The following is a 144,179-nucleotide window of genomic DNA, read 5'->3' on the forward strand; positions in this document are numbered from 1 at the left end:
TGAAGTTTGACTGTGGCCAATTAGAAATATCTGATTCCATCAAGACAGATGTTACTGGGCTCAATATGGACGTAATAAACAAGTTAGACTCCCTTTTATCATGTGAATGTTTTTTGTGTGGGCATTTTGAGATGTCAGGGGTAATATGCTGTACATTTCTGGGTATACACTAAGGACAATATTCAAAATAATAAGCTGTGACACCTGTTTAGGTCTGCTGCAGAGTAATGAAACAGGTGATCCCTATTTTGAAGAACTTCATATGTGGGTTAGTGGTGCCATCACATTGTGTTGTGTGTGTCTGCAGAACAGTGGTATACGAAGACTACCTGTATTGTGAAAATTATAAAGAATTTCTGTTCTCTATTCTGGGCTGCTTTAGGAAGAGATGAGAATCAACAGTTCTGGTTTGAACGCCGTCATTGTGGGCGTGACAATAATGGTGCGATCTACATTTTCCAATGTCGTGTTAAATAAGTGCTGAAAGCAGATGAAGAACACGAGTTATTTCAGCAGTGAGGATAAAAACACTAAGCGGAGGAAGCTGTCATCGCTCCACAATAATTGAGCTTGTGAGTACTGTTCTTAAAGTGTTTTATTTTTATTCATGTAAAATGTGTCTTTCTAACTTCAGCGAATGAATTTACTGATGTGTATTATGTTTTTTCGTACCATTTTACGAAGAGTGTGCAATTATCATAATCATCGTGTTGGTCTAAATGTAGTGAATATGGGTGAAGTCATTCAAAATCGGACACTCCCCTTTTTTCTCTCGGCCTCCGCTTGACAGATAGGTACAGCGTTGCCAAGCGTACCTTCCGGCTTTAACTGTAGATGGCTCTGCACAGAAATCATTCTCAGACCAGCCGACGGTCATTTTCGAGCCCACTCTTATCACGAATACTGAGCTTGACTCCCAAACTGTGGCGCGGTAATACACACGACCATTTCACTCGATGAAAAATGAAACTCCACAGCCTGCTTCCAGTCATTCGACCAGGTCAGGAATGGAATGAATGAACACCCTATCTAACGGCGAGGATAGGAATTGTGCCGGCTGCCGAAGCCCGTCACACTCCTCTGGGGCAATGATCAATGAATGACAGACGAAATGAAATGATACTGGAGAGTGTTTCTGGAATGAAAGATGATAGGCAAAACTAGAGTACCCGGAGAAAAATCTGTCCCGCTTCCCCTTTGTCCAACACAAACCTCGCATAGACTGACCGCTATTTGAACCACGGAATCCAGCAGTGAGAGGCCGGCACGCTGCCTGCTGGGCCACAGAGGCTCACAATTCCATTCCACTCGATATTTTGAAAAAATATTATAATTATAATTAATTAATTGAAAAATAAAATATTGTTTTGAAGTGATACACTAGTCCGACTCATTGGCTGAATGGTCAACGTTGAGGCCTTCGGCTCAGAGGGTCCCCGGTTCGATTCCCGGCCGAGTTGGGGATTTTAATCGCCTCTGACTAATGCTTCTGGCCTGGAGACTGGGTGTTTGTCCCAACACTTTCCTCTTCATATGTAGATAACACACTACACTACCAACCACCACACAAACACGCAATAGTGATTACATCCCTCCGTATAGGGTTGGAGTCAGGAAGAGCATCCGGCCGTAAAACACAGCCAAACACACATGTGCGTCACAGTTCGCACACGAGACCCCATAGATGCGGGAAAAGCGGCAGGAAAAGAAGAAGGGTTTTGAAGTGATGCACTGATACAGCATATGTAAGAGTTTCTCTACTCCACACTTATTACTTTGATACTCGTTCTCAGAATCGTCATACTTCCAATTTTGCCTTAATATAGTGGATTTTTCCGAGTTTTCTCTAGATAATACTTCGATACTAAAGTTTAGACACGACAAATTAAAGGGAAAAATTAGGAACAGTACCAGTACTGAAAAATTAGGAACAGTACCAGTACTTTTCATCTAGGGAGCACGGTTGGAATAGAATAATGGCGTTTTAAATCCATGTCACTTTCACTCGAGGTTTGCATGTGTTGCAGTTTGTTCCCTGCTGTGTCTATCCTGATGCTAAACCTGCTACTAGTCCTCCACGTGCCTTCGCATGGTGGTTAGCGCTATGTGGGTTAGTGGGCTCACACCTGCCTGCAGCACTGACCGCCTTGGTAAATGAAATCCAATTGAGTTGTCACTCGTCTGACTCTGCAGAAGAGACACAGCGCGTACTGTTCAAACGAGCTTCGACTGATTTAGTGCAGAAACTCTTATAGTGACTGGGCACAGTCAAGCTCGACGTTTTGGGGAGAGGATTCTTATCCTGGGGTCAACGGGTCCCCTTGGTAGGTGCTTCAGTGGGTTGTTGGATCAAATAAGAATTTGCGTACGTATGAGATTTTTATTTTTGTTTCTGTCAAGACAAGACGACGAAATCTATTGGATGCGAAAATGGCACGCGTGTTGCCTTTATTCTATAGATTCATCCCGTTCTTTTGAAAAAAACAGAAATTGTCACAGTGAAGTTAACTTGACCGGGCGAGTTGGCCGTGCAATTAGCAGCGCGCTGCTCTGAGCTCGCATCAGGGAGACAATAGGTTCGAACCTCACTGTCAGCAGGCCTGAAGATGTTTTCTCGTGATTTGCCACCTTCACACCAAGCGAATGCTGGGGAAGTACCTTAAATAACGCCACAGCCGTTTCCTTCCCACTCCCAGGTCTTTCCTCTCCCATCGTCGCCGAAGGACGGTGTGTCGGTGCGACGTAAAGCAAATTGAAAGAAAAGTTCATTTGAATGCTAAACGAAACATTTATTTTGATTTACGTTGCTCAATTTGAACTTGAAGATTGTCTTTAATGTTTGCATGGAGTGGGTATTAATATTCAAATAACAAAGACTGTAAAAATATATTTTTTGATCTAGTCGGTCCACGAGCAAGACTTGAAGGTTTGAATTTACGAGTAAGAATGCTTTACTGTTGGTCTACAGTAAGCGGTACTCTCGTTCGGTCGCTAGCTGGCTCATTATGCACTAGCCTTCCGAGTGGGAGGTGGCGACACCATCCGAACTCTAGATTAAAATATGTTTCTAGATCCATCGCATGTGCGTACGAAGTAAACAGCAAGGTCATCGGATGAAACACGAATGACTGTGGTAGAAGAAATGAATAAAAAATATGTGCGACGAATGACTGACAGGATAGAATATAGTTCAATAAGGAAAGAAAATTGTGTAGCAGAAAGACGAGGTAAATGGCTGTTAGTCAGGGGTATGGGGGGAAGGGCGGAAAGAAGGACGTACCGGTACTATGATGGGCATGGTTACTTTCATCACACTGTGTGTGTGCATCATACAAAACATTTCAATAAAATGAGGTGTATTTATATATTGTAAATAAAGTTCTAGGGATTTCCTGTATGTAACGTCATTTATTTCGCCAAATTTTAAAATATTTATCCATTTCAGGTCAATTCAAGGTCTTATCAGTAGTTCTTAACTTTCGTGCCTTTTAGTATTTTTGTTCCAACATCACGGGTAAACGGTTGAATAGATCTCGACCAAATTTCATATTAAGAGTTATCTCAACCAGAAACAGGTTTCGATGCAAATCATTTAAAATCCACTGAATGAACTGGTCTTTTAGGAAAAACAGAAGATATTTTTCAATAATATTTGACACTAGTGATTAGGCCTATATCTCCAACAAACTTGATATTTAGAGTCTACTCAATTACGAGCAGGTTTGATATGCCTATCATTTTAAAATCGTTGAATAGACTGGGTGTTTATAAGAAGACCAGAATATACTTTTTCAGTTTCCTCTTAATCTATTGTTTATATCTCGACCAAATATCCAGGATCAGATTCTAATATGCAGATTGAACCCATCTTGGTCGTTATGCCTCCTCTCTTTCTTCCGTTTAAGTGCCATGTTTCATAATAATATTATAATCTATGATAATAATAATGGATTAAAATATGACTAACTATAATTTAGTCAAGTAGTAAAGAATATTATGGTTATTTACAATAACATTTCTTTGTCAGTCTCGGTTTGAATTCATTCTTTCGCTTTTGCTCACTTTATTCCTTCAATATAAATGAAATGTACCATCATCTCTTCCAAGGTCTTGATTTTTAAACAAAACTTAATCCGTCTCCAATCAGTTTATATGGATTTGAATTAGATAATGAAGATTATCTTGACCTAACTTCAAATACTTCTCATATGTCCTAGTTTTCTTATTAATTCATAAAAGAAATCAAGAATTCATAACGTTGAGAAAAATAAATATCTCGATTAACATGGTTTGAATGTTTTGAAATCTCACATGTGCCCTACAGGACCCTATGGTTCCGGCCAGGCGAATGCCGGTCTCGAACCCAGAGTACAGTAGTGAAAGAACTCCCACAAACGTGAGCTGGTGCACATAGTCTTACCTGAACACATATCCACGCTCGGCCGCACAGTCGCGCATATCTCAGGGATAACAAGGGTGAACAAAGGGCAAAATTAAGATAAAACAATAGGATATGTGACTAATCAGGTGAGAATCAGCTAAAATAAAATGAAAAAAATATCTAACAGAAAACATCGCTGCATTCAAAGTTTTACAATCAGGGATTTATTACATAAAAATATACTATTTACAAATATAAGAGCTTTCAAATGTGATTGGGGTAGAGATAATGTTGAGCCGATGACAACCAGTTCACTGCCTTCACGAAACAGCTCTGCTGTAACAAGCATGTTACAATTGTGTAAGTAATGAAATCTAGAAAAAATGGATATCTGCTGAAATACACATCTAACGGTAATTTCCATAAATTTTACTATGCCTCGTACCATCGAACCCCGGTGCAAACAAATATAAACACATAATGTACAGTGCCCTGACCCGGTCTCAAACCCTGGTCCCATGAAGAGCAAGGCGTTGAATATTCATATACAAACAATATAAAAAGGAACACAACCAACTTGTCCAAGTGGTCAATGTCAAACGGGCCAGTGTTAAAATAAAGCAGAACAAACAGAACTAAAATCTCTCCCTGCGTTCAAAACATCAAGGTCGTCGTCTCCCCCTTACACACTCGACAAGCTGCAGACAGCAATATAACCGAGTTCCAAGACTGTGACGTCAGGCACAATAACCCTCACCAGCATAGCACTAGGCAGGCTGCAGTCCACACAATTTATGAGCCCAGCTGACTGACTAGTAGTTGAGTTCTACGAAACTTCGCCTTTCAAAACACCTCACATAATCTGGCTGATAAACGCGCTCTTTTAAATACACACGGGCTACACGCCCTCATCTCAATATCACCAGCAATACAACAAATCTTATTTCCGCCTCCCATGGGCTCAACCTTGGTAATACAAAGGCACAATTCAGTAAGCTATAGTCACATGGCCATAATAAGGCATCTCAAATGCATCCAATACACTCAAACTGTGCTGGGCTCACTCATATCAATTCATACAGTCAGCTACATGCATAATGCCCACATCTCAAACATACGGACTCGCTCGCCCTGTCAGTAAAGCTAGGTGAGTTACGGGGTAAATCCTGATCTCAAATATACAACCTACGTCTGCAGAGACAAATGCCTAAACGCTACACAAGAAACAGTGCCTGCCTGTCAGACTTACCTAACATGACCAAGGGAGTTCGACCTGACCCATGAAGATTACACGTACACTAATCTAATACTATCGAAATGAAATACAATCACACCAACAAGGAATATACAAACTATCATCTACCCTTACGTACGGGGTTCGAGCTTGAGACCTAGCCCTTATTACCAAGAATTTTCCTACCATAAACTAACCTGTTGACTGACGGCCCCCCTGTTCCTATCTAAATTTAAATGACATGCTTGAAACAGAATTGGAAAGCTCTGACCTTATATGATTGATGACATGACGGAGCGGCCCTTCCTGTGGACCACTGAATTTACCACATCATGACAAACTGCGACGCTTGCAGCAGATACTGGTGAACAATTGGAGACATTCTATCTTGCGTGAATCCTTCGTACAGCTCCTTAGATGGTTGGAAGATGTCCCCTTCGACGTCGCGCTGATCAGGTACGCCCCACGTTCCTGGATCGATTCCCGATGTCTTGCCGGCTTCAGCTCCCGTTGTGGCTTCCTCGCAATGATGATGTAGAAGCTCGTTCTGGCTTGATGCAGGGGTAACTGAAAACAAATTTACTTATTACCGACTGTCCAGAATCGATGCCTGTTTCCATCAATATCGTGCCTCACACGTTACATTGACCAAGTCTTGTTCTGAATTTAAAACTTGGTACACTATAGTTTCTTCACCACTCTTAGTAACATTGTTATTTTATTCTTTCACTCGGACAACATGTGGTATCAGAACTACCCTGAGCCTGCATTTATTCTAGCATTACGTCAGTTACAACTTGACCTTACAGAAATATGAAGCTACTAGTTCATCAGTCTATTATAGGCAAGTACCTCATCTCACCATAGCATATCAACACAGGTAATATCAAGAATTTAGCTGAATATGCAAGTTAATTACTTACTTCCACGCCGATTCAGTAGTGCTAGTTGTATGTGCAGCTCGAAGATAAAACGTTGTTCGCAGTGCCGACTCGCAGCATGACGACTTCGTTCAAGCAGGCTTACGGTCAAAGAATGAGGCTGATGTGCCAGGCGGCCTTACATTTATAATCAGGTTGGCGTAGTCACGCCGCTTGATCGCGTGCAGGATACGCGCGTCCGCGACTCGAAGTTTTCCCGCACAAAGCACGTCAAGTACCCTACTTAACGAATGCATTTATGATTATAGCCATATCACATATCAAAATTAAGCATAAATTATGCAGGTTGCAATTCTTGTATCAGATCCAATGCATCTCTTTCGTAACCAAAGATATTAATTTAATTCTTTCTTCCCTCCGAAGGTTAGTTTTGCCGGGATCCGGGGAGCGTCCCCAATCTTCATTGAGAGGCTTGGCTTGGGACATAACTCCCTTTAATGAGGTTCTGGAGATTTTCATAATGACGCTCTAGCTCTCTTCCCACGAGAACGCTTCTTCTGGAATCTTTTATGAAATGAACTATAAGACCACGACTTCATGGGTGGTCTCAGGTATCCCAATATCTAATACTAGAATCTATACTATTGGTCCATGAACAGAATGGTTCACACAATAATATGAAAATAAAGTTTTCAGGTCAACTAAGAATGATTCGTGGAAATTTTCATTCAACATTCCGATGTTCACGATTATTTACTTGTTTCAACATATGCAGAATAAGACTATTGCTTCTCCTTTGTAGCTTCCACTGGCTACCTGTCAAGACAAAAAAATACCAGGTGGCTCACGGACGCCGTACTTTCTACTTATAAATGTCCCGCATGCATAAGTGATGTGTGGGGTGTCTACCAACTTTTAACAGGGGAACTACTGCCAGCGGGCAGGTTACGTTAGAATATGAAGAGATAAGAAATAGAGTCACACTCGCAGCATGTTACTCAGCGCTGGCGGTCGAATGCACCCCTTGCATTAGTAAACATCGTTTTCCTTCCAACTTCTAGGCCTTTCCTCTCCCATCGTCGCCATAAGGCCTATCTGTGTCGGTGCGACGTAAAGCAATTAGCAAAACAAATAATAATAATTCCTAGTTCCAGGTGGCTAAAGTGAATATGTAATGTTTACTCCACAAAGTGGCGAGGGGCGGGGGCGACTTTCCTTTCACGTCCCACCCCCTAATCGCCACTACTGTTTGTTAACACGCCAAAGATGCAGTAAAGGAAATTTAATCACTTGTTAATTTATACATGTGCAGACATTCCATTCGATGAAAGAGTTGCTTGTATGAAACAGAAACGATACTGTTCGGTGAAATACTTGTGTAGAAGACATACGTCTGTTTGGAGCTTCGGTTGCATTCCGACCTGGTTGTCCAGATTAAAATAATGTCTATGTATTCGTCGCTGCTGAACACACTAGCCATTGGCGATAAGCAGACAGTAAAAATAGTGCGGCTGTACAATACACCAGCCTAGAATTATGCGGTCGAAAACGATGTTTACTAATGCAAGGGGTGCATTCGACCGCCAGCGCTGAGTAACATGCTGCGAGTGTGACTTGTTTCTTATCTCTTCATATTCTGACGTAACCTGCCCGCTGGCAGTAGTTCCCCTGGTAAAATCAGTTGGTAGACACCCCACACATCACTTATGCATGCGGGACATTTATAAGTAGAAAGTACGGCGTCTGTGAGCCACCTGGTATATATATCATGAAGAATCATATTCAACATACTTTCTCCAGAAATAGGTAGGATTGTCCTAAATAGTTTCAATAACATTGTTCACAGGTTGCATTAATGTCATATCACTTCATAAGAGTCCGGTTCCATGGCTAAATTGTTAGTTTGCTGGCCTTTGGTCAGAGGGGGTCCCGGGTTCGATTCCCGGCAGTGTCGGGAATTTTAACCGTCATTGGTTAATTTGGCTTGCATTGGGGCTGGGTGTATGTGTTAACCTCATCATCATTTCATCCTCATCACGACGCGCAGGTCGCCTACGGAGGTCAAATCAAAAGACCTGCACCTGGCGAGCCAAACATGTCTTCGGACACTCCTGGCATTAAAAGCCATACGCCATTTCATTTTACTTCATAAGAACCAATCATATGTTTGCAACTTGAGAAGGAATGCCATGGATAAACTTCCTAACTCTTTAGCAGTGACAGGCTAACATAATGATGACTCTAAGGTCGTATTTCCTACCAATGAATTGATATTTCGGTTCAAATTAGCTCAAAACCTTAAAAATCATGTGATATTATCTTTGAAGATTCCATGTAAGTTAATTATATGTTACTTGAGATTATTTTTGATGACCATAATCTACTATTAACACATAAGTTCAATATCGAATTGCCATTAACTCATATTATCGTTTATTCCATATTTCAGGCCATTACTAGTATCTATTATAACCTCGATCCATATTTACGTCACTTGATCTCTCATAAATTAACATTACATAAAAATATTTTCGTATACCTCTTCATATTTATCACAATTCATCAACTACATCATTCAAGACAACATTATTTCTTAATCACACTTCCCTTTCCTCATATCTCTCCATATATTTATATCGCCGAATATGCAAATATTATTTATTCAATTCATTGTAACACATAACTCTTAACTTCTCAACTCTTTAAAATTGATATTTCATGGATCAACAACTAACATATTCCTAGTAATATGCACTTCACTTACCAAAACATTACCATATTTAACCTACATTGATTTAAAAATTGCGATAACTTGTCGATATTTATGACCTCGGTAACCTAAGATTTGTTATAACACATATCACATATCATATTCATTAAAATTCCCTATCTTTGGATTTGCTTCTTGAGAATAAATTGAAATATTACTAACATAACACTTCATTAACATACGCACCTTCACCTACATACTAACTCATGATTATATATTTTTCGGAAGACTACCTATAACCTTCCTTAATGCGACATTATTAACTCACTCGCGTTGATACTACGTATTTTGGCACTTCACGAAGATATATCGACATATTCCTTACAAACAATATCAACCAACAACTTACTACAAGTTAGCAAAACTTAAATGAATTTAAAATGAATAGTGAAACTTATCTTATTCTGCGTGTGCTTGTAGCCGGGACCGTTGTTCTTCTACATCACTCCATGGGTACGCCTTTCTCTGGACCTCAGTTCCATCACCTACGTGACTCGGCAGTCGAGCTCGTATTCACAGGCAGAATCGGTTGAAGACCGCCAGTCGCCAATCCCATCTTAGATTTAGCAAGCCATCATGTCGACTTCAAGAACATGCATGAAAGACATATCCAAAGACAATGTTAATATCACCTTCTTGGTTACAAAGCCTTCTTGTACTATTTCTACGTTTTTGTATGCTTGAATATGACGTCAGTTAAACCGCTACAGAGGTTTCTGTGATATAATGGTAACTTAAGAAGGTCTAATTTCTTGGTAGTTCACTTTAAATATTATCGTTTCCTTAAGATGCGTTTCCTAAGAAACTCTCGCTTTTCTTGAGTAGAACTTCAGTATTAATTCAACTGTACTTTATCTCCTCCTATTTATCTCGCTTTCAGTTTCGAATATTTGAAATATACGGCAATCAGATTCCGTATTACTTTCAGTTTAGCAATTAAATACGGATATTCTTATTTCAAATACGATGATTTCCTTCACAAAACTATTCACTTGATCTTCACCATAGCTTACTCTTTTCAGCATTCGTGTGTTCACTCTGTTGATTCTTTAATAATTTGAAAATAGTACATTTATTTCGGTCACGGCCTCTTTGATTCCACTTGCTGGTACCATTTAACTTGTATTTTCTGCCGTTCGATCTACGAGAATTTTAGCGTTATTCACGGCAAATGACGACTTCAAAACTTCCATATTCAGTATTCAGGGCAATGAAATGGTACAACATATAAAAATCGCTGAATAGACTGGGGGTATTCAAGAAGACCACAATAGTCCTTTTCAATTTTCTCTTACACTATTGATTATATCTCGGTCAAATTTCATATTTATAGTCTGCTCATCCCGGAGCAGGTTTCTATATGCATCTCATCTAAAAATCACCAAAAAGACTGGCAGTTTATAGAAAGACCAGAAGAGATTATTTTTCAATTTTCTGTTACACTATTGATTATATGTAAAATATGTAGGCTACATGGGAAACACCCTTTCATTTTGAATAATTTTTGTTGTGTACATAATTTCGCTTACTCTTCAAATGATGGAGAAAAGTACTATTTTATATGGACTTCATGCTCAGCGGTGAGTGACGGACACCCGGCCGACCTACAGTTATGTGAAGGATGCATAACAGGAGAAAATCAGAGGATGCATAACATTTCTTATTTTTCTGCTAGTTGCTTTACGTCGCATCGACACAGTTAGTTCTTATGGCGACGATGGGACAGGAAAGGGCTAGGAGTGGGAAGGAAGCGGCCGTGGCCTTAATTAAGGTACAGCCGCAGCATTTGCCTGGTGTGAAAATGGAAAAAAACGGAAAACCATCTTCAGGGCTGCCGACAGTGGGGTTCGAACCCACTATCTCCCGAATACTGCATACTGGCCGCACTTAAGCGACTGCAGCTATCGATCTCGGTGTAGGACATTTCGAGCGGCTTGAAAATTAACCCCATTTAATGTAACTGAACACCGGTGTCTGTATATCTCTCTGTCTGTCCGTATATTACTTAAAGTGGAAAACTGTTGGACTTAAACCAAACTATGCATTTTGAACATACTAACTCAAGATTGTGTTATCAGGTGCATATGATGTCATAGAATCATATGGAGTTGATATTTGTAGGGGAATAATTATGAAATATTTTCGTTAACATTAGGTCCATCAAAAGACTGTATATAACAAATCAATCAATCAATCAATCAATCAATCAATCAATCAATCAATCAATCAATCAATCAATCAATCAATCAATCAATCAATCAGTCAATCAATCAATCAATCAATCAATCAATCAATCAATCAATCAATCAATCAATCAATCAATCAATCAATCAATCAATCAATCAATCAATCAATCAGTCAATCAATCAATCAATCAATCAATCAATCAATCAATCAATCAATCAATCAATCAATCAATCAATCAATCAATCAATCAATCAATCAATCAATCAATCAAACAATCAATCAATCAATCAATCAATCAATCAATCAATCAATCAATCAACCAATCAATCAATCAATCTATCAATCAATCAATCAATCTATCAATTCTTTATGCCGTATACGTATTAATCTTTCGACGGATAATAACGCACATGATTACGAAAAGTTGGATTTTTAGTCCAAGTCCCGTGAGACATGTCGTGCATGTCACATCAAGGTGGGGAACGAGAAGAACTAAAGAGCCATTTTACTCTTTTTGATAGGTCAGATATTAAGGGATATATCATAAACTCAGATCTCCACGTCAGTGGTCAGAGATACAACATGCAACCTGAGTACTGAACCGTATCAAGTAATGGTTCATTTATTTGGAATATTAACGCGAAGCATGTGTTGGTACGTAACGACAGGGAAGCAAATAGAGGTACGCCGGGATGGCGTGGTAGCGGATGAGTCTACCTTGAAAGAGCGGAAACGTGAGTTGCATAATTTCAGATACGGGGAAGCCACGTGTAAAAATAAATTGAACTAGAGTGAGTTACTTGTAGTTCAGAGAGAGAAAGTGATCGATGCAAACATTTGCAACAGGAAAAATTATCGCCACCAAATAAACCAGTCTAAATTCACGAATTCCAGGACCTATACCATCTGAGAATAAGAAGGTATTTACGCCCGAAATAAATTCTGCGTTTTCGTACGAAAATGTAATATAATAATAATAATAATAATAATAATAATAATAATAATAATAATAATAATAATAATAATAATAATAATAATAATAATAATAATAATAATAATAATAATAATAATAACAGTAATAGTGCGAAGTGGACAACTGGTGCAAAGTGATCGAATGAACGTCATGTTCGACACAGCGAGCTCATGGAGACCTGTTGGATCAATTGAAAACTGAGTCGGCCGAAACGCCAGAATGTGCAATGAAACGTATTGTGGCCCCTAGTTAGCCAATTAGCGAATAATAAATAAATAATAATAATGTTATTTGCTTTACGTCCCTCTAACTACTTAAAACGGTCTCCGAAGACTCCGAGGTGCCGGAATTTATTCCCTCAAGATTTCTTTTACATGCCAGTAAATCTACCGATACGAGGGTGGTGTATTTGACCACGTTCAAATACCACCGGACTGAGCCATGTTCGAACCTGCCAAGTTGGGATCAGAAGGCCAGCGCCTTAACCGTCTGAGCGACTCATCCCAGCATGAAAATATAATTTTAACATATCGCATAAAATGTGTGAATAGAGCTATGTTACTTCACATAAATTTCTGAAGAAAACATGTAACCCATAGCCCATTCCCGCGCGAGGTACGGGTACAAATGCTGGTACTTCATACATTTATATATTTATTTAACAGTAGAATTGTGTTTATGTTGTTATGTTCATTTTCGTAGGGAGAGTGTTCATAGGTTTTATCAGAATTTTGGAGAGCTCCATGACGCAAAACATTGTTAAGATCTCCTGCTCTAGGTGATGTGCGTGCCAGGCTTTATTCATTTAACATTCCTGTTTGAGCTTCCCTGGCTCACTATCATTGTTTCCAATCCCATTATTATTAAGTGAAATGGCCTTTATATTTTCTTAAGACATGTTTTGATAAAACTCTTAGTTAAACATTGTTAGCTTCGACTAATACAATTTCTTGTACACAGTGCTATTCTAGGTATTCCCAAGGCCTATCTCACACGTGAAGTATAGGCTACGGAAGCTTTGTGGCACAGGTAGAAGCATGTAATATTTAACACGCGTAATTTGGTGAATACAGAACATTATTTAAAGTAAAATGTGATTACATTTCAACAATCCCAAAAGGAAAGGAGTTTTTTTCAATTTGTTTTACGTGGCACCCTTACAGATAAGTCTTACGGCGACGATGGGGGAGTGAAGGGCTCGGAGTTGGAAGGAAACGGCCGTGGCTTTAATGAAGGTACAGTCCCAGAATTTGCCTGATATGTAAATTGGGAAACCACTGGAAACCATCTTCAGGACTGCCGACATTGGGGTTCGAACACACTATTTCCCGATTGCAAGCTCACAGCCACTTGCTCGTTAAGGCAACTGTTATGACAAATGGTTTCTTAACACCAAGACGGATCTGTAAGAAATGAGTATCAAGTATCAAGACATCCACAACAGAACCACTTTCAGATACAAGATACACACATTTGATGGGTTCCTAGAGCCAGAAACAGCGACCAAGAAGAAACCACATTGGACGGCTGAAAAGAAAGAAGCTGTAAGCAAGCGAATGAAGGACAACTGGCGCCAAAGAAAACAAAAATCAAGAAATCAATCGATTATGAATGAAAATGTGATTACATTTTAAGATGGAAGATTTTTGATGGGTTGAAGATTTTGAGTTTGCTTTATTTTTTAAATATGATTTACATAGCACAGACACTCAAGTTTTATGACGACGATAAGGTAGGAAACGACTAGAATTGGAAAGGAAGCGACCATGACATTAATTAAGGCGAAAATGGGAAACCACAGAAAGCCGTCTTCAAGGTGGTTATGTGCGTAGATCTTCAGTAGGTCCTATTCTTTGCCGCACTGAAACTTTCTGACATATATATTGTTATCGGAGATGGTTAGCCAATTACCAATTTTCCATTAATTCATCAGTGGATGATATGACGACAGTAAATATTTTGTGCAATGAGCATCACCTGAAATAACAGCTTGTTTACTGCATTTTATTGTAAATATGTCCAACAGTAATATCTGGGAGCGTGAGGAATCGTATCATATGATCTGTCATATCGACGGTCCCAAGTAGTAATATTGTATCTCAAAACTCAACTTTTAATGTTTGCCCATTCTTCACAAATCAGGGAAACTGCTTAGTGTTGTTTTTACAATTTAGTATTGATATTGAACAGGAAGAGAACAATATACATACACATTATTTATTTTAAGTATTGATTACAGAATTACATAGGATACAATAATCAGATTCTAAATACAGGTTTTTTTTTTTTTGGCCTGCTCCGTGTGTCAGGGGAACATGCACGGAATGCGATAGCGCGGCCGGGTGTCTCATTTGCCGTGTGATATATTGCTTCAAGGCTGGCTAAGATGATCGAATGCACTACAGTAGCGATAACCATTGCTTCGCAGCAATAGTTCAACATCTGCGGTAATGGTAGCGTGTTCAATGTGTTCGCTTTAAAATAGCGTAGTTTCTGTAGGCATGCTAATCGCGTGTTTAACGAGTGATGTATACAGTAGAACAGCGTTGTGCTGTGCGAAGCATTCTTCTTATACAGAATGCCGCTTTCGATTCATTCGCAAAATTTCCTGGCATCCGTCCTCCCCATAGGAGTACGGTACGTAAATCAGTAAAGAAGTTCCGCACCACCAGGTTCATTCTTATCACGAAAGAGACAAATCGTTTTAACAGAGGAAAATCTTGACGAAATAGGAGCTCTCTTGGAAAGAACTCCAACAAAATCCCTGTCGCGTCTCGTTCCATTGTCTTCTGCCTATAAAGCAACAAAACTGTTAAAAGCAAAACCGTACAAACCCACCCTTGTCCAATATTTAAGAGGACCTGACAGTTTTGCTAAGGTCCGGTATTGTAACTGGTTGCTTCAGTCAGTTCACGATGGGATGTTGACCCAGAACTTTTACTTTATAGTGATAAAGCATAGCTACACTTAAGTGGCTATGTAAATAGTCAAAACAATCGCTACTGGTGTGCAGAAAATCCCCACCAGCTGCAAGTCCGTCCACTTCATGATGTAAAGATAGGAGTTTGGTGCGCAATAAGCGCTCGCAGAATTATAGGGCCTATATTTTTCCGTGAAACAATAAATGCTCATTCTCAGACTATTCTTTCAAGAGCTGACGGAAGAAGAAAGGAGTAATGTTTATGTCATGCAAGATAATGCGACGGAACACACTGATAATCGGTCTATGGAGGTAATACGGAAAGTTTTCGAAGATTATACGGTTAATTATCCCCCTATATCTCCTGATTTAAATCCCTGTGATTATTACCTGTGGGGGATGCTGAAGGCAAAAGTGAATGTAAACAACCCTCACACAAGAGAAGAACTACAAGAGAACATTACACATGTTATTTCGAACATCACACGGGCTGAGATTCGCCGAGTGTCTCCAAACGTATTTACGAGGTGTCAGGCGTGTTTGACAGCTCAGGGCCAACATTTTGAAAAACAAATATACTGTCAGGTAGGTTATAGACTAAAGTGTGAATTGCTGTGAGTAGTGAGGAGGAAAAGCGCGCATTATACCGGGTGGCAACGGAGTGTCATTGCGCCAGCCGTGCCGTGCTCTGAACGTTGCTGCGGAGCGAGCCAAAAAAGACCCTGTACTTTACAATATGAACATTATATGTTGAGTTACTGTGGTAATACTTGTAAAGTGTACAAGAATTTGACACTGCCCTTGAGGTGGTAGAGGCGGGATCACTCACAAAGTCAGAGGGAAAAGCCAACCCTGGAGGATAAACGGATAAAGAAGAAAAAAAGAAAGAATGAATGATAATTACAACTGGATACATATATATCAAGATAATATACAAATAATATGCCGTGGATATTTAGGTTGGGTCACGATCACTTCAAACAGTCAACGCGAGTCAAGCGGTTCGCGACGTATAGTGTATGTTAGTGGCGCGGAAATTACGACGTATTTTGGTAAAGATACATTAGACAATGACAATAATATCGATTTCAGCTTTAGTGATAGGCTAAAAGGGGATACATTTCATCTCCATTATTCAATCCACAGACAAGAAAATAAAATATGCTAGCCGGCGATTTGTTTTGTGTCACAAAATAGATGTTATGAAAAATGTAAGAACAATGTGTGCTGCCTGCGAAAATGTGCCCTTGTGCTTCTGCTCTTGATTCGAGGCATCGAATACCAGTCGTTTCCGATTATCTGTACATTTTCCCCCGACAGATTTTTTTTCCCAGATAATAAGGTACCTAGAGCCTCTGTGGCTCAGATGGCAGCGCGTCGGCCTCTCCCCGCTGGATACCGTGGTTCAATTCCCGGTCACTCCAAGTGAGATTTGTGCTGGACAAAGCGGAAGCGGGACAGGTTTTTCTCCGGGTACTCCGGTTTTCCCTGTCATCTTTCATTCCAGCAACACTCTCCATTCTCATTTCATAGCATTTATCACTCATTAATAAATCACTTTGGGAGTGGCGACCCCATTGTAATAACAGCCTATATATGCTTCATTCATTACATCCCTGACCGGGTCAATGACTGGAAAACAGGTTGTAGGTTTGTCATTTCAATAAGGTACCTACTTGAGCTGTTTTGGAACATACACATATACTTCCATTATCTCTATCATTTTGGACATTTTCTTTTTCAGCCTTTCTCACCCCTATGCAGTGAAGGCTGTACTTGGATATGAAAAATCTGGAGTGTCACTATTCATCTCAGCGACCCTTAAAATTATGGATTGGACACAACTTTCCATTTTTTATATCTCACCACTTCCCACGTGCCAACAGCCGTAGCCGTGTTGAAACACCGGATCCCGTGAGATCTCAGAAGTAGAGCAACGTTGGGCGTGGTCAAGATTTGGATGGGTTGCCACGCGCTGTTGGTGGGTGTAAGGGAATGGAGGAGCGGAAAGTAACTGGTCACCCTACCGCACGTAAACTCCGGCTCAGGCACACCTCTGCGGAGGTTCGGACCTGCCTTCGGGTAGAGTACACCCTTACATTACCTTAATTCCCACCTCCACACCTAGGGTTGCTAGGTTTGTCGTACCTTCACGCAGTTTGCCTCCCGATAGTAAGTCATAACCGTACCAAGTTTGGTTGATTCACTTCTGTAGTGATGAAATCAACGCTAACATCGCTCGTTTTTAGTTATAATTACATTTCCTCCTTCGCTAGGGGTGGTAGGTTTGTCTTGCTCCCACAGTAGTTCTTCCAGTTAACAGATAATATTTGTACCAAGTATAGTTGACAGCTATTCTGAAACATACACCCAAACTTCCATAATGTCAGTAATTTTGGACATTTTCTTTCTTCACCCCCTGAAGATTGTGGTTCTGCTTGGATTTCAGTGAAATCCGGAGTGTCATTATTCATTTCAGTGACCCCGAAAACTACGGATTCAACACTATTTTCGACTATGTTTACATCTTACCCCTCCAAAACCTACTCATAAGAGTGTTAATGTTGTCATAGCCCCACGCTGACAGTGAGTCATAAGTGTGCCAAGTTTGGTTGGAATCGCACCACTAATCCTGAAAACTATTGATTCGATACTATTATGGGTCGTTTTCAGTTATATTTATATTTCATTCCCTCCCGTAAGTGTTCTAGGGGTGTCTTACCCCCACATTATTTATTCCGCATTGTAAGCCATACTTGTATGAATTTCGGTATATAGGCTAGCTACGCTACGTACATTATCTCGGTCGTTTTGGACATTTTCTTCTTTACACTTTATCAACCCCTAGGCCAAAGGGGGCTGAACTTGGACTTGAAAAATCCGGAGTTTCACTATTCTCAGCGACACAGAAAACTACGGATTGGACAATATTTCGATTATTTTAACATCTCATCCCCTCACCTATACCCTTAATGATGCTGGGGTGTCTTACCCCCACGCGGACAGTCACCTCATAGTAAGTCATAAGTATACAAAGTTTGGCTCAAATCGCTGCAGTAGAGCTGAAAACTACAGTATAGCCCAGATCCGACGCTATTATAGGCCGTTTTTAGTTTAATTTGTATTTCAAACACTCCCGTAGGAATGCTAGGGGTGTCTGGCTCCCACAGCATTTTTCACAGATAGTAAATGATATTTGTTGACAGTATGCTAGAAAATACACACATACATCCATAAACTGGTCATTCTTGTAATTTTATTTTTTCACCGTTTCTCACCCGATATGCTAAAGGGAGATGATCTTGGACTTAAAACATCCGGAGTCTCAATATTCATCTGAGTGACCTCGAAAACGATGGATTCGAAACTATTTTCTCATCTCACTACCGTCGCCCTCCCCCACAAAGGGGCTGAACTTGAAAGTAAAGATTTGATGTGTCACTATTCATCTCAGCGACCCCGAAAAGTATGGATTCGACACTATTTTCGATTAATTTTTATATCTCACTCCCCCTCATCCCCCACCACAAAGGGGGTTTATCCGGAGTGTTACTATTCGTTTCAGCGTCCCCGAAAACTATGTATTCGGCACTATTTTCGGTTTAATTTTATATTTCAGTCGCCCCTAACACACCACCATAAAGGGGGATGAACTTGGAATTATGAAAAATCCTGAGTGTCACTATTCTCCGCAGCGATCTCGAAAAGTATGGATAGACATTATTTTCGATTAATTTTTATATCTCATATCCCCTCAGCCCCACCACAAAGGGGGCTGAACTTTAAAAAATCCTGATTGTCAATATTCATCTCAGCGAACACGAACACTGTGGATTCGACAGTAATTTCCATTATGTTTATATTTCACTCCCCGTCGTCCCTACTACCTGTCGCTTCCTACACATCCTCGCCCCCCACCTCAAAGGGGGCTTAACTTGGTATTTAAAAATCCAGATTGTCACTATTCACCTCAGCGATCCCAAAAACTGTGGATTCAAAACTATTTTCGATTATTTTTATATCTCACTCCATCGTCACGCTACACCTCCCTCCCCCCCCCCCCGCAAAGGATACTGAAATTGGAATTTAAAAACATTCGGATTGTCACTATTCATCTCAGCGACCCCGAGGAGTATGGATTCGACACTCTTTTCTGTTATTTTTATATCTCATGCTCCCCTTGCCCCCATCGCAAATGGGGCTGAACGTGAACTTAAAAATTCCGAATGTCGCTACTCATCTCAGCCACCCCAAAAAGTATGGATTCAACACCATTTTCGATTGTTCTTAAATCTCACCCCCATCGCCCCCACCCCTAAGAATGACTAGGATGTCTTACCCCCACGTGTTTTTTCTCCTGATACTAAAACATAAATGTACCAAATTTTGTTGAAATCGCTCCAGTGGTTTAGGAGGAGATGTGGTACAATCCCAAATACCCATATACATACATACATACAATGACTAGCAGTTACCCGCGGCTTTACTCGCGAAGATTTCGTAATTTAATAAAAGTAATCGCTCCTCGGTACTGTCCTAAGGGATTATCTGAAAATCCCTAAAGTACAAAAACCACCGAAAAATTCAGTTTGATATTTCCCAGAAACTCTTTGCAATACACGTAGTGTTATTTGCTTTAGGGGCTAAGGTGACCATGCGACATAGAACTGAAAATGTGAGAAACAGTCTTTTCTCAAGTCGAAACCAAACAAGAATACATGTTTGTTTTATTTAAAGGAGATTCCAAATATCTATATCCAAGTCTGTAATATCTTCAGTTTTTGAATTATAGGTACCTCCATCAAAATAATTCAACCTCTTTATCAATCATTACACCATGCCTACCCCCACCCCCACCTAAGTGGATTTTCCGAAAAAATCATGCCTCTTTACATTTAAAGGAAATTCCAAATACCAATTTCCACGTCTGTAACAACTTCAGTTTTTCAGATAATATCCTCGTCAAGAAATAATTCAACTCCTTTTCACTTCTTTTCACTCCCGTTAAGAGCCTTTTCTAAAAACAAACCAAAAAAATACATGTTCCTGTTTTAAAAGGACTTTCCAAAAGCCAAGTTTCTGGTCTGTAACATATTAAAGTTTTGACATATACTGTAGATATACCGGTATTCATTTTAAAAATTCGGCCGCTTTTTCAATTCTTTTCAGCCCCTTAAGTGGATTTTCTGCAAACAAAAAGTACGTGTTTCTTTATTTTTAAAGGAGATTCAAAACACCAACTTTCACGTATGTAACATCTTCAGTGTCTGAGGCATATGTATCCCAGTAAACAGAATTCAACTCTCGCTTTATTTATTCGCCCCCCCCCCCCCCACCATCCATTAAGTCGATTTTCCGAATACAAAATAATATTTGTTTCTTTACGTTTAATGGAGATTCCAAATACCAATATTTCACGTCTGTAGTGTGCCATTTCGCTGTCATAAGATTATAATTTAGTGGAGTTAAGATTGTCGCAATTGCCGATATCAAATTTAAACCTAACGCCTGAACCCAATGATTCACATAAAGGAGATATATAGGGCGAGATCGGAATAGTAAAGACAAAACAACACTCAGAATTTATTGTTAAACACTGCACTGTTGCAAAATTATAAATGAAGAGGCTAGAAACGCACATATAAATTCAAGATTTTGAAGGAAATCAGTAGAAGAATAAAGATTAGCAACGTCAGAAATAGGTGTGTTCAGTCCTCAGCCTTAAAGCTGGTTGGATCCTCAACAGCTCTGCCATCAGCTGTCGTAGATGGCCTAGGCATCACTGAAGAGGTGTACTAGGGAAATGAAGAGTGAGGTAGTTTCCCGTTGCTTTCCTCAAGAAATAGGTATAGAACATATAATTACAATATCAGCAATTGAATCTACAAAATAAGAAGAAAATCATAAAGGAAATTCATATACTTAAGTTTCATCGCGGCGAAGACTAGGCCTTGACTTAATTAGAAAGAATGGAATTCACTATAATGAGGCAATAGCTAACTGAACTTCTAAAACAGTAATTATGATATATAAAGGTGAAATAAGGGTAGACATATTGGTGATCTGCAAATGTCATCACGATTAAATTCGAGATAAAAGAGTTATCAATGAAACTGTAATGTTAGAAGGCTTTGAATTCAACGTAATGTCACATCTAACTTCATATGTGTATCTTTGTATCCCAATTGCGAAAGATATAGCTGCCATGCAATTCTAAGAAGACTAGAGTGAGATTATCCGGTGGAGGCTAAGCTGAGATGACGGCAACCAAGGACCATATATCCCAGAGCATCCCGATTACCAGCGGCAGAATGTGAACGCCAAACCCGAACAGGATGTCGAGGCTGACATAATCCAATCCCGGAACAGAAGGAAAAATATAAATTTTTCATTCAGGTAAGATAAGTAAGTGTTATAAATTCCAATGTATCATTTTAATTGCTTGTGAATAGATGTTAGACCTTTATTATCTTCGAGATGATTCAATTATGTTAGATTAGTGCGAAATAATGTTATATTTTGTGTTAAAATACATGTATATAAGTAGTCATGTTAAGGATATAACCAATCCTAGTTTGTGACTGTGAAGTGAATTGTTCATTAATGCCACTGTTATGAAATAAAAGAATATTGGAAGCTTATACTATGTGAATTGTGAAGTGTATATTGGTAGAATATTCAAGGTTATATGTGAAGTGATGATTGATGTTTTGGAATATGAAGGTTAGATAGTGTCATAGGAAGTCAGAGTAGGATAATATATGGATATAAGAATAATTCGAAGTCATGATGAGAATAGATATGAAGAGATTTAATCAATGAAGTTCAATAATTGGGAATGAAATGATTTTAATCGTCAAGATGAGATACATATGAGAATTATTGGTAAGAAATGGAAGAGATAGATGAGAAGAAGGTGATATTTTAAGGTTATATGAGTATAATGAATTGAAAGATGGAGTATATGTTGCTACGTTGATAAAGAAGAAAATGAGTGATTCTGAAGAGCAAGATGATATATGACGCAATCCAGGATCATTTATGTTCGTGATACCATGATGATATTTAATTGACAAGAAATCCATATCCTACGATAGTGACAACATGTTGAGGTAGTTATAATGAGTTATGACGTAAGTAGATCATCACAATGAATCTTTCTAGGAACTGTTGAGTAGTAATTTGATGAATTTTAAGCTAGTATCTCTACCATAAATTTATATTTTCCTTAAATGAGCATGGCATTCATCGAGTCATATGCATAAGCATTATTATTTCTTTATAAATAATTCCAGGAGGTTAGATAATTTCTAGAATATTCATGAAAGATATTCCTTACATATTTTAATAAATAACAGAATAGAATTCAGACACTCGTGTGAGAACATGTTTCATTAGTTATACTTTATGGGCAAATTGAATCGAAAATTAATGCGATGATAATATATATATATTGATAAATGATATTAGAAGTTAAGATGAATATTAGCATACGTTTTGCTAACCAGATATACTTATCATTTTCCTGACGCGTATAAATAATTTGATAATCCTACAACAAACGAAACCTAATTCTCATCCTAAGTTATCACGTGAGAAACAGCGAAATACGATGTTGATAAAAGCTAAACAAGTTAAAATTATCCTATACCCTTTAAGTTGATTTGTTATTAATTTAAAGAGATTTTAACTCAGATTTATTTACATTTTCATAATTTGATTGATAATGTGAAGATGATACATGAGTTAATTTCGAATTTCAATAATTGTTATTGTACATAATTAACATATTTTTGATCAACATTCAAATTTACTACATTGAAACAGATTTAATGAATGTAATATGAGATAATAATTTTCCTTAGATTTCATTTTCTTTTCTCAAATTGAAGACTTTGAATAAGTGATTATGATTAAGGCATATTGGGATTCCTATTCATCAATTAGCTTAAACATTTTGCATATATTTCGATTTAAGGAGTAATATAAATGATATTGTTGCTGAAACCAACGATTCGTAGGATGGAGACGTCCATCATTACTACTGGCAGGTAATGCGCTCGTCGAAAAGCTTTTCTCATCTTTCTCGGAACTCAAGTTAAAAATATGAATCGTCGCACCCTAGAGTACGCTGGCCTGGATTTCTTTTACGACCCGCCCTGGACGCTGGAAAGGCGCAGTAGCACCTCCAGTTTTTGAGATATATACACGGAATTGAACTCTTCGTTTATTTTCACCCTTACCACTTAATTCGATCTTCCGAAAACAAAAAAGTGATTATTTTAATGAAATTAAAAATACTAATTTTCAAGTCTGTAACATCTTTATTTGTTGAGATACAAGCAATACAAGATGCAATGAATTAAACTAATTTTTAATTCAATCACCCCGTCTTAAGTGGATTTTCCGAAAACAAAAGATTTTTTTTTTTGCTATTTGCTTTACGTTGCACCGACAGAGATATGTCTTATGGCGACGATGGGACAGGAAAGGCCTAGGAAGTGGGAGGAAGCGGCCGGGGCCTTAATTAATGTAGAGCCCCGGCATTTGCTTGGTTTGAAAATGAGAAACAACGGAAAACCATCTTCAGGGCTGCCGACAGTGGGGCTCGAACCCACTATCTACCGATTACTGGATACTGGCCGCACTTAAGCGACTGCAGCTATCGAGCTCCTTTACTTGGAGAGAAGATTTCAAATACAAATTTTCAGTCTATAATACCTTCAGATTTTGAGATATGAGTATGCTAAAAATAGAATTCAACTAATTTTTAAATCTTTCACACCCTTAAGGGGATTTTCCGAAAAAAAAATTAATTTTTAAAAGAGACTCCAAATACAGATTGTAACGTCTGTAACTATCTTCAGTTTTTGAGATATCACTATGCAAATAAAAAGAATGCAACCTCCTTTCAGCTCTTTTTACGCCCCATTGACTGCTTTTCGGAAAGCAAAAACTTACATGTTTCTTTATATTTCAAATAGAATAAAAATGCCAATTTTCACGCCTGTAAGATGTTAAGTTTTTGGGATACCCTGTAGAAATGCTCATTTTAAAGCATACCCCCGTTTTTCAGTTCCCCTTAGGTGGATTTTCCGAAAACTAATTATCTGTGTTTCTTTATTTTACAGGACATTCCATTTACCAGTTTTTTTGTCTGTAACATGTTAGGTTTCTATGATATTCTCCAGATATAGTCCTTTTTATAATTCACCCCATTTGTCAATCCTGTTCGCCCGCCCCCCCCCCCCCCCCCGCCATTAATTGGATTTTCCAAAAACAAAAAAAAATATACGTGTCTTTAACTTTAAAGGAGATTCCAAATAAAATGTTCATGTCTGTAACATCTTCGGTTTTAGAAATATAAGTGTCCTCCTAAAATGTATTCAGTCCTTTCCTCACCTTCTTCCACCCCGTTAATGGGATTTTCCGAAAACAAAAAGTGTGTTTCTCTGCATTTAAAGGAGAGTACAATTACCAATTTTTACGACTGTAAACTTTGAAGATTTGGGGATATAGATATACTTATTTATTCACCCCCCTTAGTGACTGTATATCAAAAAATACTCCCATAGTGAGCACCTACACTATAATATAAATATATCCCCAAAATTTCATTTCTTTATGTCCAGGAGTCTTCGCTCGGCGATGACGAATCTCTCAGTCAGTCAGTCAGTCAGTCAGTCAGTTAGTCAGTCAGTCAGTCAGTCAGGACATGTTATTTTATGTATATATAGAGAGATGGATTGTTTACCTAGCTTTTTCTTAAATATTTTCAACGAAATTGGAAATTTATCGAACATTTCCCTTGATAACTTTTTCCACTCCCTTACTCCTCGTCCTATGAATGAATAATTCCCGCAATCTGTCCCCTTGAATTCTGCCTTTACCTTCATATTTTGTTCTTACTTTTAAAAACTCCACTCAGGCATATTCTTCTACTTACGTAATTCCACGACAACTCACCACTGACAGCCTGAAACATATCACACCATCGTGCATGTCGTCTCCTTACTCCCTAGTCTTCCCAGCCCAAATGTTGCAATATTTTAGCAACACTCCTCCTTTATCCACAGTTTGTGTTATACATTTCTACACTTTTCATTCCAAGTCAATGGAAATATGTGATTTCGTGACAAGATCATCAAATTATTACATTAAACGAATGTTTTTGGCCAGTATTTTCTCAAGGATATTACTGTTTTACAGGAATGTTTGAAGAGAGACGCCCATCTTCAAATAACAGAAACCACATCGTTGAACTTCACTATTCTGTAGTTTTTGTGTCATAAACTCCCAGGACGTCCTTGTTCCAAGGGTGAGACATAATTTTCTAATAGAGAACAGAGCTAGAGGTCATTCAGTCGGCTCATTACCACAGGAACTACTACAGCTACAATTCTGAAATTCCAGTAAAAACCGAAAAAAGTCTGATCTTGTAAAAATTGTCAATACATGATCCAGAACACATAGACCTTTATTTTATCTTAGTGTACACATGAAATGTTCTGTCAACAGGATGGATTAAGAATTCTATAAACAATTTGTTCATGATTTTTCAAAATATGTCAATGGATTTTTGTTAGCTTATTGTCATTGATATTAGTATAAAATGTGTCATCATCTTCGGGCGAGTTGGCTGTGCGGTTAGGGTGCGCAGCTGTAGCTTGCATCCGGGAGATAGTGGGTTCGAACCCCACTGCCGGCAGCACTGAAGATAGTTTTCTATGGTTTCCCATTTTTACACCAGGCGAATACCGGGAGTGTATCTTAATTAAGGCCACAGCCGCTTCCTTCCCACTTCTAGGCCTCTCCTCTCCCATCGTCGCCATAACACCTATTTGTATTGGTGGGACGAAAATCAAATATTGTAAAAAAGTCATCGGGAATTATTAAACAACACACTAAGAGCAATTTGTGTCAGAAGATATTAAATTCGTTGTTTCTGTTTTTCCAGAAACTCTCGTTTATGCCTTAGACCTTTGTTATGACTAAAAGTATCGTATCGTAGCGTAATCTGTTTACCCTCCAGGGTCGGTTTTTCCCTCGGACTCATCGAGGGATCCCACCTCTACCGCCTCAAGGGCAGTGTGCTGGAGCTTCAGACTCTGGGTTGGGGATACAACTGGGGAGGATGACCAGTACCTCGCCCAGACGGCCTCACCTGCTATGCTGAACAGGTGCCTGTGTGTGGGATTGGAAGTTTGGAAGGGCTAGACAACGAAGAGGGAAGGAAGCGGCCGTGGCCTTAAGTTAGGTACCATCCCGGCATTTGCCTGGAAGAGATGTGGGAAACCACGGAACACCACTTCCAGGGTGGGTGAGGCGGGAATCGAACCCGCCTCTACTCAGTTAACCTCCCGAGGCTGAGTGGACCCCGTTCCAGCCCTCGTTCCACTTTTCAAATTTCGTGGCTGAGCCGGGAATCGAACCCGGCCCTCCGAGGGTGGTAGCTAATCACACTAACCACTACACCACAGAGGCGGACGACTAAAAGTACTCATTCATAAAAATAACAACAAAGGAAGGAATTGGTCACATTTTTCAAGTTATAAATTTTATAGCTATCACACTCCTCTCTGTTACGGTCCGATATTATTCGCAGTACACACACACACACACACACACACACACACACACACACAGGGAGAGATATAGTCTGTAAATTAGCTTTCTTGTACTGATTAGTGATCGATATGTCCAAAAGCAGAAATATTGTTATGTTTTTAATAATTGGGTAGGTCGATGTTAGGTAGATGCAATCTTGTTTCTAGGGGCTGCCTGGCCGAGAAGGTAAAGGCTTGTTTGGTTCGCCCGGAAGGACGTGGGTTCGAGTCCCCGCCAGAAAGTCGTCGAATTTAAAAAACGAGATTTCCACTTCTGAAGGTGCATATGGGCCTGAGGTTCACTCTGCCTACACCAAAAATGAGTACCAGGTTAATTCCTGGGGGCAAAGGTGGCCGAGCGTGGAGCTAACCACTCTACCCCATCACATGCCGCGGTTAACAATGATGGAAGCTTTTACCTTCCACTCCTCGAAGGGCCTTCATGGCCTGTACGTAGGTGACTTTGTCTTTTTGTCAATCTTGTTTCTGGTGTTCTGTAATCCGTTTTCCGGTTTTGTGGGGAGAGTTGCATACGCGTCAGGGGCACTATCTTATAAAAGTGTTATTCCTCATACAGATATGCAATGATAGAAGATCTTTATTAGATCTAGAAAGATAATTTAAAATAGATATATTATAGGTAGAATTCTTGGATTCTCATCAAACTTGTGTTAGACTTGCGGACACACTGTTTAAAATAAGCTTGCGAGGAGTGTCACGTCAACATTGCTGTACTTCGGCACGCTAAGAGTTTGTGAACATTTTGCTACCATTGTAGAGTCATACATTTTACGAGTTCAGCGTTCCATTAAATCGTATAACGAAATGGAAATGCACTGGCGCTTGAAAGGCTTCACACCGCCCTCTCCCCCGACCCGCGAAAGAAGGAGCAATAGCTCGTGTGATTAACAACTAAACGTTTTTAAACCAATTAGAGGAATAACTTGATTAACTGTTACCGCACCGCTGGTGATTATAATAATAATTAAGGAACATGACGTATACGGTTCGGTTGCCCCTTGGTGTTAGTTTATATCGGATATAGCTGAAAGCTCTTTTGGCGTTGGAGAAAACAATGGAAAGGCCGGAGGGGGTTCCCAAGGGAAATAAGAAAAAGGATCAGCAGTTACAAGATTTATTATATAAATAATGTAGAAATAACAACAAAGACTAGAGAGATTTTAACAATAATTAATAATTGAATATGATATTCCAGCGCATGGCCTTGAGCCAAAAGTAGCCACAGGCTTTGCGTAAAAAAATGCTAGTAAGTAAGACTGTTGTCTTACGACAGCTGAGAAAATCAGAATACAGTATCTGAATGATTACATTAATTTGAAGGCTGGTTAAAACCAGACCGATAATTAAGTTGAATAATCATGAACAATTAGAAAAATATTAAAGTTATCAAAATAACAAAGTTGAATGTACGAAATTTTGATGAGAAAAGTTTACACAGTAACGCTACAGTTCTTGAGTTGAATTTTACAGCACTCAGTTCTCCACCGGGGAGTAAAAAGCTCAAAGAAAAAAGGACCTTTTTTCCAGCAACTTCATTATCCAGTAGTAAGCTGCAATTATAACTTTTTTAGACGAACCAGCCGACAAAATAAAATGTGTCCATAGACACGACTGGCTAAAATCGTCGTTAAAAATTCAGCAGATCTCGCTGCAAAGAAGACCAAAACCTAGGCTGGCGTAATTTTCATGTCCAAAATGGAAAATACACAGGCCGGCAAGGGCCGCATCAAGTGCAGTTACGCTGGTTGACAAGTCATGCTTGTAGCGCTCAACACTTGACCTCGAACAAACTGCAGCGAAGTACATGCTGACGAGAAGTCGCTATTCCATAATGCGTGCGGCAAATATGTTGCCAAATTAAAGTGCAGCATAGGAGCTGACGTAGAATACCAGCGGCGATTCCGGCCAGACCCGGAGTGTGAAGGCAAAGCATTCCCGCAGGCTTGATCCTTAAATAGCGCTGAGGAAGATTCCAGATGGGACGCAACATAGTGCTGTAAAACTAACGGAAGTAATTACAAACTTGTACATGAAAATCTTAACAAAAAATAACAAAATAGTGAGGAAAAGGGAGGCCAGAAATAATATTTTAAAAATTTCCAATTAATTAATATAACAAAGACTAAATGCAAATAACAAAAATGAGCAATGAAAAGACAGAAAAGCGCGGAAGGATACACTTTCGGTACCAATCAAAAGAAAAGTTGCCAGTGACGTAAACTGTCTTGTCAAGGTGCTGCAACCAATCAACAACCAAGAAGGAATGACGTAAGGCAGCGAAGGAAAGAAAGAAAATATACAAGCAGAGTTCGTTTAACCTGTGACATGATTGCACGTCGAAGGAAACTTGTAATCAATTAACGAAAAGCAACCGGACCGAAACAAATAATTAAGGTAAGAACAACATATAACATAAATTTAGAAAAATAGGAGAGGTACCGAAAATAGCGAAAATTGCACACAAATGGTACGTTCATGAACGCATGAACCAGGCGTGAATACTGCCCCCAAACGATCTCACACCCAGTCGGTGTTTACGAGGTATCCCGAGGTAGTGGAACGTTCGTGAGAAGCGAATATATGAAATTTGAGGCATTCTTTGGATTTGGAAGGGTATTGGCAAATGAGTCAAGGAATCAAGATAGTCTACATTGATTGAAATTAACATAATTAGCAGAATATCACAATAACAAACTGAGCATTTCTTGTTTGAATATGTGTAAGTCTCTCAAACTCTACGTCAACTCTAGTGACTTGATCGCATCACTCGATACGCAGTCCATTCTTATTCTCCTTCACTTGAAATGATATCCGCAGTAAGGAAATACTGAAATAGCAAAAAACATTCAATTAATTCCTAGTAAATTAAATTAAAATTTTCACATTTTCAGACACTCCTGACTGCGGAAAATAAAATAACTTTTTTCATAATATATTATTTTGTCGAGGATTCATCAACAGTATTAGAGCCTCCGTGGCTCAGACGTCAGTGCGCCGGCCTCTCACCTCTGAGTTCCATGGTTCAAATCCCGATCACTCAATGAGAGATATGTGCTATACAAAGCGAAGGAGGGACAGGTTTTTCTCCGGGTACTCCGGTTTTTCCTGTCATAATTAATTCCAGAAACACTCTCCAATATCATTTCATTTCATCCTGTCATCCATTAATCATTGCCTCAAAGGAGTGCGACAGGCCTCGGTAGCCGGCACAATTCCTATCCCCGCCGCTAGATTGGAGATTAATTCATCCCATTCCTGACCCGGTCGAATGACTGGAAACAGCCTGTGGATTTTCATTTTCATCAACAGTATTATTTATATTATGCACATGTATTAACCTTGAATCCTCCTTTCATTCTATGAAAATTCCCGAACTTCGTTCAATACTCTCTAAAACTGTATTTAAATTAATCGTGATGTAATTTATCAGCTTAATACCACCTTAATTTAAGCTCACTCATTTCTCATCACGTGAATTTACCATCTCTTCCATTCTAAATCATCCGAAAAAGTTCTTACAATCAGAACTCAAAATTCTGAAATTTGCACATTGCTCCATTAATTGTGTTTTATTCACGAAATTTTCCTCTTAATTAGAAAATTAACACATAGTATTAACTCTACTATGCTAAACGTTTTATCTTCCATCATTACGTAGTGAAATTAGGCATTTTATCCATTTACTATTAAAATTTATACAACACATCCTTACTGTTATGGAACATTCCGGGACAACTCGTTTGATCATTTGTCGATTTATCCATAAATTCAGAGGATGTAACACGATCTGTAATTACTACTAATTTACACTGAAGTAATTGATGATCGACATTATCATCTCGACTCAAAATATAAAAATCCTTTCACAACACAAATAAAGAAATAACACAACATCGACCCAAATATCTCACGGTAGACGGTAAGAAATGCACTCTAATTCTATTTAAGAAAGTAAATGCAGTTGAAAATAATACGTAAGACACACCTTACAATCACACACCAATGGCACACGATCATTATATTCCCAGTTTACGTTTAGTAAAATATGTTCATATAATCATTTGATTATTATATTACCAAACGATCCAGGCTAAACATTGAAGACCTCAGTGTAATTGACCTAATTCCCGTGCTCTCTCTCATAAAATTTGTGATCGAATCGGTCAACATATCACTTTGCTATTCTACCGAAATTATCAATGTCGGTTTACGTGACGTAACCTGTACAGAAGATTACTACCTCGTCACTCACGTTATCACTGAAATCAGATCTACACCCTCGCTCGAGGTAATTCAACACTCATTGAGTGTACTAGGGGAAATTTCATCATCATCAAATTAGCAGGTTGCCATTAACACAAATGAATCAATTTGCTACCTCAAATGTAGTAATCACTAACATCACAAAATCACAAAATGATAGGGGTTAAATACCATCGACACTCTCTCGTCTAGGCAAATATCATTGGCACGTTTCACCTTATCGAAAATGTCATCTTTATCTCTCACATTTATTTAAACACTGAATCGTTTAATCTCATAATTACCCGCCGCGGTTAGGAATTTTGACCAAATTTAATTTCACATTATATGTTTATCCCTTAAATTAATGAAACTTTATCAGGATGAACAATTCTAACTCTCAAGTAGTGAAATCCGATAGATGATCGATTTATCTCAGCAAAAAAAAAAAAAAAAAAAAAATGAAATGTCATGTGAAGAAAAGAACTCGTATCTCAGTTCCAAGCTAAATAATTTAAACTATAATTTAACGATGAGGTCCGCGATGGTAAGGTTTGATTATTGAATGTAAAGAAAAGCTGTCAAGTGATCTCGTGCGAATGAAAACATCGATCTGCACCCAAAAATCATGGAATAGATCTACCAAAATCCTCAACATCTATAGACACCACAATTAGATCGAGGTAAGAGAATGCCTATCTACACAAATTTAACAGAAATACAAATGACTAGAAGATAGATCGTACTACAGAGTACCGATATTGAATGTTGTATTTACAAAGGGTACTTATGCTATGTTGATGGATATTTGTTCGAAATCTGGGCTGCCACATTCCTGGATATATTCCCCTTAGAATCTTGGTTGCATGAGTAAGTTTGTGACACATCACTAATGACATCTGTTTCAGGTTAGTTGGATCAGGTACTCTTGAGTTAGCCATAGTACGAATTCTTAATTCCTTGCAGTTGAAGTACCTCATCGATGTAGATTTCTTCTCGAAGCTGAAACTGAAATGACACATTACCATGTGTTCCACCAATGTTAAAGACTAATAACCATTTGCTTGAAAGGGTACTTAACTTGCACTCTATAATATCCCCTACCTTACACACTGATATCCTGGTTACTACAGAAGCTAATAATGCTATATATAGAGAAATATTATAAATATAATAATATTCGCGTTGTAAAATTCCAATCAGCACACTCGTTACACTTAAACGTAGCCATATCTACCATACGACCTTCAATGAATAAATCCCACGCCGTGTAGACGCCTGTCTTCCCTCAAACAGAAACGGCGATTTTACAAAAGTAGAAATGTGAAAGCACAAGTTCCAACAGAAATTTAGAAAAGGACGGAGAAAACTCGTACACGACTGTCGTTGTACGCTACTTGAATTACTCAAAGGCTTGTGTGTGTTATCTGTGTCGAAGAAGCCGAAATTTTTTTCCCAGCCTCTCGCCATTCGTATTCAGTTCGATTCTCCTCTTCAGAATAAATCCAGAAACATCTAGCGTTCTGGCTGGCCTTATGCTTGCCTGCTGTTTATCTCGCCTCACATGATAACTCTCCAACAATGAGAAAGATTTTGCTTCCAGCGCGCATCTCGCTCAGAACTTCGCTGCTGGCGGGCTAATTCAAGGTTGCAAGCTGATCCAGTCTCGCTGATGTAAACTAATGTTTCTTTCACGCGCCAAGCTCTGCGCTCTTACATTAGTGCCAAAATAAATGGGTACAATACATCTAAGTGACCCGTCGAAATGAAATACGAGTACTACGATTTATTTTTAACTTTGTTTCTTCAGATACTGACTTAACACAAGTTACAAAATTTAAGGGTATTTGCTCACTTCGAAATTGATATAGGAATTAGAAATATGTTTTTGAAGACTTTCTCCTGGAGCGTGATAATGTTCGAAACTGAAACATGGGCAATAACTAACTCAGAGAGAGAGAGAGAGAGAGAGACAACAGAAGATTTTGAAATATTGAAATGTGATTTTACAGAAAAATGCTGAAGGTGAGATGGGTAGATCGAATCATCAAGGAAGAGATACTGATTAGAACTGGTGAGAAGAGATCGATTTGGCTAAATTTGACCAGAAGAAGTGGTAGAATGATACGAAACAGGTTAAGACACCCGGGACTTCTTCAGTTGGTTTTTGATGAAAGTTTAGAAGGTAAGAACGGTAGGGGTAGACAAGGTAGGAATATGACAATAAGATTAAAGCTGATGTAAAATGTAGTAGTTACGTAGAAATGAAAAGGTTTTCAGAGGGTAGGGTTGCAAGGAGAGCTGCATCAAACCAAGCTATGGAATGATGACCCAAACATAAACAACAAAAACTACAAGCAGTTGAAGGTCTATCACAACATCTAAGCAAATTAACTGCGACACTTCTACAAGGGAATCCCTTCAGTGAACATCGCTCCTACACTTTACAGACATAGAGAGAGGTGAAAATTTCTCCCCAGTTATCAACCTATTTAAGTGAAGTTTACGGAGCCAGTTCACTGCAACCTGTTTCTAATGGGGCAGAAACTTTAAAGGGCTTTCACAATATTGTTGATCGTTCTGGAGTAACCCTAGTAATATGATTTACCGCATTAGAAGCTAATGTGTTTGTAATGAGTGACATTGGAAGCTGACCGTCTAACTTTACTGCCGAAGTAACAAACTAACATTTCCCTAAAAGCGTTTGCTTAGACCATTATGAAGTGGCTTGAATCCAGAACAGAGATGAGGGTAAGTGTTACAGAGAAATCATGTCGTCCAGGCATTTGGCTCCAATTCGTGGCTCCGATGACGAACACACTTCTTACATGGTCTCCAGTCTGTGGAACGTCAACTTTCACAATTATATTGCATTATATTTCTAACTCCCCTATGCAGCTAATGATCTGACATGAGAATATAAGTAGGCCTAAATGCCGCTCAAAACCGCAGACTGGGATTTTCTTGGCCAACCCGAGAATTGAATCTGTAAGTTGGCATCTCCGGCAATGTGTCATATCGTCTTTTTGTCTGTGAAAACCGCTATGTGAAATATTTGAGCTTTGAACTTTGGCCGGTCATCTGAGGTTCAGTTTTCTGCGAATTATGTCACACACCTGCTCATACGTGCAGCGGGTCAGTATGTCTCCTTTTATATATATATATATATATATATATATTGCTAGGGGCTTTACGTCGCACCAACACAGATAGGTCTTATGGCGACGATGTGATAGGAAAGACCTAGGAGTTGGAAGGAAGCGGCCGTGGCCTTAATTAAGGTACAGCCCCAGCATTTGCCTGGTGTGAAAATGGGAAACAACGGAAAACCATCTTCAGGGCTGCCGATAGTGGGATTCGAACCCCCTATCTCCCGGATGCAAGCTCACAGCCGCGCGCCTCTACGCGCACGGCCAACTCTCCCGGTGCTTTAATATTAATCAGGCGCAACAACGATATACTCTTTTCATAAACCGAGAGTGTGGCTTGTCGAATACTGTTCCGTCTTTAAATCGAGGACATTTTTTGTGAACTGCCATAAAATATTTGCCGCTTATTGCCGTGTACTAAGGGTATTTTAATTTTAATTACGACTGGCCGATTGCGTATATTCATCTACTCCATGCTAGACTAGTAAGGTTAGTAAATAACTTACTGTGCCCTACTGGATTCTAAAGTTCCGGCCAGGCGAAAGCCGGTCACGAACCCAGAATACAGTAGTGAAAGAACTCTCACAAACGTGAGCTGTTGCACATAGTCTTACCTGAACACAGTCCTCTTCACTCAGCCGGATAAGCGCTCTTCTCAGGGATAACATGGGGATAACGGGGCAACATAAAGATAAAACACTAGGACATGTGCCTACTCAGGTAAGAATTCGCTAAATCTAACAGAAAACATCGCTGCATTCAAAGTTTAACAAATAGGGATTTATTACACAAAACTGAATTATTTACAAATGAAAGAGCTTTTCAATATGATAGGGTCAAATAACGCTGAGCCGATGACAACCAGTTCACTGCCTTCACGAAAACCGTTGTGCTGCAACAAGCATGTTACAATAGTGTAAGTAACGAAGTTTAGAAAGATGGATATCCGCTTAACTACTCATAAACAGTTATTCCCATAAAATTTACAATGCCTCGCGCCGTCGAACCCCGGTGCAAACAAAAATCACCGCAAATGTACAATGACCTGACTCGGTCACGAACCCTAGTCCCATGACGAGTAAGGCGTCAAAGATACCTATGCAAACCAAATAAAAAGGACACACCCAACATATACACGCGTGTAAGTATCAAACGGGCCAGTGTTAAATATTACGTAAAACAAATAGGACATAAAAAAAATCTCTCCCTGCTTTCAAAACATGAAGGTCGTTTCTTCCCCCCCAGGCACACTTGACAAACTGCAGACGACAATAACCAATTCTCAAGACTGTGACGTCTGGCGCAGCCCCTCACCCCTGTAACCACTTCACCAGCGGCAGTCCACATAATTGATGGGCTCAGCTGACTGCCAGAAAAACATCTCGCCTCTCAAAATACCTTACGTAATCTGGCTGCTAAAAAGTACTTTTTTAAATACACCAGGGCGATCTGCCCTCATCTCAATATCCCCAGCGATATAACTCATCTTATTTCCGCCTCCCATGGGCTCAACCTTGATACGACAAAGACACAAATCAATATGCGATAAACACATGGCCCTACTAGGCCTCTCCAATACATACTCTCAACTGCGCTGGGCTCTCTCGAATCAATCGCAAATCTTATTTCTGCCTCTCATGGGCTCATATCTCTCGAATATTCGGACTTGCTCGCTCTATTAGGGAATCTGGGTGAATTACTGGTCACGTCTTGGTCTCAACTATACACCTCTACGTCTGCAGAAACAGATGCCTAAATGCGATCTAATAAAAGTACCTATCTGTTAGACTAACCTCCTCTAACCAAAGGAGTTCGATCAGACCCATAAAATCACATATACATTAAAATAACGCAAGCAAAGTGAAATATGAACAGGCTAACACGGACTCTACAAATAACATCTATCTTAATGTACGGGGTTCGAGCTTGAGGCCTAGCTCTAAATTACAAGGAAAAATTTCCTACCATAACTAATCTGACTGACGGCCCCCATATTCCTATCTAAACTTAAATGACATGCTTGAAACAGAATTGGAAAGCTCTGACCTTATGTTATAGATGACATGACGGAGCGGCCATCCCTGTGGACCACTGAATCTACCACCTCATGATAGACTGCGGGGCTGGCATCAGATACTGTTGACCACTTGGAGACATTATTTCTTGTGTTGCGTCTTCGTACAGCTCCCTCTGTAGTTGGAAGGTGTCCCCTTCGACGTTGTGCTGATCAGGTGCTCCCAACGTTCCTGGATCGATGCCCGTTGTCGTGTTGGCTTCAGCTCCTGGTTGTGGCTTCCTTGCAATGGTGATGTCAAACACTCGTTCTGACTTGATGCTGGGTTAATTCCTTGCAGAAATAGCAGTAAGGGTAGTAGGTGTAGCTCGAAGACAAAGCGTTGTTCTCAGTACCAACACGCAGTATGACGACTCGTTCAAGCAGCCTTTTGGTCCAAGAATGACTCTGATATGCCCGGCGGCCTTACTTTATAATCCCGGATAGCGTCATCAAGCCGCTTGGTTGCGTGCAATCTTAGCGCGCCCGGGAAGTTTTCCCGCATTAATTATATCATGAGCTCTAATTAGCGAATGCATTAATGAATGCAGCCCTAATGCATATCAAAATAAAGCAGAAATTATACAGGTTGCAATTCTTGTCTCAAATCCAATGCAACTCTTCCGTAACCAAAGATATTAATTTAATTCTTTCTTCCCTCGTAATATAAGTTTTGCCGGGATCTGGGAAGCGTCCCCAATCTTCATCAAGAGGCTTGGCTTGGGACATAACTCCTTTTAATGTGTTTCTGGAGATTTCTTATAATGACGCTCGCGCTCACTTCACACAAGAACGCTTCTTCTGGACCCCTTTATGACATATACTGTAAGACATTGGCTTCGTGGGTGGCCTTGTGTGATTCCCATATCCAATACTCAAATTAATACAATTGTCCCAATGAACAGGATGGTTCATTACCAAGGACTTTAAACAGTGTACGCTTGTAAGGATTGCAGGAGGTACTGAATAACAACCCGTACGTACCCGACTAAAGTGGGTAGCGCGCGGCCGTACTCGATATAACTAACAGATGTATTGTAATTTATATGATTCTTAAATTTTGTAGGATTATTTTAGTGTTGAAAACATTTCTTAGCACACAAACTAGGGGTCGCCGTACGACGAAAAACGTAAACTTAAGTAATTTCCTCAATTGTGCCGAATGTTGAAGGACTAAATGGCCCGGAAATGTCTGGCATTGTGAATCTTGGATAGCTCTATCAAACTAAAAAAATACATTTCGAAAATCACTGCCGGCCTAAATGCAGTTCCGGAGAAACACCTAAAATCGCTTTTTCCTTAATTTTTCAAACCCTAGCCAAATCAACTGATTTACATAATTATTTCTATAATGTGTTCCTTAGTTCAATACTCAAAGGCCTTTTTGATTTTTTGAAAAATGTCCACACCGAACGTAGTTACAAAGGGTTAAGGGAAACACTGCATTGACTCACATTAGCGCTCGTAGTGGTACTGAAGTGAAACAATGCATTGACTCACATTAGTGCTCGTAGTGGTGCTTAAGTGAAACAATGCATTGACTCGCATTAGCGCTCGTAGTGGTGCTTAAGTGAAACAATGCATTGACTCACATTAGCGCTCGTAGTGGTGCTTAAGTGAAACAATGCATTGACTCACATTATCGCTCGTAGTGGTGCTTAAGTGAAACAATGCATGGACTCACATTAGCGCTCGTAGTGGTGCTTAAGTGAAACAATGCATTGACTCACATTAAGGTTCGTAGGGGTGCTTAAGTGAAACAATGCATTGACTCACATTAGCGCTCGTAGTGGTGCTTAAGTGAAACAATGCATTGACTCGCATTAGCGCTCGTAGTGGTGCTTAAGTGAAACAATGCATTGACTCGCATTAGCGCTCGTAGTGGTGCTTAAGTGAAACAATGCATTGACTCGCATTAGAGCTCGTAGTGGTGCTTAAGTGAAACAATGCATTGACTCGCATTAGCGCTCGTAGTGGTGCTTAAGTGAAACAATGCATTGACTCGCATTAGCGCTCGTAGTGGTGCTTAATTGAAACAATGCATTGACTCGCATTAGCGCTCGTAGTGGTACTTAAGTGAAACTCTGCGTTGACTCACATTAGCGCTCGTAGTGGTGCTTAAGTGAAACTCTGCATTGACTCACTTTAGCGCTCGTAGTGGTGCTTAAGTGAAACTCTGCATTGACTCACTTTAGCGCTCGTAGTGGTGCTTAAGTGAAACAATGCATTGACTCGCATTAGCGCTCGTAGTGGTACTTAAGTGAAACTCTGCGTTGACTCACATTAGCGCTCGTAGTGGTGCTTAAGTGAAACAAAGCATTGACTCACATTAGCGCTCGTAATGGTGCTCAAGTTAAACAATGCATAGACTCACATTAGCACTCGTAGAGGTAGAAAAAGGCAAACTGCTAATCTAATCGACCGGATATCGATGAATAAGGAAAGGACTGTAATTTTTAGGAATAAATAAATAAATAATATATTCTCAAAATTTTAAATATTTTATTAACCTAAAACTCGTAGGTCATATCCCAAGGATATTTTCAACATTAAGTTGCTTGCCTAAGGGACTAAAACTATGGATTTTTGTCGCATTTCTCCTTATTGCTAAATCTACATATTCAGCACTTGCAGTGGCGTTTGTATTCAGCTATGTTTTTTTAAAGTGATCGGTTGTGCGAACTTTGTGTGGGTGAACTATCTGCCGGTGGAGTGAAGTTTACATAACAGGGAGTTATGAAGCTTAACTTAGACTACTTACACCCACTTTGCAGTCCTTACATCTACTGTATTTCCCAAGTCCTCTGACTCTAACGGTCCCGAAGGATCTTTGAAGTACCAAGCGACCGCGCTCAACCCGAAGGTCTGTAGATTATGATACGACGCGTGGGCAGCGCGACATATCCTCTCGGCCATTTTTCTTGGCCATCTAGATCAGGGCCGCTATCTCACTGTCAGATAGCTCCTGAAATGATATCACGTGGACCTGGAACCAGCACTCATATTAGGTAAAATTCCCTATAGTTTATTATTATTTAGCGTATGGCAACACATTGGAATATACAACAATAAGTCATATAAATTATATAAATGATATACACTGACTTAGCAAATGCCATGGGATAGTCACCTAATAGCGTGTGGGGCCTCATCTGGCCCTGCGAACTGCAGTGAGACGCCGTGTATTATATTTTGCTCCACGCGAGTAACAACCGTTTACAAGTTATAAACAAATCCCTTTATTATTGTTAGTACAAAACTCTCTGGTTTTACAGATACACAACTCTCTGCTAGTCTCTGTCACAGAATAATGCGCCGACAGAGGGCATAGATGGCGTCTCAATCCCTGACATCCTTCCCACCCTGGTCTATCTCCAGGGGGATGACCAGCTGCACTGGACGAGTTGAATCCTTAAGAATCACGGGTCTGATCACTCCGTCTCTTCCAGCTCGGATTTTCGCTATGCGGGCCTTCTTCCACATGTGTCGTGGTTGGTTGTCTTCTTGAAGGAGTGCTACGTCTCCAACTCTCAGTTGTGGTCTGTTACCTCGAGGACGTCGAACTTCGTGAAAGCTTCTCAGCTCCGTGAGGTATTCCTTAATCCAGCGCTTCCAGAAGTCGTTTGAGATCTTTTGTCGTACGGCTATCTACTTTGTCAGGTTCGTCCTTAATGCTGGTTCTGGTCCAATTGGTATGGCTGTTAATCTTTGTCCGGTCAAGAAATGGGCGAGAGTCAGAGCTTCTGTTTCATCTTCATTCTGAGAGATGGGTCGTGAGTTGATGGCGGCTTCAGTATTAACTAGAATGGTGTTAAGCCTTTCCTCGGTTATCAACGCCTTGCCTAACACCTTCCTCAGGCATCGTTTTGTAGTGCCAACTGTACCGGCTGGTACACCTGTACTCCGCACATTTGAATTTTCCGCCTTAAAATACTCCTCTACAGCTAAAACTCTGAACTTAAAAATTGAATTAATTCAACCGTTTATCAGAAGATGTCACTGTGTTAATTTCGAATTGTTTTCGTTTACTAATTAACAAGAAGTGTGGAAATTCTCTCACAGATGTCTCTACCAAAAAACTATGATCATGCACCCTGGTGCGAAGTGAAGGAACTTTTTGAAGAAATTTTGTATTCAGAAGTTTTGGTCTTTGCTAAATTTTGTTTTCTCATTTGTGGGTTGGCAATATTAATCTTTCTTTCCGCCAGTTTTGAACTTAGCCAATCCAGAATTTCTTTAATTAATTTTGGACCAAACGTGTCCTTCTTCTTCACATTTGATGTGTAAACTTTAGCCGACCAATAAACGCATGTGGGCGTGTCTTAATTATTCATGAAAGGTCTCGAATCTTCCACGAGGGTATAACAACTGCTGATTCTCTTGTCTCTCGGCCACTCGTACAACATCTAGCTTAGTGTATGGAAGTATAGCAGGAGGCGGGAAGAGCCTCTTTCATCCCCCAGCAGCTCTTTTACAAGGTAATGGCCTTTTAACATCTTTATTTATATTTATTTCTTGCTAGCTCAGCAGTTTAACCCTCGGGGAAGGTCCGAAACCCTTTTAATGTAACCTACCTTTCTAAAATGTAACTTAGTGCCGGCTTAAGTAAAAGTTTCTTATTACTTTAACTGTTAATCGGGGATAGAGAGTGCTTTACCCTCTCGAGCTCCCCTTCATTTTGAGTTGAGGTGACTACGTTTTCATAACTGATTTTCTACTCTTAATGATTAAAATTTTCTTATACAAGTCACCTCCCTAGTTTGGGAATAGCCCCTGTGTCATCGGCCTAGTGCCCCTTAGGTTTTATAAGGTTTCTTGTAGGAACGCAAGCAACGCCTCCATTCACATTGGTATTTTGGGCCATTTAATTAACCTATTATTTTTCCTTTAAGGCCATGTAGGCTGGGTACGAGATACCCCTGTTTAATTCTTGCAAGTTGCGCCTCGATGGCAAGTGATTGTAAAGCATTGTATTGCCTTTAATAGGCTTGAACGATTGAGAGCGGGTCAGCTCTTTCTTGTGTTTGAAAAAGTACCTCTGGGAGGCTTGAGGTTAAAAGTTGGGAGCAAGTGCTCCATGTAATGAGGGGTTTTCTGCCATTTTGGTAATATGTGGTTGTGAACTGAGAGCTCAGGAATTGTATTAATTAAGGCTTGTGGCCCAGATTGTTAAAGTCTCTCTAAATCTCGGCTTTCTTGGTCTTGTACCTGATTTGACTTGTTGTTATTTGTTAAAATCTGAAGTTTTTATGTGAAAATTGTTAAGTTTTGAAAATATAACCTTTATTGAAATTTTAATTCATCTTTCGGCCTTTAGTTAGTTAGACCCATTCCAGCCCGCACGTTCTTTCACCTCTGCTGATCCACCAAAACATGGTAACAAGTGGTAGCAGAGTGTGGTTGAATGGGTCTCTATTTTACCCCTTTTGACGGCTAAACATTGCTTTTGTTTGAACTCTAACAATTTTATCCGTCGCTGGAATTTTCTTTCTTATTTTCTAAATTTGTCAATCTTTTGTCATCATGTCCGGGCCTCGCGATGTCCTCCATCCCGGCTATTTGCGCAAGGAAGAATTAATTTATGAATTTGCTATTAGAAATGTTCAATCTGGAGGCACGGTTGCGGCTGATACCACTAAGGTTAAAGATTCTCTTGATTTGACGATTAGTATCCCCACCTTGCGGGAGAAAGATATTGACGACGCTCTCTCCACGATCACTGATAATGCTACTGAGCTAGCAACTGTATTTAGTTTTTTGAAGGGGGTGATCCATCACCTAATCAACTTAAACGTGTACAAGGTAGATTGTTCCATTTTTGCAATAGGGTTACTGATCTATTTTCTCTTAAGTTAAATTACATTCAAGGGAAGGAGGCTAGTGCTCTTCTCGAAAATCTTTCTAAATTGTCCAGTAAGGTTAGCCTATTGTTAACTGGGGCAGTACCCCCCAAAACCGACCAACCCACTCTGGTAAACATAGTTAGTGAAGAGGATTCCTCCAAGGGGGAAGAAAGTAGGAAATACGTAGGAGTCCAACAAACATCTGCCCCATTAGAAACTGAGTCCGGTCGTCGCACATCCATTCCACCCTTTATTTTGAATAATGCAGTCTCTGAAACAGCTTCTTCGCCCCCTAGGCCTTTACCCGTTATGTCACCCGGCTTCAGCAGTTTGCCCCATCCTTTAGCAATATTGCTCAGGGGTATTTCTAAATTTTCTGTTAACTCTACTAATGAGGTCATTGCATTTTTAAGATTTTTAGTTGAGTTTCAGGATCATGCTCTTGTGTTTACGCTTTCCCCGTGTCAAATCCTTCAGATTATTTACCCTTATTCCATTGGTGTCCTCTCAGACAAAATAGTAAGGACCATTACTGAACAATCATCTATTGAAGACTTCCATGCCCACCTGCTAGCTAACTTCATCCCGGCTAGGGCATGATCCTCTCTAATACCGAAATACTATTACAGAGTACAGCGATTGGATGAAAACCTGGCAGACTTCATCCAAGACATTAAATTCTACACTAGGCTATTTGCTCTACATTTCACTGGAGATCAAATTGTACAGGCCATTGTGGAAGGAATTTCACCATCTTACAGGTCATACTTGTGTTTTGCGTCGCGTCCGCAAACTTTGCCGAGTTAGGAGCGATGGCTGTCTCAGCCGAGGGAGTTAGGTATGCGGACACACTACGTGTCGCGAGGGAGCCCCCTCCTTCTTCAAGTAATCTTCGGCCTGCACCTCGCCGTACCATCGCAACCCGCAAATATTATGCTTGTGGGTCTGCAGACCATGTCCGGTACAAGTGCCTTTTGATCAAATCCAACGGGGCAAAGAACGGAGCAAGGTCATCTCGAGGCTGTTTTAAATGCGGTGCTATTGCTAAGAATTGTCCTAATACTAATGGCAAGCCCTCCTGCTTAACTTCTCCTGCACCTTCCAACAACAATCAAAAGTGACTAGCGGCTTCGGCTGAGTCGGCTAACTCATCTTTCCAAGGCTCGCCCCAAGTAAACCAGCCGAAATCTCAGGCTCGGAACATGGTAGGAAGTCTTCCAACCCCACATTTGAAGGCCCTAAAGAATGTCTTAGGATTGCGGCGGATTCCCCCGCACCTATACCATTTCTCAAAATTGAATTGAATAATGAACCTGTCCCCGCTCTATTAGACTCAGGCAGTGTTTGTTCCATTATTTCGGCTGAATTGTATTCCAAATTAAAATCTGTTTGTAAATATTCCGATTTTTGTTCGTCTTCGTTTCAGTGCATTTCGGCTAATACTTCTCCGTTAGAAATTTTAGGTTTTCTGTATGCCAAAATTAGAATTGCTAAATTTACGTGGAAAGTTAAACTGTTTGTGGCTAAGCACTTGTCTTGCCCCATTATATTGGGAGCGGATTTCATGTCTCACACCGGTCTAGTGCTCGACATTCAGAGCAAGTGATGCACTTTCAAATTTGCTAGTAATTTCAAAATCCCCTTACTCAGATATAGTTCTGTGTCATGTTCATCTGTTTCGCCTACCCAGGATGAAATGAAATGAAATGGCGTATGACTTTTAGCGCCGGGAGTGTCCGAGGACAAGTTCGGCTCGCCAGATGCAGGTCTTTTGATTTGACACCCGTAGGTGACCTGCGCGTCGATATGAGGATGAAATGATGATGAGGACGACACATACACCCAGCCCCAGTGTCAGCGGAATTAACCAATTATGGTTAAAATTCCCGACCCTGCCGGGAATCGAACCCAGGACCCCTGTTATCAAAGGCCAGCAGGCTAACCATTTAGCCATGGAGCCGGACCTACCCAGGATGAGATGGTATTAGACCTTAGACATCTGCCTGAGGAGCAGTCTGATAGTATTAGTAAGTCGTGTCAATCGTTTCCAGAGGTTTTCTCCGATACTCTTGGCGTTACTGACGTTATCGAATACAAGATCGAGGTTACGGATTCGATTCCTGTTCGATTTCTACCTTATAGGTTATCTTCACCTAAAATGAAAGCTTTGAAGGAAATCATAGATCAAATGTTAAAAGATGGTATAATTCGGCCCTCTAAGTCTGCATATTCATCGCCCATTTTCTTAGTCCCGAAACCCCAAGGTGGCTTCAGGCCTGTGATTGACTACAGGGCTTTAAATCGGAAGGTGGTGTTACAATATTTGCCCCTTCCCGACCTTCACTCTTGTTTTTGATGGTTTCGAAAAGCTAAGTTCTTCACCATCTTAGACCTCAATCAAGCGTATAATCAGGTCCCTCTAGCTGAAGAATCTAAACACCTTATAGAGTTTGCCACGGATTGGAACTTGTATGAGTACAACCGCGTGCCTTTCGTGCTCACCACGGGAGCAGCTGTCCTGACGCGATTGCTAGATAGGGTCTTCTCCGACATCAAATTTGAGGATTTCTGCCTTCAAATTTGATGTTAGGCATATCAGAGGATCCGAAAATTTTATTGCGGATGGACTAAGCCGCATGTTTGCTCATGAAGTGGAGCCCTACAAACAGTCCCTTTCTTCCCGCGCCCATACCTTCGGGTGTAAATGCCATTCTAACTGATGCCCCCATGTTGTTTAGGGATATTGAAAAATATCGACGTGAAGATCCTGTGCTGGCCCCGATTATGGAAACCCTTTCTTCTGGGGAACATGTCGTCCCGTATGTGTTGAGGAACGGGGATTCGTGTTGCCCGTCAAGTCATGATCACAAGATGAAGGTAGTGGTTCCAGCCGTGCTTGTACCTATGATCTTCAAGTACTACCATGAGACCACATTAGGGGGGGCATTTAGGTATCATCAAAACTCGAGGAAAGATCCGAGAGATGTTTATTTGAAAAGGCATGGACGGCGAAATTCGTGAATTGTAAAGGCTTGTAAATCGTGTTTTCTTTGTAAACCCACCTTGTCCACTAAACTAGGTCTATCTTCTCATCAAGCGTCGCGCCCCATGGAACGCCTCTATATAGACTACGTCGGACCCTTCCCCCAATCAACGGGGAACGCCAACAAATTCATTCTCGTGGGTGCAGATGGTTTCATAACATTTTTCTGGTTATTTCCGACTAAGATGGCTACCGGTCAGTCCACCATTTCTTGTTTAAATACCATATTCGCTTCCTTGGGTCCGTTTCAATATATAGTTTCTGATCATGCTAAGGCATTTACATCCGCCCTCTTCCGTAAATTCTGTTTTGATCTGTCTATATCACATGTAACTACATCGGCGTATTATCCTCAACCATCTCTGGCTGAGCGGGTCAATCATAATCTTAGATCAGCTCTCATTGCATTTCATCATGAAGATCATTCCAGGTGAGATACGTCTCTGCATTGGTTAACCGTTGCTTTGAATTCGGCGGTTTATGAGTACCATATGTTCACTCCTGCTTTTCTGATGTTAAAATTTGTGCTTAACACGCCGCTCTCTAACCTTTCGTCACTTAATGATATCTTACCAGAGACAATAGATCCCTATAATATTAGAGATCTATGGAAGAAGGCTAAGGTCAATCTTAAGGTGTCCCATGAAAAGGTTAGGGAAATATATGATAGTGGACGGAGGCCCACCAATTTAAAAGTCGGAGATCATATCATGGTTAGGAACTTTGTTCCCGCGGGCAAGCTTGCCCCCAGATTTTGTGGGTCGTGCATCATATTGGATTCCTTGACTCCCGTTACATTATTAGTGAGCAATCCAGCCACGGAGAGGATCTTTAGTGTTCACCTATCTCAGGTGAAACCTGTGTAATATCATTGTTAACTTAGCCATCAACGTTTAGCTGCAGTTTGAAGGTTATATTTTTTGGGAGTCTTCTGCCCCAAATTATTTTATTTTGTTATATACACATAAACTGTATGTACGATCTTCCCCTCTGCTGTTCCTGCTGCCCATTCCTGAGTGGCCATTACCAAGCCCCCGTCTCCTGCATACCCACACCATTGGCATACAAGCACCTTCCAAGCCGCACGCCCCTCAGCATCACCAATAAAGACCGTACTCTAAACTCCCCTACAACACCTTTCTGTCGCCGAGATCTTACTGTTTCAGTGCCCCCTCAGCTGGCTGCCGCCGTATTTCAACATCTTGTGATGGACACCAGGGGGAAGAAAGGACCCTCTTCGCTCTAGTAAGGCCTCCTTCTGAACGGCGCGCCGGAGTGCATCTTCCCGGCAAAGGCTAAAGTGCGGTGACTGTACCACCAACTCATCTGGGGACTGTATATATACTTCTAATCTGCGGCGTCCATCAGCACGACTGCCCCTCTCATGATAGCGGGAGAGGTGTATCTGAGGGTACTTGAGGGGTCCAGGCGACCTCAACTGGATATCGGCAGCGGCGGCAGGACTTGCCGTCAAAATATTCACATGTATTTAACCTTCTGTGACTACTAAGGCACTCTAAAGATGGAGTTTAACAAGTTTCTACCTATCAACAAAAACAAAAACTTAGAAATTTTCTTCAACTGGAAATGTATTTTTTTTTCAAAATTCTTCTGTGTCACCCCAAGGAAGGACATTTGGGGGGCGGAGGCCTGTACCGGGAGGTACACCCCAACGCCGCGAACTTAAATCTAGCGCCTAAATGAACTCCTCTATTGGTGAAACAGTGAAACTGAAACTACACCAACTTAGAAATTTACTCACAAGATGTCACCACTAAAATATGATGAAATTTTGTTATTGTGAAGTTTCCGGAACTGACTGTACTTCTGCTTGTTTTGTTTGGCATTCATCAAGAACTCTGGACATTCTCCCATAGATGACACTACCAAAAAGCTATGATCATATACCCTGGTGCGAGGTATAAGAACTTATAATTCAAAGTAGTTTTGTATTCATAAGTTTTTTCTGATTGATGTTCATTTATTTTTTGGTTGGCAATATTTCCCTTTTTATTTCGCCAGTTTTTATCTAGCCAATCCCTAATTTCTGTAATTAATTTTCTACCAATCATAGTCTTCTTCTTCTCTTCTTCGATTTCGAGTGTAACTTTTAAATTGACCAATAAATTGAGAGGGTGTGGCGGGTTTATTCGTGAAAAATCTCGAACCTTCCCTGAGGGTTTATAAACTGCGGCCTTGCAGGTCTCTTGGCCTATTGATCGTCATCTTACTGAGTGTGTGTGTCAAGCCGGAGGCGGGCGGCCTCTTCGTCAGCTGGTAGAACTTCTACAAGGTAATGGCCACATAACATCTTTCTTTCTTGCTAACTGCGCAGTTTAACCCGAGGGAAAATGTCCGAATTATCAACTATGTAACCTACTTTTCTAAAAATGTAACTTCTGCCGACTAATGTAAATACTTCATAAAATCTTTAACTTAAATTGGGGATAGAGAGTGAAGTACCCTCTCGAACTCCCCTTCATCTTGGTTTGAGGTGTCACGTTTTTATAACCTTTCGTTTCGGCAATGTATTAAAGTTATTTCCATCCGTCCAACCTCAGTTGTTTGGGAATAGCCCCTATAGGTTTTAATTTTTTTTGGAGCTCAGTCTTCAACTCCATTCATATTGTACTCGGGCCGTTTATTTAACCTGTTCTTTTTCACTAAGGCCCTGTAGGTTGGGTACTAGATACCTCTGTGTAATAAGATTTTTATTTGTAAATACTGCCTTGTAAGGCCAGAGATTATTGGATTTTCATGCAATGTTGCCTTGAGTAGGATTGGAAACCTGAGAGCCTGATAGCTCTTTTTCAAAGTAAGATTACTGTATGCCTCTTGAAGGCTAGATGTTGTAATTTTAGGAGCAAGTGCTTTTTGAATTAGGGGATTTCTGCCCTTCTATAAATTTGTGCTCTTTTGTAAATTTGAGCTAGGAGCTCAGGAAAAGTAAAGCGAGGGCTTGAAACCCATGATCTGTTAAAACCACTAATCTTGGATTTTTCCCTATCTTGTTTAATGTTTGCTACTTGTACCTGTAAAAATTGTTAATTTTTTTGTTCTGAAAATATAACCTTCAGTTTAAGTTTTAAATTCAATTCTTGACGTTGTAGTTAGACACATTTACCCCGGCACCTTCTTTCATCTCTGTGTTCCACGGGTAACCCCGGAACACATATTAATACACTTGTCCTGTGAATGAGAACGTACTAGCTCTAGTCTTTCAAGGTGTTCTGGTTTTTATGAATATTAGTGTATCTTCACAATCGTATTCTGCAGTAAAGAGTGCTTGCCTTACGGATTCCATGTACAGAGAATTGCGGAGATTAAAAGATCTCCGATTATTCGACATATTACCTGAAAAGGGAACAGTAAATCACACAAGTGGCGTTCGCAGGTGGTGGAGGCGTAATTGGGGTCTCATTACCACGCCCCCGAAATTTTGTAGTTTAGAACTTGTGATTAATTGTGGTAACCATATAAATTACGATTTGAGGAGGTGGCGTCAAAAGCCCACAGGTCCACTAAATACAAATGTTTAGTAAAGATAAAATGTGTAACAGCAATGTCACAGCTAATAGTTATACGACGGTTATGGTATTTGGCTTATTGGTCCTAGAAATCATTTTACGTAACACCTCAATAGTGTACTAAATACATAATATTTAACTTTGGACCTGTGACGTTATGGGTCGACAATAAGTACATGTGAGCTTATGCACAATTCATAACGTGGATATATGAAGTTACGATTGAAGCATTAAGCAGTTTAACCGTTTCTTGTTTCAAGAATAGTTTATTTTACTAAATACTCTTGTTACGCATGGAATACGAATATATAATTGCTAAAATATGGGAAACGGATATTAACTGTATATAACGAATGTAATAATTCACCAATTAGACCTACAACATACACTTTGATTTTACGCAATAATACGTATTCCTCGAAATAATTTCTTTTGTTAAAGTCCATCAACAGTCACAATGTTAAAAAATAGAACAGTGTTATTAGTTGTGTGCTAATGTTTTTGTTTAGACGTGAATAGCGCGATCGTCTTCTAAACAGTCACACAAAACATCGTCATCTTCTTTTTTCTCGGATGTCGGCCACTCTTCACGAACAACAATCTTCTTCTACCACTGCAGGCTGTCCTCATTTTTCCAGTCGTTCTAAAATAAAGTTGTAAGGAGTTCATCAACACCCTTTTTCTTCGGGGTGCTAATTGGGTGAATTTAAGGAATTACTTCAATAGGGGCTTTTAAAATATGGTTCCAACTTAAAACCCTCTTCAGTAGCGTATACTTTTTCAGACCTCCATTTTCAAACCTGTAGAACTCATTATATTTTCACGGTTAATATTAATTTAAAATTTCTGATATTTCTTTCACTCGTAATTCTTTTCACGGATCAGATTTAGAGGTTTTAAATTATTTCCTAGACTTTTCAGGTTGTTTAACACCCAATCTGTTCCCAACAGTTGAACTATGCCCACTTTTTCATGTTCTCTGTATTATTTGTTATTATTAATTATTGTGGACTTCTTCCTCAACAGTTTCTCAATCAACGCAAATACGCGGTCTGCAGGGAGGAACGAATGTCCACTAACAGGAAATGTTATTTTAATTGTGGGCAGACTACCCTCATGTTTGGCTGAGAACAGCATAAGCGCACGAAAAACATGATAGTTCTTATTCTGCCCCGAGCAGCCATCAGGAAATTTTTTTAAAGGCCTCTTGTCAGTGAAATCACAGATCTGTAAGTATCTTAAAAGGTCTGAAGCAATTTCTATAGAGCCCCGTCTCTTCTGTCCAAATGAGAAAACACCAAATCTTGGGTCTGAATATTCATTACACAGACATTGTACAGTCCTAGCTGGCGCGAATAAAATGCTTGTTGTATTGGGGTCTGTGGCGGTGGTTGCACTTGTTGCTTATCGAAACAAACACTTATTACACCGTCTTCAATTTCATGTAACAGTTCATAAAAACATTTGGTTCCTTTTATGGGCACGCTCTTCTGTGATAAGGTTTTTTTTTACCTGGTGCAGTGTTAAGCTTGTCGTCGAGCATGGCAAGACATCCACAAACAGTAGACGCTGGTGAGCGAAAACCAATGTTAAATTCCCAGGAAAATATTCTGCGAAACATTGTCAATGGACACTTTTAAATTAGGTGTTGTCATAGAATTATTAATTATGGCGTGGAGTCTTTTAATAGAAAGATCATTTTGTAGATAAATTCTCTTGGACTTTTTCCTGTTATAGTGGCTCTCAACACCTCGTATATTTGCAACAAATTCCCTTACATATTTTTTTCACTGCCGACTTGTGGCTGACTCTCCACCTCTGTTCTCTAAAAAATCGTTTCCTAATTTCCGTTTTTCAAAATCTGCTTATACTGTCTGCAGAAAACTTAGATGTAAAAACACGTTTCACGTACTGTGATTTGCTGCCCACGAACTGTAGGGAATCTGTAAGGTGCTGACACAATGTGAAGTTTTTTCCTCGCTTCAGGACCTGAAAAGTCCTAGTCCAAAATACGCAGGCTGACGAGGGCGTCGACGTTTCACTTGAGAGAACTGGATGTTTCTGCTGACCATTTGGTCATGAACTTGTTTGCCACTTGTATTATACAGTTTATTACGGAACTCTCTTGATCGTATTTTACTAGACTGAAATCTTTTGCTATTACGATTAGCGGTGTGAACGTATTAGCACCATGTGGTTTAGAATGTCTTGAGTTTCTTGCCACATTAATTCTAGAGACGTTTTACTGCCACTTCCTAGTTCCTTGGTTAGAATTCTTCACGAATATTAAGATTTCATATTCACTTTGTTCAATTATTACAAGAACAACAATATTAAACCACGATGGAAACACAGTCATAACCGCCGAAACAAACACTACAAGGTAGGTAAACAAGGAGACAGATGAAAACACTGACAGTCACTTGACGCATTCTACTTTCCCCATTGGCTGAATGGACCTGTGAGGTTTTGAAGAAATCAGAATGGTGGACATGTGAGTGTTTGCTCTGTACCAGTACTTTTTATACGACTTTTAAAATGTGTTTTGTGTGGTTTTGCTCAATTATACACATACCTCTTGTTATGGCGAATACACAACCAATCCTTACTTTAAAATATGTTTTGTGACCTGTGAGCTTTTGCAAGCCACCTCCTCATTTTAGGTACCTCATTGTTTTGCTTTTAATTTGGACTAGGTATTTTCCAACAGTATGTTGATGCTTCCATTAATAAATGTAAATATATATTTAACCATTCTGTTCATTACTTAACAGGCGATATTTAAAGCAATTGTAATATTGCGCAACAGGGCGCCAAGTATAAGAGCACGAAGCAGTATAGAATGCAGGGCCTTGGAGGTGGTTCCCTAGGAAGGGTGTGACCATATATGAGTGAAACACAAGGTGTGTTGGAGAAAGAAACAGAGATAAGAATTTTGTTTTGGGAAGCACCATACCACCTTAACAGCATTTAAAGCGGGAGGAGACAGGTATTCACGGGATTCGAGTGATATCTCCTCTATCTGAGGGTTCTTCTGTATAATAAAACGAAGAAAATAAACCCCAGAATTTTGTGAACATAATGGTATGTTTAATGCCATTAATACGTGACAAAGTTGATATTTTCCACATTAATACTGCCACCGTGGGAAGCAGTATATAAAACTCAAGTATGTTTGCCGGGAGTTTACACGGCGTGGCTTCGCTTTTTGCTCCCTATAAGAGATGAGTGATTTGGAGGGAGGCATCTCTTTCGACTGTAAGATTGATGCCAGTGTACGTCGCGTGTCAGTCTTTGTGATTGCACCATAAACCTTCGTCTAAGCAGATACTTTGATTACTTTTGGAGCGTTCGAGCTAACTTCATTCAGAGCTGTAAAAATGTGAACAATAGTTTTCTTATCACGAGATTAGATTAGATCTTGCCGTAGTGCGGTAATGACCTCATAACTGATTGACCAGAAACTTTGCTATTTTTATAGATTTCTCCAGAGAGGTAGTACGGGTCAGTTCGTAGTATGATGTTCATCGGAATTAGGATTTAATCTGCAAACTGAAATTATTTCTGTGTTTCAGAAGGATGCACATGTGTGGTTGAGTTAAAATAACCATTTTGACTCGACAAAAATAGGCTACGAACTTATGTATAAGTAAGCCTGGACACATCTCCCTATGTGTTTTTTTAACGATACAAGAACTATGTACATTTTTAACCAGTCTAGAATACGCAGGAAACGGCGTCTGTACGACGATTTTGTTGTGCGGTTAAATAACTGAGTTTTTCATTCCAGTAATTCGGGAATCCAGTTTCAAGATCGTGTGGAAGTGAATTTCAAGCGGAGCCTCAAGCAGTTGCCGGGGATGGACCGAACTGGGGACATCAGTACGAGACGACCAGCATCTATGATCAACGTCTTCATCATGCTTGGCTAAATGGCATGGCCAAGTCCGGATGGAAAGAGAAGAAGGTCACCGGAAATGTGCTAAGTAAAACCATGTTGTAAGCATGTGGTAGGATTAGTGACAGTTACGCAGAAAATTAGCAATTAATTATATAAATATTAGTAGTTGAACCATTTGGCAATTAGAGTACGACTTAATCATGTCGTAGGAGCCCATCAGGCCATTTGTTAAGATAATTTAAAAGTCATTATTGTTTTTAATGTACATAACTTATCATTTGGGGATTCGTACCTTGTGCTATATTATTTTATGGGTGATAATTGAGCTAGGTGTCACTTTTGTTTATTTTAGTGTTAGATTAGAATATTCCCTAATGTTTCGTGACTTAAATTTTTGTTGTATATAAGGATCATTTTAGGAAAGCTTGTCTGTCTCTCTTATCAGGAAGGATAGAAAGATTAATGTAACGTAGTACCTGCGTGCTGCACGTGCATGATTTATCTGCATGTTTTCACTATGATTAAAATCTGTTGAGTAAATTAAAACCACGTTGTAAGCAATGTCATCAAACTTTCTGACCAAGTTTCACACTGCCAAAGATATAGACTCGAACCTGGGTCTTGAGAGCGTGAGGTTGCGCCATATGTATAGAGTGCTGTGTTTTTGTGAGAAAATAGTACGGGATAGTAATATGAATTAAATGAATTAGACCCAGAAGCGGTCTGGTAAACGAGCCTGATATTTAGAATGAGAATTGGTTCCTTACCGGTCGTAAGAAGTTGTGTAGAGGCTCATATGTTTGTCGACATAAGACAGAAGTGAAAAGCTCTTGTGTGGTTTCGAGACGAGAGAGGCAGCCGAGGCGAGGTCAGTGTTAGCGTTTGCTTACGATTTTTTGTGAGTCTGGGAGTCCCTCATACTCCCGTCGGCTAGGTCACTGGCACAATTACCGCAACCTAGAGAGTTACGGCCATTTTTAAAAACCGCATGCAGTAGCTCGTTCCTTCCCTTTACAGATGCGATTTATTTGTTTGACAGAGATTTTTTCTTTCCTCTTGCTTGTCCATATTTGTGTGTGCAGAATGTGTGGTATCTTTGTGTACTGGTTGATTTTATGTTTGATCGTTAGATTGTCTTGTAACAGTGAAGATTACCCACAGGATGTGAGTTCATAGTCATCAAATTTTAAGTGGAATCGTGCCACAAGTAGCTTCAGTGTTTTTCTTGTTTGGTTGGGTTTTATAGCGCTCATTGTTTCTTGTTTATATGTGAATATGTCCCTGATGCAAGGAAACTTTAGTGGTAAATTTATTTCTGCGGAACCTCCCTAATCCTAGCATTATGCTCTGTTTTAGTGTGTGGGAAGGACCCATTCACCGCTTTACTAGCTCGTCCATCAGCACATCGCCATCATCTTTTAAAATTTTAAATGTGCGCCGTCTTTGGCATTTTGATTTCGCACCATGAGTGCATCCTATTGTAAATAATTATTGTTATTATGTGAGATTGGTGAATTGACTATGCTTTTGTCAATTAAATAGTTCTAATGTAACTAGTTTCTCATTTAAGGAAAAATAATAATATAGTAGTATACCTGTCCTATCACACTGTCGTCACAAGGACCCGTTACGAGTTCACTATGGCTGCTGCTGGTTAGGTGCATTCTTATTTTTGCGGACAGGTAAGCATATAAGTTATGTAACCCACCAAATTTTCTGTGATTTATCCATTTACTTAAACCCTAAAGGGTATATTAAATATATATAATTTGTTCCCCAAACCCAAGAGGTACTCACAGTTATCTTATACCGACTGATTCGAGGACAATTGACTTTATTCCTGTACTTAACATTTTGCGACAGTGATATTTTCCCAAGAATACATAGAGAACTGAATCTGTTTGCTGTCTGCCACACTGTCACTCCAGAACACTCAATTTAAACCCTGAAATATTTAAAAGGTTGTTTTCAGAATATGACTGCACAGGAAAGGTTGAATGTTTTAGCTCTTATATATATATATACATACACAAAGAAGAACATGTGGCCGTAGAAAATATAATACTTGAGCTGGTTGAAGCACGCAGGAGACGTCTGCTATTGTAATCATAAACACGAATGCAAACGTGTCTAATTAACTCATTGTGTTATTTTCAGTGATTTAATTTAGTATTTCTAATTTCACAGTATGCATCCAACATTATTTTATAGAAGTGCTCAAAAGTTAATATTTAATATCTCCTATAAAAAATTTTCTGCGTACGTCCCTGAGTCACTCCGATGATCGCGCTTATCTCATACCTACGACACATATGCCTACATATGGTACCCGTTTCCATACATTCAATACCCGTTTCCAAAACTGTTTTATGAAAATCATTATAAACCAAACATACAACAAAACGTTTGATGTACGGGGAATACATGATGTGCCAAATCTAAATCTAAATGAGAAGTTTGAAAAACTTACTAGAATGGTCGCGCGTATCTGGCACACACGGTAGAGATCCTAGCGCCAACAATGTTTTCACTACAGACCTGAAAGTTTGAAATAGGTCCCGTCCAGACGCAAGGGAAGAATAGGCGAACGGTGAAACTTCCACTGCTTTAGATTTCCCTGGGGCGAGTTATGAAAAATATTCACCGTATCTGCTGCATACGCGCGCCTATCGGAAGTACAAAGTCGTATAGATTCTACTAGTTTCTAATTTTAGATAAATCTGGACGCCTGCTCCATTGATATGCACCGTCCATTTTCTCCTAACAGCCACTTATCGCAGGCCGCAACTTGCTTCGTTCGCTGCTGGCTCCATCCACATTGTCGCAATTGTGCCGCAATTATTATGTCTCGCTGGCATTATTGCTGTCCGTCCCGCACTCGGCCCTTTTATTGCCACAATATAATTTATTCACTAGCCATGACACGGCGCGAGTGGGTATTGAACTAAAAATGCCATCATAGTAAGGTTTTGTCTCACTATTCTGGAGTTTCAGTCCACCTTTGCAATGTTTGTGTCACAGCTGATTTTATCGAACGGTTCACATGAGTACATAGGATCGTCTTTACTCGCTGTCATTCTGTCTCGTTAATGTTAAAATCTTGTGATAGACACCAAGTTCTTTCTTCTGCCAAATTTGTCAACGAAGTTCTTCGTGAGGACGAGCCTGTCTAGAGGCTTAACCAGCAGACAGCTTCAGAGAGGCAGGCAAGGTGACATGACAGGTGACGTTTGGCGCTTTCAGCACCTACTCAACATGACCTGCATTGTTCCATGGATAGTTTATTCCCTTAATATATTACTAGAAAAACCTTTCAAAACATTTCTCCACGAAGAAAAAGTGGACATTGCACAGTTTACTTCATTAACAGTATCTGTATTTATTATATCCTCACAAAATATATCGTCCCTAGTTATCCCAATGAAGTTTCATTGTTAGGAATGTTACTTAAATATAATATAATATATATATATTATCTTCCGCTTTTCATTGCCATCTCCATGAAGTATATAATTTACTTTTGATTACCTGCATTGATGGATCTGTTCTAGGATTTCTAACTCTTCTAACTCTTAACTCAAATTCGTAGGCTCGATCCAGGAAGAGGTAGTCGAGTTTTGAAGGGTAGTCGAAAAATCCTGGCACAGTATATCATTGCTATTGGTATATTGAAGTTTTTTGGTGGCCTACTGGATATCATCTGACAAAATACGTCCACATATAAGCCCGGGACATACGAAGGGTGGGTGGATTGGTAAGCGGCGAGTTAGACTCGGGCTTCGATCTACAGTTCATTTATTCAGAAACCCGAGCTCTTCCCAGATTCTAGGCCACTGCATTTTAGTATGCTGCCACATGCTGCAAGCTAGTGGAAGATTTTCAAATAACAACACGAATTTTAGATCAATAATCAATCAATCAATCAATCAATCAATCAATCAATCAATCAATCAATCAATCAATCAATCAATCAATCAATCAATCAATCAATCAATCAATCAATCAATCAATCAATCAATCAATCAATCAATCAATCAATCAATCAATCAATCAATCATTGATCTGCATTTAGGACTGTACCCTTGGCGGAAGATTTCCTACCGGGCGAGTTGGCCATGCGGTCAGGGGCACGTGGCTGTGAGCTTGCATCCGAGAGATAGTAGGTTCGAATCCCACTGTCGGCAGCCCCGAAGATGGTTTTCCGTGGTTTCCCATTTTCACACCAGGCAAATGCTGGGGCTGTACCTTAATGAAGGCCACGGCCGCTTCGTTCCAACTCCTAGGCCTTTCCTATCCCGTCGTCGCCATGAGACCTATCTGTGTCGGTGCGACGTAAAGCAACTAGCAAAAATAAAAGCAGATTCCCTATCACTAGTCTAGCTAGTTCTCCTTAAATTATTTCAAGGAACTTGGAAATATGTCGGACATTTACCTCGATAAATTATTCAAATCCTTATTTCCTCTTCGTATAAAGGAATACTTGCCGCAATTTATCGTCTTGAATTCCAACTTTCTCTTCATATTAAGGTCTTTCCAACCTTCAAAAACTCCACTCTAGTTTATTCGTTTAGAAATTTCATTCCAAGCCATCTCTCGAGAGAGACAGCTCGAAATATATCGCTTAGTCGAGCAGCTCTTTTCCTTACTCCCAAGTCTTACAAACCCAAGAGGTACTTATCTTATATAGGCACAGGGTCCTCATTCGAGGACAATATATATTTTAATCTCTCAATATGAATGTAATATGAACTTCCCAACGTTTCTCTCAAAATATGGCCTCGATGAACATTAAACATCTGTAATCGCTTTTTGAACAACTCTTAACCGGGCCGATGATTGAGCAGTGACGATATCCCACACAAGCGTCAGTAGATGCAGAGTGGGTCTCGGCTCTCAAGTGGCTACGGCACTCTCAGCAGCCAAACGAGCGGAGGAGAGGTGGCCACGGCTCTATCGTGGCTCTACGCTTCTGCATTCGGGAGACGGGACAGGGCTGGACCTCATGGCTGTCCCCAACCGTCGGGTGTCCTGAGAATGGTTTTCCGTGGTTTTCCATTCTCCTGCACTAAGGCGAATGCCGGGACAGTTCCTAGTATAGGCCACGAAAGCGAACCTCCTCACCTTCTCCGTGCATCTCCTTCACCGTAACACATCTTCCGGCCTGAGAGACGGCGTTACCGTCTAAGAGGCCCGCCTCCCCCTTCAGGAGAGGAATGAAAACGTTTAGTAGTAGTAGTAGTAGTAAGCACACAGGTCCTGGCTGAAGCTACCGACCAAGATACAGCTAGAAAGCAAAGCAAAGTCACCTCAGTACGGGTCATGAAGGCCCTTGGAGGAATGGAAGGTAAAGGCTTCCACCATTGTTAACCGCGGCACGTGATGGGGTAGGCTGGTTAGCTCTACGCCCGGCCGCCTTTGCCCCCAGGAATTAACCTGGTACTAATTTTTGGTGTAGGCTGAGTGAACCTCAGGGCCATATGCCCCTCCGGAAGTGGAAATCTCGTTTCTTAAATTTTACGACTTCCTGACGGGGATTCGAACCCACGTCCTTCCGGGTGAACCGAATACGCCTTTACCGCCTGGGCCAGGCAGCCTCTACAAAGATAGAGCACATTGTAGAAATAATTCTATCATGCCTAAACATTCCCTTCTGGAATTCCCTCGGTCTTACAAGTTAAAAAATCCTGACGTTCGTTACTTGAGTTATTTTAAAATAACAATAGCTAAATGGCTAGTTTGCAGTCCGTTCAAGGTGCCGATAGGACTTCGGATCTAGAATCCGTTGAAGAAGATGAACAATTTATTTCCGATCTTCGGGGCTGCCGACAGTGGAGTTCGAACGCACTATCTCTCGAATGAAAGCTTACAGGTAATTGACCCTAACGCCAGAAATAACACAGATATAAGGAAAAAATTATCTGCAAGCTCTGATTGTAAAGAAAGGACAGTTACTGCAAAAGGTGAAAATAATGGCGGTGTTGGAACTCCTGACAGTGTTATCATTGTATTTATCCCGTAACGTGGGCGTCAGGTCGAAAGGGGATATGCGGTAATCAATTTCGTTCAAACTTTGGTAGGTACGTATCTGATGGTTTGTGTACTTGATCCTTATTTAAAGACAATATTACATTTTCAACTTAACAACCCGCGCAAAAGTTGACAGTTTACGTGTGACTGTCCATAGTGCCGCTGGTGTACCTGTCAACTTCCACGCTCCAACCCTTACTTGTTATTTTTAACTTCTTTATTAATCTCTTATCTGTTCTTTTATTTGTCCACAAGGATAGAATATTAGAAGTAAAAAATAAGGTACAGTACATCATAAACTTCATTATCATCGCTCACAGCTTGAAGAATCTTCACGTGCTGTGCCATTTTAATAAAACCCGGAGCAGTTATGACGAGAGATGTAGTGAGAGACGGTTAAATTATGAACATTTTACAAAAGGAAATACGAAAGAAAGCAGTCGTACTAAAAACTGCTATGAGAAAATTTTCCTTATCAAAGGTCAAGCATTGATAAATTAAGACCTTCACTATTGTAGAAGTCTTCTTCATGACCAGATGAGATTTTCCTCTGAAGACGTGGAACAAAGTTCTCTGCGAACGTAAAGAATGTCACATTGATATCTTGACATGGCAAAAGTCCAAAAGCTTATTATAATGTCCGTAATTGTGCAAGTTTCCTGTACCAATACTTTCCTGCAATTTCTTAAATTACTTTTTCTCTTCGTATGGGTTAATATTGTAAGAGGTAGCGTACCTACTTCTGATTTCAAACCGATACATTATAAATTAGACATTTCCTACAACCTGGACACATTTTGTATTTTGAAATTAGTGAAATATATTACTGTAAGCCGTAGTGTTAAGCGCTGGAAATACTTAAGTTGTGTGTGAATTTGTATATGATGATACTGGGTTTAGAATGTTAAACTAGTAGTATTTCTTGTAATATTTTATTCCATGGAATTGCTTGTTGTACTCTTGTTGTAGTTGTTCTTGTTATTGGGAAATTACGTTTTAACATTACTTCATTATTACACTACGGTATGTGATCATTGGCGATGAGATATTTCCCAACTGCAATTTACTTCTTAATAATAATAATAATAATAATAATTGTACCGGGCGGTACACCTCCACGCCGCTAATTTAAAATGTGCGCCAATTGAAACTCCTCTGCTGGAGGAAGTCTGAACTTTATTGACGGTATTAATTTTCAAGTTTCTCAGAAGATGTCACTACGTGGAGAGTTTGAAGTTTTTGAACTATGCCACTTTTGATGTATTTTTGTTTTACCGGTAGTAATTAGTGTGAACTTTCTCTTCTAGAGGACACTACTGAAAAACTACAATGGTGCACCCTCGTGCGACGTGAAAGAACTGTTTTTTTGGAGAAATTTTTATTTCAAAAGTTTGTTTCTTGTTAAATTTCTTTCTGTTATTGTTTAAGTTGGCTGTATACCCCTCTCTTTCCCCTTGTTTTGTATCTAGCCAATCCCGAATTTCTTTAATTAATTTTCCACCAATAATGTGTTTCTTCTTCATATTGTGTAGGGGTTTTCGTTATCCACCAATAAAAGATTGTGGGCGGGTGTTTTCCTTCCTAAAACGCCTCGAACTTTCCGCGAGAGTATATAAACTGCTGATTTTAGGGTCTCTGCGCCACTTCTGTACCATCGTTCAGTGTGTAAAGTATATAGCAGGGGGCGGGAAGCGCCTCTTTCTTCGGGGAGCAGTTCTACACCAAGGTAATGGCCTTTTAATATCTTCTTTTCTTGCTAGCTCAGCAGTTTAACTCTCGGGGCGGGTCCGAAGCGTTTCTACCATGTAACCGTTTCCTAAAATGTAACTACTCTTAGCATCTATTATCTTTTAAGGCTAAATATTAGGATAGAGAGTGCTTAACCCTCTCGAGCTCCCACTCATTTTGTGTTGAGGTGAACTTATTTCTCACAACCGATTCTTCATTAATGTAAAGTAAATTGTTCTTTTCTAAAGTGACCTCTGTAGTATGGGATTAGCCCTTGCATCAGTGGCCTAGAGCCAGATTCGGTTTTAAAACAAATGCATTAGGAGTGCAGATCGCCTCCTCTCAAATTGTTATTTTAGAGGTCATGTAATTAACCTTCTTCTCATTTAATAGACCTCAGTAGGTTGGGTATTTTACCCCTGTGCTTACGTCCTTAGAGGACAGCTTGAAAGTAGAGTTAGGTGTGGCCTTGTGATAGGCTTAAAACTTTGAGAGCGGATCGCTCTTTTGCAATTTGTTTCTGCGTGCCTCTAGGAGGTATTACTGTGTAATTCGGAGCAAGTGCTCCTGGGCATGATTGGGGTTTTCTGCCCCTTTGCTAAACCTTATGTACATGTAAATTCGGGCTAACTGCTCGAGAATTGGAAGTTCGGGGCCCGAAGCCCAAAACCTGTAAATACTATTGTTGCTCTTTGGTGCCTTGCTACTCTGTACCTGCCATTCTTGTTATTTCTGAGTTTGAAAAGTAAATATAACCTTGTTAAATTTTAAATTAATTTTACTTTCGTAGCTTGAGACCTGTTCACCACCCCGCACCTTCTTTCACCTCTAACTACCACAAAAACACGGTAACAATAATAATAATAATAATAATAATAATAATAATAATAATAATAATAATAATAATAATAATAATAATAATTGTACCGGGAGGTACACTTCAACCCCGTGCATTTAAATGAAGCGCCTTGAAGAACTCGTTCACCACCCGCTTTTCTGTACATAATATCCCGCTATCACTCGAAAACGGCTTAAAACTTTTGGTGTTTCGCATCGACAACTTTCAACAACAACAAAATAATTATAATGCTAAAATATTGAAGGTTGACACGGAATGAAGAACGGTCCGGGCGTCCATCTGCAGCCGTAACTGAAGCCAATGTTGAACAAGTGCGTGATATGATCCTGAATAACAGATGAGTGACTGTTCTACGAATTTCCGCTCCTGGTACTGTCTCGGGCCACAAACAATGGATTGCGGAACCCTATTCTTCCTTGATGCAAACAGAGAGTAGCGCGGACACCTCTACGTCGCAACAGCGCAGGCTGTACTGATCTGATAACGCTGAAACCACCACAGACGTAGATAACGGTGCCATCTAGCGGCTGGTGAGCACACAGTGCCATAAAGCTCACCTAAAGACAATTAGAGCAACATTTCAGATACTTATTAACTTGCCCTATACCTCCGATTCGTGTTTCATAGCATTCATTTTGAATTCCGCCACAATATATTTATTTTACGTAACCTGTTTCTAGTCAGTACTAGCGGTATGTACATATTATAAAAGAACTCAATTATGGTCCTTTTATCTCGGCGTGAAAATAGTATTTAGTCCTTTTTCCTATACCAGTCTGCCTCGCTTTATATTGCAGACAAAGTGATAGGAAGTAAGAGGAATATGGACCTTAAGGACTATCAGAGTTATGTGGGTTGCGTACCTTCATGAATTTTAAGGGGCTGGTAGACCACCCGGTATACAACGAGCAGTGGCCTCTTTAAAATACTGTCGATTCAAAATAACACAAGCCTATCACTTCATACGATTATGAGGTGCTGGAGGAACTAAGTAAAGGAGAGGACGTAAATGTCACTGTGAGACCCCAGTTAGGGTATGATTCCAGTGCATGGGACCCTCAAAAGGACTGCTTGGCACGAGAAGTGGGAAAGATTCGGAAGAATGTAGCACGGTTTGTTTTCTCCAATTTCTGACAAAAGAATAGTGTTACACAAAGTTTGCACACTTTAGTCTGGGAGTTTTTGGAAACAAGTAGACGAACAGCTTGAACAAGAGGAATAATTCTATTTCTCAGGGGAGAGATGGCTTGAGATGACATCAGTAGGCGAGTAAGCTTAAGTGAAGTTTTTTTAAAAGTATGGAAGATTATTAAAATAAATTTGGATTCGAGAGGAAAACTGGGCAAATACTCGTGTTTAGGAAGAGGAATTCGGGATTGGAATAACTTTAAAGGGAGATTTCTGATGAGTTTGCACATTTTGGAAATAATTTCAGAAAACTGTAAGGAAATTTGCCACTTGCGTGACAGCCAACAGTGCAGATCAGTGGTGATTTATTGCTTGGTTGATTTACTTAGGTATATGCCGTAAATATATATTTGTATTTTTGAACTCCAGTTTGTATCTTCCAAGTCATGAAATCCAATAAGCAGGTCTTTGCCCACTGTGTCGACATAAACGGAAATCAGAACCCAGAAGACTAATGGAGTAAGCAATCTGTCAGGTCGTTAAGCTATACTGACCCTTTCAGTACTAATATCTGTATTTAATGGAAACTGAAATCCCCGTAACGCTGTACATACACATGAAGTCTACTCGATTATAACTGAACTCCCTACGTTCTCCCAGAAAATTACTTAAAAGCCCTTCACATTCGTCAATGAGCTGCATAATTAAACCATCAGTGATAAAGCATCTACCGGCAACATTCAATATCCCATTTAGTTAGATAATTTCCCCGCTAATACTATTCACTCATATCCAATTATATTTAGAAGAATGAATAAAATAATCCACATCCCAAATTCTCCCACCGTAAAGATTGTTGGTTACAAGGATAATGTCCAAATAGAGAAGGTAACTAATACTAAAGAAGTATTAAAATTTACCTATGACAGCAATGACATTTACAGTAAGATACAAAGGTTGAAAACTAGAAAAGCAGCTGGAATTGATAAGGTTTGGGGGGATATACTAAAGACAATGGGTTGGGATAGAGTACCATATCTGAAGTACATGTTTGATTATTGTTTGCATGAAGGAACTTTGCCAAATGAATGGAGAGTTGCTATAGTAGCCACTGTGTATAAAGGAAAGGGTGATAAACATAAAGCTGAAAAATTACAGGCCAATCAGTTTGACATGCATTGCATGTAAGCTTTGGGAAAGCATTCTTTCTGATTATATAAGACATGTTTGCAAAATTAATAACTGATTTGATAGAAGGCAGTTTGGGTTTAGGAAAGGCTATTCCACTGAAGCCTGACTTGTAGGATTCCAGCAAGGAATAGCAGATATCCTGGATTCAGGAGGTCAATTGTACTGTATTGCGATTGACTTGTCTAAGGAATTTGATAGGATAGATCATGGGAGACTACCGGCAAAAATTAATGGGTGGCTCCCTTTCTAGAAAACAGAACTCAGAGAATTAGAGTAGATGAAGGTTTATCTGTCCCTGTAAACATTAAGAGGGGAATTCCTCAAAGCAGTATTATTGGACCTTTATGTTTTCTTATATTTGTGAGCAATATGTGTAAAGAAGTGGAATCAGAGATAAGGCTTTTCGAAGGTGATGTTATTCTGTACAGAGTAATAAATAAGTTACAAGATTGTGAGCAACTGCAAAATGACCTCGATAATGTTGTGAGATGGACAGTAGGCAATGGTATGATGATAAACGGGGATAAAAGTCAGGTTGTGAGTTTCACAAATAGGAAAAATCCTCTCAGTTTTAATTATTGCGTTGATGCGGTGAACTTTCCCTTTGGGGATCATTGTAAATACCTAAGTATTAATATAAGGAAAGATCTTCATTGGGGTAATCACATAAATATGATTGTAAATAAAGGGTATAGATCTCTACACATGGTTATGAGAGTATTTAGGGGTTGTAGTAAGGATGTAAAGGAGAGAGCATATAAGTCTCTGGTAAGACCCCAACTAGAGTATGGTTCCAGTGTATGGGACCCTTACCAGGATTACTTGATTCAGGAACTGGAAAAAATCCAAAGAAAAGCAGCTCGATTTGTTCTGGGCGATTTCCGACAAAAGAGTAGCGTTACAAAAATGTTGCAAAGTTTGGGCTGTGAAGACTTGGGAGAAAGGATTGAGCTGCTCGACTAAGTGGTATGTTCCGAGCTGTCAGTGGAGAGATGGCATGGGAGGACATAAGTAGACGAATAAGTTTGGATGGTGTCTTTAAAAGTAGGAATGATCACAATATGAAGAAAAATTTGGAATTCAAGAGGACAAATTGGGGCAAATATTCGTTTATAGGAAGGGGAGTTAGGGATTGGAATAACTTACCAAGGGAGATGTTCAATAATTTTTCAATTTCTTTGCAATCATTTAAGAAAAGGCTAGGAAAACAACCTATGGGGAATCTGCCACCTGGGCGACTGCCCTAAATGCAGATCAGTAGTGATTGATTGATTGATTGATTAATTGATTGATTGATTGATTGATTGATTGATTGATTGATTGATTGATTGATTGATTGATTGATTGATTGATTGATTGATTGATTGATTGATTGATTGATTGATTGATTGATTGATTGATTGATTGATTGATTGATTGATTGATTGATTGATTGATTGATTGATTCATTGATTGATTGATTGATTGATTGATTGATTGATTGATTGAACGTTGAAGAGGAATTGTAGTGTAAAATTGCAGCATTGTCAAATCTGGAGTTTTCTGATATTTCTCTTGATAAAAGTAACACAAGTATTTATCATGTATGTATACCGTATATACGGTATTTGTGTGTATCATATTCAATATACCCAAAACACAAAAATTAATATCTTGAGCTCGCGGAAGGAAACTAAACCCGTTAATTCGAATCATTCATCTGATAGAGGTTCCGTCTTCTATTATTCTAAAACAGATGTTCCAGGTGAGGGTTACAGGTAATTTTTGTAGTATTCTTTTCGTACTCCTTGTGTCTTCTTTGAATCTTCTCCCAATCATGTATAGTTAACTGTGCCAGTTTGAATTTGCCATATGATTATTGTCTGTTTAAAAAATAAATAAATGAAATATTACGCACGCATTCGCAAAAGTTTAAACACTGTGAGCTATTGTTCGTGATACTCATGTTAACATTATAGCCTTACCGCTAAATTTCCACCAAAAACATACACTTCAAGAATCATCATCTGCTCCAATTTATTCGCAGAACACGGTGATATAGACGTTATTGGACGCGCTCCTTTCCTCCCTGTTATAATTACTGTACCTACTACGGAGATGGGTTATCTGCTATCGTCTTCGGGCGGAAAGATCTACCCTGAGGTACGAATTGACGGATGCACGACTGTATGGGACCACCCTCGTCTCAGGCAAACTTTATCGATTTGGTTCAAGAAAATTGCTACCGTGGATGGCGATGGCTTGGTCTCCATCCACTGGTATAGGCCTACTCAACAGTTTCTCTACAATTAGGCCACCCTAGTAACAATCACGCTGGACCCCACGACACCATATGGAAATGGCTGTGGTATGTTGCCCATATATATTGAAGATACTAATGCTTCGTTTCGGACACTAGTTCGGAATACGGAACGGCACATTATCATGCTTTAAGTCCGATTATTAACATTTTTACTGTCAAATGAGAACAATGACGTGTTTGAGATTTATCAATATTATATTGAAACACTAAATCAACACTTATTTTATAGTACAGGCACTTCAAACAATATCATAATGTAATTTTCTATTTCATGAATTTAATCGCAATTGCAGTACAGGTTATCCATAACAGAACTCTGGGGTTTTGAAGTTAAGTATTTTAATGAATTTAAAAAAAAAGGAAAATGTGTTACACGTTGTTTGAAAGGTTTTTCCTAAGTGTTGAAAACTTTTCTTAGGAGAAAAATTAGGGGTCCCCATGCTACGTAACACGTAAAATTAAGCAATTTCTTAATTTGTGCCGAACGTTGGACTAAAGGCCCTGCAATGGTTTCAAATATTGTGAGTCTTGGGTAGTTTTATCAAACTGCAAAACACATTTAGAAAATCACTTCTGGCCTAAATGCAGTTTCGAAAAATCTGCTTAAAATAGCTTGTTTCTTCACTCGTTTTATTTTTGATTCAAATCCCAGGTAAATTAACTTATTTACATTATTATTTCTGTAATGTGTTCCTTGCTTCAATACTCTCAGTAGTCTTCGATTTTTTGAAAAATATCCACACTGAATGTAGTTATAAGGGCTTAAGTGAAACCATGCATTGACACACATTAGCGCTCGTAGTGGTAGAAAAAGGCAAACTGCTATTCTTATCGACCGGATATGGTTGAGTTTTCAGTGAACGCGTGGCATCATCATTGATCAACAATTAATCATTATTCACTTTCCTGACGATGTCGGGACGGACGGTTCTTCTAAAATCAAGTGGTGTTTCATTAACGTGTAGATTGTGCAGGCACGCACTGCATAGTTTGCATTCGATGATTAAGAAAATTATTGTAATTTTTAGGAATACGTAAAGAATTTATTTCCTCACTTTATTATACTTTATTTACCTAAATTTAATAGATCATATCCCTAGGATATTTTCGTCATTGAGTTGCTTGCTTGAAGGTCTGGAACTGTGGATTTTTAATTTCGCGAACCTGGAAACTCATTCGCTGCTAGTGGGCTTAGTATGAGTCTTCATGGCAGTCACTCTTGCACCCAAGACATTCATTTCCTATCTCAGGACTCGAAATCCTGACTCCATAACCTGATATTTTTATTTAAACTGATTATGAACTAGTACCTTGACGTCCTGCATAATTTCACTCCTTAACTTTATTCAGAAATATCCCATTTCCTATTTTAATTTACATATTCATCCTTAAGTTCATTCAATTCCAATTTCAGTTCGTAGTTGATTTCAATGATTTAAATTAAGTTCACTTAATTCCGGTTTTAGTTCTCTCGTGATCTTACTTTCAAGTTGGCCCTCTTCGGATGTGTGTTCAATTCTGAGTTGGTCTTGACTTGATTTAAGTTCGTTCTTAAGTTCATCTTGACTGGATTTAAGCTCACTGAACTTTCTTAGGAGAAGTGCTTGGAACTCTTCTGTATCCTTTTTATCACTAAGAATGTCTACTGACTGAGACGTACGACACCAGTCAATCTCGCTTCTGACAGCCTTTGTAACGTGATGTCGGGGTTGTAGATAAGTAAATAAACGCCTGGTAGAACTTACTCTTTTATTGATTAATACGAATACACAACTACGCAGTTATGCAATCACTCTAGTTAGCACTTTCCACGTTCTCACTGTTCACTCGCACTAGTATGCACTCAGAGACTTACAAACTAAAACATTAACACTTCTGCAAGTGTCACTTGGACCCTGGGGTAGTTCACGATAAAACTCGCGCTACATCATTGGCGGCCGCACACTTAAGTTTCGCGAGCGTATAAACACAGTCGCACACGCACGATAGAATTTGTTCCTCGATGTTCCACATCGCATAAGTACACTGTTCGACCTTCACTGTCAGTACATAGACAGCACCGTCAATACTGTATCACCCTGATCCTGTGTTTCAGCAGTACACATATTTGACGGTGGTGTCACTCACATAACTGAACAGTCTCGTTCGCCGGTAAGATACTCTTCGGCAGCAATAGCTCGGTGACTGACTGAGCCTACTGAATCGCTGGAACTAGCTAATTTTAGAGGGAGGCTGGCCCTTCCAGATTATTCGGACGGGGAGAAACACCTTGATACTGAAAGGTCTGTTTTCCTCCTGAACCATAAGGAAGACCTGCACAGGGATCAAGCAGTGGGGCAAAGTGCTGAAAAACTCGCGCTGGACTCGCTTCTGACTGGACATAGTTAGTAACACCCTAAATACCTTGGAAGGGGTGCCAAGCCAGAAAATTAAATTTATTACAATTAAATCAAGTTCTGAGGGGTAAGGCTAGATGGCACACAGCGTAGGCTCGAGGGGTGTTGTCTAAATACAGTGGAGGCCGTAGGTCATTTCACAGTGTCAAGGAACAGCTAATCACTTCTCTTACAAAAATCAAACCTAATCCATGAAATAACTAAATATTTTCCATCTTTAATCTGTTACCAAAGTTCTTCTGGAAACTTATCATAAATAAAAATGTGACAGAACAGAGAACTTGGTTCCTGCAAGATCTGGAATTTTTCATTAATTTTCACATTAGTAATTACCACACGTGGTATTTTACTGATATCTACTCGACTCTGATGAGGTTGGTGTGATTTTGTATAATAATAATAATAATAATAATAATAATAATAATAATAATAATAATAATAATAATAATAATAATAATAATAATAATAATAATAATAATAATAATAATAATAATAATTTATTTAATGTGTGCAAGAGATAGTTAGTAGTTCAATTTATTTTAAGTATTAATATGTTGATAATATGTCCTACTACTTCTGTAATATATGTGGTTTAGTTATAAGATTAATATTTCTCAAGTAATAATGTTATTAGAAGAGTTATGTATATATAAAACAGAGTCCTGTAAATATGTAAACGACATGATGAATGAATAAATACTACTACTACTACTACTACTACTACTACTACTTCAAACATGATATTTTGGGAGTAGGTCCTCAAAGAAATGTCGGTTTTTACAAATATGATTTTGTAAGCGCATTCTTCAAACTTATCTGCTGTCATCATCGTTAGTGGATATATTTTATTAAAGTTTAGAATATCCTTGATCTGTGCCCGTTTGTGTCAGAACATCCGCGGTGTCATTTGTTCATTCTCTTATAGAGCAATGATATCCTCGTTGACAGTCAATACTCCTGTTAATATTTGCCTCAAGGAGTGAAGATTCCTTATAGTTGTACAGTAAACTCCTTTTCAAGGTAAGCTAAATGTTCGTGGTCTCCCTTTAAACGTTACACATGCTGTCCACGCCAATTAGAGAATCCACTGGTAAAACAGTTTTTTAATGGTGATGAAATCTTTCATAACGGCCGCGTTTAATCTCCTATGGTGTATGCAGGACTGTCGATCAGATATGGCACGTAATGGATCCCAGAAGTGTAAACCCTTCTAAATATGAAAGGTATTAACTGCTGAATTTTTCCCAGTAGTCTCTTGGGTTGTATATGGTCTCTGTGTACTGCCAGGATGTAAAGAACTAAGAGAACGAACCCACCGTTTGTGGGAGGATAGTTGGCGTTGCCATTGACTTCGGTTTAAAATATGATTTCCAGCGGAAACAACATGTGCATATTCAAGAAACACCTACATATTAACGACCCCCCATTTATAAAAGATTAATTATTGAAAAATTAGAATAAGTTTGTATTTTGACTGTATATCTGATGAATACCCATACCAACATCCAGTTGAATTTGGCTTGTAATTTAGGTATGATTCAGTGAGAAATGAAGAGACACCATATCAATTTAAACTTCAGTTTGTTTTTAATAATATCATAAATATTATTTTTCAGGGTAACATCTTGAATCACATCATAGCAGAATATACCTGCCATTATTTTATATACCTGTTATAATAATGCACTCTTTAATAACTGAGTGTAACCATCGTCTCCCTCTACATCCTTTTCCAACCAAAGTCCAGTCCATTATTTTCTATGAAACCTATCATCCTCCATTCATATAGCTTGGTGCCACTGCAGAAGGCAGTACAGCTTAATCCATCGAGTTCATTCATAACTTACACTTTATTTCCTCATTGCGAGTACCCACCTGTTCATTCCCACAATTCGCATGCCCGTTACTTCCAAATTATGAGAAAGATATCCTGAGTCCACCCACAATTTAATCCTTTCTATTTATAAAGTTGGTCTAAAAGCAGACCGATGGAAAGATCGTTTCCGTCGAGAACTCGCCTCTTTCATACAGAATAGCGTTGATCGCAACTGCTAGTATACTGCATTAGCCTAAAATGTTCACTTACCCATCATCAACAACATCCTTTCTCCTTCACTAGCTCCTAATGGGTAGAGGCATTTATGGCACTTGTACACCTTCCTCTCCCATGCCACCATTCCTCTTCAATCATTTTGTGTTAGTCCACGGTTCTTCTTCCTGCACTCCTATTTATCAAATCGCTTCTCCTTGCTGTAGGTCTCACTCTAGTTATCTTTACCTCGAATTTCATCTCCTACATCAGTTTTGATACTATTTTCTCTTCCATTCCCTTTTCATGTCGAAACCATCTTAGTTTATCAATTCTCTTATTTAGGTTTTTACAATCTGTCTTTCCTTGTATTTGATATCATAATTCGTAGGTATTACCTTTCACTAGCTTCAATTCTACTCTCCTTCCTTATTTTCATTGTCCAAGTCTCAGCCGTATAAGACAATATGGGTGCAAAATAAATTTTGTACTTATCTCCTCATACTTCATTGGTACTTGCTGATTCCAGACAAGGTTACTTACATTTTGGGTAGAATGCTTTGCGCTTTTGCACTATCTTCCCAATCGTCATGTCCAGCCTTGCATTATGCATTAATTCACTCCTTAGTTATTTGAAATTCCCAACAATTTCAAGGCACTGAACATCAAATTTTCATAAATACTTTCCCTTGTCTTTCTCCTCCTTTCTCTGTGATGATTCTCATACCGTACTTTTCCATTTTTCATTCAGTGAATCTAGTTGTTCTTGTACGTCTTTGCTGTTTGTTCCCAGATCATAATATCATCTGCAAATATTAATAGCTTAATCTCCCTATTCCTTTGTGCTTCGTTTGTCTCCTTTACAATTTCGTCAATAACTATTAGAAAAAATAGAGGTGATAGCACCCTCCCCTTAGTCCAGTTTCATTTTTAAACCATTCCGTCTTTGCAACACTTAATGTACTTCGTAATGTTTGCAACAAGTTGAAAAATGCCTACTATTGCATACATACGGTATTTTATTTCTGTTCTCACCATTCAAACCTTCCTGTCTTTCACAAACCAGTTGGCCCTTTGCAATAAACAACCTTACTAGGTACACTCACTTACTAGAGTCGGACCAAACATTTCACATTCTAAATTATTCAGTATTACCAGCTGTTGTATATTCAATTCAAAAAACTCGCGCAAAACCGATTCCTACTAGTTTTCTTTCTGATATATACAAGCTAATCAAGAAGGCGGCAAACGAAATAACTGAACTTCTAGCTGACTTGCCTGATACCATGGTTTAATCTAGAAGGAATGTTAAGGGTCTAGATAGTGTTTGTTCGTCTTGGAAATCGAGATTACAGCATATCAAAACTTGTACATTGCTTGCACTCGAAAGTAACCCATATCTATCCATATAATATAATAGTTTTTTCTGACATTACTCAGAATTTAAAAAGATTGATATTTCTGTATCGTTTGTGTCGACAGTAACAAGGAAACGCACTTTTTAATTTTTCGTTATGTCTGTATGTCTGTCTGTCTGTCTGTCTGTCTGTCTGTCTGTCTGTCTGTCTGTCTGTCTGTCTGTCTGTCTGTCTGTCTGTCTGCCTGTCTGTATGTACGGGCATCACGAAAAATTGCCTGTAGAGAATTTGATTAAATCGGTATGCAAAGTCGGGGAGTAAGTGACTCCAACGTAGACTATAAATAATTGTATTCACACTAAGTAAAATGGTAGGCCTAAAATTAAATATATCAAAATCAATGTTATTAGTGGTCCTATCGACAAATACTAATAACTAAAGGTATATATAGTGTTACATTTCCTAACATTTATGTTTTACGGGCTATGATAACCGATTTAAAGAATTTCGATTTTTATTGCTAAGCCCAAATCAGTGCCGAGCAACGAGAAAATGGGTGAAGAGGATTGAATGAACATAGGTACGCCTAGGTAAAGTAGGCTCTGCGTAGGCTCTAAATAACCTTATTCAGGCTGGATGAAATATAGATTATGGGAAGGCGCATGAAATTCAATTTTTAAGTACCTGTGTTATTACGCAATGAAATACAATCTTATTCACTACTTGTACATTACTTCATCTTGAATTCTGTGTACAATGTATAATTCTGTTGCGAAGCACAGGTACAACAGCTAGTATTTATATATATATATATATGATAAATCCGTTCAATTCCACGTGATTAGATATGTTGGGAAGCCTAGTAAGATATATGTGCCGTTTTCCCCATCAATCTACGAAATATTTGAGTGTAAATAGCACTTTATTCCCTGTCCGGGACACGAACGACGCTGCGCGAGTTCGAAGGCAGGAGAAAGGGAGCTAGCAATATGATGCTAGACTTAAAAAGCTGCCTGTGGATTTAAATAATTCTGCTGACTTCTATGTATTTCCATTTTAAATCAGCTGGTAGGGTATTCTTATGTTCCGAGTATTAAATTGTTCACGTGGTTCACAAATTAACGTCTTGCATGGTTATAGACATTCTCCCTTAGTTTAAGGATGCTGATAAGTGACGAAGGAAAACGACGACTCGAGGTACGAACCAATGATCTAGAAAGATACGCAAGTGTGTGGAATGTTATACTGTAATTCCCTGTCGGTAAAGTTCATCTTAAAACCTTCAGGAAGGTATTTGAATAGTGCAGATATTAAGTAGATGTGCTTCAAATTGAAGGCGATAGAGAAAATATATGAAGATATGCAGAACATGCGAAATAATGACGATAATAACGTTAACCAGCATTGTAATTAACTGAGGCATTGGAAGAAGGTGAATGACATGTGAATAATATCTATGGAGGGTAGTATATCTGGAAAACATGTGGTAGATGAATTAATTAATTCTTTATTCCGAGTGGAATTGTGTATCTCTGCTCAGCTGTTTTAGCCAGGACGCATTTCCTTAGGCGAGTGTTTTATGGCCTCAGAGAAGAGGGTGAGGGCAAAATTTTCAAGACCCCTCACTTGTTTGTTTCTTAAGGGATTTGTTCCCAAACATGTGGTGCTTCTGATCTGCAGCGATGGTCTCGCCCATTTAGATCAAAGTACTTAAATATTCGCTTACGTAGAATTGGTATTTACTATCGGAAGGCGTTGTGTTTAATAATACTGTAGTAGATGCACTCCTCCAATTAGAGTATTAAAATAAAGTCGTAGTTAGGGAATTTCCGATAGCACTTCGATGTCAAGAAGGCGTGGTTCGATACCCGAGTGGTATCGAAGTCCTTGGATCGATCCCAGGTGACCTATGTGTGATCACAGATTTTGGAAGCATTGGAGTGAATTTATTGTCTTGTTTACAGGGATAATGCTCTACCATAGTATGCATTTTATTGTCTGTGCTTTGTGTACTTGTATGATGATTCATTTTGGCGTTACAGGTTTACCACCGCTGTAATGTCTGCATTGTAAATATTAGCAATATTATTGTTACCCCGGTGAGACACGTATCTTCGGTAGCGTGGTAATGTGTAATGTGATGTTAATTGGAACCATCAATGGTAGGCGACGGCGGGATATTCAAGATTAGGAATTTGTAGAAGTCATAAGGAATGTATTGATCCGATACTCCCGAAATCCATGAGTTAAGAAAAGAAGATGTTTGAGATGCCACCGTCTTCATGTGATTTATGTGTTCTTTCGCAATAGAGTAGATATCCAAATTATATCATTATTAAAGTGAAAGGGATAAGTCTCTATAACACGCGGCAGTGAATTTATCATATATGCAGTGTTGAGTGTTTTCGGCATGGTAAGGTCAGAATGCAATTCAAGAGAATATAACGAACTCGTGAAGACCTTAAATGGCATTACCCATGCGATAAGATAAGTTTAGTAGATCTTGAAATTGCCACACATGCAATTATTTGGCATGTCATGATCTCTGAGTGTTTTGAATTTGGTAAAAGTCATGCTTATCATTTCTTAGATTAATGTATTCCTCTTACTATAGTGCCCTACTTTCAAGGTATTTATGTTACATGTCGACTTTATTTTCACCGGACAGAACCATGACCCATATGCTCTCGAGCGTAGTCGTTGCTCTGAATGAATGTAGGGAGGATGGTACTTCGATGTCCGGGTTTGATTATCCGGAGTTCTTCATCCATAAGATCTCCATCCGTGACATATTTGTGAAGCAGGATTTTATACTTAGTACTCTGTCGATACTCGGGACAGGTACAATATATACAACAGGTGATGTCATTAAGGAAAGCAACCAGCGTCTCACAGAGGTTGGATTAGAGAAACAAGAACACTTCCTTGACAAACGTACTCACCTTCCGCTTCAAAAATAAGAATAGAAATAGGAAATTGTAAATTTAAGAGATGGAGTAAATTGTCTTACAAAGGAAAAGGTGTGGCCTTATTTGAACAATTAAACCCGGAAATAACTGCGTTAGAAACCATACTGGTTATCAGTCATTGAATGCTGTGAGGTAATACAAGTGGATAAAAACTTATACGCTGTTCGATCTACTCCTGACAAGTCCCAGAACGGAAACCTCTTTCAGTATTGCTGAAGAGAGGCAGAAACTCTGCCTCATGTTGTGGGATCTTGCCCTTATAGAGAGAAGCTGTGGAACGTCAGGCGTTGAAAGATTCACTCTTGAACAGTCGTCCTAGCTTGTGCTAGTCCGCATTTTATGTCCTCCTTACTTCTTCCATCGTTAGTTTTTATACTACCCGGGTAACAATATTGATCTACTTCCTTTAACAATTCTTTTCCTAATCTAATATTTCTTGCATCACCTGACTTTGTTCGACTGCACTCCGTTACATTTGTTTTGTACTTACTTATTTTCATCTTGTTCTCCTTCCCCAAGGCTCCGTCCATACCTTTCAGGAATTTCTCCAGATTTTCTGCAGTCTCAAATAAAATAACAATACCATCAGCAAATCTCATGGTTTTGACTTGCTCTCGCTGGATTGTGATTCCCTTCCCAAATTGCTCTTTGATTTTCTTTACTGATTGTTCTATATAAACATTGATCAGGAGGGGAAGACAGACTACAATGTTGCCTCACTCCTTGCCGGATTGCTGCTTCTGTTTCAATGTCCTCGATTCTTATCACTGCAGAGTGATTTTTATACATATTGTGGATAAATCTTCGATCTCGATATCTGATTCCGCTCTGCTACAGAATCTCAAATAGCTTGGTTCCAATCAACATTATTGTATACCATTCCTAGATCTAAGAACGGCACATTGTGGGCTTGTCCTTCTTAATTCGATCCCCTAAGATCAGAATTAAAGTCAGGATTGTTTTCCTACATTTCGTTTGAACCGACCGTAACTTATAAAAAAGTCAAATTTAATTTGAAGGACATTAAATTGATGGGATCAATGGAAGGCCATGGAGGGACTATTTCTCAATTCCTAGTAATTTTGAAAAATAATTTAACCTGACTTTCGCGAACTATTATTATCATAGAGAGCTTTAAGAGGTTCATATCGATTGCTTAAAAATCAATGCTATAATTATGTTATAACTCTTGTTACCACGATGGAGGACTTAACCTCGGAAAATACTTTGAAATATATTGTACATTGGCGAATTGAAATGTATGGACTCAGTGATATGTATAAGTTTCTTATTTAAATATGCACATAAATGCTTTTTCGTTATTTGTACTTTAATACTGAGCAACGCTGGAATGAGCTTAAGTATAGAAGAAGTTGGGAGGTAAAAGCAAAAACATTGAGGGGAAAGTTTTAACGAAATGAGCACTTCCGATTCTTTTTTTTTTTTTTTTTTTTTGGAAGAGAGGAACATAACTTTAACATGAATAAATCCTTTAGATTTATCTTCATCTGGGTTATTACTGAACAACTCACCTCCATTTAGATAAGTTATGAGGACATACATTTTTGTATATTTAGATGGAATCTCAAATTTTCTTCATTTTATGTTCTCTTTGCTGATATGAATCCTTCACTGTATTGAAAGAGTTTACTAAAACAGCTTTGGAAAATCCATCCGTCCGTTTTACTGGAGCAATTTGCTTCATTTCTCTCTAATTCTCTCTGAAATTACCTGCCGGTGAATCACGAGACGTTGATAGGTCTCTATGTTCAGCCAATTTTTAGTAATCATAAAATCAAATTATTAAATGATCACTCCAATAACTTCAGGCGAAAGACTCTAACCCGCATTACATTCTGTACTTAGCAGGTTGCTTAACAACTAACACTTTTTAACACGTTGGCTGCCAAAGCGGTACATTGTACCGCTGAGTGAGTGTCTCATGAGGCCACGACGGTACAAAGTACCGCTGACAGGTGTTGCTATATGACTTTCCCTGCTGGGCCAGTGGACCACTGAGTTGTTGAATTCGCTATGCTAGCGTATCGCTATGGCCTCGGAGCAAATCCTGGCGTGCTTGGTTTCCAAAATATAGTCTTTATTTTTATTAATTCATCCTCTTTTTATTGGCAATATGTGAGTATTTGTCCAATCAGTTTAGCCATGCGCTTAGCTATGCCGGGTTAGTTAACTGGCAAGCTCAAGATTTTGGAGATTGGGTTTGAATCCTACTGTCGGGAAACCTGGTTATGGTTTTCTGTGATTTTCCATTTTCACCCCAAGCTTATGCCAACCTAATCAATAGGCCACACTGATTCCTTCCAAATTTTTGTATCCATACCTGAGCTAATTTCATCGCATATTGCAATGAATATAGCGTAAACATGAGCTTATTTGCATTTTCTAAATTGACAACATTCATTGACAACATAGCAACATTTTACACTACCATTGAGCATTTGGCAAGGAGTAAATACGAAATGAATATATTTCAAATTTAATTTGGTGAAGAGTTTTTGTGTTGCAAATCGTAATAGATCAGTTTGATATATACACTACATACTAGAATTCTCATACTGAAGAGCTAGCGTCATTATCTTCCGAGTCCGAGAAGAAAACGGTTTCATTTTGTAACTAACCTCTCCGTTCACTGGTAAAATAACTTAGAAATATCTCGCAAGTATTTCACACACACCCTACTGTAAAACAATGAGTGTCTTGCGATTGTAGTCCTAAGCGCCAATAAACAAATCGTGGCACGCTCTGTTATCTATAATGCGTACTATCAAGCAATGCAAGCTTCCAGTACCGCTAGACTGTACCGCTCTGGCCGTCTAGGCAAAACCATGCAGTGAACTTTCCTGTGGGGCCACGGCGGTACCTCGGGGTGCTGGGAATATTTATTGTATTTCGTACGTACATTGAACACCTAAGTGAAATATCACTTCGATTTTTGCTTTATTGCTTATTTACTACATGCATGAAAGAAAAAATGCTTTGGCCACCGGGACTTTTCTTGCTATGTGTCCTGGCAGTCAACGTGTTAATATACTGATACATGTGATTTTCATCCTTAACAATGTCATTGCATGCAGCCATGTTTGATTACTACTTGTCAAGTCGAAGAGTATACACTTGCTCTAATCATGGAAGAATATTATTCTGTGCTGTATACTCTTTTATACTCTGACGTTCCCCAGCTTCTTAATATACTCAACTGATGACAGAACTTTCCTAATAACTTACATGCTGCTAATAGAAAACATCGACATACGCACAAAGCGAAAGGATTCAAGACCACAAGACTCCTGCGTAACCATTACCATTAATAAAGCGCAGACACAACCTCTTGATAAAGTGGGTGTTTACTTACCAGAACTAGCATTCAGTCATGGCCAACTGTATGTTTCACTATCTCGGAGAGATCGTGTGAAAATGTTAAAAAGAATGGAAAGAATGAAAAGAAGTGTTATAAAGTACATAATGAATGAAACAGTTATTATGCACCGGTATTTAATGTTCATAAAACTACTGAAAAAGGCAGGCAAATCAATATGACTGAGACAGGCATGTAAAGAATGCTGCGTAGAGCGCAGGTCCACTTATTATTATTATTATTATTATTATTATTATTATTATTATTATTATTATTATTAACGTTTCATTTTCATTGCCGAGCTCACACCATGGAGCCTGCAATAATTCTAAACATTGTTACTTCACACCATAATACTCAATATCCAATTTTCAGAATATTATGCACCCCGTACGAAGAGAATATGTGACCGGTGTCCCGGAAAGGGACCTATTAAATCCCATTTTACACCATTGAGATTATTTTTAATTATTATAAAACTGTGATAAGATACAGAGCGCTTTAACAAAGTGTTCATGCTTCTAGGTGCAATACTTCAGAAGATAGTAACTATTGACTGTTGCTGTTAGGAAAAACGCTATTACTGCTTTCACTTACTTTCTCACCAATTGTACAAAGTTAGCACGGCATCGAGTGGTGAAGACTGGAACTGATCCGTAACTTAGTTTATCAAGAAGACCAATAGATAGCGCAAGAAATAAAAAATAGGAATCCAATTTTTACACCCCAAGACCTTTGTTCAGTTCTGCTGTTTAATTTTCATTGCCGACTTTGCGTCCGCTTCCGCGCAACGGATCACATATTTTAAAACTGATGTAATCTTAGTAGATAGCTACCTAAAACACTAATAACTATAAAATTATTGAAATATTATGAGTGTAAACTAGGACAATAATCATCTTGTATTCATCGTATCATGATTGAGCATGACATAAAGTAATCACAAACACGAGCAGTAAAATGAAGAGGTACATGATAAAAAATATCTAAAATTAAAATATTACAAAGGAAAATGTTAATACTAAAAAACTAATAATACTATTTCACAAGGAGAACTACACCCACTACAGGTAAATAAAAACTAATAATATTATTTCACAAACAGAGCTAGGCCTACAGCACTTGGAGATAAATTACTAATAATAGTATTCCACAAGGAGCCTCCGTGGCTCAGACGGCAGCGCGTCGGCCTCTCACCGCTGGATACCGTGGTTCAAATCCCCGTCACTCCATGTGAGATTTGTGCTGGACAAAGCGGAGGCGGGACAGGTTTTTCTCCGGGTACTCCGGTTTTCCCTGTCATCTTTCATTCCAGCAACACTCTCCATTCTCATTTCATAGCATCTATCATTCATTAATAAATCACTTTGGAAGTGGCGACCCCATCGTACTGCTTCATTCATTACATCCCTGACCCGGTCAATGACTGGAAAACAGGTTGTAGGTTTTCATTTTTCATTCAGTATTCCACAAACAGAATTAGTCCTACAGCATTTGGAGGTAAATAATCAATAATATTCCACAAACAGAACTATAGCACTTCATTTGGAATTTAATTCCTGATGTTCTTCAATTAATTAAAGTATGTACTGACAATAAGTATATATATTTATATAGTTACCTAGGACTGTGAATATTACATTGGTTTGCTTGCTATGCGTTCATTGCAAATATATTCTCTTGGATAACCCTGGGATATTTCTCTCACTAATTTGAATGTTAGTTTATATTCACAGAAATAAATGGCTACAAGTTCACATGATTTCATGTTCGTACTCAATGCGACAAATTGGAAGGACAAGTAGAAGCATGTAAACGACTTTCGGACGACTGGATGTGAAAGCAAGAGGAATTACAGTCTATTATGGAAGAGACTAATTTGATTAGTTTGCAGCACAACGTAAGAAAATGAAGTAGCTCAGCTGTTATGTAATTCATTTAGCGTTTAACCTCAGTTATTTGCTGACCGTACCATTAACTTTAATGTGAGCAAATTTAATGCATTCCTAACATTGTACACTGACTGACAGTGACAATGCAACACCAAGGAGGAGTGGCTGAAAGGGATGAAAGTTGGGGAAAAACAGAGACGGCTCGGACGAATAATTGATGTTTATTTCAAACCGATATGCAGGTTAAACAATGCGCACGGCATCGACTCAGTAGGATGTAGGACCACAGCGAGCGGCGATGCACGCAGAAACACGTCGAGGTACAGAGTCAATAAGAGTGCGGATGGTGTCCTGAGGGATGGTTCTCCATTCTCTGTCAACCATTTGCCACAGTTGGTCGTCCGTACGAGGCTGGGGCAGAGTTTGCAAACGGCGTCCAATGAGATCCCACACGTGTTCGATTGGTGAGAGATCTGGAGAGTACGCTGGCCACGGAAGCATCTGTACACCTCGTAGAGCCTGTTGGGAGATGCGAGCAGTGTGTGGGCGGGCATTATCCTGCTGAAACAGAGCATTGGGCAGCCCCTGAAGGTACGGGAGTGCCACCGGCCGCAGCACATGCTGCACGTAGCGGTGGGCATTTAACGTGCCTTGAATACGCACTAGAGGTGACGTGGAATCATACGCAATAGCGCCCCAAACTATGATGCCGCGTTGTCTAGCGGTAGGGCACTCCACAGTTACTGCCGGATTTGACCTTTCTCCACGCCGACGCCACACTCGTCTGCGGTGACTATCACTGACAGAACAGAAGCGTGACTCATCGGAGAACACGACGTTCCGCCATTCCCTCATCCAAGTCGCTCTAGCCCGGCACCATGCCAGGCCTGCACGTCTATGCTGTGGAGTCAATGGTAGTCTTCTGAGCGGACGCCGGGAGTGCAGGCCTCCTTCAACCAATCGACGGGAAATTGTTCTGGTCGATATTGGAACAGCCAGGGTGTCTTGCACATGCTGAAGAATGGCGGTTGACGTGGCGTGCGGGGCTGCCACCGCTTGGCGGCGGATGCGCCGATCCTCGCGTGCTGACGTCATTCGGGCTGCGCCTGGGCCCCTCGCACGTGCCACATGTCCCTGCGCCAACCATCTTCGCCACAGGCGCTGCACCGTGGACACATCCCTATGGGTATCGGCTGCGATTTGACGAAGCGACCAACCTGCCCTTCTCAGCCCGATCACCATACCCCTCGTAAAGTCGTCTGTCTGCTGGAAATGCCTCCGTTGACGGCGGCCTGGCATTCTTAGCTATACACGTGTCCTGTGGCACACGACAACACGTTCTACAATGACTGTCGGCTGAGAAATCACGGTACGAAGTGGGCCATTCGCCAACGCCGTGTCCCATTTATCGTTCGCTACGTGCGCAGCACAGCGGCGCATTTCACATCATGAGCATACCTCAGTGACGTCAGTCTACCCTGCAATTGGCATAAAGTTCTGACCACTCCTTCTTGGTGTTGCATTTGCTCTGTCAGTCAGTGTAAATTCGACATTAACTTGTAGAGAGAGAACGGAGAGAGAGTTCAACTGTAGCAACTGATGGATTATCTTGCATATCTTCAGGCCAGACCTGCACGTCATACGGCCCACAGGTATTAGTGCTACTCTATTCATTTTGGCCCGTCTGTCTGGTTATAATCATGCTTTTTTGTAGTGTTTAATAAACGTTGAATACATAATTACGTTCATGCGGTTGATGCCACAATAAAGTTTCTGTCAATATTCATCAATGATTTGCATGTGGAGTTATTCCCACTGTGGTGTTTAATACTAATTGTTCCGAGGGTTTGCGAGCGCTAATGCCGCTGTGGAGAAATTCTAAGCGAAAACCCCTCGATCACGCCTGGCTTGATTTCTATGAACGAGAACGGATCGTATTGCGTAAAGTTGGCCCCGCGTCGACTGACGTTGTTAAATGAAGTGGTTGGTTAGATAACTCTTAACGTAATTTGACTGATTGTGCGTCTTTCTTCATTCGTATTTTAAACGAATATTGTTAGATAGTTATGTTTTAACTTTATTTCGACTTGTAATGTTAAATAGTAGTAAGCTCAACCTATAGTTATGTAATCTTACCCGGAGGCCCCGGGTTCGATTCCAGGCCAGGTGAGGGATTTTTACCTGGAGCTGAGGGCTGGGTTAGGTCCATTAAGCCTACGTGATTAGAATTGAGGAGCTATGTGCTGGTGAGTAGGCGGCCCAGCTTTAGAAAGCCAAGAATAACGGCCGAGAGAATTCGTGTTGCTGACCACACGACATCTTGTAATCTGCAGGCCTATGGGCTGAGCAGCGGTCGCTTGATAGGCCAAGGCCCTTCAAGGACTGTAGTGCCAATGAGGGGATAGTATTGTAAGTCTTAGTGTTAAGAACTGGAAATACTTAAGTTGTGTGTGTATTTGTAAATGATGATGCTGTATTTAGAAAATTAAACTAGTAGTATTTCTTGTAATATTTTCTTTCCATGGAATTGCCTGTTGTACGCTCGTTGTTGTTGTTGTTGTTGATGGGTGATTATGTTTTAACTTTACCTTATTATCGCACTGGGATATTTCACAATTGCTGTGTAATAATAATAATCTCGTTTCAGTGAGTTTATGTAAAGAGTGTTAATGAACTTGTTCTCAACCAAACAGCGCTCGTAGTCAAGTAATACCAATTTAGACATCGTCTTAAGAACGGCTGTTTCAAACATGACACCAGACTTGGTTACAATATGGGCAACAAAGAAATCCAAAGTGTCACATCAAACTGTTAATAATGGTGTACATTTTTTTTTTTTTTGCTAGTTGTTTTACGTCGCACCGACACAGATAGGTCTTACGGCGACGATGGGACAGGAAAGGGCTAGGAGTGGGAAGAAAGCGGCCGTGGCCTTAATTAAGGTACACACCCAGCATTTGCCTGGTGTGAAAATGGGAAACCACAGAAAACCATTTTCAGGGCTGCCGACAGTGGGGTTCGAACCTACTATCTTCCGAATACTGGATACTGGCCGCGACTGCAGCTATTGAGCTCGGTTGTACTGTTCTGAGTGAAATTATTGTCAGATTCCTTGGTTGAACGGTCGGCGTTAAGGCCTTCGGTCCAGGGTTCGATTCCCGGCCTGGTCTGGGATTTTAATCTTTTCTAATTAATTCTTCTGGCTCGGGGACTGGCTGTTTGTATATGTCCCAACGCTCTCCCTTTCATATTAAGGCAACACAGCACACCACACTACCAACCACCAGAGTAATACGCAATAGTGATTACATCCCTCCGCATAGGTTGGCGTCAGTACGGACATCCGGCCATAAAACATCGCCAAATCCACATGTGTGACATAGTTCGCACATTCGAACACACTGGTGTGTGAATAGCCGCAGAATAAGATGTTGGCAGTCTGGCCCCGCGGTGTAGGGGGCAACGCGTCCGCCTGTCACCCGGTGCCCCGGGTTCGCTTCTCGGTGAGGGATTTTTACCTGGACCCGGGCGCGTCAGGGTTTTTTAAATTGTGATGATTAATTCCCCTGGCCCTGGGACTGAGTGTCTGTGTCGTCCCTAACATTCCTTTCCTCACATTCAACATATTAGGCCTACACATCTGCCATTACATAATACACGCAGTTTTTTCACATATGGTGCCCGTAGGGGCAAAAGATCTACATAGGTCAACGCCCCGAACAAATAGCATTTAAAAACAATGCGGTTCCGTCCAAATAGTTTTTATTGAGAAATTGCCCGCCTGGTGGCCACGATCGTTAAGGCTCTGACAAACACCCAATGCGACTGGAAGAATATGTTTTCACCACCAGATTGTTGGCTATTATGGTGGGATATGTGGTAGTATACAACTTCTATTCACTAGACTTCGTGCCTTGACTCAATTTCAAACCTCTCTGCAGTGTTCATGTGGAGCGAGGGCACATGAAGCTGTTGATGGTGTTTAGTCTGTTAGATGGGGACGTTAAGCCTTAAGCAGACACCTTGGAGTTATTCGATAGGAGTAGACTATGTCCCGGAATGGGTTTCACCATCTTTCCTACTCCATCATCGTCATCACCATCATATCACACCCACATGTACAGGTCGCCCATGGGTATCAAATAGCAACAATTTCACTAGGCGAGCCACACATGTCGCAGGACACCCCCGGCAATAAATAAATAAAAACTGAGAAATTGTGCATCTGTATTAATTTGTAGGTAATTCATATTATAATTTTCATTGCAAACCTAAAAACAATAGGAAATGCGCATTAACTAGGATTTAATATACGCCCCCTAATATCTCATGCGTGCAAAATTTTAACACGTATTATTTACAGAAGAATGGAAAAACAAGTTGAAGCTGAGTTGGGAGAAGATCAATTTGGCTTCAGAAGAAATGTAGGAACACGTGAAGCAATCCTGACTTTACGTCTGATCTTAGAGGATCGAATCAAGGAGGACAAGCCCACGTACATGGCATTCGTAGATCTAGAAAAGGCATTCGATACTGTTGATTGGACCAAGCTATTTGTGATTTTGAAGATGATAGGGTTCAGATACCGAGAACGAAGAATTATCTACAATATGTATAAAAATCAGTCTGCAGTGATAAGAATCGAGGGCTTTGAAAAAGAAGCAGCAATCCAGAAAGGAGTGAGGCAAGGCTGCAGTTTGTCCCCTCTCCTTTTCAATGTTTACATAGAACAGGCAGTAAAGGAAATCAAAGAGAAATTTGGAAATGGAATCACAGTCCAAGGAGAGGAAATCAAAACCTTGAGATTTGCCGATGATATTGTTATTTTATCTGAGACTGCAGAAGATCTCGAGAAGTTGATGAATGGTATGGATGAAGTCTTGGGTAAGGAGTGCCAGATGAAAATAAATAAGTCCAAAACAAAAGTAATGGAGTGCAGTCGAACGAAGGCAGGTGATGTAGGAAATATTAGATTAGGAAATGAAGTCTTCAAGGAAGTAGATGAATATTGTTACTTGGGTAGTAAAGTAACTAACGATAGCAGAAGTAAGGAGGACATAAAATGCAGACTAGCACAAGCAAGGAAGAGCTTTCTTAAGAAAAGAAATTTGCTCACTTCAAACATTGATATCGGAATTAGAAAGATGTTTTTTTTAATACTTTCGTGTGGAACGTGACATTGTATGGAAGTGAAACATGGACGATAACTAGCTCAGAAAGAAAGAGAATAGAAGCTTTTGAAATGTGGTGTTACAGAAGAATGTTGAAGGAGAGATGGATAGATCGAATCACGAATGAAGAGAGACTGAATCGAATTGGTGAGAGGAGATCGATTTGGCTAAATTTGACGAGAAGAAGAGATAGAATGATAGGACACATCTTAAGACACCCAGGACTTATCAGTTGGTTTTTGAAGGAAGTGTAGGTGGTAAGAACGGTAGGGGTAGACCAAGGTATGAATATGACAAGCAGATTAGAGCAGATGTAGGATGCAGTAGTTACGTAGAAATGAAAAGGTTAGCACAGGATAGGGTGGCATGGAGAGCTGCATCAAACCAGTCTATGGACTGATGACTCAAACACACAACACACAATCTCTTAACCTATACTTGTGACCCTCTATAATGGGCACATGGAAAGAAAAATGTTAAGGCGCTTTTAGTGTTTGTTAGAACGCGTATATTGCATTTACAATTATGTTTAATGTCTCAGTTGACAGATAGTAGAGTAGTTTTCATGAAACAGCGCTTCAAAGTAGGGCAACATTTGTGTGAAGTCACAGGCATACTCTGTTATAAGGTGGCGCTGTATTGACTCCCCCGCTCAGTTCGAGGTTGATTTTCTCAAACATCACTTTAATTTGAATGTTGTGCCGAGCAACTCTCCCAGCACTTTGGACAATTCATTTATTAATCTTACTTTCACTCGTAATATTACTCCCGAACTCTTAAATTATTTCTCATATCAGAGATTCATACTACACCGAGTTATTATGTACATTCTAGGTATACCAGATTATATTGAATAAAATGTATTTCCCAAGAAAATTTGTCTTGTATTTCTAATAAGCAAGTCTACGAATCCCTAAAATCTCTGCGGCCGTTACAATAGTGGCAATCTGTTGCCACTTCTTATTTTTTAATTTATTTTTATGAAAGTTGAGCTGCAATGGACTACAGTAGTAAAATTAAAAGTCTTGGTCAGGTGATCCAATTTGAGAAGCTTGTATCCAAAATGTACCAAATGAGAAAAATTTAAAATTGAGATAATTATGGAAAACATAAATTGGTAAAATGCTCCATGATATGAATAAAAACGAAACCGTCAAAACCGCACAAGTCCACATCAAAAAGTGCGTTGAAAATAACGTTTGTTTTCAAAAAAGTTCTAAATTCCTCGGGGTAAATAAGGCATCCCTACAGCCAAAGTAGATCCATTTCCGGAGAACTTGACCAGCAGCAACAGAACACATTTTTAAATTTTATTCTTATATTCGGTTACTTAATTTAATATTATTGAACTAATTTGTGCCTTCACTGAAAATAACTTACTTTTGGTCATTATGTATTTAAATTCAGTCAGTCTTCTGATGACTACGACAGTGCCTTTTAGATGGAAGTATTTAGACTTTCAGTACCAAATACGTATTTTTCTTGAGTATTTCTTAAACTGCGAACTTTTTAACAGCTGTATTTTATAAAATATTGACTCCCTATCAACATAATAATGTGTGAAAATGAATATTCAGTTGACATTTTTACACTCTGAGCGTTCATTCTCTTTCCCTTAAACAATTTCTTTTGAATTTGGTACCTTCCGGAAATAAGCTTCTCAATTACTTCATCTTTTCTATATTTATAGTTTTAAGAATTCTAAACGAAGTTTGGTGTTCCCCCCTTTTTGAGACACAGGGATTTCTATCCCAGGACCCAATACTGGAACGAAACGATAGAAGTAGTATGTATCGAAAATGGTTTGCTGCTGCTGGATTCCACGCCATATTAGATGAAATGGAATTTTCAAAGCTGAGTGGGAGGCTTTCATTAAGCATATGAATATTTGCATAAGGCTGATGCATGAGAAAAGCCCATACATCAAAGACACTAGAGAGCTCCGTACTAAAATAGCCCATTGCCTTGAACGCCTGCCACTTTTCGAGGAACAAGCTGAACATTTCGAAAACCCTCTTCCCAAGCTCATCCGAATAGCACTCCGTGAAGATTCCTTGAGAAGTCAATGCATATTACCATCCAAGGGTAAAGAGTGATATCCTTTTCCCACTGGAAGAAAGGGAACGTTTGGATCAGTAATAAGTGAAGTATGACAGGCGGACAATGGACAGAATCAATGAAAATGAATTGTAATGTCACCCAAGTTCGATCTCTTCCTGGAAGGAGCCTTAATTCAGCCCGTTGCAGAAGATGTGAGAGATTCGAAACTTTACCTTATGTATTAGGGTTCTGTCATAAGGGAGAGATGTGAGAGATTAGAAACTTTACCTTATGTATTAGGGTTCTGTCATAAGGGAGAGATAATGGGAATCAATTAGCACAATACAGTTCGCATATTGATTTCTGGAAGCGTCTGTAAACAACACCAGTTGGAGATCTATGAAGAAGTAGGATGTATTTACAAAAATGGATCCACAAGACGCGCTGATATTGTTGTCATCGAGCGGGTGGAAATTACGGGTATGGTGATTGATCCTACTGTATGATTCGAAGAAAATGAACAGCAGGTTTGATTAGTGGTGACTAAACAAAGGCCATAATATAAACCATGCCTTGACGATCTCGGATAGGAGTATGAAATTACAAAATGGGGAGTCACTGGCCTTATGAATAGCTCTACAGGGACAATTCCTAAGGAGACGCTGAACTTCTTAAGAATAAACAAAATACCGGGCACAAGTATCTAGACCATGGCGGACTCTGTATTGAACAATTCATTGGCGATTGTTAGACACCATTTGTATTCGTTAACTTGAAGTACCATGTATTGAATTTACTTTTTCAAACTAAAAATCTGAAAGAGACAATCTACCTGATGGGGGCAGTTTTAATCTTGCGTTATGACTCAAGCCCTGCTTAATCCCAAAAATAAGGTCTCCAAATTTTTATAAATGCAGAACTCTGTTCCTGTGGTTGTTGGTCAAAATATTGTGAAGAGTGTTTCCCGTGCTCGCATATACACATGTGCACGCCGCGCTGAGGCACTTGTCAGCCGTTCAGAATGGAGCTCCCTGTGGACGTTAACCACCAAAAGCGAAGTGCGCTCAGTTAGCAGGTTTTTGAACGCAAAACGTACTGAACCGACTGAAACCCATCGCCAATTGACGAACGTGTATGGTGAGTGGTGCATGGATATCAATGTTCGTACGTGGTGTATAGAGTTTGCAGCCGGTCGGACAGAATTTCATGACGATCGAACAAAGGAGCGGGAGACCGTCAATTTCCGTCGAGACAGTCGTGAATGTTGAGAAAATCATGCGTGAATATCGGCGGATCACCCTGGATGATCTCTGCACTTTGGTTCCTGAAGTTTCCCTAAGCACCGCTCATAACTTCCTGAACAGCATAACAGCGAGCTGGTAAAATAATGTAAACCATTGAGGAAACAAAAAAATAGGAGACCTTATTTTTGGGATTACCTTCGCATATAGAATAAAAATTGCTCATATGAAATGATTAGGATGCCGATTTTTCCCCTAATGAAGGGCGGCTATTAGATAGATTATCTCTCCAAGAGTAAATATTTCTGATTCGTTTGTCCCTTATTCAGGTAATAGCACAAGTGCTAGAGTACACGTTACTGCACCAGCATTTAGCTTTGATCATTGGCAGAGATTTAGCGAGGTTCATTTAGTAACATGATTTAGTACCGGTCCAGCTGTGATGTTAATTAATAAGACATGACGGAACGTACGAGCTGCCTAATGAGCATGATGTTCCCCTGAACAGGAATTACGGGCGGACCTCTCACTTGACTGCCAGCAAGTGGCTAATCCGTTTACACAGATTTCATGTGGCCTCTTCTCCGTTAATCCAGTTAGGTCTCATTGCGGTATGTGACATGTCCAGTGGCTTTCGTTGTGACTTAGAATTCTGTTTGAAGCTTGATCGCTTTCCTGTCAGGTGAACACACTTGCTCGATGTACTCATTACCATAACTTTGCTACCTCCGTTTTTCAGTGGAAGAGTGCCGAACTCTAGACAACAAGCCTGCCATTTCGAACTCAGCTGAGGTCACTTTTATGAAGGAAAGGAAACAATACATTTCTAAACCATTTTACTGTAATACGGGCATTTAAGTGATTTCTTTTGAAACATATTTACCTGTAAAAATACACAGCACTAGACCTTCAGGCAAGCGACTCAATGTTGAAAATATCCCAGGGATATGAGCAACAAATTGTAGGTAAATAAAATATAGTAATGTGAGTATGTGTTACTGATTTATTTATTCTCGAGAATTACAATCCTTTTCTTGATCATCGTTATCCAGTCGGTTAAATTAGCAGTTTGCCTTTTTCTATAACTACGAGCGCTAATGTGAGTCAATGCATAGTTTCACTTAATCACCACTACGAGCGCTAATGTGAATCAATGCAGAGTTTCACTTAAGCATCACTACGAGCGCTAATGTGAATCAATGCATAGTTTCACTTAAGCACCACTACGAGCGCTAATGTGAGTCTATGCATTGTTTCACTTAAGCACCACTACGAGTGCTAATGTGAGTCAATGTAGAGTTTCACTTAAGCACCACTACGAGCGCTAATGTGAGTCAATGTAGAGTTTCACTTAAGCACCACTACGAGCGCAAATGTGAGGCAATGTAGTGTTTCACTTAAGCACCACTACGAGCCCTAATGTGAGTCTATGCATTGTTTCACTTAAACACCACTACGAGCGCTAATGTGAGTCTATGCATTGTGAGCGCTAATGTTAGTCTATGCATTGGTTCACTTAAGCACCACTACGAGCGCTAATGTGAGTCAATGTAGAGTTTCACTTAAGCACCACTACGAGCGCTAATGTGAGTCAATGTAGAGTTTCACTTAAGCACCACTACGAGCGCAAATGTGAGTCAATGTAGTGTTTCACTTAAGCACCACTACGAGCCCTAATGTGAGTCTATGCATTGTTTCACTTAAACACCACTACGAGCGCTAATGTGAGTCTATGCATTGTGAGCGCTAATGTTAGTCTATGCATTGGTTCACTTAAGCACCACTACGAGCGCTAATGTGAGTCAATGTAGAGTTTCACTTAAGCACCACTACGAGCGCTAATGTGAGTCTATGCATTGTGAGCGCTAATGTTAGTAACTTAATTAAGGCCACGGCCGCTTCCTTCCCACAACTAGCCCTTTCCAGTCCCATCGTCGTCGTAAGACCTATCTGTGTCGGTGCGACGTAAAGCAACTAGCAAAAAAAAAAAAAAAAAAAAGATTCTTTCGGAACTGCATTTAGGCCGGAAGTGATTTTCGAAATTTGTTTTTTATTTGATAGAGATATTCAAGACTTACAATTTGAAATCTTTTAGGGCCATTTAAGCCTTCAACGTTCTGTTCAATTAAGGAAATTGCTTAAATTTACGTATTTCCTAGTATGGGGACCCCTACTTTGTCTGCTAAGAAATATTTTCAAAATTAAAATAATTAAAACTTAGAATCAAGTCTCCCATCGGAATTCCGGTTTGTCCGCCATCTGGGAGGTGTAGAATTTTTTGTCACGGCTGTAAGGTTGATGTAAAATACCTGCCGCGATATAGATATTGTCGATATTTACAGAATGTAGAAATGAATGCCGACAGATTATAATTTCTATTTTAATTATGGATTGGAAGCGTAGGACATTTTAAGACATAAACTGAAACAAGATTATGAACATGGAAAGAAGACTGGTTAGAAACATTCTAGGGCCAAGGATAACAGAAGCAGAATATAACAGGCCACGATCTAATAAAGAAATCTGCGTAAATTTGGAGAATTTAGTACACACCATGCGTGAAAGAAAATTGTCGCTTTTCGAACATTTGAACAGAATGAATAAGGAAAGACTGAAAAAAAATATTTTAAAATCAGACAGCTTAATGTATAAATAGCATGGTTTACACAGACACTGAATGACCTCAAAGAAGCAAACAATGACATTAGGGATACATATTACAGTAAGATTTTTAGCGACAAGATCCAAAATGTGATTTTCAAAGATGAACAAGAACGAAAAAGGAAGCATCCACATGACATAGGACAGTTCCGGAAACAGAGATCAGAACGAATGAAATAGATATGGGCGGAGAGGAAGAAGGAACATAGCAAGAATTGAAATATTGATTTAATGTGCTGTGTAAAAGTGATATTTAAATAAATAAATAAATAAATAAATAAATAAATAAATAAATAAATAAATAAATAAATAAATAAATAAATAAATAAATAAATAAATAAATAAATAAATTAAATAAATATATAAATACCGGTAAATATAAATAAAAATTAAAATAAATATATAAATAAAAAATTAACACGGACCATTGAGTATCCCATTTTTAAATGATAATTTGCGTAAAGCATCCTGCTGTATTGCAACTTAAAAACGCTATAACTCTTATGGAAGTTCTCCTTAACGAACATTTGCGAAATATTATTTTCTGAAAGCTAGTCTGGGGTTATCGAAATATGCAAAATCTCGACTAGCATATGAACTTGCCAAGGAGACTTTCTTCGTAGAGAAACTTCGGATGGAGAGAGTGCTACCATTATCAGACTCCTGGGAGAAACTAATGCAGTACAGAGCGAAGAAAAGAGACGAAATCTGGATCGACTTTTATACAACGGTAGCTATGTTGAATAAGACATGGACAATCACTAACCAACACCTGCGACACTTCGTTAACTCGATGGCGGTACATGAATACCACCATATACTGTGTAATACCGAGTATTTCCAAGATTCAGACGAATCATGCATGTGTAAATTATGCAGTGTGCAATGCAGCCCGTAGCATGTAGTCATGTATACAAATCGGAGATCTTCTATTGTGATATTTTGTAAAAGTGAGTGATGTCAGTGTCCCCCTCTGTGGTGTAGTGGTTAGTGTGATTAGTTGGCATCCCCGGAGGCCCGGGTTCGATTCCCGGCTCTGCCACGGAATTTGAAAAGTGGTACGAGGGCTGGAACGGGGTCCACTCGGCCTCGGGAGATCAATTGAGTTGAAGGGGGTTCGACCTCCTCAGCCATCCTCGAAGTGGATTTCCGTGGTTTCCCACTTCTCCTCCAAGCAAATGCCGGAATGGTACCTAACTTCAGGCCACGGCCGCTTCCTTCCCTCTTCCTTGTCTATCCCTTCCAGTCTTTCCATCCCCTTACCAGGCCCCTGTTTAGCATAGTAGGTGAGGCCGCCTGGGCGAGGTACTTGTCCTTCTACCCAGTTGTATCCCCCGAATCAAAGTCTGAAGCTCCAGGACACAGCCCTTGATGTGGTAGAGGTGGGATCCCTCGCTGAGTCCGAGGGGAAAACCAAACCTGGAGGGTAAGCAGATTAAAAAAGAAAAAACGATACATGATAATTCTAGCTTGTCATCAAATCTATGCACAATCTGCCCACTGTAACTTCAAAATTTAAAAAATAATATTTACAACAATAATAAAACAAAATCTGTATATATATCTCCATTATATTGTTGGCCAACTTCATGTTTAATATATCGTGCAATGATTTCCTTTCCAGTGAAATGAGCTAAGTTGTATAACATACCAGCATCGATAAACAATCTCCAAGCACTGGATGTTGTTTTCACACCTTAGCATGGCCTTTAGAACACATTTTCACGCATCGATGGTCTTCCAGCTTTCATGCGAGGTTTGGATGATCATCGATAACCATTCTTTACTTTCATTAAACATGTCCCTGCAAAATATATGCTGTACTCTTCCTCGTAGTCCTCAATCACTGTGTCCTCTTCGTCACTGGAAGTGTGTGATGTTCTTCGCTTGGTTTGACATCAACAGCTCGTCTCGAATTCAGTCATCATCTTTGCCTGTAATACAAGTCTTTACTAGTCATATTATTAACCTTCAAGTTTTGAAGGAGTAATAGAAAACAAATCCATTATCTTTCCTCCCGGAGAAACAATGACAGTTCTATAAACGAAAACATATTGGAAGAAGAACTCACATGAACTGAAACGTGGGATAATGCATGCACAAAAGCTACCACAGAGCATGGAAGCAAAGCTCTTCACACTAACAAATAGTTATATTAGAATACTGACCCCTCCGAAGATAACTCACGTCATGTGGCATTCACAGATAGTTTCAACATAAAATGAAAGAGAATATAAATTTCTCCGGGGAACTGTATGCCCCATATTTCCATTCCAGGGTTAAATTTAGCTAATGATACACAGTTCAAAGAAATTAGAACAACATGCTTTTGAACGTATGCCATGCTCCACAAAACAATACCGCATATCCAGTATATTACCATCTAAAACTTAATTATTTACCGTTGAAGTATACAAAAGAATATCGCTGGATTCGCGTTCATTTTAAGAACACAAACGGAAATGTCCAAATGGGCGAAAACAAAGTGATAACAGTCCTCCACAGTGGATTTTTATCACAGTTGGAGAGCTTCACGAGCATTTATCACGCCTTGGCTCCTACGTGGCATGCTTCGTATAAGTTGACGGTGGTCAAATTTCGGTATCAGGTCCCATTCTAAAAAGAGAGCATGTTCGAGGTCTTAGAGAGTCTGTGGTGGAACAGGACGCCCACGAACACTTCTGTTAAGCCTATCCCACACATGCTCGATGGGAATAAAGTCACTGCTGTCCATTGCATCTCCTGAATGTCCAGTTCTCGCAAGACAGCTATGGTGATGCGCGCTACATAAGCCTGGCATTGTCGTGCATTAGTACGAATTCAGGGCCAACACATGCTGTAGCAGTATCTGCTCGATGAGCCCTTGTAGCGCTAAGATTACCACGGACGACAAGATACGTACGGCCATCAATACTGATGCCACCCCACATCATCACAGAACCTTGTCCGAATCGATCGCCTTCCTGGACAACATTTGGCTTGTATTGCTCATCACGGCGTCTCCATACACATTGACGTCTATCACACTGTGTCAGGGGAAATCTGGACTCGTCTGTGAAGAACACAGGTGTCCATTGGCGAAGTTGCCAGTTGACGTGGCTAAGACAAACAGAAGGCGAGCTGCGCGATGTTGCTGCGTTAAACGGGCCACTCTAACAGGTCGTCTGGGTCGTAAGGACATATCTTTTAACCTGTTCCTTACTGTCTGGTCAGACAGCGTGACTCTAGTGACCCTCCTGAGGTGTTGTTGCAGCTCTCTGGCAATTGCTGAACAACGCCGCAACGCACAGATGGTCAGATATCGATCATCATGTGGGGTTGTCTTGCGTCCACGACCTTGTCCAACCCTCCTTGTGAACTGGCCTGTCTCACTGTAGCGATTCCACAGGCGTTGAATAACTGACGGAGAGACATTGAGATCCACAGCAACACGATGAAAAGTCCATCCTTCCTGGATCAAAGCTAAATCACAGCTGGATATCTGCTACGTAGACATTTCGAAAGCTTTCGATTCTGTTGACCATACTCTGTTGCTCCATAAACTCTCCGAACGATTTAATATACATGGCAGTCTTCTGACCCTTCTTGCTGGCTTTCTACATAACCGTTGGCAGAGAGTGGTAATATCAGGCACTTCATCCTCATGGTTACCAGTCACCTCCGGTGTCCCACAGGGCAGTACTCTTGGCCCCTTGCTGTTTTCTTTGTTTATGGACGATCTGCCGTCCGAACTCAACGAAACAGCGAATACCCTACTCTTTGCTGACGACTGTAAGATATTTAGGGAGATCAGGAATCCAGCAGATGAAGCTCTGCTACAGTCCTCACTTAATGCCCTCTCGAACTGGTGCCGTACTTGGAAACTTATCCCCAACCTACAAAAATGCAGCCACATGACCATAACACTGCGTAAATCTCCTCTACCGACATCATATTACCTACTCGACAAGCCCATCACCGTGGTTACGCAACAGCGTGACCTAGGTGTAATATTCGATACAAAATTACAATTTAAGACCCATATAGAAACATATACAACCAAGGCTATGAAATTACTAGGCATTCTCTATCGCTTCACAGAAATTTCTGACGCCATTGCTCTTCGTCACTTCTTCCTCACGATCGTTCAACCTCTCTTAAACTACTGCTCTCCGATTTGGACAACAGCCGCCCCCTCCAATACTAAGCAGTTAGACAGAGCAGTGTCCTTCTTTGCTGCAATTGTAAGGAACAGAAACCCCAAGCTCAGAAATCTGTCTACGCAGCAGGTATTAATGGCAATTAATGTGTCACCGCTGCACATCAGGCGACAGGTAGCTGACCTGAATTTCCTCCACGAGATCTTAAATGGACATTACCGCTCGGAACATCTTGTTTCTCTCTTCTCTCTCCGCGTTCCTTCCCGTTCCACCAGAACCAGAGATCTTCTCCACATTCCCCACACTCAGCACTCAATACTTCAACGATCTTTCCTAATCCGCCTCCCAACACTCTTTAACAATATTAATAGGAGACAAGATCTTGATATAGCATCAAATAAAAGTGAATTCGAGAGGTGTGTAAATAGTATCTTAAAGATAAGTTGATGTGAAGGTATTATACCGCCATCTTGACCCACGACGACTTGGCTATGAACATGGACATTCTATGGTTTTCGATTTGGACAGTTATTAGTAAGATGCGTACCAGATCTTGTTATATTTTGTTATGTTTGTTATATTTTATTACGAAAGTTTACGTTTGTTAAATAGTCTGTTGACAGTGCAAGTGAAATTTGCTCAGTGCAGCTGTATCTTGTGTTTCGTGAATAAATAAATAAATAAATTTCACCTTCAAATCCACTTCCTTGTCGGTTTTGGAGGTCTACATATCAGCGAACAAAATATGCATATGTATACAGATCCGATATCCAATTATCGCACCTTATTTACTCGTAGGGATTATGAAATTTAAATAATAATTATAATTAAAAATAGAAAGCCACATTCTAAGCTTACACAATCTACCTGACAGAAACGTAGATATCAAATCACCTTGAAGGTAAAATGATATCACTCATAAAGAAACTTTCAAATTATTCTCATGCTGCGTAGGAAAGAATATGAACATCTATCTATTAACAATTTTCACAGCATGGATTCACTGTAATGGAGATATCCGTGAATTCCTTAAGATTTTACGTCCATTTGAGGTTGGAAATAAAATATAAAAACTGGTACTTATCCAGAATGTCAGATCACATTGTCCATTCCGATGCTATGAGGTCACTTCGGCGTGGCTCGTCCCTTTTAGGGCTGCATCATCAACGAAAATTCTCATGTTGGAAGGCTGTCATGTAACAGGTGTATCCATAAGTCTTTTACGATTGCCCCCGTAAAATATCGTAATATTGAGGCAATTTTAATGTTGGTGCCAGACCTTCGTTTCGAGGGGTTTCGCGGCTAAAACGTAAGTCGAATCACAAAACGGATGAATTTGGAGTGATCGACAACTTTGGTCCTATGGCGTTTCGTAATACTGTACCTGTATTGCTTATACGTTAGATTTGTCTCTATTCTCGATTATACCTAAATTTTGCTCTTTTTACACGGATTATTCGTAGTTCGAAAGGTAGAATTATCTAATTCTACACGAACATTGCTCCACCCAGTATCCATACGTGAGCCAAATTTTATGTTTGTAGCTGTCATATTAGTACTCAAAAGTAATGCACTGCGTGAAAACCTTACCCATATTTCACCCTAATCAACGTTCCTAACTCAATTTTACCCATAAATACATGAGGCAGGAGAAAATATCTTAAGACCAGCCATTTACACCGCTAAATGAGGCGTCTTATGATACGATCCATTTGTCGATATGATGTATCGTTTAGCAGCAGTTAAAACTGTAAATGAAGGTTTGCAATAATTTAAACTTGCATATATTTCGTATGTCGATCTATATATATTCATTGAAGTCGATTTGTAGCGATATAGAAATGGTGTGTCTGCCATTATAATTAATAACTTAGATCGATAGTGACTCTCAGTAGGAGGGCGTCTGCTATTGTAATTATTACTCTCTACATCAACTTTGACTGGCAGTAGGAACGGGATCTTTCTCCAACTCCTTTGTAACTAGCAGTATAAGGAGGAACTACCATTACAATTAATAATTCCCTTCTCGATTTGACTAGCAGAAGTCTAGGGAGCATGCAATTTTGTTTAAAATTCCCCTAACCGTTTGTGTTTGGGAGTAGGCAAGTGTGCCCACCATTATAAACAAATTTGTCCATCTAACATGTGACTGGTATTAGGCATAGGGGCCTTGCTAATATAATGGAAAATCATCAACTCGGTTTGACTGTGATTAAAAATGGGACCTGTCATTACAATGATAACAGCACAACTCAATTTGACTGGCAGTAGGTAAGGTGCCTGTCATTATAATAAAACCTTCTCTATTGTAATCTGTCTGGAAGTAAAAATAGGGCGCCTGCCATTGTAACAAAAACTCCCCACATCGATTGTGACCATGCAGTAGGTAATAGGGCCTCACATTATAATTTAAACTTATCTAATCGATTGTAAATGGCAGTAGGCAAGTAAGCCTGCCGTTGTCATCACAACTCCGCAACTCGCACTTTACATTGGGCACCACTTATAGGAACCTCCCCATGTCTTTTCTGGATAACGCTAAGGCATTTTATGCAATTTCAAAATCTTATTCACTTCATGTTTAGTAATTTACTTCGATATCCGTATACAATGTAGAATAGCGTAGCGAAGCACGGGTACATTTGCTAGTTAGTTAATTTTGCTTTAAGGACTATTCTCCTTCAGTAATAGTACTGATCTTTCGGTTCAATGTTGCGAAGATACTCCACTGGACCATTATTAAGAAACCGAGCTCGATAGCTGCAGTTACTTAAGTGCGGCCAGTATCCAGTATTCGGGAGATAGTAGGTTCGAACCCCAATGTCGGCAGCCCTGAAAATGGTTTTCCGTAGTTTCCCATTTTCACACCAGGCAAAATGCTGGGGTTGTACTTTAATTAAGGCCACATCCGCTTCCTTCCCACTCCTAGCCCTTTCCTGTCACATCGTCGCCATAAGACCTATCTGTGTCGGTGCGACGTAAAGCAACTAGCAAAAAAGAAAAAAAAACAAGAAATCTTTTGCCATGCTTATCATAATTTCCGTCACGCATCGGGACCCAGTTCACCGCTATACAGTTGTTACCTTAATTAAATTCTTACTATTCATTTATAAGACTAGCCTCACATCGTGAATTACAATGTAACGTAAAAGCGAAACTAATATTTCTTTTTTTGCTCAAAATATTGGCTATCGGCTTCTACACACTTCGTCCATCTTTAAGGCAAGGTATGATTACCGTGCCTGAAAAACTGTTTGTCTTTTGCGGCAAACGCATTGTCGAGCCATTTTCCAACTTCCTCGACATTGCTGAAGTGCTGCTCTGCGAGCGCGTGCCCTATTGATGCGAAGAGGTGATAGTCAGGTGGCGGATAATGGATAATTTGACTCTACGGCACAGGTTTGTGTGAACTCCTTGTTCTGAATGAATCGATCTTCATCATTATTAAATGTATGTTAATGATTTTGATGACATAAAGTATAGAACTGAATTAAACGTAACTTGTAAAATATTCATTTTAGTAAGAAATAATAATGTAATCAAACGTCTCGATTGGCGAAACTCTGCGTAAATTCAGAGAATTTACTACAGATAACAATATCCTAAACTACTTTCATAAATTTAAGTCAGAGCAGCCTTCAAGAGTTTTGTTAACCGCTAAAGCAAAACACGTAGTAGATAAAGTTAATTTAGAAATTTAATTTAGTAGGGTGAAAAGCGGAGGAGAGATGTATAGAGATACGTGAGTGTAACTTACATGTGAACTAAAAGAAATATGTTTACGTCCAATTAACAGTGTTCAAGATGATCACAGACAGACAGACAGACAGACAGACAGACAGATAGACAGACAGACAGACAGACAGACAGACAGACAGACAGACAGACAGACAGACAGACAGACAGACAGACAGACAGACAGACATCTACGTTGCAAATATACGGTATTTGATCGCTTCATCTGTCGCCAGCAGAATTTCCTCCAGGTCACCAGGAGTAGAGCTCGTAGTGAAATGAAATGGCGTATGGCTTTTAGTGCCGGGAGTGTCCGAGGACAAGTTCGGCTCGCCAGATGCAGGTCTTTCGATTTGACTCCCCTAGGCGACCTGCGCGTCGTGATGAGGATGAAATGATGATGAAGACGACACATTCACCCAGTCCCCGTGTCAGGGAAGTTAACCAATTATGGTTAAAATTCCCGACTCCGCCGGGAATCGAACCCAGGACCCCTGTGACCAAAGGGCAGCACGCTAACCATTTAGCCATGAAGCCGGACAGACCTCGTAGTGATCACGTCTGTGTGATATGCTGAGCAGCCTCACGTTCAGTGCCACTATCACAGCTGGCTGAAGATGTCAATCCACCATTTAAACAAAGAGTCAGCGTACCTTTCAGAGTGTGACCGTATTCTGTTGAAGATTCCCAGCTACTATGTTTCGGGTAAGATAATTTTCCAAATGTATTCATATTTATTGCAATATGGATGGAATTCCTGTCAACGAATTTTAATTTGGGTTATTTAAATACTAAATTATTTGCTTGCTATCATTATTTCCTTACATTTCCAAATTTACCCAAGTTTAATGTGCCACGGATCAAATTTCTATTGTGTTTCGAAGTGATAAACTAAAGTATAACGGAAGTCATAAACTTAATTTTCCTGAACTTTTCAATAGATTTGTAACTTTTAGCTCCTTCGTAGAACGTTCAAAACAAGGGCCATATTGGAATGACTTTATTATGTTAATGTTAAACAACGCTAGATGAGTTGTGATGCTGAGTCACGGGAAAAACGATTAGAGGGAGCAATTTTTGGCTTAAAATCTGGGATTTTCTCTTAGTTCCTTCTTTTTTCTGTAGAACATTTGCCGTGTAAGGTTGAAGAGTGGCATCATCAATTGGTAGGTTTCTTACGGTTTCGGTAAGTTTGTATCGATTTTTATTTACTAATGCCCTGCATTATATGCCAGTGTACGTTACGGGAGCACTTTTCAGCCATTTCATTCTGGTTTTTGTAATGTTGCTAACGCCCGTGGCTTAAGATCTCGCCACGAATGACATTACCGTTCCCATGAAACCCTAAAAGATAACAGACTCTTAGTGGGGAGCTTCTGCTTCTACTCTCGCATCAACTACTGAGTACCCTCCCTCAATGTACATCGGTTAAACAGCAATCGTGTCAACATAGCAGATGAACAACGGATCAAACAATACGTCTCAAAACCGAATGCATTCGTTCTACAAATATACACAGAGGAATTTGGAAAGGGAATCACAATCCAATGAGAGAAAATCAAAACCTTGAGATTGCCTATGATATTGTTATTTTAACTTGAGTCTAGAAGATCTGGAAACATTACTGAATTCTATATGTCTAGTCTTGGATAACGAGTACAAGATGAAAATAAATGAGTCCAAAACAAAAGTAATGGAATGCAGTCGAACGAAGGCAGGTGATGCAGAAAATATTAAATCAGGAAATGAAGTCTTAAAGGAAGTAGATGAATATTGGTACTTGGGTAGTAAAATAGCTAACGATGTCAGAAGCAAGGAGGACGTAAAATGCAGACTAGCACAAGCAAGGAAGACCTTTCTTAAGAAAAGAAATGTGCTCACTTCAAACATTGATATAGGAATTAGAAAGATGTTTTTGAAGACTTTAGTGTGGAGTGTGGCATTGTATTGAAGTGAAACATGGATGATAACTAGCTCAGAAAGAAAGAGAACAGAAGCTTTTGAAATGTGGTGTTACAAAAGAATGCTGAAGGTGAGATGGATAGATCGAATAACAAATGAAGGGATACTGAATCAAATTGGTAAGAGGAGATCGATTAGGCTAAATTTGTCGAGAAGAAGGGATAGAATGATAGGACACATCTTAAGAAACCCCGGACTTGTTCAGTTGGTTTTTGAAGGAAGTAAAGGTGGTAAGCACGGTAGAGGTAGACCAAGGTATGAATATGATAAGCAGATTAGAGCAGATGTAGGATGCAGTAGTTATGTAAAAATGATAAGGTTATCACAGGATAGGGTAGCATGGAGAGCTGCATCCAACCAGTATGTGGACTGATGACTCAAACAACAACAAAGTACAATAAGCAGCATAACACCACTACTTCCGACGCACATTTGCGAAGTGCCTTGTGGATATAAATCTCATATTTAGTAAATACACCCAAATGTTCGACTAGACGACAGTAATGCAAGTATTAGCTGCCCACACTGACTCGTCGCAAAGTTACGCACTTTGTTTATAAACACACACTCTCGCAGAAGAGAATTCTGCGATACATTTGACATAAAATTCATTGACAGGAAAGTGAATCACACTCCAAGGAGAGGAAATCAAAACCTTGAGATTAGCTGATGATATTGTTATTTTACTGAGCCTAGAAGATCTGGAAACTTTACTGAATTCTATATGTCAAGTCTTGGATAACGAGTACAAGATGAAAATAAATAAGTCCAAAACAAAAGTAATGAAGTGCAGTCGAACGAAGTCAGGTGATGCTGGAAATATTAAGTTCGGAAATGAACTCTTAAGGAAGTAGATGAATATTGTTACTTGGGTGGTAAAATAAGTAAGAATGACAGAAGTAAGAAGGACATAAAATGCAGACTAGTACAAGCAAGGAAAGCCTTTCTTAAGAAAATAAATTTGTTCACTTGGAAAATTGATATAGGAATTAGAAAGAGGTTTTTCGGAGGTTTTCGTCTGGACCGTGGCATTATATAGAAGTGAAACATCGATGATAACTAGTAGAAAATAGTAGAATATTTTGAAATGTGGTGTTACGGGTGAATGCTGAAGGTGAGGTGGGTAGATCGAATCACGAATGAAGATATACTGAATCGAATTGTTGAGAGGAGAATATTTTGGCTAAATTTGACGAGGAGAAGAAACATCTTAAGACATCCAGGACTTGTTCAGCTTGTTTTTGAGGAAATTATTGGCGTTAAGAACGGTAGGTGTAGACCAAGATATGAATATGACAAGCAGATTAGAGCAGACGTAGGACGTAGTAGTTACGTAGAAATTAAAAGATTACCGCAGGATAGAGTGGCATGGATAGCTGCATTAAACCATTCCTCGGTCTGATGGCTCAAACAACAACATACAATATCGTACCTAATTATTCCTAAGCAGAATCGCTGATTACTAAGCAATATGGATTTAGTTATGAAAATCACAGAAATCGCACACTATCTACCATCGTTGAAAATGACACGATTGTCGGAGTAAAATCAGCGCCTGCAATGTCACATTCGCACACAATTCACACCATTGGATCCAAGGGATGCAAAATTCTGTCTCCACTTCTTACTTTCTTACATGAACTAAGTGGCATATTTTGTTTCCGTCTCATCTTTGGTCGTCCTTGGGCTGGTTGGCTATCTACTGAAAGCCTGCGCACTCTAGGAGCATTCAGTCGTCGGTGAAGGTGGCCAAACCTTTCTAAACGTTCGTTTCACGTTCGTTGATGGACGATCCTCCAGCTGGGAATCAGTAAATTGTGACGTACCTCAAGGATCACTCCTCGGTCCTTTATGTTATTCTATTTACATTAATTACATATCTGAAGTCTTTAAAAGCAGTACCTTTCACATGTATGCTGATGACTTACTAGCTTACTTCCACTTTTGTCCCACTAACGCTTCTTCTTGTATAATGCATTTTAACCATGACATCTCTCGATTGATCCAATGGAGTGCAAGTCATAACCTCCAATTAAATGTGGCTAAGATCCAGCTTATTTGCATAGGATACACAAAACTCCTGAAAACTGTTGACCTCAAATCCCTCTCAGCAATAAAATTTCTAGAGACAGATATTGATTATAGTGACACCGTTAACAATCTAGGTCTAATTTTCGACAGAACCTTATCCTGGTCTGATCATACGTCATATGTAATCCGAAAAGTTGTGTCATCCATGCATATTTTGAAACGTAACATGTCATGTACACCATCTTTCATGAGAAAACTGCTTGTTCAAAGTCTTATATTTCCAATAATTGACAATGGTTCAGTCGTATACAACGATTTATCTGAAACTTTGAACATAAAACTACAGATGTTACAAAACACATGTGTTCGTTACGTGACAAATGCCAGACGTGATGAACACACAACACCTTATTACATACAGCTACAATGGTTGAAACTCCATGAACGTCGGGAAATCTCAGTAGCTGTTGCTACGCACAAAACTATCAAACTGATGACACCATCCTATCTTTATGATGCATTTAATAGTTTTAAAAAACATCCTTCAAATTCCCCTTCATAGTATCAATAAATTTAACAAATCCTTTGTTTGCACTGCATCACGTATCTTCAACATCTTTAATCTTCACCGTTTCGCAAATAACACTATCTGTACTCAATTAAAGCAGTCCTTAACATCTATCTTTCTGGAGGAGTACGCAAGAGGCTGAGATCAGGCATTCTTGTGTCTAACAATCAGAAATATGTGTATTTCGAAGAAAATTGTTTCTCTGCTTTAGCTTTATATTCTTTAGATCCATGTAGTCTAAAATAACAAATGAGCTTAATTATTTACTTTCACACTTATTATATAATATATGTTTTAATCTTATTGGATTTGGTATCTATATTTTCATTTTTTAAGTTTCATGTTTACTTTTTTATTTTAATATTATAAATTGTAGTTAGTGTGCTCGTAAACCTGTATTGTATTATAAGAAGACGCTACATAAAGGGGCTTTTCATCCTTAGTGGCATGTGAATCATGATCAATAAATTCAATTCAATTCAATTCAATTCAATTCAATTCAATTCAATTCAATTCAATTCAATTCAATTCAATTCAATTCAATTCAATTCAATTCAATTCAATTCAATTCAATTCAATTCAATTCAATTCAATTCAATTCAATTCAATTCAGTTCAATTCAATTCAATTCAATTCAATTCAATGCAATTCAATTCTTGTTACTCTTAGATATATTCGGATTGTGCCATTCCTAGTACCGTTCATCCTGGTAACTCCACGAGCGCAACTTGTCATCTTCATCTGAGGTAAATGGAGTTTCTGTTCATCCATTTCCTTGAAGGCCCAACATTCTGATCCATGTAAAATGATGCATTTCATTCATTCCTCGTGTCAAAGGTGTCAGTGCTTAAGTGAGACTACAAATGAACATGAACATGAACAACACCAAAATAATGATTGTTGATAGAGCAGAGATATTGGCCAAAACATACAGGAATTGGAGAACATCTCAGAAATTCTATACCTTGATCAGTCATTTTCAACTGCGATCCTGTGATTCATAGAAGAATAGCTATGTCCAAAAATGTAATGATGAATTTGTCGCATGTAAGGAAGGATCGCATTACCACTGAAAATTAAAGTAGTATCTTGTCTGGTATTTTCAGTTCTCCTCTATGCAGCCGAGACGTGGACTCTTAGTGCTAGAGACCTGAAGAAAATCTTTCGTTTGAAATGTGGTGCTGGCGAAGTGTGTTACGAGTACCTTGGACGGCAATTCGCACAAATTATTCCACTATAAACCAGCTAAAGTTCAGAATCGGATCATCATCTATATGGAAACAAAGGGTTTTACAATTCTTTGGACACACTATGCGACGTGGGAATGACAGCACAGAAAAACCGATCATTCTTGGATATGTTCCCGGCAAGAGAGATCGTGGATGAGTTCCCACTTGATGGTCGAACATTATCTAGAGTGAACACGGTGAACACGTCTGGCCTAGGATCCCGAGAGATGGATACAGCTGATCAAAAGCCTCCTCGAAGAACACGATCCTCAGAATTGACGGAACAATTTCTGAATTCTAAGAGCAACTGGACAGATAACCGCTATACATACTTCCCTCTTCAGGCGGTGTGGGACCTCATTAACAAGTAGACCTCATTTAGCTGCCCGGCACTTCGCCCAGCCATTGTATATCTGTTCTGTAATAGCCTATCCGTGTTTGTTTCCCGCTCCATGGTTTAATGGTTAGCGTGCTGGCCTTTGGTCACAGGAGTCCCGGGTTCGATTCCCGGTGGGGTCGGGAATTTTAACCATAATTGATTAATTTCGCTTACACGGGGTATGAGTGTATGTGTCGTCTTCATCATCATTTCATTTTCATCACGACGCGGAGGTCGCCTACGGGACTCAAATATAAACACCTGCATCTGGCGAGCCGAACTTATCCTCGGACCCTCCCGGCACTAACAGCCATACGCCATGCCATGTGTTGTGTTTGTGTTATTTTGTGTTACTTATCCGATATTTTTGAAGGTACTTGATGTTGTTACCTTGTGATTTCTAATATTCTTAATCCTTCATGACAGGATAGTGACATGGAAATGTTGCAGTACAAGTATACAGTCTCTGTTCTACTGATCTTAAGCCTGCCTAGTGCTCCTAGACCTTCGCTCACAAGCACAGTACTGCGCCACTCCCCCTCACATCCAACAAAGCTTCGCTTCAGCGAGACAATGGCCAAATAAACTGGCCTAATCTTTCTCCGGAAATCCCTCTCTGCCTCTGTAAAATTTCTAGAACGTCAATAGCTTGTTTATCGTTCAGCTCAGAGAGGCGATGATGTTCGCCTTTCGCCTGTACCTCTGCCATTCTGAAGAGTTTTTATTGGCGTTCCGCAAAGCTACGGAAGTAGCTGTCGGGGGATATTAAAAATATGGCTCTGCCGAAATTTAAGATGTATGTAGAGAAAAATGTAATACAGTAATTGAACTGCTGCATGTGCCGTCAGTGTGTGGGTGGATGAGTGAATGGCAGATTGGTATAGTGAAAGGAAGTGTGAGAGAAAGGGAATGAATGAATGGCAGACTGACAGAGTGAAAGAAACTATGTGAGCACAGCCTGGTAGAGTGATCGGAGTTAAATTATTTGAGCACAGGAATTAAGTGTACAAGTATAAAGCATGATCAAAAAGTTTCCGTTAGATGGCGTTGCTGCATCGGACATGCGGTGTAGCACGACTCCGATGCGGGTATATAAGCACGGACATGTTGGCAAAGAGATTAGTGTGGCAGTCGTGTGGTGCCGAGGTGCTTGCGTTAAATCCGGCCACGTGAACTATGGCTGCGTTATTACTAAATGCGTCCAAACAGGACCAAAAAGCTGTTATTCTGTTCTTGGCTGTTCCGAACGACAAACTGCGGTGGACATCCTTCGGAGAATGAAGACTTTGTATAGGGCAACATGTTCGTCGGAAGTCACCACTGTGGAATGGTGCACCAAGTTCCGTACAGGTCGCGTTTCGGCACAAGACGCCGGTCGATCTGGGAGGTCAGCCACATCCATCAAGGACAACAAGCGTTCGGTGGCTGAAGCAATTAGAACCGTTCACGCCGGCGGTCCCCTCAAAAGGCCTTGAAGGGTCGACGCTTCTTGTCGGACGGGGATGGGCAGACGGACTTCTTCGCAGGGCACTGTGTTTTACCTCACGGGGATCTTCAACCTGGTGCGCCGGTGGGATGAGTGCTTCAGTGCTCACGGCGATTTTTCCTGATTGGCATCCCGATTCAGAACTGTACGGCCGTCGCATGGAAACATTGTGATCGCCTCTTATATACATCACACAGTACTATTTAAGTATTTTTAAACTATGTAAATATTGTAAATGAGAACCAGTCTTAAGATAGGTTTAAGGAACATTAGGTATGTATATGGGTATCTCACTTCTTTCCATGTAAGGATCATAGCGATATAGGAATAAGGGACTTTTTCTCCTTCAGTGACCTCCGAACAACATCACGTGGTATTCGGTCATAGGAACTTTCAAGATCTATGAAAATCATATGTAGATCCTTTCTAAACTATTATGGGGATACCCGTGGAGCAGAAAGAGGTTACAGAAGGTGCCAGGGTGAATGGATCTATCTAGAATATCAAAATTAATTTAAAACTTGAATTGAAGGTTATATTTCTTTTAGAACTTGAAACTTAATTTTTTTAATGAAACATCAGGTACAATGACAATTTCAGAAATTGTAAAATTCAAGATTCAGACCTTGACAATTCTGGGCTACAAGCTCCTCGGTTACAATTCCAGAGATACCGGATCCAGTTTACAACTTTAATTCAATCAAGGAATCATTTACTCAAGGGCATAAATCCCGTAATTCAAGAGTACTTCCTCCCAAAATACAATATCTAGCCTTCCAGAGGCACTCGTTACTATTACCGAAACTCAGAAAGAGCTAACAAGCTCTCAGTTCCTTACTGCCCACTCAAGGCCACATTATATCAAAATTTACAATCTCTGGCCTCTGTAGCCGCAATTTACAAATAGAACAGATTTTCACACAGGTGCATCTAGTACCCAACGTACAGGGCCTTTGCGAAAAGGAACAGGTTACCTAAATGGCCGGAACACAAACTGAATGGAGGCGAACACTGCGCTCCAGATAATGAAAAATTAAAAACCTACAGGGGTCTTGGCCAATGAAACTGGGGCTATTCCCACACTACTGAGGTGGCTCGCATGGAAATTACCCTATCACATTACGGGAAGAAAAACGTTACGAAAACGTTGTCACCTCAAACCAAAATGAAGGGGAGCTCAAGAGGGTAACTCACTCTCTATCCCCGATTTACAGTTAAAGATTTTATGAAGTTTTTACATTACCCGAAAGAAAGTTACATTTTAGAAAGTAGGTTACATAGTTAAAATTTGGGACCTACCCTTCGAATAAAGCTGCGGAGGTAGCAAGAAAGATAGATGTTACGTGGCCATTACCTTATAGATGTTCTGTTGACCGAAGAAAGAGGCGGCCCCGCCTCTTGCCTTAACACACACACACATAAAAACGATGATCAATTTACAAGGAAACCCGAAAAGACGCAACTTATATACTCTCAGGGAAGGTTCGAGAGAATTCAAGACTAAACCAGCTACACCCTCACAATTTAATACGTTAATCTCAAAGTTACACTCAGAATCGAACAAGTAGCCTGTGATAGGTTGAAAATTAATTACAGAAATTTTTGAAAGGCTAGATTCAAAACTGGCGGAAAGAAAAAGGAGGGTTGCCAATCCAAAAATAAATGAACATAGACTCAGTTTTGGACAACCTAGAAATACAAAACTCTGTAAGTTATAAGTTATTTCACCTTGCACCAGAGTGCATGATCAGACTTTTTGGTATTGTCATTTGCTGAAAAATGTACAACTTCTTGATGTATAGCAAACAAAACAAGAAGAAATTCAGTCAGTTTAGGAAACTTCACAACAACAAAATTATTCGATTTTTCAGTGGTCACATCTTCTGAGTAATGTTCCAACTTGTTGCGTTATCATTTTCACCTTTTGACCGATAGATGAGTTTATTAAGTCGCTTACTTTGAATGTGCGGTGTTGAGGAGTACCTCTCCGTACATAAACAATCGGTACTTTTCTATCAGCATCCTGATAGTGAAGACGGCAGCTCTTGTGAACCTGCTAGGCATTAACACACGTTGATTTTCAGTGATCTCGATCTTTTCCCTCGGTCTTTCCTGAATGACCCGTTCCCAGATTTCATAGCATTGATCACAACCTTGATTGCTCTGTATTTCCCTCTGTCACATGTTTATGAATTGAAGTAAAGGTGCTTAACCTCCAGTCGTCAGGAATATAACTTTTTTCATGATCTTATTGAAGAGAATATCGAACCACTGAAGTCTCTCTTCTCTAAGGCTCTTTAAAGTTTCGATGGAATATCATCTGGCCGTCATTCCCTTAGTGGTCCTTTCTATTTCTTTATAAGGAACTAGGTCTCGACTTTGAAGTTCTCACAATTTTTTAAAGGTTTCTTTCTCATTCAGTAGTTGCTCCACATACAGTTTTCCTTATTTCATCTCCCTGGAACAAAACCACTTTCTTTTCATCTTTAACGCACCTAACGTGCATGATATCTATTTGAACCCTCTCCTGTGTCAGAGACAGTCTAAAGAGCACCATTCCTCCCCGTTTGTTTTTTTAGCAGACGAGGTGTTTCGTTATTTGCCATACTTACGGATATTTAGATTTCTTCTTGGCTTCTTGGTACCTTATAAGATCCTAGAGTTCTCCCGAGAGCTGCTATTTCTTGAAACAATATTTTTTGCTTCATAGCTAGATGACCTGCTCACAAAGCCACTGGAATTCCTAGTTTTGATGCTTTTACCTTTTGTTTGACCACAAGTTCTGACGGATTCCCTTAAAACGGAAGATATACATCGCCACTCATGCCCTGTACCTGAAGCTTCCTCATTTTGATTAACCAGTAAGACGCTTGTGTCGGGCGAAAACCCACATATGGTCTTGCACAATACTTTGAAATGTTACCAGCTCTCTGAGTTCAAATAGTTACACTAATAGTCAACAGATGACATCAGCTGTATTTCCAAACATTTTAAAACTGGATGCTGGCGTTACGACTATGTTAGGCACAATTCCTTGCTAGATAATCGCTGAGTTCGTTGACCATGCGCGATTGCGGAATATTGTGGTATATATTTTCCGCTTTCCCCAGAGTTTTTGCAAAATGGATAAAAGAAACTAATTACAAGTAATGAGATAGAGTCAATAATTGTCGAAATTGCCAGTGAAGTGTCATTTAGTGACAGTGAAAATCATTTCCGGAAGCGGTAGTGAATTCGAGAACGTACAGACCATAGTGCACATGCACCCACTCTGCCTGGACTGACGCGAGTAAAATTGATTCTGGCCCATCAACTACAATCCCAATATAAACTATTTAGTGGGGGACTATATAACCATCACATTATCATCAAGATCTTGACCCACAAGTGTATTGTTATCTTTCCTTCGACCGGGCGATTTGGCCGAGCGCGTAGAGGAGCGCGGCTGTGAGCTTGCATCCGGGAGATAGTAGGTTCGAATCCCAGTATCGGCAGCCCTGAAGATGGTTTTCCGTGGTTTCCCATTTTCACACCAGGAAAATGCTGGGGCTGTACCTTAATTAAGGCCACGGCCGATTCGTTCCAACTCCTAGGCCTGTCCTATCCCATCGTCGCCATAAGACCTATCTGTGTCGGTGCGACGTAAAGCCCCTAGCAAAAAAAAATCTTTCCTTCGATAATGAGATTTTTAATATAAGTACAGATGAAACTTGTATTCAGGGAAAGAATAAGAAAGAAACACCCCCGAATAAAAGGGCCAAAATTATATCACGATGTCATCCCTCACAAGTGTTTCGGATTTGAAAACATTTATTATTATTACTTGCAAATGTTTTCCTGCTTCGCTACGGTATTTTACCAATTATACGGATTTCTGCATAAATTCCTCTACGCGCAGTGAGGAAGATTATATTATATTAGGGCTATCCGAGAAACAAATCCGAAAGGATTGTTTCCGATATAAGTTTTGGTGATTATGGCCGGCCACATTTCAATACCGCAGGAAATAGTAAATTTCTCCGTCTTTTTAAAAGTAAGCAAAAGTATGTACATAACCAAATTGTCTAAAGTGAATGGGCGTTTCACAGCCCACGGATTTCGCAGAAAATCAATAGTATACGAGAAAATGGATGGAAACCGTTTTGATTTTCCTATAAATCCCTAATCTATTCAGTGATTTTAAAATCATATGCTTATATAAACCTTTCGCTGGATGTGTAAACTCTAAATGTGAAGTTTGGTCAAGATCTATCGAACCGTTTCGCCGTGATGGTAGAACAAACAGCAAAGCAGACACGAAAAGTAAAAACCACTTATACGGTCTCGAGTTGACCAAAAAGGGATAAATATCTGAAAAATTGCCAAAGTAAACGAAATTACTAACAACGGACCCTCCTAGAACTTTATTTATATAGTTCATCATTGGCACGTTAATAAGTACAACCTTCATTTTGAGATTTATTGCTTTTAAATGGTACGTCATGTACACAAAAAGGGAAAGGAGGAGCAGAAAAGAACTTGCCACCCTACCGTACGTAAACTCCGGCTCATGTACACCTCTGCGGAGGTTCGGACCTGCCTCCGGGCAGAATACACCCTTACCTTACCTCATATACACAAACGGATTCCCCGAACAGACGCCTCTTTTAGAGTTCTACCCGCCTGGTCCTGTGACATTTTCTAGTATCTCCAGTATTTATGGGTTAGAATGCGTTAAAAACTTTAAACTGGTTGAAATTTCGGTACAGTTTCCACACCTTAATTTATTTTTCGGGTACTTTTGTGGCAGCTGGAAAAATCAAATTTGGCTATCATATGGCCACTGATCGTGTCAATGTGTGTGCCGAATTTGATGATTCTGTATTTCCTAAAATTTATCAAACGATAATATATATTGCACCCGATAGGGGCATGATGCAAGGACCTTTGGTTAAATGATCCACAACAAATGTCAACAAATAATGTAGTTCATTTGTGTATTTATGCATCATTCTCACAGTCATCAGGATTGAATAAACCTTTTGGATTAACTTAAATTCTATACGAATATGTTCTCATTATAGTTAGGTATTCCCCGTTTCTCCTACCCTGCATGCCGCTAAGTTAATTTAAGATATGCCCCCATTTCTTTTACCCAGTAACGCCCTGTAGATTTTCTCGCCGGAGTCACTTTACGGGTTGGTGGCCGGTACAATATGTGTAAAAATACAAAGTTAACAAAAAAATTAGGAATGCAGGTCTATCTAACGTATAAAAAATGGAGGTATGACAAAAAGTCACAGGACCAAAGGTGTAGATTTGAACTGTGATTGTGCCATCTGTTTTATGATACGACTTACCGTTTAGCCACCAATTTCCCCGAAATGAACGAAATGAAGGTCATCACCATCATTGAAATTGCATCCGTATTTCGACATTTTTTGGCGCCAAAACGTTATAGCCTACATTTGAACAGCTTGGAGTTTTTCCTCAAAGGAAAGAGAATCCAGGATTCGGGATTAGCACTCGCATAAATACGAAGTAATTAAGGAATGAAGTAATAGAGTTAAGAAAGTTGAAAATAATAGAAAATAGAAACTTAAGACAGCTGAATAGGACAAATATGTATATACAAAGTGGATGTATTGTAAAATGAAATTTCCGTCAATAAATTAAGTAAACGGATATAAGAAGACGGTAGCAGAGGAGTAATTTAGGCGCAGGAATTCTTAGCTAAACAGAAGAGAAGATGACTTATGGTGTTATTAATTAAGCCTAAAGGGGCAAGTAAGTATCAAGAAATTAAAGCGGAAAACTGGAGAAGGTGAAGATGAATAATAATATATTAAAAGTTATAGCAAATGCCAAAAACTACCTTACGGTGTGAAATAATGGTTTACACTCTGCGGTACTCTTCATAATAACAGCACCGCCCCCCATTAGTGCTATTTCAGGACGATTGTAATATCGCGCAGAATGGCAGCTTGACATCTGTCTCGCTATCTACCCACGGAACAACCACAAGTTTACAGGAATGATGACGAAAATAGCACGCTCTACTTCCCTGATCGCAAGCAGCCATAGACGTTGCCATGGTAACCGGTAGGTTCGTTGTCGATTTCTCGGTCACTCAATGCAGAGCGTGAAAGCCGTAGAAAATAGTACTTTTTCCGTCATTTGAAGAGTAACCGAAATTATCTACGTAAGAAAAGTTGTTTAAAATGAAGGGACCTTTCACATACAGTCCACAGATTTTACAGAAAATCAATAGTATAAGAGTAAATGTAGAGGAACCGTTCTGGTTTTCCTGTAAACTCCCTGTCTTTTCATCAAATTGTAAATAATATGCTTATCTAAACCTTTCCCTGGATATTCATACTCTAAATATGAAGTTTCGTCGAGAGCTATCCAGCCATTTCGTCGTGATGGTGGAACAAACAGACACGAAAAATAAAACCCACCGATAGGGTCTTACGTTGACCTAAATCGGATAAGTACCTGAAAAATTGTCAAAAGGAATGAAATTACATACAGTGGACACTCTACGGCTTTATTTATATGTATTATTATTATTATTATTATTATTATTATTATTATTATTATTATTATTATTATTATTATTATTATTATTATTATTATTATTATTACTATTTATCTCTTCCTTTACTGTATGTGGCGTTTATTCAGTAAAGTGTGATTACAGTAATAAACTTACAATAACAATTTCAGAAACTACATTATACTGGTAAAATTTGTCATTGACGCTTGTGCCGTATCTGCGCTCCGTAATTCACCCTTCGCCCTCGGCCATAAAACACTAACGCCCGCGAAAGGTTAGGAACCTCTTCTCGGAGGCTATATGTTTCCCCTAAATGATTTATATTCCACAAAATTCTCATTTTTTTTGTTGCACTTCTCAAACTATCCCGTTCATGGAATGGAAATATGAAAATACACTGAAAATTACAATTACCTTTCTTACACCAAAACGATATTTTCTCAAGGATGGATAGCTTTAGAAGGAATGCATAACAAACGCACTGGGATAATAAACACGTGCCCTTTATTCGTAAAATAGAGATACACGAATGCTTTTTACATCAGAAAAAGAGCTCTGACAAACCCTAACTCGGTTATTATGAAAATAAAGCTCTCATTTTGCTTGAAACTGTTTGCAGAACATGCTTTGATACTAATTCCCTTGGTCCGCACACTAAAATCTCAAAGCATTTTAGTAAATAATTGTCAACTGAATATTTATTTGTCGTGGTAAATAATGCAGCCGGGCGTAAATATTGTATTGGTTGTGCAGTTTTGTTCACATGCGTCAGGTCCACGTTTTATTCACAAATGAATTGTTATCACTTTTTCACGATGAATTAATGTAACACGACCAGCGCCGGACTGAAGCATACTCAGTGATGTTCATTTAAAGTGAAGCTGCACTGCTTTACGTCGCACCGACACCACATAGAACACCTTCTTATGGCGACGGTGGATAGGAAAGGGCTAGGAAGGGCAAGAAAGCGACCGTGGTCTTAATTAAGCTACAGCACCAGTATTTGCCAGGTGTGAAAATGGGAAACCACGGAATGCCTTCTTCAGGATTGCCGACAGTGCGGTTCCGACCCACTATCTCCCGAATGCAAGCTCTCAGTTGTGCACCTCTAACCGCACGGCCAATTATCTCGGTGACGTAATTATAATGTATACTGCCTCATACCTTCAAAACTTCATAAAACTTGCAGATGTCTGTGTGTGATAGAACATGTTTCCTTAACACTACAATAAAGTAAGGTGGAAGGGGTCAAGTGCGACCCTTAATAATTTAATTATTTCAAATTCCGTCATATTGTACCTCTCAAGGGGCAGAACAATATATATTATTCCACTTTTTGTAGATTTTAACTTAGGGTTTCCTAAGTAAATTTATCATTATTTACTTAAGTAATGTTATTGATTATAGTAAGTACGGGTTTATATTAACCCATTAACAGACAAACAATTGTCTTGTCATTTTAGCTGTCTCCAAGGTTCTTAAAACCTCCGGTTACAGGGAAAAATAACATGTAAATACACATTTTGAATAAATGCCATTGGTCATGTGTCTCAAAAACGGAACAGTATTTAATTACCCTCAATAGAAACAGGAAATCAGATTCGAAAACAGATTGATATTAGTTATAATCCTTAGGCTATAAGAAACAAAATAATATCCTGAAATTACAAATTTCCCCTCTAAAAATATTATGATTTAAAGCTTTTAAAAATACAACGAGATGAAGAGAACCTGAAAGAACCATCTCCGCCCTACAGGTTAAACTCCATAAACAACATGTTTAAAGCAATTCATCAGTCACTTCATAAACAGGCTTGAACAAATTGTGCACAATGGAAATAAACAATCGGCACTGCCGATCTAAGGACTCTTTCAAAGATAAGTCCCAAATGGGGATTATAGCAGTTAACTGGTTAAGTTCCGTATGATGAATATTTAGGGATACCAATATAAATGGTCCGTTATTGGACATTATAAATTTTCCAGCTAACTCATTCCTGGTTGCCAGCGTTTCGCCCTCGTGTGCTAGGCTGGGCTCATCAGTTGGTACCTAGCACACCTACCAAGACGCTGGCTAGTGCATACCGTGGAGACCACTGCGTAGGCTAATTGTAGCCACCGGCAGTGCCAGTGCACTATGAGATACTTTGAACCTGCGGATGCAATAAGTGTATGTTTGGTATAAAACAGCCACACAATTGATGGGGTTAGTCCATGAAAGGAACAAGTAGATAGATAACAGTTTCCTTCTCTATATAACATTTAGTTTTTTAAAAAAATATCAGTTTATTCAGAGTTATGAAATTACAGTAAAAATGAACTAAATTTATATTCTCTACATTCATTTCCTTTAAAAAATATCATCATGCCAATAATACATTTGAAACACTGATGTGGCATAAAAACATATCTATTTATATTAAATAACATTTCCTGACTGACTGACTGACTGACTGACTGACTGACTGACTGACTGACTGACTGACTGATTGACTGACTGACTGACTGACTGACTGACTGACTGACTGACTGACTGACTGACTGACTGACTGACTGACTGACTGACTGACTGACTGACTGACTGACTGACTGACTGACTGACTGACTGACTGACTGACTGACTGATTCATCGTCGCCGAGCTAAAACTACTGGACATAAAGAAATGAAATTTTGAGGATACATTTATATTACCACTAGCTGTTACCCACGGCTTCGCTCGAGAGGATTTACTAATTTAATAAAAATATTTGTACCTCGGTACTGCACTAAGACATTACCTGAAAATCCCTGAAGTATAAAATCTCACCGAAAAAATTGGATTACGTTTACCCCAGAATCTCTTTGTAAACCACGTTTGTGGCATTGCCTTTTGCGGCTAATGTGACCACGCTACTGACAGAGCTCAATCTGGAACATGCGATATGAAACTCTACAAGTGAGGAACAGTCCTCCTTTAAGTGGAAAAATAAAAGGTTTCTTTATTTCTAAAGGCGATTCCAAAAACCAATTTTCTCTTCTGTAACGTCTTGGATTTTGAGATATTTCTCGTTAAGAGAATTTAACTCCTTCTTCACTTATTTTCGATCTCCAGCTTAAGTTCATTTTCCGAAAACCAATTACAAAAACCAAATACCAATTTTCACGCCTGTCACATGTTAAGTTTATGAGATATACTGTAGATAGACTTATTTTAAAAAGCGCCTCACTCCTTGGCTGAGTGTTCAGCGCTGAGGTTTTCGGTTCGCAGGGTTCCGGTTTCGATTCCGGGCTGGCTCGAGGACACGTTGTTTGTGTTTGTCCCAACACTCTCCTCTTCGAACTCACTCAACGCACAACATTATCAACCAACCCAGAAATACGCAATAGTAATATCATCCCTACACATAGAGTTGGCGTGCGGAAGGGCATCCAGCCGTAAAACAGCGTCAGATCCGCATGTGCGACACAGTTCGCACCCGTGATCCCACAGATGTGTGAAAACCGGTAGAAGAAGAAGAAGACACTCATTTTGAAAATTCACCCGGTTTTTACTTTTCACCCCTTAAGTAAATTATCCAAAAAAAGTGTGTTCATTTGTTTTTTAAATAGATTCCGAGTACCATTTTTAACATCTGTAACATCTTCAGTTTCTGAGATATACGTATCCTCATATAAATAATTCAACTCCTTCCTCACTTATTTACCCCCCCCCCCATCCTCATACCTTAAGCGGAGTTTCTGAAAACAAAAATTTGTGTTATTTTATTTTAAAGAAGGTTCCAAATATCAAATTTTATACCTGTAACATGTTAAGTTTCTGTGATATGTTGTAGATAATCTCGTTGCTGTAGAATCCTGAAGCTGACGTTGCCATGGTTACGGCAGTTCATTTCCTTATCCGATTCCTAGAGCAGAGGTAGTGTGGTCTCAATATCACTATAACGGTTGGTTTTGGTTCCTTAAAACATGGTTTTCGGGCCCGTAGGGCTTACCGAGTTTTGTTCTTTGCGTCTAGGATCTTACATTTAGCTTTGTTTCGTCGTAGTAGGACAAATTCGATATTTCGCCTATATTGACCTTATTATTTTTAAGTCTGACTCGTTGGCTGAATGGTCAGCGTACTGGCCTTCGGTTCAGAGCAATCCGGGTTCGATTCCGGGCCGGTTCACGGATTTTAATCGCTTCTGATAAATTCTTCTGGTTCGGGCACTGGGTGTTTGTGTCCGTCCCAACACTCTCCTCTTCATATTCACCTAACACACTACACTGCCAACCACCACAGAAACACGCAATAGTGATTACATCACATCACAGGAAGGGCATCCGGCCGTAAACATGGCCAAATCCACATGTGCGACGCAGTTCGCACCCGCAACCCCGCAGATGTTGGAAAAGCGGTAGGGAAAGAAGAAAAAGAAGAATTGGCCTATTATTTTTATATCTTCTACCGTGCCAGCATCCCTTGAATTGTTTTCAATATAAAATACAGCCCATGTCCCTCAGGGGTAATGTATATTCACATTAGTAAAATAGTTTTTAGAATCGGTCCAGTAGTTCATGAGATTAGCCATTACATAACAAAAAACTCACTAAGAGAGGATTATGGGATATTCCGTCGCTAAGGGGGTGTAAGGGAGTGAATTTAAAATTAATTTTATCTATATCTCCAAAACGTAACAATTTAAAGACGTGAAAATTGGTATTGGAATCTCCTTTAAAAATAAGGAAATACGTATTTTTAGTTTCGGAAAATCATTTTAAGGGGGTTAAAAAAGGTGAAAATGGTGTTGATTTCCATTCATGAGGGTACTTATACCTCAAAAACGGAATATCTTACAGTCATTAACATTTGCATATGTAATCTTTAAATATAAAGAATTACACAACTTTTTTGTTTTTGGAAAGTCTACTTAAGAGGCGTTAAACAGGAGTGACAAAGGGGGATTTTTTTTTTTTTTTGCTATTTGCTTTAAGTCGCACCGACACAGATAGGTCTTATGGCGACGATGGGATGGGACAGGCCTAGGAATTGGAAGGAAGCGGCCATGGCCTTAATTAAGGTACAGCCCCGGCATTTGCCTGGTGTGGAAATGGGAAACCACGGAAAACCATCTTCAGGGCTGTCGACAGTGGGGCTCGAACCTACTATCTCCCGATTACTGGATACTGGCCGCCCTTAAACGACTGCAGCTATCGAGCTCGGTGGGTGAATTTTTAAAATGATTATGTCTACACTATGTATATGATGTAACATGTTACAGATGTGAAAATTGGTATTGGGAATCTTCTGTAAAATTAAAGGAATACGTGTAATTATTTTCTGAAAATCCACTTAAGGGGAAGTTTTAAAGGGGGGGTGAATTTTTAAAATGAGCTTATCTACAGTATATCGCAAAAATGAACATATTACGAATGAGATAATTCTACTACAGGCAAATTTAAGTGAACTAAAATAATTGATTAAAAATTAAAACCGGGCCCTAAATCGTACATCTTATCCTTAGACTGGAATTGATTCCTGACCAAGTCAGGGAATTTTCGTGGATCTGAGGGCTGATTCGTGGTCCAGCATTTCTACATGAGAACAATTGAGGGGCTATCTGACGGTGAGATAATGGTCCTTGTCTAGAAGCCCAATAGTAATGGCCTAATGGAGACTTCGTGCTGACCAGGTGTTATCTACAGTACAGTCTTTCGTGCTGAGCGGTGGTAACTGGGTACGCCAAGACTCATCAGAACCAAAGCTTCATGGGGTTTATTTCCTTGTTAGTTTATTTACTTAAGAAAACGCAAATACATGTCGATGGCCTAGTCCTAAATCACGTACCTGACATTGCTTTCCCTATCTATTGTTTCCCGTAGGATTGGTCACGCCTCTCAGCCACATATGGATATATAGTCCCTCAGAACAAGTTTCGTTGAGTTCAGTCTCATATGTAAAGGAAAATTAACTTTACCGTAGTGCATTGTAGGAACGTGTGTCGGCATGACTTACTTACGCACTCCCACAGAATAATGCATTTAAAGTTCAGTTCAGTTCAGTTCAGTTCAGTTAAGTGCATTAGCATATGAAAATAAACACGACGAAAATTGTTCTGATGGACTTGATATCTATATGCGGTTGTGAGGTGTGGCCATCATTACGGGAAATAATAGATAAAATGAGAATTGCCAGATTCGTGGTATGAGAACTAGGCCATCGACATGTTCACGGATGCAAACATCGTCATTATAGACTGTTCAGTCTCTAAACCTCAATGTATTAGCCCTTGCTATGTGCTTGAAATAAGTAAATAAAAACAAACAAATGAATAAATTAAACGAAAATCTACAAGCCTGCTTCCAGTAATTGGACCGGGTCAGGACTGGAATGAATGAAGCACCCATCTAGCGGCAAGGATAGGAATTGTGCCGGTTGCCGAAGCCTGCCGCACTCCATTGTGGGATGAAATTATGTCCGGCTCCTTGGCTGAATGGTCAGCGTTGAGGCTTTAGGTTCAGAGTGTCCCGGGTTCGATTTCCGGTTGGGTCGGGAAGTGTAATCGCATCTGATTAATTATTCTGGCTCGGGGACTGGGTGTTTGTTTTGTCCTCAACACTCTCCTCTTCATATTTAGACAACTCACCAAATTACCAACCAGAAACACGCAATAGTGATTACATCCCTCCACCTGGGGTCAGCGTCAGGAAGGGCATGCGGTCGTAAAACAGAGCTAAATCCATATATGTGTGTGTGTGTGACTCAGTCGCACCCGCAACCCCACAGGTGGAGGAAAAGCAGCAAAAGGAGAAGATGATGAAATGAAATTACATTGGAGAATGTTGATGGAATGAAAAATGACAGGGAAAAGCGAAGTACCCGGAGAAAAAACCTGTCCCACCTCCGGTTTGTCCAGGACAAATCTCAAATAGAGTTACCGGGATTCGAACAACGGAACCCAACGATGAGTGGCCAGCGCGCTGCCGCCTGAGCCACTGAGCCACAAATAAATAAATAAATAAATAAATAAATAAATAAATAAATAAATAAATAAATAAATAAATAAATACGTACACATTTTCTTGTCTATAGGTGAGCCATGTCTGTGCTATAGTTTATTCGATATAAGGGTCCCTAGGTTAATTGAAATCTGAATGTTTGCTGGTTGCAGACGGAAATTGACTTAATGTTGTCTGTGAGGGAGAAAGTCTGAGACCATTAATTATACTGTGTTCACCTTCTCCACTGCGATTATCCATCAGTGTCTTAGTCCGTAGACGAACTTTCTACACAACGGCCAAAGTTAGCAGTCAGAACTTCATACAAAGCATTCCCCTCAAAGAGACCTGTTCAACAGTAGACTATTGACTTTAAACTCCAGTCGCAACTCTGTAGTCAAACATCTCGGTCTAAGGCAGATATTCAGTCTGATTTCCCCTTTAGACAGTTAATGCTCCACAGGCTCCAATTGATTAGTAAGCATGTAAGGTTATAGTTACAGAGGTTACAAACATATTGAGCTACCTCCAGGTTTACCTTCAATCAGAATTATTTTGCACCTTAAAAACAGCAACCATCACATGAAATTCAGAACATGAATATTCTTTGCATAATTACCACACCCAATGCCTCAGATTCAAACCTTGGCCTCCATGGTAAGAATGTAGTGATGATATAAATAAACCATCATACCCTAGCATTGCATAATAATAACCATAATGATAATAATCTGAATAGCTCAGGTGGAAGAGCGCTGCTCTTCTAGCTCAAAGTTAAATCCCTGCTTAAACATGAGGTGCTTGAAAGTGCTGAAATACGCTAGCCTGCCCGTAGATTTACTGCTACTTGAAAGAACTGGTAAGAGGAAACATTTAGGGCACATTGGCATCCCAAAAACTGTAAAACATGTTAGTAATAATAGTAACTCTATAAAATCGCATAGTTTGTGTGACAGAGCTAGGCGTCGTCCATAAATAAAGAACGCCATCAAGGTTCAGAATATAATGTGGAATCTAGAAGAAGATGCTGGCACCATGGTGTAGGGGCAGCGTGTCTGCTCCTTACCCGAGGGCCCCGGGTTCGATTCCCTGCCAGGTCAGGAACTTTTACCTGGATCTGAGGGCTGGTTCGATGTCCACTCAGCCTACATGATTAGAATTGAGGAGCTATCTGACGGTGAGGTAGCGGCCCCGGTCTAGAAAGCCAAGAATAACGGAAGAGAGGATTCGCCGTGCTGGCCACATTACACCTCATAATCTGCAGGCCTTTGGGCTGAGCAGCGGCCGTTTGGTAGGCCAAGGCCCTTCAGGGCTGTAGTGGCGTGGGGTTAGTTTGGTTATCTAGAAGAAGATATAGGAAAATATGAAGATTACGGAGGTAGAAGAGAAACAGAGGAAAGGTAAGACAGTATTTTCTAAAAAGGAGCAAACAAGAATGAGACGTAGAATAAAGGGGTACTGGCGAAGTATCATAAAATGGAATGAGAAAGGAATTTTAAATAATGAACGAGGTTCGCAATATCATATCCTTTATATGGATGAGAAAGGCAATATTATATTAAGTAGACGACCCGTGCTGCTTCTCATATTCATTATAAATAGGTCAGATAACGTGTTTTGACATACACTGCCTGGGTACTTTTTGAAGGTCTACTTTTAGAATTTGTATTACCTCTTAATTATGCGTTAAGTGACTTTTTGTAGATTTCTTAATTGTGAAGTTGGTTGATATTTTACAACCTATCTTGTAGTTTTAGAGTTATTTTTTGTGTGTTGAATTAAAAATTTAGTTTCAAATTATTTTGTTTCGTGTGGAGCTTTGTCCTTGTTGCACCATATTGCATGGGAAATAGTCGATTATTTTCACATGCCACTCCTTCCCATCCATTTCCCAGTCTAGGGATGTCTTGCCTTACAGTATCTTTCTCCAGATAGGAATGTATGTGTACGAAGTTTGGTTGAGAGCTATGTTGGAACACGCACGCATAATCTCAGTAATTATGTGCATTTTCTTTTCCACCCCTTCTCATCCTACATGGCGATGGTCGCTCAACTTGGACTTAAATGTCACCCAGTGCGTCACTATTTATCTCAGGGACCCAGAAATCCATATATTCAACACTAAAGTAGGACATTTCCGATTATTCTTACATTTCAACTTCTCCCCCACTCCATCCCTAGGGGTGCTAGGTGTATCGAACACCGACAGTATTTCTCTCCAGTCATATGTGTACCAAATTTGTTTGAAATTGCAGGTTTGCCTATAGTTATAGTCGCCGTCATTTTTAATCGTACCGAGCTCCATAGCTGCAGTCGCTTAAGTGAGACCATTATCCAGTAACCGGGAGATAGTGGGTTAGAACTCCACCGGGCCGATGACCTTCGATGTTAGGCCCCTTAAAACAATAAGCATCATCATCATTAGAACTCCACTGTCGGCAGCCCTAAGATGGTTTTCTGTGGTTTCCTATTTCACGCCAGGTAAATGCTGGGGCTGTACCTTAATTAAGGCCACGGCCGCTTCCTTCCCATTCCTAGGTCTTTCCCATCCTATCGTCGCCATAAGACGTATCTGTGTCGGTGCGAGTTAAAGCAAATAGGAAAAAAAGTAATCGTTTAGAACCCGCTAAATACAGAATGTATTGCGGGCTAGGGTAAGCCTTCGCCTGCTGTTACTGGACTGGTGATTTAGTGAGTTGAATTTAGTGTTATTCAAAGATGACTGAATGTAGAGTCCTAAAAATGCCTGAGATTCACCGGCAGACAATTCCGGACAGAATAAAATAGGAATGAAGCAAATCGGGCCAATGGAACGGAGGGACGGACTGGGCAAATATGTTTTAGTAAACTGTTTAAATATACAGATAATAATAAAAATATTTCTACCACTTTTCTCCCACCTGTGGGGTCACGAGTGCAGACTGTGTCACATATGTGGGTTTGACCGTTTTACTACTGGATGGCCATACTGACACCAACCATCTGTGTAGGTATTCACTGTTGCGCGTTTCTGTGGTGGTTGGTACTGTGGTACGTTGTCTGAGTATGAAGTGGAGAGTATTGGGACAAACGCAAACCCCCAGACCCTGAGACATAGCAATTAATGAGTCTCGGTTAAAGTCTCCAACCTGGCCTAGAATCGACTCCGGAACCCCCCCCCCCCGAAGGAAAGTCCGAACGCTGACCATTAAACCAAGGAGTGGGACTTATAATAATAATATAGACATGGGAATAAACTCGATGGATAAAAATGTACGCATACACCAGCTTCATTGCTTTGGATGTGGTGGTGATTGTTTGAAGTGGACGTGAAACTGGGGAACCATCCCCATTAACACTAAAGAGAAGGAAAAAGGAAGACGTCCGGCACTTTGAAGAAAGGGAGCGGCCACGAAGGGCGAAAAAGTTCACAGTTCTAGACCTTCAGACGAGGAACTCAATGTTGAAAACATCCTAGGGATATTAGCTACGGATTTCAGGTGAATATAAATAATGCATCTGAGATTTTATTATTTGTTTGTTCCGAAAATTACATCACTTTTCTCAATCGTCGTTATCTGGTCGATTAGGTAAGCAGTTTGCCTTTTACTACCACTACGAGCGCTAATATGAGTCAATGTAGAGTTTCACCTAAGCCCTTATAACTACATTCAGTGTGCACATTTTTCAAGAATAAAAAAACACCTTAGGGTAATGAACCAAGGAAAACATTACAGAAAGAATTATGAAAATAAGTTAATTTGGCTAAAATTTGAATAAAAGAGAAAACGAGTAAAGGAACGACTGATTTTAGTCTCTTTCTCCGGATCTGCATTAAGACCAAAAGTGATTTTCGAAATTTGTTTTTGTAGTTTGATAAAGCTATTCAAGACCCCAATTAGAAACCTTTCCAAGCCCTTTGTCCCTTCAGATTTCGTCAAAGTTTAGGAAATTGCTTAATTCTACATTTTTGGTTGTATGGAGACCCAAACCTTGTGTACTACGAAATGTTTTCAACATTAATGGCTATTTCTAGCCGAGTGCAGCCGTTGTAAGGCAGACCCTCCGATGAGGGTGGGCGGCATCTGTCATGTGTAGGTAACTGCGTGTTATTGTGGTGGAGGATAGTGTTATATGTGGTGTGTGAGTTGCAGGGATGTTGAGGACAGCACAAACACCCATCCCCCGGGGCCATTGGAATTAATCAATGAAGGTTAAAATCCCCGACCCGGCCGGAAATCGAACCCGAGGCCCTCTGAACTGAAGGCCAGTACGCTGACCATTCAGCCAACGACTCGGACAAAACTCGTGTCCTCATCCTGAGGTGGTGCAGCTCTTTTCAGGCACACCCCCATTGGAGGTGAGCTGCATGTACCATTTCAACCACATTACAGCCCTCCTGCCAATTTTAAATTCCTGGCAGTACCGGGAATCGAACCCGGGCCCCCGAGGACGGCAGCTAATAACACTAACCGTTACGCTACGGAGGCGGACTCAGTGGAGTTGGAAAATAAGAGTTCACCGAGGGAGGTTGGAGGGCTCTGGCACAGGAGGATGAAGAAATTCTGTAAAGAGAATAAAGCAAATTAATCTAATAAATAAGTTCAATCGAGCTTGTAAGATGGGTACAATGTTTCGAAAACTAAAAATTAATAATACAAACGAGAAGAAGAAGAAAAAGAAGAATAAGTAGAAGAAGAAGAATTTGTACATTGAATAAATTTAGGTCCTGTGTAGTTCCTTACAATCTGTGTAAATATGAACTTCACACAATTAAAGTGACTGTTTATGATTTGGGCTTGAGGAGATTTCTACATTTTTTTATGTGGCGCGAGTGTTGTATGTTGTAAAAGGGAGCTGCACAAAATATTTTAACTAATATAACTAAGTATTCAGTAGCAATCCTTCGTAGCCATTTGAATCGATTGCGTCATTGCCGATCTAGAATAAACATTATTATTATGTACAGTATATACAAAGTAAATCTGGCATTATTGTGTGCCCTTGGGCAAATCCACTTTTTATCAGGTTGAATAAAGAAGTAAATAAATAAATAGACCTAAAAATCCTGATCTGGGTTTTTATACAGTTTAATCACTGTTCTGTGCTCTACTGCCGACCATTTTGATAATAAAATACATTTCAATCTAATTAACGGTCTGATTAATTGACAATGACATACTCCTTTACAAGAAAACATGGAGTTGTTGCTTGTTGTTTTAAGAGGCCTAACATCGAAGGTCATCGGCCCAAAAACATGGAGTAGGCTGTTACATTGACTCATATCGATGTCTACATTCACTGGTGAATTTCTAACTGGTGCAATGCAGGGTAGTCTAATCTTTTTGTCCTTGTACAGTTTATTCCGTTCCGCGTTAGTGCGTGACACGTTTCTGGAATCACCACGACCTACTCTTTCTTTTGTGTGCCGTTTCTTCAGATTTCTCTTGTAAAAATTCTCCGTTCGAATTCCACTGAAGATGGTTTACCGTGGTTTCCCGTTTTCACACCAGGCACATGATGCGGCTATACCTTTCTTTTATTCAAATAGTTCTTTCATTCTCGCCGTTAGGGAAGAGGGCCATCAGTCCAACAAAGGGACTCTTTGGCCGATTATATTTACAAATATTTGTTTTTGAAATGTTTCTATATAAGTGCGTGCTAATAGCAAACATTTTACGAAAGTAAAAAAAAAAAACCAATCTTTGTAGAACACGTCATCAAAAATGGAAGTGAAAGTCTTTTTCTTGAAGTACTAATCAGTACAAACTTAACAAAGAACAGTGAAATTGTTTTTCTTGAAGTGAAAAATATAGAAAGAAGTGATAAACAATTTCTAAGTTTGAATATACAATCAATGGTATAATATTAGTATCCATTTCTTGTCCAAGTGAAGAAGCCAAGACGCCGTAAGTTCTGAGAGAAGGTCACACACGCACTGAACACAAATGTAGCCAGAGATGGCGGTAATATCGCAATTAATTCCACTAAATGTGAAAAGTGGCAATGGAAAAATACCGGAATAAGAACCTCGTTCAGAGCTGTTCGATCTGCAGTGGTCCATCATTCTGTTTTGCGTTTAGATTTATCTATGGACTAAGGTCGAAGGTGGGAAGAGGTGCTTGATGAGAGGTGTTGGCTGGTTTGTAAGAATGACGGTAGCGAGAGGGGAAAGGCTAATTGCTTCTAAAGGTTCAGATGAGCTGTGGGAGACAGCATTCTGTAAATAGCGAGGACGAACAGGGTGTAGTTGGGGAAGGATTTTTGGGAATGTATAAAGGTTATTTATTACTTCTTGTCTAGTTTCTGGTCTGAGGCGATAGGGTAGTCGGATGGCGTGACCGTCAAGTTTTAATGTGTCTAGATACTGGATAAGGGAGGTGGAGATCCAGGATAAGGAGGCATATGTGATAACAGGTTGAACAAAAGCTTTGTACGTGTTAATGATTTGTGTTGCTTTTAATCCCTAGGTTTGACCTAACAACCAGCGGAGGAGGTGAAATCTGCGGGATGCCTTTTTGTAAATCTGGTGCAAATGTACAGTATATTCCATTTTAAATTATTTTGAAAAGTGATACCTAGATATGTAAGAGTGGTGGTTTTAGTAATGGGTCGATTATTTAGGATTAGGTAGATTTGATTAGTAGAATGGATTACATTGATTTTGATTTGTTAGACATTCAGCCATTGTGGGAGTTCATTTAAGTAGGTTTGTAACCGGGATTGCAGGGAATAAAACAAGATATACAAAAGCGGTGACAATTGACTACCTTGTGGTACTCCTGCTTTAATAGGAAAGGTGTAGGAAAATGTATTATGAATATTGATTTGGGCTGTGTGAGAGTTAAGAAAGTTGGCGAGGAAACGGATGATCGTCATAGATAGCGGGGAGTAACGAAGTTTAAATGTCATTCCGTCCATCCATACCTTGTCACAGGCTTTCCCAACGTCTACACTGATAAGGGCTGCGCGTTTTTTTGGAGGAAAATATTTTGTGAGGGATGCAGAGATATGAAAGAGGTGATCATGTGTTGAGTGCTGAGGACGGAAACCGGCTTGCGATTGAGGTATGAGATGGAGGGAGTTGAGATAGGAATATATACGGCGCGCGAGGATGGTCTCTAAGATTTTAGAATACACTGTTAGAAGGCTGATAGGACGATATGAATTAAGGACGGATGGTAGTTTATTGGGTTTTAAAAATAACAAAATAGTTGCATGTCCCCAATGGGAAGGAAATAATCCAGTATGGAGAATGATAGTATGTACTGCACTTAGTGTATGAAGAAATGTGCAGCCTCTTTTATGTGTCGGTAAGTAATCTCATTTAGTCCAGGGGCAGTGTTCTTTTTAGTCCTGAGTACGTATTTTATATGTTGTACTGTAATAGGAGCATTTATGGGATGTTGGGAATCAGGGGCGGAAGGGCGATCAAGCTAGGTCGAAGAGGAGGTTTGTGATATCCACATATGCGGGTATTATACCGTGGTCAGGATGGTAAAAATGGGGATCGGAAGACGGTGAGAAAGTGACTCTCTAATGCTCTGCAAAAATGTCGGCCTTTGCCTTACGATCACTGGGTGCGGATTTGTTATGTATTATTGGATATTAGGGGTGGGATTTCTTTAGGTGTGTCAATTACTGTTTTAATTTGGTCCAGTATTTGCGAGTATCAGTCGGATTGGATAATTCAGTACAAGTATTTGCCCAAGCTTTTCTTTTCATAGCCTTTATGAATGAACGAGCATGTCTAAGGGAAGTTCTATGTTCGCGGAGGGTGTTTGGGTCACGAGTTCGGAGGTATGCCTTTTAAAGTTCATGGGAATATTTTAATAGCTGGAGTGCTTGGGTGGGAGGGGAGGTTTGTAGGGATGGGAGATGTGGCGAGGAGTATGAAGTCGGTCGGCAGTAATTAGTGCCGATACTAACGTCTTTACTGCATCATGTAATTCGTACGGTGAAGTAGGTGGGTCATTATTGCGTATTACATTTGTTATTATTTGCCTGTATGCTACCCATTCAATTCGATTATACTGTCTGACTGGTGGAGGACGTTGGGTATGCTAGTATGGGTTGGTTAGTACATTTGTTACGGTTAGTAGGGCAGGGACATGGTCACTGCCAATTGAAGGTAGCATAGTGATGTCACAGTTTGTGGCAGAATGTCAAGAGTAATTTTTTATATAGGGCGGGTGGGTGAGGGGAAGGGTTTGTCAACACCCCATATAACATGTAATAGTTGGTCGTAAATGGCTTGTTGTTATTGCGTGTATGACGTAATGTTAAAATCTGCAATAATGATCTAAGTACTGTATTTATTGTACCGCCTGGTACACCTCTACGCCGCACATTTGAATTTTCCGCCTTAAAATACTCCTCTACAGGAGAAACTCTGAACTTTAACAACTGTATCAACTCATAAGTTTTCTCAGAAGATGTCACTACCGTAAATTTTATGATTACGAAGTTGTCAGTACTGTGTGGAGTTCAACTTGTTTTGTTTTCTATTGATCAAGAAGTGTGGACATTCTCTGATAGATGTCTCTATAAAAAAAACTATGACCATGCACAGTGGTGCAAAGTGGAAGAACTTTATTTGAAGAAATTTGTATTCATAAGGTTGTTCTTTACTAAATTTCGTTTTTTTTTTAAATTTGTGGGTTGGCAATATTAATCTTTTTCTTCCGCCAGTTTTGAATTGAACCAATCTAGAATTTCTGTAATTAATTTTTGACCAATCGTGTCTTTCTTCTTCGATTTGGATGTGTAACTGTAAGCTACCCAATAAACTCCTGTGGGTGTGTCTTAATTATTCACGAAAGGTCTCGAATCTTCCCCGAGAGTATAGAAACTGCTGATTTTCCTGTCTCTCGGCCACTCGAACAACATCTAGCCTAGTGTATGGAAGTGTAGCAAGAGGCGGGAAGCGCATCGTTCATCCGGCAGCAGCTCTTCAACAAGGAAATGGCCACTTAACCATCTTTATTTCTTGCTAGCTCAGCAGTTTAACCCGCGGGGAAGGTCCGAAACCTTTATTATGTAACCTATCTTCAAACATGTAAATTGCCGTCACTTTTGTAAAACTTCATATATCTTTAACCATAAATCGGGGATAGAGAGTGTTTTACCCTCTCGAGCTCCCCTTCATTTTTGCCTTTAGGTGACTACGTTTTGGTAACTTTTTCTTCCTTTATGTATTAAATTTTTCTTATACGAGTCACCTCCATAGTTTGGGAATAGCCCCTGGTTCATCGGCCTAGTGCCTCTTAGGTTTTAAAAGATTTCATGTAGGAGTGCAAGTACACGCCTCCATTCTACTCGGTGTTGCGGGCCATTAACTTAACCTATTATTTTTCTACTAAGGCCCATTCGGTTGGGTACAAGATACTCCTATTTCTTTGTAAGTGTGCCTTGAGGGCAGTTAATAGTAAAGTCCGTTGTGGCCTTTGATAGGCTTGAAAAATTGAGAGCGGGTCAACTCTTTCTCGTATTTGGAAATGTGCCTCTAGGAGGCCTGACAGTGCTAGGTGGGAGCAAGTACTCCAGTTTATTAGGGGTTTTCTGTCCTTTGATAAATATTTGGTTGTGAGCTGAGAGCTCAGGAATTGTAAAAAGTGTGGCTTGAAGCCCAAATCGTTAAAGTGTCTCTAAATCTTGGCTTTCCTGGTCTTGTACCTGATTTGTTAACTTGTTGTTATTTGTTGAATGTTCAAGTTCTATGTCAAAATTGTTATGTTTTGCTAATTTCGAAAATATAACCTTTAATGCAATTTTAATCAATATCTCAGCTTTGTAGTTAGACCCATTCCAGCCCGCACCTTCTTTCACCTCTGCATTCCACGGGTAACCCCGTAACATTTATGATCGCTGTATTCCGCAAATTTGGTTTGGGGGGGGGGGGATGAATCTGGAGGTATATAGATTGTTGCTAGAGCTATTATTTTGTTTCTAATCGTGATTTATGTAATTAAGATTTCAGATGGATATTCTTTTAGATAATGATAATGTTGTTGTAAGGGGACGGATTGATGAATACTAATAGCTACCCCTCCGCGGCCTTGGGGCGATCGGAACGGTAGAAAGTGCTTTTTTTAAATTTTGGACTTTGTTTTTTGTAAACAATATTTCATTAAAAATTATGATATCCCGTTTTTGTTGATCTATCTGTAGATCCGGCAGCAGTCGCTTGGCCCTCAAAGAATATACGTTACCGTAATAAATTTTCATTACTACAACAGTGGACTAGGATCAAGGGAAAGAATGCACAGTGCATTCTTATCCCAGAGAACGTTGCGTCCAAGTGAGTCTGGAAGATCAATCGCGCCGCTAACTGGATCTGATACAGAACATTAGGACGTTGGGAGGGGAGAACATTCTGGGGCACTATGGTGATGAATCGCAGAATGTTCTCAGTGGAGGGAGGGGGAAGAGTGGAAGAGGAAGGCGGTGTATGAAGGTCAATGGGAGTGATAGGCAGCACGTTCTCTGGTTGAGTGGGAGATGGTTGAAGTTTACCCTTACATTTAACTGAATATTTGAGAGGAGCTTCGCCGCAAGTGCTGCATTTGGGTGATCCCTTATTCGTGCAAGCATGAGCGGCATGTTGACCACTACAAATCGCACATACCTGATCGAGAAAGCACGGTGCAGTAGTAGGATGATCGTAGGATTGACAGCGATCGCAGCGCGTGCGCGGTGGTGATGAGCGGCAGGCCTACACACGATGTCGCTCCGCGTAGATCAGCACACCATCCCTCAGTGGCTGGTCCAGTGTTGCAGTATCCCGGGATATCATACGCATCAGCGAGGTCGGTCCGTTGGCATTCCGGATCCGAATGGCCCGGAATATTTGATGTGCCTTCTGCTGGAGTTGGACAGCGACCTCGTCCTCTGTGTGACTACGATCGACCCCATATGCCACCACTGACAATGTGGGGGCTGGACGCGTAGGTGGTTGTTGAGCCAGGTTCTGTGCTGCAGCGTGCGTTCCAATGTGCGCGAGTCCTATGGAGTTGAGAGAACTGTGTAGAATGGTCTACAAGTTTGGATATTGTAGCCGTCTTTGCTCCACTGAATTTCTAGGTTGTAATCGTGTATGTCGTTGGGCAGAAACTTGGTGATAATATGGTAGATTGCTTTCGTGCGGTTGATGTCCGGATTCAGATGCCTCAACTTCACGATGCAGAATGGGGCAGGTTTTATGCTGTGCCACTGCGCTGTCGTACTTGCTGATGTGCTGCTCTGTGAGCGCATGCCTCATTGATCCTAAAAGGTCAGATGGCGCCGTTGAGGGGGTAGAAGAGGGATTCCTCGCGGAGTCCGAAGGAAAAAACAACCGTAGACGGTAAACAGACAAAGAAAGGAGAAAAATCCGAATATATTCAAACATTATATTCGACTATACGCGTCCACTAGGCGACCGGTCAGGAAGTTAGTTCGCTTTCAAAAAACCAGTAATATACCTGCTGTAAACATAAAAGCAATTAATCAGATTTTATTTGATGTGTTATTTGTCCACTACTATCTCATTCGTCTCTCTCTGTGATTATTATGTTCCACATTCAAATTAAATTGCACTGGTTTGACTCAAACGTCTGACATTTCACTTAAATCAGAATTACGCCGGGTAATGTTAGCAAAATAACCAAGCAGGAAAATCACTCATTTCTCCGACCCGTTATGTATTAAAATGTATGTATTTTAAGGCTGTATTTATCTGTATTTAGCGTAGATAATTTGCAGTGAACAGAATACCAACAGTGTGGTTATGAGTGTTCTTCGTCTAGCTACGCTAAGTCTTCCTCATCTTCCTTGCAACGTTATACAGTGAGCCAGAACTCTGCCTTCTGCAGGGTGGTCAGAAGCAAGGTTTTTCCTTCTTAATCTGCTTGCCCTCCAGGGTAGGTTCATCCCTCGGACTCAACGAAGGCTCCCACCTCTACCGCCTCAAAGACAATATTCTGGAGCTGGAGACTTTTGAGCGGGGGGTAAAACTGGGGAGGAAGACCAGTACCTCGCCCAGGCGGCCTCATCTGCTATGCTGAACAGGGGCCTTGTGAGAGGATGGGAAGACTGGAAGAGATAGACGAGGAAGGAAGCGGCCTTGGCCCCAAGTCAGGCACCATCCCGGCATTTGTCTGGAGGAGAAGTAGGAAACCACGGAAAACCACTTCGAGGATGGCTGAGGAGGGAATCGAAGACCCCTCTACTCAGTTGACCTCCGGAGGCTGAGTGGATCCCATTCCAACCCTAGTACCACTTTTTCAAATTTCGTGGCAGATCCGGGAATAGAACCCGGGCCTCTGGGACTGGCAGCTAATCACACTAACCACTACACCAAAGAGGCGGACGGAAGCAAATTTAATCGGGAATATAAGCGTTAGAGGGTTTTTCACATTGATAAATAATTTGAAAAAAGTAGTTCTGTATCTCGAGGCGTTATTATTTTATCAGCTGGTGAATTTAGCCATTCATATCACTTCACGGGTGAATTGAAACGGGCTTTGCCAGGCGGTGTTGTTTAATCTGCTTGCGACTCAAGACCGGTTTGAGAGCCATGCCGAAAAGTCAGCATCAAACACTAAACACTCTTGGTTTCAGCCAATGTCACAGTAGCGTACTTGCATTGGCGCGATGCTGTCATCTAACTGGTCAGTGTTCAAATCCGTCCCCTGGCGAAGGTTCCATATCTGTTTTCCTAGCCTTTATAGTCGCTATAGGTCTGATACATCCTGTATATGGACTTTACGTGGATACTAAACAAAGTATTACACACTTCAATTTTATCAGTGTATTTCATTTTCCATACAAGTTGCTTTACATCACACCAACTAATAGGTCTTATGGTGACGACGGGATAGGAAAGGCCTAAGAGTGGGAAGGACGCGGCTGTTGGCTTAATTAAGGTACTGCCCCAGCATCTTCAGGGTTGCCGACAGTGGGGTTCGAATCCAGTATTTCCCGGATGCATGCTCACTGCTGTGCACGGCCAACTCGCCCCGTTTTATCATTGTAATAACAAATTACTATCATACATTGGAACCTATGCACGCGTACACCCTTACTTATGAGCGTTGCTCAGTGCAATGCTGTCTAGAAACGTATACTGAATATAGGACAATATTACTACGGACTTCCTCGACAACTCACTTGCAGTCTGCCGCGCAATTCTAACTTTCTTTGTGTTAGCTACCATGTGTGAATTTATGTATTTACTCTGTATATGCATACTCCTAACACACACCCAATATCCACGTATCTTATTTAGCTAAGGACTTGTGACTCTGGATTCGACACAGCCCCCGCACATTCTTACCCTTTATGTAACACATGCGTTTGCTAAAACAACAATAAACTCTTAAAACAAGAAAAATTCACTAGTATTTAATTTTTTTGTAGGAAGTTGACGAAATGTGTAACGAGATTTTAATGGAAGAAGAATATCAGATTAATTTCCGTGCACAAGGTTGTCTAGGAGTAGGAATATCTACTCTCTCTTACATAGTGTCTACATGAATTTCAAATTTTCCACCAACATTTCTACCGTGTACTCTGATGGTTGTAATGAAAAGTATACTTCAGAGTGGCCTCCTAATTAAGTTCACCACGGTATAATTGTCTCTTTGAAACCAGACTACCGGTATGTTTCAAAAACACATCTCGTACACAGGAGATAGCTTTCAACAACATTCCTTTGAAGTAGGAGACAAACAAATGTAAAATGTGACGATTTCCAAGCTCTGTAAAAGAAGAATGGGGAGGACAGACATCTCTGTTATCCTACCGCGCTCCATGAAACAGCCCAAACGTTTTGTACCACGAGCACAAAGAACAATGGTCAGGATGAAAGCAAGCAGATCACTTCTCAAACGATCACATTCGGGTCTTGATGAGTAACTAAGGTAGAATAGGACGGGAATACGCACTCTCTCTTACCATTTCTCGTCTTTCTAACACGCATTGGTACTTCCTAGAGTTGAGTTTGCAATAAGGCCATTCAGTATACATGATCCAATTTTGCAATATTGTAATTTTCTTTTTTTTTCAACATTCGAAAGCCTCTTGTACTACATCTTAGTTTCGCTGTGTATGAATAGACAACTACCAACGTGTCACTAGTGAGTCGGTGCTCTTTAGATTACTGCTTCAGTCAGAAGTATCTTGGTCAGATGTGGTTTGTCTCTCAGAGAGAGCACTTCTGAAGCCTGTTGTACACTATCAATTGAAGACTTCACAGTTTCCTTCTAGGAACCTTATTTTTTAAATTATAATGATATTACTTCCAGAACACCATCAAGGAACGACCATCCAAGGCTCAAACCAAACAAAGAGTAATAAAATCTTGTGTATCTGCTGAAATAGAAAATAAACAATTATCACAGCAGTACCGGAAGGTCCCTAGATCTCTTTACGGTTATTTCAATTTGAATAACTAACATAGTTGGATTGAGGGGATGTTTTCACTTAATATAAACATTTTCTCCACTATACGCTTTCATAATTTTGCATGTTATATTTACCACGAATTTGTGTTAGTGTGCTGCCATTCACACAGGGGTGTTTAGGTAGTTGTGATGGTGATCATTGTTTTAACAAGTATAACTGGACGATTATTCTATAGGCTATAAGAAGTAATCAGATGTGCGTTTCTCTCATAGTGAGTAGGAAAATAGAACCTTTTTGGGGAAGCTACTTCAGTGCCTTTTTGTATAGGCTGTTATTCTGCTATTGCTAAAATGTTCAAGAAGCGGAATTTTGTTGTGTCGAAAAAAGGAATTAGCTCAGTGTTGAAAGAAAAGTGAAAGGTTCGCTTTGAATTAATACAAAAATGAAAAATTATAAAAACCGACAAATACATTATCCAGTATCCGAGACGTTATAAGGATGGTCAAGGCTGTTCTTCATCTTCTTCTGCCCAGTTTCCACGGATGCAAACTGTATGTCACGTGTGTAGATTTGGCTCTGTTTTAAGGCCGGATGCCCTTCCTTGCAACAGCCCGATATGGAGGGATGTAATCACTATTGCGTGTTTCTGTGGTGGTTGGTAGTGTAGTGCATTGTCTGAATATGGGAAAAACACAAAAACCAGTCCCCGAGCCAGAAGAATTAATCAAACGTGATTAAAATCTACCGTTGCTCTACACTCAGCATTATGACCGACCAACCGATCAGAGTGAGCTTCGGCTTACCTGTGGCCACTGCTCTATCGTGTATCTACAGTTGTGCATTCGGGAGACGGAGAGGGTCTTCTCTCCGCCGCCGGCTGTCCTGATAACGATCTTCCTTTTTTTTTCCAATTTTCCTACATGAAGGCGAATGCCGGGAGAGTTCATAGTATAAATCACGACCGCCAACAACTTAAGTTTCTTCGAACATCTCCTTCAACGAATAAAATCTCCCTGGCCTGAGGAACGATGTTATTGGGTACCCCTTCAGGGACAGAATGAAACCTTATGCAGTAGTCGTAATAAGAGTTCTAGTTGACAAGAAATGAAAAAATCCACTGTTTCCATGGGATAAATTAGATCATACCGGATTGAAATTAGGGCCATAGTTCCCATTCTTTCCAAGTAGAGTAGATTTGAGGGTAAAGATAATACTTTTCTTTACACAGTACTAAAGGAAAGAATCATAAAATGAAACACTTTGCTCTGCTGCTGCCTTTGACGACATTCCTTTGCTTGTATTTCCAGACTGTACGTCATTAACAATGGTAAGAAGATTACTTTTCTTTCATGTATGAGGGAGGTGTTTGGACACAGGCGGTTAAAGGAATGCCTGTTGAATGTTACAGTAGTGTAAATGTGGAAATAGAGTTAGGGCGTACCAAAGGGCTAGACTTAACTCGTGGAAACTATTACTGTCGGCTGAGTGCATTACATGATACTCTAGTTCACTGTCTACAGAAGCTCGAAATATTACAGAAGCTGAAAGTATCACTGAATTATATTTGCACCTATCGCTGACGTGCAAACAACAGTCATTTTAAGTCAACATGTCTATGAATTAGGACTGTGTTGCATGTATACACTGTAAGTGGTCAATTCACCCGAACCAAGAACAGTAAGGTAACTTCTTTTGCTGACCCTTGACATAGTTACACAAAGCTAGCCGGTATAAAGATGGCCGCCATGTCTAGATGTAGTGATTTAACTCGTGGAAGTTTTATTTTCCATAGAACATTTTTATCATCAGTCGTTCTGCTCATTGCTGAGCGTCTTGAAATAATTTACTTTGTCATTTCTGTGTTACGAAATGTCTCTATCCAGAGCGACCTTTAGCTTTCCTTGTACTATCTACTTGCTGGTCTTCCTCGTGGTCTGCTCTTTCAATTTGCCTTGAAAAATGGTGTATTCCAGATTCTGTCCTCTGGCGAAGGAACTGGAGGAAATCCTCATTTACATGGGAAGATAGACGTTTCTTGATGCTTAGATCGTCTGTATTGGAAGTATTTGTTCATCTTACCGTCCAGGTCACACTTAGAATTCTCCACCAACACGACATCTCAACGGAATCGGTTAGTACCTGCTCCAACAGGTAACGTCGAGGGAATGAAACACTACAAGAAAGTGGTCATTTGGTCCAAACTATCGAGGAACTGTTTACACCACCAACGAAAGCTCCACGAAGAGACACGATTGCCCTGTTCCCACAATCGGCAACCATCCTTATCGCAATGCAACTTATGCAAATGTAAATACTCAAACAGAAATTTGTTACGCGTCTGACAAACACTTAAAGTTAAGAGGCAACATTTGGAAGGTAACCACTTCACTGAACAGGAGCTGTAACGAAATTCGATTCACATTTTCCTTAGGGGACTGTGGGAGCGGCCCTAAACCACAATGACACTGGTGAAGAGAATAGGTACCAAATATACCACAGTTAGGCAATTATTGATGGGGACAAATCATGACGATCTCGCCTCACAGCACTACTTTCCAGCGGCAGCTCGCTATCTATTAGTGACTACAGGATTTACTACCTCTACTGCAGCCAGAGTTGCCAAATCGGCTACTGCACTCTACACGAAGAAAGGGTAAATACTACAGAGAGTGAGGAAGAAAGTGGTTTGGCAGCCTCTCCAAAACAAACAAGGATCACTTAGAACTCATTAACTCAGCAGGGTGCAGGGTGTGATTGATTACTGGCTTCCAGTTCGCTTCTAGGAACTGAGGCCGTCATGTTTTGTTCCCAACTATAATGACAGACCGCTCATTGACTGACACATGATTACTACGGGAGCTTCTTCCACACGCTACACATACATTGATACATAAGAACACTTCAGGAATCACCATCTACTCCAATTCATTAGCAGATGGTGTTGGTGGTGGTGATTATTGTTTTAAGAGGAAGTACAACTGTGCAACCATCCTCGGATTAGCAGAGAACGGTGATGTAGACGTTATTGGGCACGCTCCTTTCCTCGCAGAGTGCGTCCTACCACGGAGATATGTATCTGCTATCCTCATCGGGCAGGACCTGATTACAGTGCTAAAGATATTGTTGCACTTCGACTCTGGGTTATCCCAGACCTCAAACAGACACAGTAGACACTTCTGGTTATGCATACAAAGTTAGCAGGGGGGAAAGATCCATCCTGAGGTACGAATTGTTGGACGCGCGACAGTATGGGACCACCCCCTTCTCAGGCAAACTAGCTATCCGTGGATGGGGATGGCTTAGTCTCCGTCCACTTGCATACTCAACAGTATGTCTAAAATTAGGCCCACCCTGGTAAAAATCAGCGCGGACCCCACGCCAATATATGGAAATGGCTGTGGCAGTTTGGCCATGTAGACTGAAGATGTTAATGCTTCCTCTCGGACACTAGTTTCGAATTCGAAACGGCACATTGCCATATTTTAAGTCAGATTATTCAAATTGTTACTATCAAATTAGAACAGTGATGCATTTTGAGAATTATCAACATAATACTGAAACACTGCATCAACTAACACGTATGGTATAGTTACTTAGTACTGGTACTTCAAAACAATATGGTAATCTACTTTTTCATTTCATTAATTTAATTGCAATTGTAATACAGGTTATCCATAAAAGAACTCCGGGGTTTTGAAGTTAAATATTTTAAACAAATCTAAAATAAAGGACAACGTGTTTGAGACTTCCTCTAAATGTTGCAAACATTCCTTAGCGGACACAGTAGCCCCCCCCCCCTACTACGTAACACGTAAATTTAAGCAATTTCCTTAATTGTGTCGATAGGTGATGGGCTAAAGGGTTTCTAATTGTGAGTCTTAGATAGTTCGATCGAAGTAGAAACCCACTTTCGAAAATAACTTCCGGCCTAAATGCAATTCCAGAAAAAACAGCCTAAAATCACTTGTTTCCTTACTCGCTTTCTTTTTTATTCAAATCCTAGCCAAATTAACATATTTACATAATTATTTCTGTAATGTGTTCCACGGTTCTGTACTCTCAGGAGTTTTTTTATTTTTTGAAAACTGTCCATCCCGAATGTAGTTATAAGGGCTTAATTGAAACTCTGCGTTGACTACCATTAGCGCTCGTAGTGGTGTTGAAGTGAAACTCTGCGTTGCCTACCATTAGCGCTCGTAGTGGTGTTGAATTAAAACTCTGCGTTGACTAACGTTAGCGCTCGTAGTGGTGTTTAAGTGAAACTCTGCGTTGACTAACATTAGCGCTCGTAGTGGTGTTTAAGTGAAATTCTGCGTTGCCTACCATTAGCGCTCGTAGTGGTGTTTAAGTGAAACTCTGCGTTGCCTACCATTAGCGCTCGTAGTGGTGTTTAAGTGAAACTCTGCGTTGACTAACATTAGTGCTCGTAGTGGTGTTGAAGTGAAACTCTGCGTTGACTAACATTAGCGCTCGTAGTGGTGTTTAAGTCAAACAATGGATTGACTCACATTAATGCTCCTACTGGTAGAAAGAAGCAAACTGCTAATCTAATGGACCGGTTGACGATGATTAAGGAAAGGATTGTAATCTTTAGAAATAAGTAAGGTTCACCTAAAATTCGTAGTTCATATCCCTAGGATGTTTTCAACATTGAGTTGCTTGCCTGAAGGGCTAGAACTGTGGATTTTTACAGTTTACTATGTGCTCCATTTTTGTGCACGGCATAGGTCTACTTCCAAATGGTTATAGACCTCTTGCCACAGAAACGATTTTTGCCGTAGGTGTTTTACGTCTGCAATATTCTCCTTATGAACAGTCGGTTCCGGGATCCCCAGCTGTGCAGTAACAACTGATCCAGTTCCTATGAGCTATATAACACACTGGCCCTCTGTTATGGCGTCACCATTGCACTGCACTGCATCGCACTGAGACGGACAGGGCGCTGATTGGCCACTTCAAGCTCAACGCTTTGCAGGGCTTATGCCGTGCATAAAACTTTTCGACATGCCGTTGTATTGTTATGATCTAATCTGATTTAATAAATGCCACTTACTTGCTATGATCATCCTTTCCGTGGCAATTATGACCCCACACATGCTGGCCAGGAGGTGGCAAGAGGTCGATTACTGTTTCCATGTATGCCGTACCACAAATGGATCGCATTTTGAACTGCACTAGGTTGTAAAATAACTTGGCTATATTTTTTTCAAACCATGTATAACACATTATCGTTAATTTTTTATTTCATTAAAATATTCAACTTTAAAACCCCAGAGTTCCTTCACGTATACCCTGTACTTCGGCTAGATACGCAGTAGTCTGTGTTGTTACATATGACCAATTGCGCAGTATTCCGTGAATTCATGGCAGTATCACTACGAATAATACTACTTGGTAGAGTATTAAATGCTCACGTTAAAGGAGCCTGTCTTCCACAGTAAGTAGAAAAAGTACAGAAGTTTCTCGATTCTATTACCAAAGGGATCCACTGCGGTATTTACAATATTTTCCATCAGAGTACAACATGTTTAGAGGACGTAATAAGGTGGTCAGACCTTGCTTTCACGCTGGAGTAAGCCAAACGTAAAGTTATGTTTCTGTTACTGTGGATTTATCAATACTCAGTGCTAATTCCTAAGAAATCAAGTGCGGGAATTTACCTTAAAAGCCAAACTAGCTAAAGGAAAAAAACAGTAGTAGGCCTATGTTCCACATGTGTTCAGTTAGTTGTTGTAGATCTCAGACAACGATGCCAATCGTTTAACAAAGAAGAATTCTAGTAGAATCCCGAAATTAAATATTCGACTGATAAAGTAATTCACCGCTGGAATAAAATCGGGGACGAGGTCCTTCCATGTTCCTCCGGCATTAAGGCCTACATACCAGGAATTAAGCTGAACTTCTCCTACTCCAAATATTTATCACTGCAACCCCCTGTAAACAGCGTACAACTTTATTAACCTCAAGAATATTGGTGATGTTGGTTATACTTTTTAACCCTGTAACCTACTTAGTTGGCATGTTCAGGTATTTAGAGGTGTCGCTTTAATGTTGTGCCATAAATTAAGACCTTATGGTTATCAGCACTGTCACTTTGAGACAGTCGAGATAAAGCCACCCTGATGTCAGGCGCTTGCAGCGAGTGTGTACAGCTGTGTATCACACGTACAATATCTCCAGTAAATATTATGTTCCAGGACATGGTGTGACTGTATAACACAATGCAGGGAGGGAGAAACGATAAGACAAGGGACCGATCTCACAGGAGTATCTGTCGACACCTAAAACATAACATGTAGGTAATTTATAAGAACAGAAAATGTTACTATAATATTTTTTTTTACATTTTACTGAAAACGTAGGCTAATGTGTAGAATAAACTGATTGTATAGGGCCATAGTGAAAAGACACAACGCTGAAAATTAACATTTCATACTTATTAATAATAATTAATGAGTAGTAGCAGGCCTTCATTTATCGTAAGAAAGAAAACAGTACATGGGAAATTCTACATCAACATAGCAAGAAAACTTCGCTAGAGATGGAAAACGGTAAAATATTTACAGGTGTCTTTCAAATACCTTGGAGGGATTATATTACTATCGGGACTAGAAAGTAGAGCCAACGTAGAAAAAGCAACAAAATTCCGTAAGGCGTACAGACTAAACGTGGAAAAACTACAACAAAAGAGTCATATAGCGTAAGGCAAAATTACGACACTACAAGACAGTTGCTTTGCTGGAAGCTTTGTACGCCTCAGACACCTTGCAGGTAACTCTAAAATTATAGAAATTAAAAAGCAAGAAACGAAAATTCTCCGGAAAATTTATGGTCCCATGAGATAAAATGGAATGTGGATTAAGAGGAGAAAAGAGAACCTGTACTCATTAACTGACAGGTTCAGTGATGCCGTACGTAAGCGACGTCCAAAATTATACGGCCATGTCTATGTAATGGACAGCGAGAGACTCAGAAAAAGATTATTTAAAGTAATCTACTCAAAGAAGGTCAAAATAAACTATCTAGAAGAAATGAATATCACGGACGACATCACAGAAGATCGTGGAGGCTTTAGTAAAACGAAAACAGGTAGGAAGTGGTCCACAGAACTCCAGATGTAACACAGTGAATTCATGAAGAGATTTTGGGAGGATAAGAAGGTGACAACCATCACACCAGCGAACAAGTTTAAACCCGCTCTTTGAATAAACATAACGAAGCAAGAATAAGAATAAGAAGAAGAAGAATTAAGGAACAGTACAGGTTCCACACTTGTGACCACATAGTTCTCACACAAACATGTTTGGGGCGACGCCACACCTTCGCATTGCACAGCTTAGCATGAAAACCGTGGACTACCAGTCACGTCATTGCGTATCAAAGATTTAAGTTTGCATTTGTACAGATTATAATCAATCAATCAATCAATCAATCAATCAATCAATCAATCAATCAATCAATCAATCAATCAATCAATCAATCAATCAATCAATCAATCAATCAATCAATCAATCAATCAATCAATCAATCAATCAATCAATCAATCAATCAATCAATCAATCAATCAATCAATCAATCCCATTCTGTATTTAGGGCTTTCACCCATGTGGCAGTCCGCCTCCGTAGGGTAAGGGTTAGTGTTATTAGCTGCCGTCCTAGTGGGCCGGGGTTCGATTCCCGGTACTGCCAGAAATTTAAGACTGACAGGAGGGCTGGTATGTGGTTGAAATGATACATGCAGCTCACCTCCATTGGGGGTGTGCCTGAAAAGAGCTGCGCCACCTCGGGATGAGAACACGAGTTTACTTTACCCACGTGGCAGATTCCCTAGGGTCATTTTCTAATAATAACTGGATTGTTCTTCCTCACTTGGGAGTGTGCGTTGGCGACCACGGGACCCTTAGCTGAGTCCTGGCATTGCTTCCACTTACTTGTGCCAGACTTTTCACTTTCATACATCCTATCCGACCTCCCTTGGTGTGAACTCTTGTTCTTTTCCAACCCCGGAGGTATCAGAGCATTCGAGGCGTATGGAGTCTTTTATTTTCACGCCCTTCGTGGTCCTCGTCACTCTTCGGCCGATACCTTCATTTTCCGAAGTGTCGGATCTTTTCCAATGTTTTCTCTCAAATTAGTGTTATATAGAGGATTGTTGCCTAGTTATACTGTACCTCGTATTAAAACAATAATCACCACCACCTGTTCTTCCTCACGTTGTGTTATTCCTAATGACCATTCAGTTCTGCAGTGACAAGGATTCGAACTTCGATCTTCGGAACGTAAAACTATATGTGTTGCCCATGTGCTCATCATGCCTTTCACCACTCATCCAAATCCCCATTTTTAAAATATCTCGCAGTGTCAGAATTTCGTTCAATGCAACTTAAAATCTTTTAATCTGGCGAACTCATAAGTTCAATATAAATATTACACTATAACATACAGGTAAAAAAAAATAGTAAACAAGGAATAAAAATACACACTATTAATCCGTCAGCTATCTCCGTGCTAGAAATGCCATTTTATTTGAGAACTGTGCAGATTACTCCCTGAGCCTTCTCAGACGATCTGCTACTGGTGGGTGACTCGGCGGAGAATCTGTAGAGGAATTTATTAATTTGGTAAAAGGAGCTCGAAAAGAGAGGCATGAAGTTCATAGCAAGGAGGATGAAGACTATGATGATGTCGCACTAACCCACTGCTCAAGGAATTGGACACAAATGGAGAAAACCACAGAATTTAAATATTTTGTTCCTACAGTGCTGCAAGATGGCAGACGAGGTGGTAAAATCGCATCTCAATCCCAGGCAATGAGGCGGCTTTTCAATTCGTTGACGGGGAACATTTCTGAATAACCGAAATATTTCCGAATCGATGGAGCTCTAAGTTTTAAGAGATAGTTTCTTTCTGCCTTGTTCTATGGCTGTGAATCTGGGGAAATGACCACCAAATACCAAAGTAAGCTCCAGGAAGCAGAATTCTAAAAAGTTCAAAATCACCAATGTCGAGCGTCAAAAGGGTCAGCGGGGACGACTCAAATTTAAGGTGGCCGAGCTCAATGAGGCGAATTCCAGCGAAGCGCATCTACAGCTCGAATGGTGGAAAGGATTCGGAAATTTGTATGCAAAGCTAGAAGGGACAGAATAAGAAATCAGATCATGAAGTCCCACGTGTGCTACCGGGTGAGTTGGCCATGCGGTTAGGAGCGCGCGGCTGTGAGCTTGCATCCGGGAGATAATGGGTTCGAATCCCACTGTCGGCAGCCCTGAAGATGGTTTTCTGTGGTTTCTCATTTTCACACCAGGCAAATGCTGGGGCTGTACCTTAATTAAAGCCATGGTCGCTTCCTGTCAACTCCTATGCCTTTCCTATCCCATCGTCGCCATAAGACCTATCTGTGTCAGTGCGACGTAAAGCCAGTATCAAAAAGCATGCCCACCTGTGCTGGAGAGAGTTGATTAAAACCATCTGGAATGGTTTGGACATATCCAAGGAATGGAAAATGCCAGTGTAGCGAAGGCAGCTTTCGACGCCAGGATGCAGACAGTAAGGCCTTGTGGAAGACCCAAAAGGACCTTGGAGGAAGAGGTAAGGGCGGCAGTGCAAGCGAGTAAAGGATTGGTCCGGGACAGAATCAATTGGCTGACTCTCTGGAAAACCTTAAAACTGCACGATAAAAGAGGACGGAAAA

The sequence above is a fragment of the Anabrus simplex genome, chromosome 5 (genome assembly GCF_040414725.1).
Source record: "Anabrus simplex isolate iqAnaSimp1 chromosome 5, ASM4041472v1, whole genome shotgun sequence".
NCBI classification, from domain to species: domain Eukaryota; kingdom Metazoa; phylum Arthropoda; class Insecta; order Orthoptera; family Tettigoniidae; genus Anabrus; species Anabrus simplex.